The sequence below is a fragment of the Bubalus bubalis genome, chromosome 11 (assembly GCF_019923935.1).
Source record: "Bubalus bubalis isolate 160015118507 breed Murrah chromosome 11, NDDB_SH_1, whole genome shotgun sequence".
Taxonomy (NCBI): domain Eukaryota; kingdom Metazoa; phylum Chordata; class Mammalia; order Artiodactyla; family Bovidae; genus Bubalus; species Bubalus bubalis.
Genome location: NC_059167.1, coordinates 64829143 through 64947527, shown reverse-complemented (window position 1 = coordinate 64947527; position 118385 = coordinate 64829143). Strand labels below are relative to the sequence as shown.

General features: G+C 40.5%; 3 protein-coding genes across 7 annotated transcripts; 2 read left to right on the top strand and 1 right to left on the bottom strand.

Moving 5' to 3' along the window:
- The first annotated feature begins 9606 nt into the window (after positions 1-9606).
- TMEM62 (transmembrane protein 62) lies at positions 9607-54876 on the top strand. Of its 4 annotated transcripts, none has more exons than XM_044925140.1 (14): positions 9610-9758; positions 21880-21991; positions 23266-23403; positions 25747-25792; positions 29496-29637; positions 32238-32362; positions 32505-32627; positions 35975-36130; positions 39638-39797; positions 43868-43981; positions 46168-46252; positions 50445-50549; positions 52023-52141; positions 54033-54876. In XM_044925140.1, the coding sequence occupies exons 3-14, from the start codon at positions 23307-23309 to the stop codon at positions 54357-54359; spliced, it is 1599 nt and encodes a 532-aa protein (XP_044781075.1). In that variant the 5' UTR covers positions 9610-9758; positions 21880-21991; positions 23266-23306; the 3' UTR covers positions 54360-54876. The 4 variants fall into 4 exon arrangements, with proteins under 4 accessions (XP_044781076.1, XP_044781075.1, XP_006066236.3 ...); XM_006066174.3 differs by lacking the exon at positions 9610-9758 and adding an exon at positions 20047-21583; XM_044925141.1 differs by lacking the exon at positions 21880-21991 and having other exon boundaries at positions 9607-9758.
- Positions 54877-54934: 58 nt separating this feature from the next.
- CCNDBP1 (cyclin D1 binding protein 1) lies at positions 54935-64403 on the top strand. Of its 2 annotated transcripts, none has more exons than XM_006066176.3 (11): positions 54935-55188; positions 55362-55421; positions 55703-55782; positions 57487-57568; positions 58544-58640; positions 58820-58887; positions 59463-59539; positions 59899-60176; positions 61465-61525; positions 63673-63719; positions 63977-64403. In XM_006066176.3, the coding sequence occupies exons 1-11, from the start codon at positions 55080-55082 to the stop codon at positions 64089-64091; spliced, it is 1074 nt and encodes a 357-aa protein (XP_006066238.1). In that variant the 5' UTR covers positions 54935-55079; the 3' UTR covers positions 64092-64403. The 2 variants fall into 2 exon arrangements, with proteins under 2 accessions (XP_006066238.1, XP_006066237.1); XM_006066175.3 differs by having other exon boundaries at positions 58817-58887.
- A 2385-nt stretch (positions 64404-66788) lies between these two features.
- Positions 66789-85219, bottom strand: EPB42 (erythrocyte membrane protein band 4.2). Its single transcript, XM_045162087.1, has 14 exons — positions 85152-85219; positions 84464-84498; positions 83384-83569; positions 82216-82446; positions 79300-79418; positions 78273-78377; positions 76510-76687; positions 75781-75919; positions 75387-75490; positions 74624-74866; positions 72911-73207; positions 69960-70114; positions 68736-68869; positions 66789-66951 (listed from the first exon to the last, which is right to left on the bottom strand). The coding sequence occupies exons 1-14, from the start codon at positions 85217-85219 to the stop codon at positions 66789-66791; spliced, it is 2157 nt and encodes a 718-aa protein (XP_045018022.1).
- Positions 85220-118385: the final 33166 nt, after the last annotated feature.

Genomic DNA, 118385 nt, shown 5'->3' with positions numbered 1-118385 from the left:
CTAGTTAACTAGATAGTAGATATAGACACCCAATCTATCCAGATCACAAATCTCCCTTGCTAATGTCTTTCCTGATCTAGCCCATTGTGGTGGGGTCTTTGCCTCCTCTTGGAGGAACTAGTAGCTCTACAGCTCTAATTTGTTAGTTCCTTAAGTGCAGGAACCAAGCCATATACATAGAAATGTCAACTACTATGTTAAAGATTTTGATGCATGTTGAAGTTTAACTCTTGGGACATCCTTGGTGGTCCAGTGGCTGAGACTCTGTGCTCCCAATGCCAAGGGCCAGGGTTTGGTCCCTGGTCAGGGAACTAGATCCCACATGCCACAAATAAGAGTTTGCGTACAGCAACTAAAGATCCTATATGCCACAACTAAGACCCAATGTAGCCAAATGAATAACATAAATAAATATTTAAAAATTATATACAAACTCGCAAAAGAATCCTATGATGTTGTTCCTGTTTTCACCATTGTACAATCAAAGAAATTACAGTTTGAACAAGGGAGGTTACTCGTTCAAACCTGAAATTAGTAAGTAACAAAATGTAGATTCAAAACCTAGGTCTGGGGACTTCCCTGGTGGTGCAGTGGGTAAGAATCTGCCTGCCAATGCAGGGGACACAGGTTCAATCCTTGGTCCAGGAAGATTTCACATACTGAGACGCAATTAAGCTCATGAGCCACAACTGAAGCCTGTACACCTAGAGCCTGTGCTCCACAACGAGAAGCCACAGCAAAGAGAAGCCCGCATACTGCAATGAAGAGTAGCCCTGCTCTCCACAACTAGAGAAAGCCCTCACAAAGCAATGAAGATCCAGCACAGCCAAAAAAGAAAACAAAGAGCCAAAAACCTAGATCTGACTGGCTTCAAAAATTGTGCCTTTGAGCACTTCAGTCTCCTACCTCCTATTTAAGAAAGAGACAAGAAGAAGGAAAGAAAGAGGGCAGAAGAAAGAAATTTAAATCTCTTTTACCACTTTCTATGTTAGAAATGTCTTCATTAGGTACCTGGCACACATTTAACATCCTAGTGCATTTATATTAGACATTTTACAGGGCATAATAAATCACAAGTTATATAAACTTAGATTTGTCATTGCTTTTTCTGATCTAGACAAAGGTGTGGTTTGGCCTAGTTTAGAATAGGATTATGAATTTCTTTGATTCTTATACAGAGACATACTTCTTTTTTTAATTAATGTCAGTTCACAGTAACTTTTGTGAGTAAATATGCTACACAATCATTTTTCAGGTCCCATTTTACTGTTTGAAGTGTTATCAACAACTGATACTTTCTGAATTCTCCAGGATGACATAGTTCGTTGGGACAGCCATGCTCAGAATGGTTTTCCCTAGACTTCTCATTTATGGGTTGTACTAGAGGTTTTCAACCCTGGTTACACATTCAGTTCAGTTCAGTCACTCAGTCTTGTCCTACTCTTTGCAACCCCATGGACTCCTTGAGCGTACTCAAACTCATGTCCATTGAGTCAGTGATGCCATCTAACCATCTCATCCTCTGTCGTCCCCTTGTCCTCCTGCCTTCAGTCTTGCCCAGCATCAGGGTCTTTTCCAGTGAGTCAGAATTGGTTACACATTAGGATCTTCCTAATGCCAGGCTTCATTCTAGTGATTTTGATTTAATTAGGGGTGAGACTGGAGTGTTCATTTTTTTAAACCTTTCCCAAGTGATCTTAATGAGCAATCAGGAACCTTAAGGTGATTCCTATATGGTGATTATATATGTATATTATAATATACATATATAATCACCTAATATTATATATATATTAGGTGATTATATATGTATGCTTTTTTTAAGCTTTAAACATTTTTTATTGGGGTATAGTCGATTAACAATGCTGTGGTAGTTGTTTCAGGTGAATAGCAAAGGACTCAGCCATATATACACATGCATCCATTCTCTCCCAAACCTTCCCTCCCATCCAGGCTGGCACAACATTGAGCAGAGTTCCATGTGCTATACAATAAGTCTTTGTTGGTTATCCATTTTAAATGTAGCAGTGTGTACGTGACCTTCCCAAAGTCCCTAACTATCCCTTCCCCCGTAAGTTCATTTTATGAGTCTGTGAGTCTGTTTTGTGAGTAAGTTCATTTGTATCATTTTTTTAGATTCCAGTTACAAGGGATGTCATATGATATTTCTCCTCTGTATGACTGACTGCATTCAGTATGACACTCTCTAGGTCCATCCATGTTGCTGCAAATGGCATTATTTTATTCTTTTTAATGGCTGAGTAATATTGCATTGTATATATGTACCACATCTTCTTTACCCTTTCTTCTGTTCCCTGCTAGCTCAGAGGTAAATAATCCTCCAGCAATGCAGGGTGATTCTGTTTTAATGACCTCATTCTCTGGGACATTTTCTTATATAGAATGATAGTAGCACCTGCATAATTCCTCCTGCCTGATACAAACCCTTGCTATTCCTCATTGAGATTAGGGAAGAGCAGCCTTCCTGGTTGGTCTCCTTACTTCCTCTTTGCTCAAATTTATATTCTTAAATATAAATCTGATCATGTGACTTACCTCAGTGTATTAGGCAACTGCTCTGTAAGCTAAAGTCTAACCCTTAAGCATGACATTAAAAGCCCTTCTCAAACTGGCTTGAAATGAGTTTTGCTAGTCTTGCTTCCCTGGCACCACTCATCTTAAACTATCTGCACTGTGTTTCCCACACACTATACAGTCTCATGCTTTCTGTGGTTTTGCATAGGTTAGTTCCTTGTCCTAGAGTGCCCACCTCCATCACCACAACTCTTGCTATAAAGAGATTTTGGTTAATTCTTTAGGGATCAGCTTATATAAGACTCCATCTGAGACGTTTTCTGATTCATTCTCCAGCAGGCATAATTCTCCCTCTGTGTTTTCATTGCACTTTAAATGGCTCTGTGGCAGCACTTACCGTGTGACAGTTATTTAGATGCCTGTGGACCCTCCTAGACTGTGAGATTCTTGAGAACAGGAATTCTGTCTCAGCTTTGTATTCATTAGCACACAGTGGCTGCCTGCCATATCGTGGATGGTCAAAACTTACAGAAAAATCTCAGAAAAGATGAAAATACTACATGATGCAAATGACTATGATTTATAAATGGTTCTTAAAATACAGTCTTAAAACTCAACTCATATCCATTGACAGATGAATGGATAAAGAAGTTGTGGTACATATACACAATGGGATATTACTCAGCCATGAAAAGGAACGCATTTGAGTCAGGTCTGATGAGGTTGATGAACCTAAAGCCTATTATACAGAGTGAAGTAAGTCAGAAAGAGAAAGATAAATATCGTTTACTAATGCATATATATGGAATCTAGAAAAATGGTACTGAAGAGTTTATTTGCAGGGCAGCAGTGGAGAAACAGACAGAAAATAGACTTACAGTCATGGGGAGAGGGGAGGAGAGGGTGAGATGTATGGACAGGGTAACATGGAAGCTTACATTACCATATGTAAGATAGATACCCAATGGGAATTTGCTGTATGTCTCAGGGAACTCAAACAGGGGCTCTGTATCAACCTGGAGGGGTGGGAGGGAGGTTCAAAAGGGAGGGGATATATGTATACCTATGGCTGATTCATGTTGAGGTTTGACAGAAAACAACAAAATTCTGTAAAGCAATTATCCTTCAATTAGAAAAAAATCAACTCATAAAACATGCAGTGGTCCATGATAATTTCCAAATCCAGCTTGGAAACTAGCACTTATTATATTTATTTCATCATTAAAGGCTTCTTTCTAGGAATCTTAGAGTTTTCAGCCTGAGACCTTCTTAAAATGCAACTTATCTCTGAGAAGGATGACTTCCTATCAGTTTACCTTTCGGTAGGGCTCAGTTTAACAGATGCCTGAAATTCAAGTTCTATGAATTGTACATGGTGTTAGAGGTCTGGTTTCAAAAAGACACTGATTCTGAAGCAGCAATTAGTATATAGGTTTATTAGGGAGATCAACACCTGTAGGAAGGAGAAAGAATGGGAAAGAAACATGATTAGGCTGAGGGAGAAGCTGACCTGCAATGCAATCTGAATGCAGGCCTCAGCCAACTCTCTGGTGATTTCTGAAGCTGAACTCATTCTTCAGAGTCAGGACCAAGATGAGTAGACCTTTATATCTTCACATTGATCAGTCATTAGATGTGGGCAGCCCTGGCAACAGGAGTTGCCCTTGAGTAAGGCAGGCCTCTTCAGCAGAGGCAATTATTCCCTTCCCGCTGAGGCATTGCAGCCAGCAGCACTGCTAGCAGTGAGGGAAGTAAGTCCTTTGTTCTTGAAGGGGAATCTGGGTGGCACATCGTGGTTGCCAACACAGGAATGGTGAGAAAGCACTGATAAAAGACAGCTAAAAAACGCCCAAAGACAAATCTTACCTTCTTCAGTTTAGCCTACGGCCTTGGGAAACTGTGTGACACATGGAGACTGTGGGAACTCCAAATGCCTGGGATTTGAATCCTGAATTCACCACTTCCCTGGTGGCTCAGTTGGCAAAGAATCTGCCTGCAATACAGGAGACCCAGGCTCAGTCTCTGGGTCAGAGAGATCCCCTGGAGAAGGAAATGGCAACCCACTCCAGTATTCTTGCCTGGAGAATTCCATGGACAGAGGAGCCTGGTGGGCTATAGTCCATAGGGTCACGAGTCAGACACGACTGAATGACTAACACTTTCACTTTTCACTTTCACCACTTCCAACCTACCAAGAATTAGGCAAGTCTAATGGAGTCTCTGAGCCTCAGTTTTCTTATCTATAACTATGTTGAAAAAAATTTCCCTGTTTAGGTAGTTGCATGAATTAAATAAGAAAACATATATGACTTTGGCACTATCAAGTGCCATACACATATATCGTGTTGTTACAAATGTTTGATTTGTTGATTAATTAAGAAACTAAGCATCTGAATGCAGAGTTCCAAAGAATAGCAAGGAGAGATAAGGAAGCCTTCCTCAGTGATCAATGCAAAGAAATAGAGGAAAACAATAGAATGGGAAAGACTAGAGATCTCTTCAAGAAAATTAGAGATACCAAGGGAACATTTCATGCAAAGATGGGCTCGATAAAGGACAGAAATGGTATGGGCCTAACAGAAGCAGAAGATATTAAGAAGAGGTGGCAAGAATACACATAAGAACTATACAAAAAAGAGCTTCATGACCAAGATAATTACGATGGTGTGATCACTCACCTAGAGCCAGACATCCTGGAATGGGAAGTCAAGTAGGCCTTAGGAAGCATCACTATGAACAAAGCTAGTGGAGGTGATGGAATTCCAGTTCAGCTATTTCAAATCCTAAAAGATGATGCTGTGAAAGTGCTACACTCAATATGCCAGCAAATTTGGAAAACTCAGCAGTGGCCACAGGACTGGAAAAGGTCAGTTTTCATTCCAATCCCAAAGAAAGGCAATGCCAAAGAATGCTCAAACTACCGCACAATTGCACTCATCTCACAAGCTAGTAAAGTAATGCTCAAAATTCTCCAAGCCAGGCTTCAGCAATACATGAACCGTGAACTTCAGATGTTCAAGTTGGATTTAGAAAAGGCAGAGGAACCAGAGATCAAATTGCCAACATCCACTGGATCATGGAAAAAGGAAGAGAGTTCCAGAAAAATATCTATTTCTGCTTTATTGACTATGCCAAAGCCTTTAAATGTGTGGATCACAATAAACCATGGAAAATTCTTCAAGAGATGGGAATACCAGACCACCTGACCTGCCTCTTGAGAAACCTGTATGCAGGCCAGGAAGCAACAGTTAGAACTGGACATGGAACAACAGACTGGTTCCAAATTGGGAAAGGAGTATATCAAGGCTGTATATTGTCACCCTGCTTATTTAACTTCTATGCAGAGTATATCATGAGAAACGCTGGGCTGGAAGAAGCACGAGCTGGAATCAAGATTGCCGGGAGAAATATCAATAACCTCAGATACGCAGATGACACCACCCTTATGGCAGAAAGTGAAGAGGAACTAAAAAGCCTCTTGATGAAAGTGAAAGAGGAGAGTGAAAAAGTTGGCTTAAAGCTCAACATTCAGAAAATGAAGATCATGGCATCTGGTCCCATCACTTCATGGGAAATAGTTGGGGAAAGAGTGGAAAAAGTGTCAGACTTTATTTTTTGGGGCTCCAAAATCACTGCAGATGTTGATTGCACCCATGAAATTAAAAGATGCTTACTCCTTGAAAGAAAAGTTATGACCAACCTAGATAGCATATTGAAAAGCAGAGACATTACTTTGCCAACAAAGGTCCATCTAGTCAAGGCTATGGTTTTCCCTGTGGTCATGTATGGATGTGAGAGTTGGACTGTGAAGAAAGCTGAGTGCCGAAGAATTGATGCTTTTGAACTGTGGTGTTGGAGAAGACTCTTGAGAGTCCCTTGGACTGCAAGGAGATCCAAACAGTCCATCCTAAAGGAGATCAGTCCTGGGTGTTCTTTGAAAGGACTGATGCTAAAGCTGAAACTCCAATACTTTGGCCACCTGATGCGAAGAGTTGACTCATTGGAAAAGACTCTGATGCTGGGAGTGATTGGGTGCAGGAGGAGAAGGGGATGACAGAGGATGAGATGGCTGGATGGCATCACCGACTTGATGAACGTGAGTTTGGGTGAACTCCTGGAGTTGGTGATGGACAGGGAGGCCTGGTGTGCTGCAATTCATGGGGTCACAAAGAGTCGGACACGACTGAGCGACTGAACTGAACTGAACTGAAGTATCTGTTTATCTGTTTAAAAACTAGCAGGTAACAGAGAGGTAGTACAACTCTTGTATCATTTCCTCTTTAGCTCTTGCTCTATACGCTCCATTGATCCAAGAGGCTTCCAAGATATCTACCTTAAGGTTTTTTTTTTTAATACTATATTTTGATGCAGTAAATTCCTTCCCTAAGAATGCATATGAATTTGGTAGTATTATTTTGGGCTGGAGGAATTGTAATTGAATTATATGTGAGCTATTTCCATATTAATGTCTTACAGGGATATAATTTATGGTCTTCATATATGAAGCTCTAAAAATGGGAGCTGATGATCTCAGAACAGAAGGCAGCTTAGGCACTCAGAAGCAGAATGGCAGAGGACAGATACAGAGGAGCTTAAGCTTTTGAGAGATGTGGGAAATGACAAACCTGAGCTGCTGATGATTGAAAAGGCTTAGGCTGTTAACCCATGAGAAAATCCATTAACCCCAAATGTATTGACTCAAGTACTCTTTAAACAGTTTTGAGATATCTCATTTTAGAGATAACAATGGGTCAAAGAGGTTATTAGATTTGCCTAGTCAATAAAAAGTGACAGAGCTTACTTCAACACAGATTTCTCTGAGGTTCTTAGCCACAAGACTATATTGCCTGAAAAGGGTGACTTCAGCCTGAAACCAACAGGTACTCCTGGAGAAGAGATTGTGACAAAGGAAAGGCAATTGTGGAAAATAACTCTGTGAATAAAGTAATAAAAGAAAGGACAGTGACTTAAAAGACCTGGTAGGTGGGGTGAATCATGTGGATTAAAAAACCAGGGAGACCCAAAAAAGGCTGCACAGGATTTAAATGAATGTGTTATCTTGACTGAGAATTTTCCGAAACTGCTTTATTGTTTCAGTAAGGCTACAACCGAAGATAGAGGATGAAAAAGATGAGAACATAATAATGTTTCTTTGCGGGGGAGAAAAAAGAAGAAAGGAAGAATTGAGTGAAAGAAGTGGAGATGAGGCGTGAAGAAAGCAAGGACTTGTGACCTGCGTTGAAGGCAAATGGAGTTGGATTATAGAAGAGTCTAATGACCTTCTGGGCACAAGACAAAATAAGAGGGCAAAATGAGCAGACAAGAAGGTGAAGTGAGCAGACAAGTGAAAGGAAAAGGGGGATGAAAGAAAATTAGTGGAGATAGAGAAGATAAGCTCTTAATAAACTCATAAAAACATAAAGTAGGATAGTGGCCATTAGTGGCTCAGGGGTAGGGAGGGAAGAAGGAGGAATTAATGTTTAATGGCTACACATTTTCGGTTTGAAATGCTGACAAGTTCTGAAGAAGGAAGGAGGTGATGTTTGTACAACAAGGTAAAAGTATTCAATGCCACTGATTTGTACACTTAAACATTGTTCAGGTGTGAGCTCAGTCACTCAGTCATGTCCTACTCTTTGTGTCCCATGGCCTGTAGCCTGCCAGGCTCCTCTGCCCATGGAATTTTCTAGTCAGGAATACTGGAGTGAGGTGCCAGTTCAGGGGATCTTCCTCCAGGGGATCTTCCCGACCCAGGGATCGAACCCATATCTCTTATGTCCTGCATTGGCAGGCATATTCTTTATCACTAGCACCACCTGGAAAGCCCTTAAATGTTGTTAAGGTGTGTAAAACAAGGAATGTTACCAACCATTCCAGTTTGACAAGGATTAAGTTGCAACCCACTGCAGTTTCCAACCCTGAAGGGAATTTAAAATGGAGAAAAATAGGAAGCATTCTGTGCTTTGGATCTAAGGACACCTACATAGTTAAGATGCATATCTAAGGAAAGCTTTCAATGACCCCAGATTCTTGCATCTTCCCACATGTAGAAAAGCACTAAAATCACTCCCTTGAAACATCTGTTCTTTGTGATTAGCAGTGATCTTTTTATGCCTGACTACATGGTTTTCACAGCAAAACATTCACATATATACTGACTACTTCCTTGCTTCTTCACAGCAGTTTCTTAGAGCTATCTGAGATGCTGTCTCCTGGGCTATGGTTCTCAGTAATGTCTGTGAATAAAACTGAAACTTACTGCTCTTAGGTTGTTTGAGTTTTTCAGTCAGCATATATATAATGTGTTCAGGAGTCCTGGGTTCGATCCCAGGATGGGGAAGATTCCATAGAAAAGAGAATGGCTACCCACTCCAGTATTCTTGCCTGGGAAATTCCATGGACAGAGGAGCCTGGTGGGCCATAGTCCATGGGGTCACAAAGACTTGGACATGACTGAGCAGTTAACATGTATTTTATCACAATTTTGAAAACAATTTAAAAAATCTTTATAAACACAAACCTCTTGATTATACTACTTTAACTCTCTATGGAAATTGAAACCATGCCCCACAGTGACAGGAATAGAATAATGTAGTTATACAGGTAGTTGTAGAAATCCCAGTAGGGGTCTATAGGTAGAGAGGAAAACCTAGGGAACTTTGGGAGACCACTGTAAGTTAATGATAGCTCAAGAAAGGTATTGGAACATTGTGGAGTGAAGCAGGCTTGACTAACTGTAAATCCATAAATAAAAGCATGAGAGAGATCTCAGGTCATTAGGTGAAAGAAAAAAAGTTACCACCCTTTTCCTGATTTGAATCTGCATGGTGATAATCCTAGTTTGACCTCATAGGGTCAGACACTCTCATGCCCAATATGAAGGAGGAGCTAGTGATGTAAACCTGATGTCTATCTGAAGAATGAGGAAAAAGGCAGTCTTTCCCCCTACCCTACTTTCCTTTGGTGGTAAAACTGTAGTGCTTGCCTGGAAAATCCCATGGGCAGAGGAGCCTGGTAGGCTACAGTTCATGTGGTTGCAAAGAGTTGGACAGGGCTGAGCGAGTTCACTTTCACTTTCGCTGGATAGAGCCCCTTGCCTGCCCACTTGAATCTCTTACAAGCTTCCTATATTAATAAATCTACTTGCCATCACTTTGCTTCTTGCTAAAGTCCTTCCGCACTGAGAATCAAAGAACCTGAGTCTCAGTAAGTCCAGACACGAGGTGAGTGATTCTAATTAAAAGACCATGGGTTCACATCCCATTCTGGGTTTAGACTGGGTTTGAGTCCCAGATAGAGATGCACAGTTTCAATAGAGTTAGCAGAAGTGGATAACTAATAAAAATTGTTGAGCTTGTCTTATGGAGCAGCAGATGGGGTAACAGTTTGTTAAAACTTCTCTGCTTGTAAATGGCCTTCATTGATTAAAGTCACTTTCTTTCTTGTTAATTGCACACTCTCCTAGCTTCATATAGCCCAGTTGTTTTACAGGAACTTGGAGTTAGCTCTTGCCTGGTGCAAGCTAGCCCTGGACTGGTTAGGTCCATTGGCCTTTAAAACTCAGGGTGGGTAAGTGTCCGATAAATAGCCTCTTGATATCAGAGGGCTGGAAAACTCCACCTTCCAATCATGCAAAGCAGTTCCATTTTCAATATACAGAAACATGTAACCCAGATGCAGCTGCACAGAATACATATTACCTCACCTTTTCCCCTACCTCCAACCACCTTTTCCCATGCTTAAGACCACCCTGCTAATCCCATAATATCGCCACCCCCCCCCACCCCCCCACCCCCCTGCCTTTGTGAGACAGATCTGAGACTTGTTCTCCCATTTCCTCACCTGGCTGCCTTGTGAACAAACTCTTTCTTAGTCATAAACCTCAGAGTCTCAGTGTTTGGCTTACTGTGTGTCAAGCAAATGGATCTCCTTGAGTAATAAGATGACTTCAAAGAACAATGACTTAATACAATTTCAGATTTTAAAATAAGGTTAGTTTAAGAAATAGTGATCTGATGATAATTTTTACAACTCATGTTTATGAGTTACATAGTTCAACATGAGTATTGTTGACACTGTATATTGTATTGTGAAATATCCAAGTAATAAATTTTCCCTTGACTTTAGTTCTAGGACATTTTGTTCTCATGGTGAATTGCTGCTTGCTAACTTTATGAGATTACAAGAAATCTAGCTTTCTCTTTTGGCTATCAGGAACTGAGAACCAACTTTTATACTAATTTGTAGCGATTAGCTGGTCAAATCAGTATCTCTCTGGAGAATCATTTATCATCATTAAATAAATAAATTCCTGTTTCTTGTTAAAATTAACTTCACTTGTTAAAATTAATTAATTTTTAAAGAATGAAGCAAAGATGAATACTTTTAATGATAAAAGGTACACTTCACAGAGAAGATAGACATCCTAAGCCATTAGACACCTAACAACAAAGAAGCAAAGCTACATAAGGCAAAAATCAGAAGAAATGTAAGGGAAAAGAAAAAATATAAAATCATAGTAAGACACATTAACATTTCTCTGAGAATATTTTATCAAGTGCAGAAAAAATAAGAATAGGAGCATCTTGAGTGATATCATTAATAATTTAAATATAATAGATTTCTACTTACATTAATCATACTCAATGCAAATATATTTAAAATTTTGTATCTCATACGTTGTTATTAGATGTCCCTAGGACATTTAGAAAAACTGGTAAAAAGATAAACATTACTAAATTTTGAAAAGTAGAATTCTTTTTTGTGTGTGTGATTCAGTTACATATACACATATATTTGAAATTATTTTCCATTATAGGTTATTACAAGATATTGACTATAGTTCCCTATGTTATACAGTAAACCTCTGTTGTTTGTTGCATGTCAATTTTTTTTAAATTAGAAATCTAGCATTCTGTTCATACTGAGTCAAACAAATGAAATAAAAATGTCATAAATTTTTGAGTTAGGCAAAAATTCTTAAGTTTTCTAAAATACATATACTATACATATTATATATGTGTATACTAAAGCTTTTCTACTATGACTGATAAAGGCTTGAGAAAGAACATCAAAAAGAAAAAAAAGAAATGGAAAAATTGGAACACATAAACTAAGTGAAATGGGAGCACTGAATATGAAATAGAAAGAGTGAAACAAACTAGATAAAAGTAAAAGATTCTCATATAGTCCAGTTGTTTTTAAACATGGCTGTTCATTAGAAACATATCTGGAGCTCTGGGAAAAAAAAAAAAAAGCAATACCTGGGCATTAGTATTTTTCAAAAAATTCCAAGATAATTTTGATATGCATCTGGATTTTAAAAAGTGATTGCAGGTTTTTCTATTAAATGGTAGTTTTGGTGATAATAGAATTCTATTATTTTTCTGTTGACCAATCATGATACAATGGTATTAAGTGAGTAATAGTTACATAATCACAATAGTAAAATATGTTAATGAGTTTTCACAATCAATAGACAAAAAATAAAAGATAATTACAATTGCAAGCATAATGGGAACACGATTAACCTAACAATATAAAATAATCACATACAATTTGGGGGGGTCAAGCAGAGTGATGTGGTAAGTGGCAGTGCATATGTGCACATGTTCAGTCTAAGTCAGTCTATATCTTTTGGTGGGTGCATTTAATCCATTTACATTTAAGGTAATATCAATATGTATAATCCTAGTGAAAGTGTTAGTCACTCAGTCGTATCTGACTGTTTGCGACCCCATGGATTGTCCATGGAAATTCTCTAGGCAAGCATACTGGGGTGGGTTGCCATTGCCTTCTCCAGACTCTCTTCCCCAGCCAGTGACTGAACCTGGGTCTCCATTGCAGGCAGATTCTGTACCATCTGAGCTACCAGGGAAGCCCCCTGGTAACAATTTTATTACTGTTTTCTTAATTGTTTTGGGTTTATTTTCTGTAGTTTGGTCTTTTCGTTCTCTTGTTTCCTGCGTAGAGAAGTTCCTTTAGCATTTGTTGTAAAGTTGGTTTGGTAGTGCTAGGTTCTCTTAACTTTTGCTTGTCTGGAAAGCTTTTGATTTCTCCATCAAATATGAAGGAGAATCTTGCTGGGTAGAGTGCCGGGGTCCAGCCCCGGCTGATCCAGGGTATTCGAAGTGGGGACGGCGTCGGTGAGGATCAGGATACAATAGCTTCAATTAGATATTAATTAGAGATGTAAAGAGTAATAGAATGAGGATAGCTCAGTAGGAAAATTCAGTGGAGAAAAGAGGCTGAGTAGCTTGGTTTACGCGAGAGACCAATAAAACTTCAAGACAAGAAGCTTGCACCACTTACGTAGGCCGCAGGCGTCCTTCCGTTCTCCCAAAGGAGAGGAGACACTGAGGCCTCCCCGGTCGGATCTTAGAAGCCCAGGCATAATTAGTAAGCAAGGCGGGTTCCGCGCTCCAGATGGAGACTCAGCCAGAGTGAGAGAGAGAGCGACATGGGGAGACCAGTATTTCAAGAAACTGATCCCAATTCTTTATTTTCCATGGTCTACTTTTATACACTGAGATGTTATGCAAAAGTCACGCGGGGTCAGCAGTCCTGACTGCTGTATGAAGTCAGGTGCTTCATACAAATGTATACAGAGGTCTTAGGGGTGTTACATCATCTTCTGGCCAGGGGGCTTGCTGACAATTTATGACCCTCTCCTTGTGACAGCGGTCAGTCAACCAGGACACTTATTTCTCCAGGGGTGATTATTCTTAAAACAGACGCCACCCAAATAAAGTTACATTCCTATAGGGTGAGGGTGTAATGGGTTTTAGTTAAGGAAAGAATTTACTTAGCCTAAGGTCTAACGTGATTAATATCAAAGGTTAATACTTATTTCTTCTATATATTCATTAATGTGTATAAGGGCAGGGGATATGGAGACTTAACAGCAAACATTGGCTCAACAAATGAAAAACCCTTCACCAATACAATTTCTAATCAGCCCATTATACTTATACTAATAGTTTTCTAACTTTTCTACGGAACCTGTTTTTAGAAGGTTTAAAGCATCTCGTGCCTCTCACGGTTGGGAGGCTGTGAGCAATCACATGTGGCCGGACAAGCCTGTCAGGCAGGCTAGAGAACCTTCAGAGGAGTTTGTAGGTTAAAACACTCTTGTCACTCCCAGGAGTTTTTATTAACTGGAGCTCTAGGTTAACTCCTTCTCCGAAAGAGGTGGTGGGGTACAGCCTCCCGTAAAGTCAGAGGTGTAGGTGGGAGCACAAAGTAGTAAAGCAGGCAGGCTCTGGTTATGGGGGTAGATGCTCGAGGATTTCCAGGGGGACTCCTGAGGCTCAATCCCGCCTTTGCGTATGTCGCGCCTCCTTCCTCATGACCTTTGCCACGGGCGGAGTGCCTCACTCTGGCCCCCAACAGTAGAGTATTCTTGGTTGTAATTTCTTCCCTTTCATCACTTTAAATATATCATGCCATTCTCTTCTTGCTTGTAGAGTTTCTGCTGAGAAATCAGCTGGTAGCCTGATGGGAGTTTCCTTGTATGTTTTTTTGTCATTTTTCCCTTGTTGCTTTTAATATTTTATCTCTGTCTTTAATTTATATCAGTTTGATTTCTATGTGTCTCGGTGTGTCCTTTCTTGGGTTTGTCCCGCCTGGGACTCTCTGTGCTTCCTGGACTTGGTCAACTATTTCCTTCCCCGTGTTAGGGAAGTTTTCAGCTATTATCTCTTCAAATATTTTCTCAGGTCCTTTCTCTCTTCTCCTTCTGGGGCCCCTATAATGTGAATGTTTGTGTGTTTAATGTTGTCCCAGAGGTCTCTTAAGCTGTCTTCATTTTTTTTGTTCTTTTTTTCTATATTCTGTTCTGCAGCAGTGATTTCCACCATTCTGTCCTCCAGGTCATTTATCCTTTTTTCTGCCTCAGTTATTCTGCTGTTGATTCCTTCTAGCCTATTATTCATCTCTGTTTGTTTGTTCTTTACTTCTTCTAGGTCTTCAGTAAACATTTCTTGCATCTTCTCAATCTTTGCCTCTATTCTTTTTCCAAGATCCTGAATCATCTTTACTATCCTTATTCTGAATTCTTTTTCTGGAATGTTGTATGTATTCCACCTCATTTAGTTGTTCTTCTGGGGTTTTATCTTGTCCCTTCATCTGGGACATAACTTTCTGCTTTTTCATGCTGATTAACTTTCTGTACTACGGCTTCTGTTTTAGTTGCTGTGGGACTGTGTTTATTTTTGCTTCTTCTGTCTGCCCTCTGATGGAGGAGGCTAAGAGGTTTGTAAGCTTCCTGATGGGAGGGACTGGTGGTGAAAAAAACTGGGTCTTGCTCTGGTGGGCAGGGCCTGGCTCAGTAAAGCTTTAATCCAATTATCTCTGGATTTATTTAATCCAGAGGCTGCACTGCACTCCTTCCCTTGTAGTTTTTTTGGCCTGAGGTGACGAGCCCCCATTGTCACCATGGTTGAGTTAATGGTGACCTCCAAGAGGGTTTATGCCAAGGGGGACCTTCCCAGAATGCTGCTGCCAATGCCCTTGTCCCTGTGGTGAACCCCTGCTGACCGAAACCTCCACAGGAGACCCTCCAAAACTAGCAGGTAGTTTTGGTTCAGTCTCCTGTGGAGTCACTGCTCCTTTCCTGAGTTTTGGTGGGTGCAAGGTTTTGTTTGTGCTTTCCAAGATTGGATTCTCTCTTTCCCCTAGTCCTGTGGAAGTCTTGGAATCAAATCCCACTGGCCTTCAAGGTCAGATTCTCTGAGGATTCCTAGTCCCTTTGTTGGATCCCCAGGCTGGGAAGCCTGATATTCGTTTCAGAACCTTCATAACTGTGGGAGAACTTCTCTGGTATTGTTATCCAGTTTGTAGGTCACCCACTTGGTGGGTATGGGATTTGATTTTATTGTTGTTGTGCCCCTCCTAACATCTTGTTGCAGCTTATTTGTCTTTCTAGATGGGGTAGCTTTTTTGGGTAGGTTCCAGTGTCCTCCTGTTGATGGTAGTTCAACAGTTAGTTGTGATTTTGATGCCCTTGCAGGAGGATATGAGTGCACATCCTTCTGCTCCACCATCTCCTAACTCTGTTCACTTTTGTTACTGAACAAATTTCATATTCACTGATGCACAGTGAGGCCAAGTAAATCGAAATATTGGGACTCGGAGCAGAGAAAGGATTATTGCAGGGTCAAGCAAGGAGAATGGGTGACTCATGCTCAAAACCCCTGAACTCCTTGTTGGTTTGGGGGGAAGAGTTCTTATAGGCAAAATTTGGGATGAGGGCTGTAGGAAGTACTAGGGCAATATTCCAAGAATCTTGAGCTCCCATCTGAATTTACCATCCTTCACCTGGGTGGGAGCCTTAGTTCCTGCAGAGGAACTCAAAGGTATTGTTATGTATATATTTCTTCATGAGGAACCACGACATTGGAACTTAGGGGAAGTCAAGGAGGCCGAATGGAGTCTGTTTCCTAAAACAAGAAACAGACACAGAACACTTTTGTACCCCAGAGAGCCCCATAAGGTCCTGCTCTGTTTCACTTTAAACACCTTGAGTGAAGCAGCTTCACTCAGTGTAATTCAGTACCTGAAATTCAAACTGCTGGCCTTTGTAACTTTAAACCATGTTTCTCTGTCCAAAATGTCTGTTCCTATCCATCATATAACTTCTTGTTGTATTCCATTTCTCGAAAATGATTTTCATATCCTTGAAGTCTTGTTGTTGTTGTTCAATCACCAGTCGTGTCTGACTCTTTGCAACCCTATGGACTGTAAAACCTCTCCAAATGCATTTTTTTTATATGCTACATTGCCTGTATTTTAAATCAGATTATCTGAATCATGTCTTCCAAATTTGCTTTAAAGATGCCCATCTAGGTGTTTTTCAGTAGAGCAGTGTTGAGTTTGTGGATGCTCAGTCATGTCTGACTCTTTGCAACCCCATGAACTGTAGCCCACCAGGCTCCCCTGTGCATGAGGTTTTCCAGGCAAAGAATATTGGAGTGGGTTGCCATTTCCTACTCCAGGAGATCTTCCCTACCTAGGGATCAAACCCATGTCTCCTGTCTCCTGCGTTGGCAGGCAGATTTTCACCACTGTGCCACTTGGGAATCCCCTATATTCTGTTAGTTAAAAGTCACACAGTCTATGATATTCTGTTATAGCCGCTTGAATGGACTAAGATGTCCATGTTGTGTATGTTTGTGCTCAGTTGTGTTCGACTCTTTGAGACCCCATGGACTGTAGCCTGCCAGGCTTCTTTGTCCATGGGATTCTCCAGGCAAGAATAATGGAGTGGATTACTGTTTCCTTCTCCAGGGGATCTTCCTGACACAGGGATTGAACCTGCATCTCCTCTGTCTCCTGCATTTCAGGTTGATTCTTTACCACTGAGTGCAGTGTTAGACAAAACAAAAACTTTATTCATATATGTCTCTACACATACAGTATAGCCCTAGTTTTTTTTTCATCACTAAAGTTCCAAATTTTAGCACTAACTTTTAACTGTCTTCTTTAACTGTGTTCTTCCTTCAGATATCCAACTGAAACTGTGCAACTCAGATTGGGACTTGAACCCACATTCTTATGACTGAGATCACACACTGGTCTTGGGACTTAATGAAGCTCAGCTTCTTGATGGCTCATGGCAGAAATAATTTAGTGAAAGATGAAGTAATAGGTAGAAATTGCTAGGCAGTCAGTGTAGGACTCTGAGACCTCATTCTTGTTTTCAATAAACATCTTGCTCCATTAACCTAAAGCTATACCCTATGTCCCGAATTCCTGGAATGTGTCCTTGGTCTGATAAATTATCAGCACTCAGATCCAGGGAAGGGCAGTAATTAACTTCAGTAATTAACTTCCCATATACCTGAGGGAAAAACAACTAGTGATCATGAATTTTTAGCCCATACATCTGGTCCATTGTAAAATGGCTAAAAGTGAAAGTCACTCAGTCATGTCTGACTCTTTGCGACCGCACCGAGTATGCAGTTCATGGAATTCTCCAGGCCAGAATACTGGAGTGGGTAGTCTTTCCCTTCTCCAAGGGATCTTTCCAACCCAGGGATCAAATCCAGGTCTCCTGCATTGCAGGTGGATTCTTTACCAGCTGAGTCACAAGAGAAGTCCAAAAATATTGGAGTGGGCAGCCTATCCTTTCTCCAGCAGATCTTCCTGACCCAGGAATCAAACTTGGGTCTCCTGCATTGCGGGCAGATTCTTTACCAACTGAGCTATCAGGGAAGCCCGTAAAATGGCTAGGGGGCATGAAAAAGAGAGGCAACTTAATAGGAGGATCAGGAGAAGCCATAAAGATGTTAAGCTAAACATTGTGACCTTTAAACTGATTGGTTAAAAATGATGTATTTTAAGCACAAAAAAGAGCCAAACAAAAATGTACAGATTAATACTGGTAAGGATATTAATCTGGGAGGCCAGGCCTCCCTGTCCATCACCAACTCCCAGAGTTTACTCAAACTCATGTCTGTCGAGTCGGTGATGCCATCCATCATCTCATCCTCTATCGTCCCCTTCTCCTCGTGTCTTCAATCTTTCCCAGCATTAGGGTCTTTTCTTTGAGTCAGTTCTTCACATCAGGTGGCCAAAGTTTTGGAGTTTCAGCTTCAGCATCAGTCCTTCCAATGAATATTCAGGACTAATTTCCTTTAGGATAGACTGGTTGGATCTCCTTGCAGTCCAGGGGATTCTCAAGAGTCTTCTCCAACACCACAGTTCAAAGTTCAAAAGCATCAATTCTTCAGTGCTCAGCTTTATTTATAGCTCAATTCTCATGAAAAGACCCTGATGCTGGGAAAGATTGAAGACGGGAAGAGATGGTTGGATGGCATCACCGACTCACTGGACATGAGTTTGAGTAAACTCTGGGAGTTGGTGATGGACAGGGAGACCTGGCATGCTGTGGTCCATGGGGTTGCAAAGAGCTGGACACGACTGAGCAACTGAACTGGACTGAACTGAACTGAACTCTCACATGCATACATGACTACTGGAAAAACCATAGCTTTGACTAGATGGACCTTTGTTGGCAAAGTAATGTCTCTGCTTTTTAATATGCTGTCTAGGTTGGTCATAGCTTTTCTTCCAAGGAGCAAGCATCTTTTAATTTCATGGCTGCAGTCACCATCTGCAGTGATTTTTGAGCCCCCCAAAATAAAGTCTGTCACTGTGTCCACTGTTTCCCCATCTATTTGCCATGAAGTGATGGGACCAGATGCCATGATCTTAGTTTTCTGAATGTTGAGCTTTAAGCCAACTTTTTTACTCTCCTCTTTCACTTTCATCAAGAGGCTCTTTAGTTTTTTACTTTCTGCCATAAAGGTGGTGTCATCTGCATATCTGAAGTTATTGTTATTTCTCCCGGAAATCTTGAGTCCACCTTGTGCTTCAACCAGTCCACCATTTCTCATAATGTACTCTGCATCGTTACTCATGATGTACTCTGCATTAAATAAGCAGGGTGACAATATACAGCTTTGACGTACTCTTTTCCCAATTTGGAACTAACCTGTTGTTCCGTGTCCAGTTGTAACAGTTGCTTCTTGTCCTGCATACAGATTTCTCAGGAGGCAGGTCAGGTGGTTTGGTATTCCCATCTCTTTAAGAATTTCCCACAGTTTGTTGTGATCCACACAGTCAAAGGCTTTGGCGTAATCAATAAAGCAGAAATAGATGCTTTTCTGGAACTCTCTTGCTTTTTCAATGATCCAACAGATGTTGGCAATTTTATCTCTGGTTCCTCTGCCTTTTGTAAATCCAGTTTGAGCATTTGGAAGTTCATGGTTCAAGTACTATTGAAGCTTGGCTTGGAGAATTTTGAGCATTACTTTGCTGACATGTGAGATGAGTGCAATTGTGCAGTAGTTTGAGCATTCTTTGGCATTGCCTTTCTTTGGGATTGGAATGAAAATGAACTTTTCCAGTCCTGTGGCCACTGCTGAGTTTTCCAAATTTGCTGGCATATTGAGTGCAGCATTTTAACAGCATCTTTTAGTATCTCCTAAAAGATCTTGGACCTAGTTGTTTCTAATCAGTTTATGTCATGTCTTGGGGCTATGTCAGTACTTGTAAAGGTTATTCCTGCCCACTTCCTTCTTGCTTCACAATCAGATTCTGTAGTTTCTATTTTTACAATCCTTCTTTTCTAATCTCAGTGTCCCTCAGTGTTCTTTCTATGTCAGGGTTTTGTAATTATGTACTACCTCAATGTCTTGGTCTCTTCCCCAGTGACTCAGCAGTAAAGGATTTGCCTGCAATGCAGGAGACACAGGAGACACAGGTTCCATCTCTGGGTTGGGAAGATCTTAGGGAGGAGGAAATGGCAACTCATTCCAGTATTCTTGCCTGGAAAATCCAATGGACATAGGAGCCTGGCTATCTACAGTCCATGGAGTTGAAAAAGAGCTGGACATGACTTTGTGCACGCACACACACACACACACACACCACTATTGTCTTTGTCCATTCAGGCTGCTATAACAGTATCACAGACTGAGTCATTTTTTACTAACAAATTTATTTCTCACTGTTCTGTGGGCTGAAAATTTAAGATCAGGGTGCCAGCTTGGTCATGTTCTGGTGAAGACAGTCTTCCAGGTTGCAGACTGCTGACTTGTTGCTGTGTCCTTAAACTTGGGTGGCCACAGTCCACAGTGGTTTGAAGCAGGACTTTGGTTTCTTAGCCAGGAATTGAAGTCAGGGTATGGCAGTGAGAGCCCTGAATCTTCGCCACTAGACCCGTAGAACCAGTGGACAGTAACAAAGCCTTGGCCAGTTGGCTTTGTAGAAATGAATTTCCACAAAGAGATGGAAAGTTGTGAAGCAAGTAACGTGTTTAGAGGGGAAAGAGTACATGTGGATAGACACACAAGAGTGGTCTCAAAGAGAGAGTCATGCCCTCCTGGTAGTTTGAATCACTTATATGGGGCATTTCTTCCCAGTTTCCTCTGGCCAATCATCTTGCTTTATCTGGGTTTGAGTCCATATTTGGTTTACCTCAGGGTCCTCCCACCTGTGGAATTTCCCTGGTGGTTCAGTAGTAAAGAATCCACCTCCACTGTCGGAGATGGTTCAGTCCCAGGGTTTGGAAGTTCCCCTGGAGAAGGAAATGGCAACCCACTCCAGTATTCCTGCCTAGGAAATCCCACAGACAGAGGAGCCTGGTGGGCTACAGTCCATGGGGTTGTAAAAGAGTAAGACACTACTTGGCACCTAAGCAACAATACCTAGCCCATAAGAAGTATTTTTAAATGTATTAAACGAATGGCACACCACTGTTTTAGAGCATTATGTAACCAAGCGCCCATGAAATGAGGATTAAGAAAAAAATTTTCTCACAAAGCATATGGATGAAATCTATAGAAAACTTAACAGCGACGTTGTTGATAATCAGAAGGGACCAGAGGAAGCCACCTGCCACATTTGTACAGCGATTTAAAAAGCGTCCTCATACAAGCTTTGATTTTCATAACAACCCTGCAAAGTACGCTCTGGAGGTATTATTAACTCCGGTTTACGAGGAAATCGACCACCTAGGTCAAGCGTGATTGACTAAGGCGGAGCCGGGACGCTTGCCTCCGCCTCCCTGACCTAGGATGCCTCCCTGACCTAGGATCCTTCCCTGCCGCGCCTAGGCAGCCGCGAGTGGCGCTGGGGGACTCGGATTCCTTTCTTCCCCAGTATCACATTTGCAAACCGACCCTAAAAGCGCGGCCCGCCGGCAGGTGCACGGCCAGGCGCAGGTGCAGGTGGCGGCCGACCAGCCCGGCGCCCTAGGCCGCGCGACCATAGAGTCCGGAAGTGCAGCCACAGCAGTTCCCTGCAGGCGCCGCTTGGTCCCAGCCCCGGCCACGCACACGAGGGCCGCGCTCCGGCGGGCTGAATGGCCTCAGGGCTGGCAGTCAGGGTGGTCGCCGGACTGGCGGCCGCGGCCTTGGCGGCAGTGTTCTTGGAACACTACGGCCTGGCCGGCCGGTCTTCACCACTGCCCCAGCCCCGCACTCCCCGGAGCCCGCACCCTGCGCCGGGTCCCGGAGCCAGCAACATCTTCTGGGGTCTGCAGGTGACGCAGCGGGCGCCCAGGCTGGGGAGGTGGTGGTGGGGCGCATGGGGTTTCAGAGCGGGCACCAAGCGGTATGAGACGCCAGCGGTTTCCACTGGGGCGCGACCCGCCCCTGTTCCGGCCCAATCTCTGCGCTGGGGGAGGGGTGGTGGTGGTGGTGGTGCTTGGTCCCCCCTGGGGGATCGTGAATGCTATGAGTCTTTGCCTTTTCTTCCGCCGGAGACAGCCGCTGGGTCATCTCGGTCTGTGCCGCCTCTTCCTGACTCAGATCTCTGTTCAATATCCGCTTTCGGCAGATATCCGACATTCACCTGAGCAGGTTTCACGATCCAGGCAGAGCTGTAGACTTAGAGAAGTTCTGTTCTGAAACTGTTGACATCATTCAACCAGCTCTCGTCCTAGCAACAGGTAGGGACGATTGCCGTGCTGTCCTGTTGTCCTGTGGTCCCAGTGGTAGAATGCAACCAGTGCTGCAACCTTTTAACTGAGGGACGTTAGGAAAACTTTAGCTGCAGCCTCAGGTGAGCCCTCCTCCTGCAGAGGAGATGGGATATTGTAATTTCCTTTGCCTGTGGATAAACGAGTCAAAATCCGGGCTAAATGACTTGCCATAGCAAGGTTTCGTCCTGGCGGTAGAAGCAAGGCACGTGATTCTCATGTTAGTGTTCTGTCTGCTGTATCTGTATCTGTCTTGTTGTACTTCTCGATTTGAGAGAGAATTAAGGAAAGGCCTTTAACCAGTAATGAAAAGTTCTCATCCTTCTCTTTATATTCTTGTTCTTTTTTAAATTAAACTTTTCCATTTTCTTTGCAGTATTAATCGTTCTTATACCGTCAGTTGTTTGACGGGCCCTTTTTTTTCCACCCCTTCCTACTTCTGTGACTTGGTTCCCTGGAGTGTTCAAACCCCAAACCCTTTGCTCCCAACTGTGTTGAAGAAGAAGCTAAAGGAGCTTCTATCCTGGCCCTTGGGAAATTCATCTTTTGCCCACCTTACAGAAACATCTCTGCCGATATGATGAAGTCCTCATTTTATGGATGACTCAATTTCAACTGCTTAATTTCCTAGAAATTTTCTATTTCATTTTCCAAACTACACCTTCCAGATTTTCTTGCTGTAAAATTAATACTTTGTTAGATCACATTTCCTGATTTGGGGTTTGGAAAATTAGGTTGCCATAGATATTAGGCAACTGCCCAAAGTGCTGGAATTTATTATTAAAGAGTTTTCAATTTATCAGAGTTACAAGATGCATTTTTACAGCTCTCTTTAAAGGTATAGTTTCCCATTTCTAATGTAACAGGAGGTTATATAGGCACTTGTTGACCTATAAGAAACAAAAAATCCTTGCTGAGAATCTTGTTTTATTTTTTTTAGGCTGCACTTTGTGGCATATGAGATCTTAGGTCTCCAACCAGGGATGGAACCTGTGCCCCCTCCGTTGGGAGTGCGGAGTCTTAACCACTGAACTGCCAGGGAAGTCCCAAGAATCTTATTATTATTTTTTCTGAGAATCTTAATTTAGATGACTTGCTTTGGATGCAGGTGGATTCATAGTGGTTATCCTTAAACATGTTGAGTACTTTGAATATCTTTGTTCTTCAGTGTGCATTAAAAAAAAAGTTGAACCCCAGTCCAGCTTTACTTTGCATTGTGATTACCTTCTTTTGTACACCTACAGGAGACCTGACAGATGCCAAAACAAAGGAAAATTTGGGATCCATGCAGCAAGAGGTAGAATGGCAAACTTACCATAGTATTCTAAAGAAGACAAAAGTCATGGAAAAAACCAAGTGGCTTGATATCAAAGGAAATCATGGTAAGAGTGAAGTCCCACTTATAATTAAGACTAGATCTTTATAGGAGCCCAGATTCTCCAATTTAAATTGTAAAATTATAAAATGGGACATTATAAGTTTACATACACTGAAGACCACAACTAAGAAATACAACTGTAATATGTGATATTAAAACTTCAGATGTCACTATTAGGCCTTGAGGGGGAAGTTGGTATGATTTCTTTCTTCTTTTCATGGGAGAAAAGCATATAGCAAAATCTATGGAGGAGGATGCTTAAAAAGATATAATTTTGCTAAGTGAAAGAAGCCAAATCCATAAGTCTATATACTATATAATTTCATTTATATGACATTCAAGAAAAGGCAAAACTATAGACAGAGAACAGATTGGGGTTGCCAAGGGTTGGCGATAAAGAGGCTGACTATGAAGAGCCATCGTGAGATAATTTTGGGGGGTGAAGATACTGTTCTGTGTCTTGAGTGTGCTGGTAGATACATGACTATGTGCTTGTCAATATCTTTAGAACTGTACATCACAAAGATTGAATTTTGCTATATATATTTAAAAATTTGAGTGACAAGTATATCCACATATGCGTAGAAAGAAATGGATAACCCCTTCCCAATTTTTTAGATTGTGATTTTTATGTTAATAAGAAAATGAACTATTTTCCGAGAGTCCTGATGGTAAATTTGTTTATTTCATAAAGGTTGACTTCCTTTTGGGTTATTTAAGTATTTCATTTGTCTGCTTCATTTTATTATTCATTGCTTATGAATACCTTTATATATTTTTTCAAAAGGTATATTTATAAATTCTATCTGGTGAAATACACAGCTATTAGTTAGATTAGAAAATGCTTTCTATAAAAACAGTTGATCCTTTGCTCACTGCAACTAGAGAAAGGCCATATGCACAACAAAGAAGACCCAGTACAGCCAAAAATAATGAACAAATAAATATTACCAAAAAAAAAAACAACCAAAAAAACAGTTGACCCTTGAACAATGTGGAAGTTAGGGGGACCAACTACCAGGCAGTTGAAAATTTGGGTATAATTTTGCAGTTGGCCCTCTGCATCTGCAGATTCAACCAACTAAGGATCTGTAGTACTGTAATATGTATTTATAGAACAAAATTATCATGTAAGTGGATTTACATAGTTCAAATCTGTGTTGTTCAAGTGTCAACTATAGTTCTTACAAATCGGCTAGAAATTATAATTAAAGATAGGGTTCTTGCTTACAACTTTCTCTGGTGTGTTTACATTCCCTTTATTTTCCTGCTCTTAATTAGGGGTACTGGTCAAATTCTTTTGCAATAAAAAGCAAATCTGTGTATATTAAAGTTTTCCAAGCCAAACTACTGACGTATTTTAAGTAACAGGTATCAAATGGAGTTTTGTGATTAAATAATTTGGATAGTCTTTCAGAGTTCATAATCATTTAATTTGACTTGTATAGGCATAAATGCTAATGGTATATATATGTGTGTGTATGCATGTATACACACACATATGTATATATACATACATGAATCTTTATTAAGATTTAACTGTAACAGGGAGTTCCTTGGTGGTCTAATGGTTATGACTCAGTGCTTTCACTTCTGTGGACTGAGTTCAATCCCTGGTCTGGAAACAGATCCTGTAGGCCATGCCATGTGGCAAAAAAAAGAGATTTAACTATAACAGAGTTGTTCTCTTAAGCAAGAGGATTATATACGTGATAATGTTTCTTTTGGCCTAAATTGAATTTACAGCTTATTCTCTTAAGTTTATTAGAAATGTAGTGGATTTTTGGAAGTCAAAACAGATAAACAATTTTAGCTATTGCAATCAAGCAATCAAGCTCTATGAAATTCTATTTCCAGATAAGTATTCTGTGATGTACTTAACCTTTTTGCTTACCATTATATAACTTCTTTATTACTGAGTCTTTTTTAAGACTTAAGAAGATAGGGGCTTTGGCCCTATTATCAAAGTCATCTACTGTTTAGAAGTCCTTGACATGGATCCATATATCAGCCATGAATCCAGTCCTTCTTGACTCCCAGAGTCACATGATTAAAATAGTAGCAGCAGAGGTCCAGTCTTACAACATCAAATTTATTTATTCTGAGTAATGCATAATTCAAAGTACTTATTCTTCTTCAATATACTAGATGCCTTAAATAAGTTTCCAGATAATCTGAATTCTATTAAGTTATCAAGTTTTAAAAATTAAAATTAAATGCCAGTCTAATTAATTGGCATCTGTCATCTAAAGTATTATTGAAAGAATTGTCATTTTTCTTCAGTCATTAACATGTTTGCATTTTTCTTTTTAATATAGATGATGTTTGCTCTTTTCTTTTTAATTAGATGCATTCAACATTCCAAGTCTGGAGAGTGTTGAGAATTATTACAGGTACTGTAATGAACAGAAGATAGACAACAATGTAGAGTATGTGTTACAAAGAGGGTACAGTCAATTCACTTAATGGGTGATAACATATTTTAACAGAGAAAAGAACCTCTGGTAATTAAAAAAATGGAGACTTTTAGTTGTTTATCATTATTTATTTTGGTGATTCATTTTTGTTTGTTTGCTTAGACAGCCCTTTATTTTTTCATTTTGTATAATTTAATGCTTTTTGTTGGCTAATGGTACTTTTAATATTTTATACAGACTCTTTTTTTGCTGTTGATATACAGCAAAAGTCATTTAGATCAGAGCTTGTCAATCAGAGTACTGTGGACTTTAAGAATACTAAGCTACTGATTCTCTTAGCCTCTGGGGTGGCTGAAGAGCCCAGTCAGTCACTTCTGGGTGCTTTGTCTAATATGTCATACAAATATTTTTTTTAATTTATGTGCATGAATATGAAAAAGGCAATGAATATGAAAGGATCTTTGAATCAGAAAACCAATTTTCTAGTTTCAGTTGTATTGGAATTCTTCTTTTGGCTGTAATTTCACTTTTTGTTCCTGTAGCTTTGTTCTACATTGTCAATTAGTCAAGTAGCAAGTATTAAGAGTCTATCATTAGTTGGATAGTATGAGAGAAACAAATATGCTCTCTATCTTCAAGTGAGTCTAGCTAAGGTAGATGAAAATTGTTTAGGAAATGGTTAGAAAAGAACATGAAGGAATGGCTGATGAAATGCTAGATTATTTGTTACACTTAATTATCACTATGAGAAATCAGAAAAGGCAGACGTTAGCATGGGGTAGACATATAGTAGACTTTATTTTTCATTTTTGTTTTTCATTGAGATATAATTGATATATAACATTATGTAAGCTTAAGGTGTGCAGTGTGTTAGTGTGATTCATTTATATATTGCAATATGATTATCACATAAGATTAGCTAATATCTCTATCACTTCACATAGTTATTGTTTCTTTTTTGTGGAGTAAACAATTAAGATCTGGTCTGTTAACAACTTTGAAGTTTATAATACAGTATTTTAAAATTATTATTACTATACTGTGCATTAGATCTATTTATCTACTAGTTGCAAGTTAGAAAAGACTTTGTAAAAGTAGTGAAAATTGTGTCCAGTCTTAAAAGATGGGTAGCCTTTGGAGGAGTAAGATATTCTGAGGGGTATATTTTAGGCAAAAGGATGAGTATAAACAGAGCTTTAAAAACTAGAGTGAGGTTTTGAGTGCAGTAAAGAAATTATCATTAGAATAAAGGTTCATTTTGAGGATTGATACAACATTGGATAGAGAGTGTAGAGCCAGTTCATGGTGGTGTCAAGTGACAAGCATAGAAATTTAGATGTGATAGGTAATAATAGTTTATAATCCAGTATAGGTTCCTAAGGAGATTAGCAACATAGGAAAATAGTATTTTATAAAGGGCAGATACATAACAAAATAGAGATAGGGATAAAAAGGAAGAGATTGGAGTTGTATAGACTAAGTAGAAAAATCCTACAGTAGTCTAACCATCAAAAGGAAAAGGTTGGAAATGAGTAGAGGACCTGTCTGAACGAGGATCATGGATATGGGGATGGTGACATGAATTTGAGGATGATAACTGGTTAACAGATAGAGTCACCATAACATGGAAGAGGGGGTTGTCCTCTTTTGTTAAAGTGAGAAAAGAGAAGGACAGAGATGAAAATCTCCCACTTCTTATTAACTGTTTGTATCTTTGATGGTGATTATGGGAATGGGCTTAAGAGGCATTTTCGAAGAATTAACAGGATTTAGGGTCTGATTAGTAATTGGGAAAAGTCAAATTATTAATCACTTTAAAGTTTCTTATCTTTATATTTTTGTTTCTAACCATTACACTTTATCTGGATTTAATAAATGACATTTAGTTAGAGATACAGGCCTTATGGAAGTATCATATGAAAGGAAGGGGAAAAAAGGAAGGAAAAAAATCTTGAGGTTAAATTGTGATCTCTAGAATGCCTCAGAGATGCCAAAATCCAGAATTCAAAGACTATTGTATATTTTAACCTCTGCTTTCAAATACCTGAATTTTATTTTAGATAGTTGGATTTTAATATGTCAAAAATGTAGGAAAGGAAACAATACATATGAGATTATAAGATCTTGAAGAATAAATGTGAAAAAAAAAGCAGGAAAAATATCAATACAAATTTTAGTGAGGAAAAAACCCTGAATTAGAAATTTTAAAAATATCAGGAAGAGAGGTAATAGAACCAATTGACTATTAATTGTAATATCTATGACAGTATATTTATGATGTATTTGATAGTTGTTGTTCCTTAAAAATAGCTCCCTCATGGCACATTAAATTTCAGAAGTTTATTTGTATTTCTTTCACATGTACTGTTAGGTAAAATATCATATAAGACACTCAGATATTTTCTTATAATGTTCTGACATTTGAATAATAAAGGTATGCTGCAAATATTGGAGAAGTAAATGGCAACCCACTCCAATATTCTTGCCTAGAGAATCCCGTGGACAGTGGGACCTGGTGGGCTGCTGTCCACAGGGTCACACACAGTCGGACATGACTGAAGCGACTTAGCATGCATGCATGCATTTGAGAAGGAAATGGCAACCCACTCCAGTGTTCTTGCCTGGAGAATCCCAGGGACAGAAGAGCCTGGTGGGCTGCTGTCTATGGGGTTGCACAGAGTCGGGCACGACTGAAGCAACTTAGCAGCAGCAGCAGCAGCTCCAAATATAATCTCTACTTTCTTTCACATTTATTCAACAAATACTCAGTAAGTGCCAAGCCTGTACACTCTGTTACCCATCCTTTCTCCTTGCTCTTCACTCTCCAACTTACTGGACACCTGAATACTGTTGATACTTAAGGTGATGGGGACTTTCATTACTGGATGTGGACCCTGTGTATGTTTTCAATATATTTTTAGAAACTGAAAAAAAGATTTACTGGTTCTGACTGAACATTTTCCTCCTGGCTCAGTAACTTCTTTGCAAGGCTTTATTGTGACTTAAGCCTTTTCACTCCTGTTTTAAGAACTCAACACTTTTGTATCTCACTACACCAAGAATTCTGCTAGGTACTTAGGAGGCCCTCTCTACAATATTTTTTGGCTTACCAGGTAGTGCTAGTGGTAAAGAGGTCACCTGCCAATGCAGGAGATGTAAGAAATGAGGGTTTGATCCCTGGGTTGGGAAGATCCCCCGGAGAAGGGAATGGCAACCCACTCCAGTATCTTTGCCTGGAGAATCCCATGGAGAGAGGAGCCTGGCAGGCTACAAGTCTATTGGGTCTCAAAGAGTTAGAAACAACTGAAGCCACTTAGCACACACGCACTATAATTTTTAATGACTGATAAGTACCATTTCCTTGGATTCTGATTTATCTCTTTTAAAATGTTTAGTGGACTGCTTAAGTTAGCCACCTACTTTTATGCTTTGCTTGGTGACCTTGTGCTTGGTTATTGATGAATATGTTTGCTTGCATCTTTGGAGACAAAAGGAAAAAAAAATTTAATTGATTTATCCATTGTGGGTCTGATATCTAGTTTTGTGTATTTCTCTGTCAGATCATGGAAATTTCCTTTACAAAGGGAGTCAAAATATAGTGTGATAGTAGGGCAGGAATTTAAACTCATTTTGTCTTCCTATGATTGCACTAAAGCTTTCTTGTCTTGTTATTTTTTAGGAAGTATTCTGCCGTACGGAGGGATGGCTCTTTTCGTTATGTCCACAGTACTCCCTTTGGCAACTATTCTTTCATCTCTTTGGATGCCAGCCTTAATCCAGGGCCTAAGAGACCTTTCAATTTCTTTGGAATTTTAAATCAGGTACAGTAAAAATCCCACTGCCCTTTGCACTAACCTATTTTATTTTTTTCAGATACACGTGGCTCACTTAAAAGTTATCCTAGGTAAACAAATTCTTATCTAGAAATGTTTGAGAAAAATTCTACTGTGGTTTTGGGTATGACTAGAAGAAATTATTGACTCCTTCAACCCTATTATTGCTATTCCTATTCTTGTCCCAAAACCTGGGAAAGGAATAACTCACATTTTATATCATGAAATTAAAAGGCGCTTGTTTCTTGGAAGGAAAACTATGACAAACCTAGACAGCATACTAAAAAGCAAAGACATCTCTTTGCCAACAAAGGTCCATCTAGTCAAAGCTATGGTTTTTCCAGTAGTCATGTCATGTACAAATGTAAGAGTTGGATCATAAAGAAGGCTGAGCACAGAAGAATTGATGCTTTTGAATTGTGGTGCTGGAGATGACTCTTGAGAGTCCTTTGGATTGTAAGGAGATAAAACCAGTCAATCCTGAAGGAAATCAACCCTGAATATTCATTGGAAGGACTGATGCAGAAGTCGAAACTTGAGTATTTTGGCTACCTGATATGAACAGCCAACTCATTGGAAAAGATGCTGATGCTGAGAAAGATTTAAGGCAAGAGGATTGAAGGCAAGAGGAGAAGGGGGCAGCAGAGGTTAAGATGGTTATATAGCATCAGTGTCTTTATGGACATGAATTTGAGCAAACTCTGGGAGACAGTGGATGATAGAGGAGCCTGGCAAGCTGCAGTCCATAAAGAGTTGGACATGACTTAATGACTGAACAACAAAAGTAAACATTTATTGAATAGGTACTAAGTGGAGCATGCAATTTGCAAGGTGCAGGACATACAGCTTTGTTTACAATATGCCATATTCCTATATCCCCACAGTTGCCATTTCTAGCTAATGGTCTGTGTTTGTTTTTTTTTTTTTTTCTTGGTAAGAGAAGGGCAACCATTGAAGTAAATATGTTTCTTTTAAAGTATCTTTTGTAAGCTTGGTGAAAATTGTTGCTGGGTTGAAACTATATGGAAAGTCACATCTGAGAACCTCTAATTATGTTTTAGAGGTTCTCAGATTATGTTTTAGAGGTTCTCAGATGTGACTTTCTGTATAGTTTCAGCAACAATTTTTACCAAGCTTACAAAAGATACTTTAAAAGAAACATATTTTCTTACAAAAGATACTTTAAAAGAAACATATTTTCTTCAATGGTTGCCCATGTCTTGGTACAGCAAATGTCAACTCATTAATGATTATGTGCACGTATGTAAGACATATGTGTCCATATGCAAGGGTGATAAGATCAAGTCCTTGGCCTCTTAGAATATTTAATCTACTGTTGGGGCTTAAGACCTGTGTAGAATTAACTATAATGAAAAGCAGAATTGTTAAATGCCGAAAGATTCAAAGTGGTATGAGGGTTTAAAGGAACTTGAACAAAATATTGTTAAATGCATTGTGTTTATTAGCCATTTTATTAAATGAAAGTGTATTTTGTTGACTACTGAGTGTCTTTAGACAGTCTAGAGTTGATTAGCTTGTTATTTTAAAGGCTACCCTGTAGAATAGTGTTTTTTAAGGTTTAATTTGATAATCTGCCTGAAAAACAGCTATTTTGTAAAATGCAGATTCTCATATTTGTCCAAGACTTACCAAATTAGAAAGCCTGAATTTCTAATTCAGGAATTAAGACCCAGGAATTCATTGCTATAAGCACTTCACAGGTAATATTAATGTATATTTACATATGTACAAGTTATTTCAGAAGTTATCTTTCTGAGTGATGATTTACATAGAATAAATGCACTCATTTTGAGTATTTGAAGGATTTTGACAAGTGTATGTACTGATGTAACTCATTACAATCAAGAGAGAACATTCCATTACTATAGAAAATTCTATTGTGTTGTTGATCTTCACCTGCAGTTCTGGGGAACCACTGATTGATTTTCTGTCAGTATAGATTAGTGCTGTTTGTTTTAGAATTTTATGTAAATGAAATCATAAAGTATGAACTCTTGTGTCTGGCTTCTTTTGCTTAATGTATCTCTAAGATTCATCTGTATTACTGCATGTGTGCTTTTTTTTACTGCTGAGTAGTACTCCATTGTACACACATGGATATACTGCAATTTTTTTGATGGTTTCTAGTTTTTGTCTATTATAAGTAGAATATTGTGAACCTTCTGGTACAAAGCTTCCTTTGGATATATGTACATCTTGTTTTATAAGCTTAGTTTTGATATCCTCTTTATTTATTACACTGTGGTATACAGGGCTGAGAAGATTAAATTTAGAAGTAAGGAAAGAAATTTATGTAATTTAAGATTATTCTTTATTTCTGTTTCCTTATTTGTCAAGTGGGAATAATCCCTGTCCTAGATAGCGCAGACTTATTTTTAGGATCAAATGAATTATAATGTATGTTTAAACAGTTGAAACTTAGAGAGGCCCATACAGAAACTTAGTAAAGTTTAAGCCTTAGACATAATATACTTATTATAAAACCTCAAGGGAGTTATATAATCCATTGACGTTAGATTTCAGCCTGAGCCCTAATTAAAGCTCCTCCTATTTTTCTCCGATTTCAGAAACAGATGGAGGAGCTTTTGTTACTGGCCAAGGAAAGTAGTTGGAGCAACCACAGTATTTGGTTTGGACACTTTACAACATCCACTATCCTTTCTCCATCACCAGGACTTCGGTCAATAATGAGGTGAGACAGGCTTCCAAAATCAAGATTGTTTTTAGGTCTTTTCTGTTTTCTACTTATTTTGCTTTTCTAAAGAGGTATTTTTATTAACTTGGCATCACAAGCTATCTTTGTTCATTTATTTCATTTGCTTTTTATTGGTTAGTTCGGCTACAGCTTATTTGTGTGGGCATCTTCATACCCTTGGTGGACTCATGCCTGTTTTGCACACTCGTCACTTCCAGGGCCCTTTGGAACTTGAGCTAGGGGACTGGAAGGATAACAGAAGGTAAGGGAACTACCCCACAAAATACAACTTATATGTGTAAGTTTTTCTAAAGCAATAATAGTTTTCTGATCACTACCATGAGTGATCCCAGTTAAGGAAAAACTTGTGATATCTCTCTGTTTTTGAAGGGAAATGTGTATCTGGCAGTCTTTATCCTTATGCAGAAACCTTGTTGCAGCAGTTATGTTTGCCATTGCTATGTTACATTGGAGTTTCAAATGGATCCTCTAGGAAATAATTTTCAAACTGCAGTGTACACAAGCTCTTAGAGGAGCTTATGAAAAATAAAGATTACCAGGCCCTCACTCTAGAGATTTTGGTTGTGTTGGTCTGGGTTAGGACACAAGAAACTACATTTTTAAAAAAGTCTACCAGATGCTCAAGAGACTATACTTTGAGAAACATTAGGGCTAGAAATATGTCATATCTTTCCCTAAATTTTGTATTTGCCTTTCTAGTTACTGCTGCAATATATTAGTGATTTAAGTTCTTCAAATAGATTATAGTTGGTTTTTATTAAGGTTAAACTTTTAAAAATTATTATTATTAAGCATTTTTTAAATTGTAGTATAGTTGATGTACAATATTGTATAAGTTACAGGTATACAATATAGTGATTCACAGTTTTTAAAAGTCATACTCAATTATTATTATGAAATATTGGCCATATTCCTTGTGTTGCATGATATCCCAGTAGCTTACTTTATATGTAATAGTTTGTACCTCTTAACCCCTTGCTTCTATCTTGCTCCTCCTTTCTTCCCTCTCCCCGATGGTAACCACTAGTTTATTCTCTTTATCTGTAAGTCTCTTTCTTTTTCATTATATTCCCTAGTTTGTTGTAGTTTTTAGATTACACATATAAGTGATCTTGTATAGTATTTGTCTTTCTCTGTCTGATTTATTCACTTAGCATACTACCCTCCAAGTCCATCATTGTTACAAATGGCAAAATTCCATTCTTTTTTATGGCTGAGTATTATTTCATTGTATATATACCATATCTTTATCCATTTTTATGTTGATGGACACTTAGGTTGCTTCCATATCTTGGCAGTTGTAAATAATTCTGCTGTGAACATTGGGGTGCATGTATCTTTTTAAATTGGATATATACCCAGGAGTGGAAGTGCTGGATCATATGGTAGTTCTAGGGTTAAAGTGTTTTGAAGAGAAAACATAACTTATTTATCAAAAGCATACAGTATAGTTGAATATATATTTATTGAGAAGAATGCAGTATATATTTGAGAAGAACTATTTAAGTGCAAGTATAAGTATAGATAACTACCATTTCATTGTTTTATATCAATTGCTATTTAACTTTGTTAAACCCAGTGCTATGAAGATGTTAGATACTCAGTAAGTATTTGTTAAGCTGAATGTTATCTTGCTATTTTTAACTACAGTTGACCTTTGAACAACACAGTCTGAACTGTGCAGGTCCACGTATACTCAGATTTTTTTCACAAAGTACTTACTACAGTACCTCACAATCCGTGGTTAGTTGAATCCATGGATGCAGAACTGAGGTTATGAAGGTCTGACTGGGAAGTCATACTCAGATTTTCGACTGCTTGAGGGTTGGTGCCCCTAACCCCTGCATTATTCAAGGGTCAACTATACTTCCATTAATTAAAAAGAAGTTTTATATCTTGGAAAGTACTTATTCATTTCAGTTGGCTTTTCTAGAAACTGTGTAAGAGCTAAGCTTGAAGCCTCTAATTATTTGGCAACTGTAATTACTTTGAACTAAGACCTGCCTGTTCATGATGGTGAGGCTGTGGGCTGGACTAGAATTACTTTTTACCAGGTAGCCTTCCTAAACCTTATTCAACTTCTTGATTTTTTTTTTTTTGATTTCTTATATATGCTACAGTTACAAGTTAAGTCATGTTAATTAATGAAACCATTTCCTTTCTTTCTCTTCCCACCTGCTCTCCTGTGTTCCACCCTAGGGTTTTATCTAGAGTTTGTGTTACGGAAAGAAACTAACCTTTATCTGCCCTTATAAATATTTAAATTTTATTATGTTTTGTTCAGTCACTCAGTCGTATCTGACTCTTTGTGACCCCATAGACTGCAGCACGCCAGGCTTCCCTGTCATTCACCATCTCCTGGAACTTGCTCAAACTCATGTCCATTGAGTCAGTGATGCCATCCAGCCGTCTTGCCCTAATATTATGTCTTAGTACAATAGAAGAGTTTTTTTTTCCCCCAGCTTCACTGTGCTGCTTGTGGGATCTTAGTTTCCCAACCAGGGACTGAACCTATGCCCTCAGCAAAAGAAAGTACAGAGTCCTAGCCATTGGACTGCTAGGAAATTCCCTAGAAGAGTTTTTAAAAACAGTTAGTATGTTAGTAATATTATACTAGACTTTGTTGGGTATGCAAATAAATCTAGAAATATCAGTGGCTTAACCCAACAGATGTTTAGTTTTTTTTTCATTTTTGTAAACTCATACTGGGAATATGACTCATAGTATGAGTCAGGGAAATTTGCACGCAGGGTAACTCTGGAATTCAGACTTCCTCCATCTTATAACATGACTATTTCAACACCTCAATTCCAGGGCAGGGAAGAGAGCATGGAGAACTCATACCCACTCTTAAGTACTTTGGACCAGAAGTGTGATACATGTCACTTCTGTTCACAGCCCATTGGCCAGAACTAGTCACAAGGTCCCAACCTAATACCAGGGAGACTGGGAAATGCAGGGGAGCACGTGGAATATTTGGTGAGCACTATTGTTTCTGCCATAGCTAATCATTTTTCTCCTCAGTTTTAAAAGTTAGAAAATACAGAACTTTGCTTACTCTTTAATGAATAGTTATACCTTTCAATGTGCATTTAGAAAATCAAAACCACTTAACTTTTGCTATTTTCTTTGAAATTATAGAAATGTTTTAAAGAAGAATTAAAGGTTTCAAATTGTGCTCATTTTAATATTTTATGTAGCATTGTTGATAGGATGAATGTTAGATGTTAGGCTTATGATGAATATTTTAGGTTCAAAATAGCCTTAAAGTATAGAAATCAAATGATTTAATTCAATAAACATTTATTTAAAAATTAAGAATACATGCTATATACCAGGCATTATTTTAGGACACAGTGAAAATTCATTGTTTCAGTCAGATTCCAATTGTGACAAATGTCACATATGACAAAATGTAAAAGTGAAAGGCACAAGGAAAGAAAGAGGAACAATATTATTTACTCTGCATTCCAATAAGTAATCTCAGAAAGTATAATTTTATATTTTTAACTTTGTTCTGTTTTTTATCCTTCAGTCCTTCTTAAAATATGAAATGACTAAATTACCTCATTGTTCTCTGGTCTCTAGGTACCGGATTTTTGCTTTTGATCATGACCTCTTTAGCTTTGCAGATTTGATCTTTGGCGAGTGGCCTGTGGTTCTTATCACTAATCCTAAGTCACTTCTCTATAGTTCTGCTAAACATGAACCACTAGAAAGACTCCTTCACTCAACACACATCAGGTATGTAGCAATTTTTCAGAATTTACTTTTATTTTGTTATTGATAGAGAATAAGTCATTGTGATTGCATTCTCATGTGAAAGCTATGAGATGCCCCACTTTAGTTTTATCAACAATCTAAACATTATATACATTGCCTACTATTTCATTCCCATTCAGTTAAAAAATACATAGTTTTTAAGCTGCTGAAATTAGAAAAAAAGTTTAGAAACCCACAATCCTACCATTATTGTTTCTTTTATTTCAGCTTCTGTACATGCATGTTTTTACATTGCCATAATCATGATGTATCTATTCATTTGTATCCTACTTTAACAAAGTTATATATCAGAAATATATATTTTTAAAATTTTGCTACATAGCCTTTCAAAAAAGCAAAAACTATATAAACCTTATGGAATTGAAAATTCATTTGGTGTATGAATTTGACAGTATATGTCAATGGAATCTTTTTTCTTTTTTAATTTTTTCTGGCTCTGCTGTGCAGCATGGGGGATCGTGGTTCCCCGACCAGGGATTGAACCTATGTCCCTTGCAGTGAAAGCATGGAGTCTTAACCACTGGACGTCCAAGGACATCCCAACTTATTTTTTATTGAAGTATAGTTGAATTACAATGTTGTGTCAGTTACTCCTGTACAGCAAAGTGATTCAGCTATACATTTATATACATTCTTTTTCATTTTCTATTCCATTATGGTTTATCACAAGATATTGAATATAGCTTCCTGTGCTCTACAGTAGTTTCTCTATTCTATATATACCAGTCCACCCCTCTCCCACTCCCCTCTCCCTTGGCATTCTATCCCTACGTCCCTGATTCTGTTTCTATTTCACAGGTAGGTTCATTTGTGTCACGTTTTAGATTCCACATATAAGTGATATCATAGTGTATTTGTCTTTCTCTTTCTGACCTGCTTTACTTACTATGATAATATCTAGTTGCATCCATGTTCCTGAAAATGGCATTATTTTGTTCTTTTTTATGGCTGAGTAGTATTAAATAGAATCTTAATGAAACATTACCATTCCTTTTGGAAGAGACTTATAACCTTTTGCAAACATAAGGACACTTGTTTTAATATACTTTCTTAAAATTTTATTTTGAAAAATAGCATGACATAACTTTTGGAAAATAAGGTAATGGGATTATATGTGTATTCCTGTCCCATCCCCCACCCCCTAATAGAACTATTGTTAACATGAGTTTTCTTTCTCAGGCATTCTTTTTCAGGCATGTATTTACATAGTCATAATCATAGGGTACAGTGTATTCTAATTCCTACCTTTTTTCTGTCAACAGAGAGAATGGATCATAGTATATATAACTATTTTCCTATCTTCTTGGTGATCTTTTAGATTTTCTTCTAATTTGAGGATGAACATCTGATGCATATAGATTCTTCCTTCATTTGAATAATTGCTTTAGATAGAGTTCTAGAAATGGGATTCTAGCTGAAATAGTTTGAATTCCTTTGTGACTGTTGATAAAGGTTTTCTAACTACTTTATTTTTTTGCAACTAGAATCATTACTCTTTTAAACAAATGTTTGGTAAAATATACATAAAATTTACCATGTTAACCATTTTTAGTGTACAGTACTTTCATATTGTTTTACAACCATCACCACCATTTGTTTTAACTTCCAAAACTGTAACTCTGTACCCATTCAACATTAACTCCCTATTATCCCTCCCCCCAGCAGCCCCCAGCAACCATTATTCTACTTTTCGTCTCTATGGACTTGACTACTTTAGGTACCTCATGTAGGAGAATCATATATCTGTCCTTTGTGACTGGCTTCTTTCATTTAGTGTAATGTCTTCACCCATTTTTAAAAAAAGATTTATTTGTTTATTTTTGGTTGTATTTTTGCTCCTGGGGTTTCTCTAGTTGCAGCGAGCTGGGGCTACTCTCTAGTTGGTGATGTGCAGGTTTCTCATTACAGTGGCTTCTCTTGTTGCGGAGCACAGGCTCTAGGTGCACAGGCTTCAGTAGTTATGGCTTGCAAGGTCTAGAGCACAGGCTTAGTAGTTGTGTACAGGCTTAGTTGCTCTGAGGCATGAGGAATGTTCCCAGACCAGGGATCGAACCCATGTCCCCTGCACTGGGAGGCAGATTCTTATCCACTGTGCCACCAAGGAATTCTGTCTTCACCAGTTTTGAAGCATGTGTCAGAATCTTCTTCCTTTTTAAGGCTGAATATTATTTCATTGCATGTATATACTATATTTTGTTTATCCATTCATCTGTTGAGGTGGCTCAGTTGGCAGAGAGTCTGCCAGCAATGCAGGAGACCCAGGTTCGATCCCTGAATTGGGAAGATCCCCTGGAGAAGGAAATAGCAACCCACTTCTGTATTCTTGCCTGGAGAGTCCCAAGGACAGAGGAGCCTGGTGGGCTATAGTCCATGGGGTTGCAAAAGAGTTGGACACGACCATATGGTAATTCTGTTTAATTTTTTGAGAAACTGCCATACTGTTTTCCATATTGGCTGTGTCGTTTCACATTCTCACCAACAGTGTACAAGGAACCTGATTATTTTTGAAAACAGGTACTGATTTATAATGTTACCGAGAAATAGGAGTGCAAATTTCACAGAACTCTTATCGTTATTGGATACTGTACTTTTAAAAATATTTACTCATTATTCTGGAAAAAAAAGGGTACCAAGCTGTTTTATTTCTTTTGATTACTAGGTAAGTGGAACATATATCTCTCGGTTACATTTCTTGATAGGAGCTGCATATCAGATTTATATTTAGAATAGTTTCTAATTTCTCACCTTTTCAGGTTTGCTGAGTTATACAACTCCAGAAGCCACTGTTTACAAAGAAATCAGATCATATAAATAGTGTTGTATGAACAGTTGCAGAGTGTAATGGTCTATTTTACAGTTGCCCTTCTCTGGGAGGGAGATTGGTTCTAGAACCCCCTGCGAATACCAGAGTCTACAGATGCTCAAGTCCCTTATGTAATGTGGTGTAGTATTTGCCTATAACCTATACTTCAAATCTTACCTAGATTACCTATGGGCTTTTCTGATGGCTCAGTGGTAAAGAATCTGCATGCAATGCTGGAGATGCGTGTTCAATCCTTGGGTCGGGAAGATCCCCTGGAGAAGGAAATTGCAACCCACTCTAGTATTCTTGCCTGGGAAATCCCATGGACAGAGGATCTGGCGGGCTATATTCCATGGGGTTGCAAAAGAGTTGGATTCAACTTAGTGACTGAACAACAATAGATTACTTAATAATACCTAATACAATTTAACTTCTGTGTAAATAGTTGCTGGTGCAAGGCAAATGCAAGTTTTGTGAAATTTTTCTTTTTTGAATATTTTCAATCCATGGTTGGTTGAATCCACAGGTTCCACATCTCAGGAACCTGAAGATCAACCGATGGAAGCTTTACTGTACTTACATCTTTTCAGGTTATAACAGGGTTATTCTTCTTTATAGAAACAATGGCAAATACCTAAAACCATGCATTTATGCTTTCATTTTAGAGTCTTGGCCTTTTCCTTATCCTCCATTACTTCAGTTGCAGTTAAGATTGATGGAGTTCCTTTAGGGCAAGCTAGTCATTTGTCTGGTCCTATTTTCATACTAAAGTGGAACCCAAGAAACTACAGTAATAAGACACATAACATAGAAGTAATCGTTCAGGTAAGTTAGTAATTTTCAACTTGGTATGTAAATGATTAGTAACCACATTGAACTTTGATTTTTTTTTTTTTTAGTCAGTTGATTAAGATAAAACTAAGTAAAAAATTTTGAATACACTGGATTTAATATGTTCTGAACATAGACACTCAGGAGCAATTCTGCTGTTAGACTGAAAACTGGGCAGAGAACATGAGTGTGTGACTACCGACTGCAGTTCCCTCTTTTTTAATCCCAGGGAATCATTCTTTTGCTTTCTTCCAACTTGGGCCAGAATTTCCCCAATATACCTAAAGATAATAGAATAAGTCACATGTATTTATGTGTCCACACCTTTGATTGCTGTCTCCAAGTATAGGAAAATTGTGTTTACTATTTCGAAAGCCTAAGAGAATTTTCAAGGCATCAAAGAGATGTTTTGTTTGGGGAGTGGGCATTGATAGTGCATGCAGTGAACTGCCTGCCTATCCCTTTTCTGATTCAGCTTGTGGGGCATTTAATTCAGCAGACCTGCCAGAGTAGAAAGTGATCATCATTACCAAAATAGAGCAGTTTTATCAATACACTGAAACATGTTAGGTGGTAGACTGTGCTAAAAAATTAGTTTCTGGAAAAAAAGCCCGTCAATCTTTACCACAGTATGGTTTGATGACAGTTTTAAGCTAATCTTTTAATGTTAAGTCTTAGTTTGAAGATTGCCAAGTAATCCTTCAGAAAACACATGTAATTATTCTCATCTTTTTTATATGTGTGTCACAGAGAGAGATTTTGAGCAGGAAGGAGCAATTTACTGAGCTTCTTCTAAGACACTTAGAATTTTTTTTTTTTACTAAATCATGTAACAATCTTCCATGATGTAAGTTTTATCTCCAGTTCATAGATGAGGAAACAGGAGAAGGCACTCTGCAGTGCCACCCATCTGCTTAGAAGGAAGAAGAAACTCACAGATAGCATGTGGAAGGAGGGGATGCTCTCCTTAATGTCTTTCATATTAGAAGTTGGCTTATTTTAAAATGACTTGAAGATATAAGTACACGTGGAATAAATTGTTCCCTATCTTTACAGTCACGGGGAAGAAGTGAGAGCAACCATAGACCTGCTCCTTGCAGGAAGGTGGAACTCCCAAATCTTTGGATTGCTTGTTTTATAAGGAAGAAACCATAGTTCACATTCCTCAAAACATTTCTGCCTGCTTAGTTGAATCCTTAGTAAAAATGTGAAATAACATATATTTTTATATGTTTCATATTTCTAACATTTTTGAGATGTAATTGATATTTAAAACCCCATATACTTAAGAGTACAGTTTGGTGAGTTTTGACTTTCTTACACATCCTTGAAACCATTACTACAATCAATACCATCTGTCTCCCTCCAAAGTCTTCTTATGCCCTTTTGCAACTGCTTTCCTTCCACCCCCATTTCAGGCAACCACTGATCTGTTTTCTGTCTATATGAATATAATTCTAAGAAATTAGTCTACTGAATACTAAAATAGGGAACCTAGTCCCCTTATTCATTAATGAGAAAATTCTGTCCTTTTAAATACAGTTTACATATAGATGAGTCTGAGAGAAAACTTCATGGGAGAAGACACTGATTTATTTTATCTATGCATGTATTTATTGAATATCTGTACATTTCCAGGCAACCTAGTACCAACTAGACTTTTCAGTCAGTTCTCAGTGTGGTTCCTGAAGTAGTAGCATCAACATCACCTGGAAACTCATTAGAGGTCCCATCCCAAACCTATGAATCAGAAACTCGGGAGATGAAAGCTAACCCTATGCTTTGACAATCCCTCCAGGTGATTCTGATGTGCACTAAAGTTTGAGAACCATAATGTAAGATTATTGTGCCTGCTTTGCCAATTTAAAGAGTAAACTCTAGAAATCTCTATCTCTCAAAGAGAATCGCTGCATTAAAATAAGAACTTAAAAAAAAACCCAAGAATACGTAATTCAGAGTAAGAAAATTTGAGAAATAAAAGTTTGATAAACACCAGTGCAAGTTCTTTTTGCTATTTTAAAGCTTTTCATGATAGGGAATTTTTAAAATAAATGAAAGAGATAATACTATAATGAATTCCCAACTTTAATGAATCACCCAACTTTAAAGATTATCAACTCATGAACAGTCTTGTTTCATCTATACCCCATCCACTTCTCCCTGTACCACAATGTTATTTCATCTGTGTAAATATTCATATGACAGTATGTATCACTAAAAGATAACTATTTAAAAAAAGTAATGATAATACCATATCACACCTGAAAAATTAACACTTATACCTTAATTTCAAACTATTCAGCTAATGTTCCAGTTTTCCCATTTTGTCATTTATATTGCATTTGGTTCATTCAAATCAGAATTCAGACAAGGCTCAAATATTGCATTTAGCTGATTTGTCTTTTCAGTTTCTTAATCTATAGGTTCCCTTTCCATCCTCCGTTTTTCCCCCCTTGCAATTTGTTTGCTTTGGAAACTGGGCCTTTTATCCTGTAGTGTTTCTGTATTCTGGATTTTTGCTGTTTGTATCCATGTGGTATCATGTAGTATGATTTTCCACTCCCTCTAGTTTCTATAACTGGTAGTTAGATTTTAAGGTTTGATCATATTTGAGTCTCTGTTTTTTGGCGGGAATACTTCCTTTGGTGGTTTATGCTTTTATCAGAAGCCTATAATATCTGGTTGTCTCTCTTTTAAGAATATTAAAATTGATCACTGTATGTAGATATTGTTGACCCTACATAGTTGTGTGCTGGTAAATGTTTAACCACTAACTTGGGGCATGTTTGAAGGGAAGAAGTTGATATATACCAATTTCCATAGTATAAATATTCCTCCAGTAGCTGGTTTTAAGCTACCGATACATTAGCTGGTCTGCAAAGTTCCTGCTGCTGCTGCTAAGTTGCTTCAGTCGTGTCCAACTCTGTGCGACCCCATAGACGGCAGCCCACCAGGCTCCCCTGTCCCTGGGATTCTCCAGGCAGGAACACTGGAGTGCCAAGTTCCTGAACATGTAGCAATTGGCCCTTGTAAGACAAGCCAGTGCCAGCACAATGCTGGCTTATCCTCCATTCACTGTGGGAATTCTAGTACCTATTGATAGTCTGAGACTAGATACATTATTTCATTGGAGTTATAAAATGGTGATATTCAAATTGCCACTCTTAATTATATGAGTATTAATTAGAAGAGTCCCATAAAGAAGAAATTTGCCTCACTTATTTGATACCCAGATACAGAGTTCATACAGGAAAGGCAGGATAAAGTCTTCATTCATCCTCCACCTTCCCTTTTCTAAATCCGTTTTCAGAATAATGAGTTCTCTACCATCTACCAAACATAACCAAATGAGTCTTTCAGTATCATTATGAATTCATAGTTTAAAAAAACGTGGTTGGTATGTTTCACTCCATTGCATTTATTCTTTCTGATGCTCAATTGTCCCATCTTTGGCTAGTTGGCCTAAGTTGAGTCTAAGTTGGCCACTAAGTCCTCTGATACAATCCTAATAGTCCTTGTTAACTTTTCTTTCTTTCTGGTACAAAGATGTTCCGAGCCCTTGTGCATTTCTTACTCAAGAATTGGAATCAGCTATTTCTCTACAGAGCATTGGTTTCTTGTAGTGGGGAATTTTATTTTGAGACCAAAATCTGGGCACTAGCCCAGCTAGCTCATTACTGTTTTTAGGTCTTTTCAATAAACAAAGGGAAATACAGATTTTTTTTTTTAAAGAGTACTTTGTGATACACACTGATATTTCCAATTCAAATCTAGAATTACAAAGTTTAAAAGAAGTTTTAAAATGCTCATATGTTCACCTGACACTACCACAACATTGTTAATCAGCTATACCCCAGTACAAAAGAAAAAGTTTAAAGTTAAAAAAAAATAAAGTACGAAGATACTCTGAAAAAAAAATGAAGTTTTCATAGGAAGACTCAAAAATAAATGAAAAAAGGTGTCACTTATTCTGAGATAACTGACGAAAATTATTGGAAACTTAATCTTGGAACATTGTACATATTTGTACATGAGTGTTGCTTCCCTATTGTGCTTATTACTAGGATTCTGCTGGAAGAAGTAAGAGTGCTCAACACATATTTTCAGCTCGAGAGGATATTCAGCTCAGATTTGATCCCCTGGCATCATTTATTCTCCTTACTGACCATTGTACTGTGGTGAGTAAATTCAACTTACTATTATATATGTTTTTACTAGATTTGGTAGGTCTGATGTCATAAATAATATACTCATGTGATGAGAAAGCAGAACCTTATCAAATTAAAAGTTTAGTTGTTTGTCTAGAAGAATACAATGACTTTAAATTGATTTGAATTAAAAGAAGAGGAGACACAGACATGTAGTATCTGTTCTGAACCTGGTTCTAAGTGATGACATAAAACAGGATTACTAAGGAAATTATAGGAACTGTGCTAAATTAGGATATTTCAAAAATAATATTTCTTCCCACATAAATAATACATGCTTAATATAGAAAAATTGGAAAATTTAGAAATGAAGTATAATGAACCCCACATCATTCCTTTATCACACTAACCATTATAACCATTGTATTTCTCATTATAATACTATTTGTTTATTTTTCTCTTATTTACATTTGGATATAAGTTTTTACTATAAAATGGTAATATACTTTTCATTCTCTTTCCATTTGATTTTTTCTACTGAGGAATTTGTTTTGATGGTTTTCTTACATCATATTTGTTTTATAAATGATGCTTATTGGCTGCATTATATTGTCATAGACATACCTTACTTTATTTGACCATTTCCCTATTGTTGAGCATTTGTTTCCAATTTTTCCCTCTACTGCAAAAATATTGCTTGTTTCTGCATTTATTAGTTTTTTGGAAATTTCTGGAAATGAATTGTTGGATCAAAGAATGGACACATTATTCTACATGCTTCATTTATTTATTATATAATTTATATAATTACACAGATTTTAAAATTATTTATTATATTCATTGTTTTTGGTCTGTTCTCCCTCATGAAAAGATAAGTCCCATGAGTGCAAGAATGTCTTTTTGGTATGCCTAACACAAGTAGACCTTCAAATAAGTATTTCTTGAATGAATAAATATTTTTATTTTTTAGTTTTTAATATACACTGTCAAACTGTCTTTCAGAGAGTCTTTGGCAATTTACAGTCTAGTTTCCTCAGATCTCCCTCTCCTGGGTATTAACATAAAATGCACTACAATGTTGAGAAGAAAATTTAAACCCCCTTCATTTCACCTCCCAAAGATAGCTTAATCTACTCTTATATCCTCACAGACTTAATGTGCATTCCTTATTATTTTAATTTACGCTTATTACTTGTGTGATTGAATGTTAAAAAAATATGCCTAATGGGCATTTGCATCTCATTTTTACAAATTATTTATTTTTCTTTTGGGGATTTTTAATAGTCACCTAGATCAGGCTTTGAAAACTTTGGTGTACTTATGAATCACTTGGAAATGTGAATAAGAGGCTGATTCTGATTAGTAGAGCTGAAATGGGGCCTGAGATTCTGTATTCCTAAGAGGCTCAAGGTGATTCCAGAGATGACCTGGGGCCCGTACTTGGAGAACAAGAACCTAGATTACATGTCTTTTTACTGTGAATTAATCTTCAAGTGAGTGATTTCCTGGTGGAGAAAGCATAAAGAAATGCAGTCTCTGTTTATTCAGCTTGTAGTGTATTGCATACTGGGTTTGTTTGTTTTTTTCACTTTTATACTTTTAAAAAAAACTTTTTATTTTATATTGGAATATAGTTGATTAACAGTGTTTTGATAGTTTCAGGTGTACAGCAAAGTGATTCAGTTATACATTTACATGTATCTATTCTTTTTCAAATTCTTTTCCCATTTAGGTTGTTACATAATATTGAGCAGAGTTCCCTGTGCTATACAGTAGGTCTTTGTTGGTTATCCACTTTAAATATAGCAGTATGTACATGTCCATCCCAAACTACCTAACTATCCCTTCCCCGCTTCTGCCTTCCCCCTGTAACCGTAAGTTTGTAACACTCTTATAAGACTTTAAATAAAACAGTACAAATTATACTTAACCTAGTACACTGAAAGTGGACTGTTTTAATTTGATTTTATGTAACTGTATGAAATTATTTAGTTTCAATGTTGGTCCAGGTATCCAAATCTTAAAAGACAAATGCTGAGGCAACTTACAATTATCTTCTTTGCCGCATCAGATTTTCAATTCTCTTTGACTGTATATTTTTCTTATATAGTCATTTCTCCTAATGATGTCATTTCCATTTGTGTTAATGGAGCTGTTTATAAAAACTGAAGATGTATCCATATGTCTGTTCCATGTTAATTTCTCTTTGTCTGCAGGCCCGGGTCATATTTGTGATGATTGTGCTGATCCAGCTCATCATTCTCATTATTTTTCGGTATCAAGCATATCCAGAGCATAAAGGTTAGTCACCATGGATTCCTTTTACTTTTAGAAGACCTTACTTTCATGCATCCCTTAATCTCCTGACTAAATGTCAGTGCAGACTGTCTTTGCCTGAACTCTGTGAGGTGCATCCTTCAAACTATCGTGCTCACTTCAAACCCCCTTTTCTGTACTATTTTCTCCAACCTTTCCAGGTCATAATGAACTTTTGTGTCTCTGAATCCCAAGAGTCCTTCCTAAGGATTAATTCTGTACTTAACCAGCCAATCACCTTGTTTACATCACAACTTCAAACGTATATATTTTCTCCTCAATCAGACTCGAGTTCCTCAATATAGGAGCTCTTGTTCAGTACTTCTTTTCTGTTTTCTACAGCACCCAGCACTGAGTTTGTGTATTTCAGACCATAAATATTGACACTTGTTGAAGTAAGTGTTCCTTATTCCTTCCTGGCTTGGATGAAATCCCAGGAACTGATTGTGGGGAAGGGGAGGACTGTAGTAAAGATTAAACCATCAGATCAGATCAGATCAGTCACTCAGTTGTGTCCGACTCTTTGCGACCCCATGAATCGCAGCACGCCAGGCCTCCCTGTCCATCACCAACTCCCGGAGTTCACTCAGACTCACGTGCATTGAGTCAGTGATGCCATCCAGCCATCTCATCCTCTGTTGTCCCCTTCTCCTCTTGCCCCCAATCCCTCCCAGCATCAGAGTCTTTTCCAATGAGTCAACTTTTCGCATGAGGTGGCCAAAGTATTGGAGTTTCAGCTTTAGCATCATTCCTTCCAAAGAAATCCCAGGGCTGATCTCTTTCAGAATGGACTGGTTGTATCTCCTTGCAGTCCAAGGGACTCTCAAGAGTCTTCTCCAACACCACAGTTCAAAAGCATCTGTTCTTCGGCGCTCAGCTTTCTTCACAGTCCAACTCTCACATCCATACATGACCACAGGGAAAACCATAGCCTTGACTAGACGGACCTTTGTTGGCAAAGTAATGCCTCTGCTTTTGAATATGCTATCTAGGTTGGTCATAACTTTCCTTCCAAGGAGTAAGTGTCTTTTAATTTCATGGCTGCAGTCACCATCTGCAGTGATTTTTGGAGCCCAGAAAAATAGTCTGACACTGTTTCCACTGTTTCCCCATCTATTTCCCATGAAGTGATGGGATTGGATGCCATGATCTTCGTTTTCTGAATGTTGAGCTTTAAGCCAACTTTTTCACTCTCCTCTTTCACTAGTATACATATCCTACTGAATGTTTTCCTGCTTATGTATATTTTTAAAAATTCTGTGAAAAAGTTCAAAAAGCATTACTGCACAAAGTGTAAATATATAAATATTTGAGGGACGCCTCAGCCTCATGTGGGAGTACCAGTATTTTTGTATAGTTATTTAAAATTCACAATGTATTTTTACTTACATTATCTTAATCTTACAACAATCCTGTGAGGTAGGTATTATTGTTTCCCATTTAAAGACTAGAAAACTGAGGACTGCAGAGTTAATGTAGGTTATCTAGTGTCTTATAGCTAATAAGAGTCTGACTCCAGGTCAGTTCTTTTCTGTAAACAACACTTCTCAATCTGACTACACCTTAGAATGTCCTGGGGAACTTTTAAAATCGCAGTGTCTACACAGTACTTTCAGTGCTTACACAGAATGTCTGTGGGTAGGACCTAAGCATCAGTATTTTTTAAAGCTCCTCAGATGATTCTAGTGTGTGGTAGGGCTGAGAAGCACAGCTCTGTCCAAAGCAGTATTTCTCAGTCCTGCTGCCTAGAATCCCCTGGGTTGCTGCCTCAACTCCCCTCTTTCCCAGGCCAACTAAATCAGAATCTCTGGAGGGTGAGACTTGGGCATGAGTAGTTTCTAAAAGTTCCCCCAGGTTATTCTAATGTACAGCCAAAGTAGAGAATCATTGCTTAAAATTTATACATAGCTGCCTCTAAGCTAAAGAATGATATATTTTAAATAAATAAATAATGATAATGAATGGATACGTAGATCAATACTTTGAGAAGTACCAGACTAGAATGAGAGATGAATGAGTAGTAAGTATGCAACACACAAAGTGAAAAAGGTCACGCATTGTCAGGCTTTGTCTGTAATTATCTGTCTGGTTGAACAGTGTTATGAGTATAAAATGAACACACTGGTCTACTAGGGAAGACCTGCCATTACTTGTATCAGGCCATCTTTCACTCAGGTGTTGCTCAGTATGTACTGAGCTTCCCATCATAGTCTTCTGATAACTGGTATATGATCAGCCGCAGACGAGTGAAATGGCTGGCTGGGGTTGAGGTTCTGTGATGCTCTAGTCTGTGGCTGCAGAATAAAGCCCTGGTGCTTTGGCTTTCTGGCACTGTATTTTAAGAGGTGTTAATTTAGAGATCTTTTAGGGATCCCTTTCAGTTGAAGTAAGAGGATAACTGAGTTAAGAGCTGCGTCACATATGGGAAGAGAATATTTGGACAGATACTCATGTTAACTTTAGATATTTATACTTAAGGTTAAATTTTGACATTTGCCTTTGAGATATATATATATATATATATATATATATAGTTTAAAAATTTATTTGATTTATAATGTTGTATTTCAGGTATACAGCAAAGTGATTCAGTTACACATATGCATGTGTCCATTCTTTCTCAGATTGTTTCCTCATGTAGGTTATCACAGAAGATTGAGTAGATTTCCTTGTGCTATACAGTTGTTGTTGTTCAGTCACTCACTCATGTCCGACTCTTTGTGACCCTATGGATTGTAGCATGCCAGGCTTCCCTCTCCATCACCAACTCCTGGAGCTTGCTCAAACTCAGGTCCATTGAGTCACTGAGGCCATCCAACCATCTCATCCTCTGTCGTCCCCTTCTCCTCCCACCTTCAATCTTTCCCAGTATCAGGGTCTTTTCCAGTGAGTCGGCTCTTCACATCAGGTGGCCAGTACTGGGGCTTCATCTTCAGCATTAGTCCTTCTGATGAATATTCAGGACTGATTTTCTTCAGGATTGACTAGTTTGATCTGCTTGCTGTCCAGGAGACTCTCAAGAGTCTTCTCCGGGACCACAGTTTGAAGGCATCAGTTCTTCGGGGCTCAGTGTTTTTATTGTCCAGCTCTCACATCCGTACATGACTACTGGAAAAACTATAGCTTTGATTACAGATGTTGGTTGGCAAAGTAATGTCTCTGTTTTTTAACATGCTGTCTGGGTTGGTCATAGCTTTTCTTCCAAGGAGCAAGCGTCTTTTAATTTCATGGCTGCGGTCACCATTCACAGTGATTTCGGAGTCCAAGAAAATAAAGTCTTGTCACTGTTTCCATTGTTTCCCCATCTATTTGCCATGAAGTGATGTGATCAGGGGCCATGATCTTAGTTGTTTTAAGCTAACTTTTTCACTCTCCTATTTAACCTTCATTAAGAGTGCTCTTTAGTTCTTCTTTGCTTTCTGCCATAAGTGTGGTGTCATCTGCGTATCTGAGATTATTGATATTTCTCCCTGCAATCTTGATTCTAACTTGTGCTTCTTCCAGCTCGGCATTTTGCATGATGTACTTTGCACAGAAGTTAGATAAGCAGGGTGACAGTAGATAGCCTTGAAGTACTGTTTTCCCAATTTGAAACCAAAACTGCTATACAGTAAATCCTTGTCGATTATTTGTCATATACATAGTGTGTTGGAATAGGAAATGGCAACCCAGTCTGGTATTCTTGCGTTGAAAATTCCATGGATGGAAGAGCCTGGTGGGCTAGTCTGTGGGGTCGCAAAGAGTCAGACACGGCTGAGCACGCACGCATGCACACATTTAGGTTGCTTCCATGTCTTAGCTACTGTAACTAGTGCTGCAGTGCACCCAAACACTGGGTGACCTTTGACATACTTTGATATAACTTTTGGACGTTTGTACATTTGGATACTAAGTCTCATGGAAAACAAAGACTTGATCATTTTTTGAGCATAGAATATTTGTGTGTGTGTGTGTGTCTTACAACTACACCATTGCTTTAAACTTCCTACCCTCTGTAATTCTAAGTGAAATGGCTTACCAGAATTCCTGCCAACTGCTGATTTAAAGTAATGTCATCCATATTACAAATGATTTGCTGAAGATGTAGTAGATAGCCATTGGAAGTCTTCTAGAAAACATTTTAAAGAACCTGAACTTTGAATGTGTTTACTGGAGTTTTCAAATTTATTCTGTTTAGGACCACCAGGATTTATAAATTTGACGTCATTTTCCCTTCATGTCTTGAGCAAACTAGATATCTCCTACTATTCTGTGTTGCTGCTGACCCTGTATACAGTGCTGGGTAAGTCATTCGGAAACCTGACATTGTGGAAAATTCTGCCAAAGAATGCATTGAGAATTTTAACATTAGCCATTTAGGTTCTGGGGAGCACAATGACTGGCACATGGCTTCTTCATTTCCTGGGGCATGATCTTGGGGAATACAGTCCTTTCCTAACTTAAAGGACATTTAATCAACAGCAGGCTAACTTAAGGGTGCTGAGAGGACCATGACAATTAGTATTTGTGTAGAAACTTAATAGAAGATAGAAGTTCAGCTTAAATGTTATCTCCTCAGAGCAGCCTTTGATCACGTTAAAGCTTTGTCCTCTGTTTCACCACACTTTATTTCTTTCATTACTTTGTCAGAATTTATGAATGTTCCTTACTAAGAGTTATTTAGGAGTTAATATATCCTTAGTCTATATTTTATACTTTCAGTCCATCTTTGGACTTTTATTTCCTTATTAGTTACTCCCACCAGAGAACAGAAAGTAGTTAAATAAAAATATGACTCTTTACAATTTTGTATAACAAACAAGTTATATAAATTCCTCCCCTTTGGAGGTTGGTTTCCTTGTTAGAAGATGGGTTGAGGCTGTTTCAGACACTTGTTTTCCACTAGGACCAAAGCAAGTGATTTGCTTCCTGACTGTAAAGGGAAACATTAGAAGAGGAGAAGTTGTTCCATTTTTAAAGGTTGAAACTTAAACTAAGATGTATCTAATGGAGTATATAATATATATATATCTGAGAAAATTACCTGTGACTTTTTAAAGTTGAACTCTACTCTTACCAGCAAATGATAGTATTGCATTTTGAGAAGGGAAATCCGACTGTCCCTTAATCACTCTTGACAATATAGTAGTTCCAGAAGCCTGCACATTGAGAAGGAGCAGTAAATAATAACAGGGAGTAGAGAAAAGTCATTCTGGCATTGCAGATGAAAAAATAAAGAAGTGAGTTAAGCTATGAACATGTTAACCCTGAGTATGTAGTTGATGTACAAAGTAAGGATTATGGGTCAGCAAGAAAAGGATAAAATACATTCATTAATAAGAGAGATAAGAAGTACATTTTAGAATGATTAAAGTGGTTGAAGTCTTATTGCTTAAAGGAGTAAATTTCAGTTATCTGGAAAATTAAGTATGGTGTCTTTGGAGTATCTTTTTGCTTCTTAAAGGAAAGCTAATGCATTACTGCAATAGAATCTTCTAAAATTTGTGAATGTACTCCAGTCTGTTTCTGGAATCTATTCCAGATATAGCACTTAGGCAATTTTATAATCTAGAGAAATAGGGAGCAAAAGAGCAAATAATTGGTTAGCTGGGATATTGGGTACAACAGAGATTAACAGAGAAGAAAAGCTTTGCAAGTAAATGCTTATAGATGACTAGTCTCATATTTCTTCATTAGTCCTAGAATGTATCTTGTGAATGTGTGTAATCAGAATCATAGTTATATAAATTCCTTTCCTATCCATTGCCTCTTTCAGGCCCATGGTTTGTTGGTGAAATCACTAAAGGCAAATTGGGCTGCTGCTTTTCCTTTGGGATCTTTGTTGATGGACATTTCCTACAAGGCAGTGTAACGTTTATAGTTGGAATTCTCCAGGTAAGAATTCAGAAATACAATTTAAGAACATCTTGGTTTTGCTGGACTAATTGCATAACAATTACAAATTATATCCAAAATCCAAAGTTAAATACCACAGATCATGTGTCCTAACCTACCGGCAGGGCAGTCTTTAGTATTTGGTGTTTTATTTGTTTTTATAGTGCTTTCCAAGCTCTTTCTTCCACCACTCTTGTAAGCATCTAAAATAAATTTTTGGCAGGAGGGTTTATAAGAGGTGAGAGAGGTTTAGGTTGTTTGTTTGTTTCACTGTGCTTTTTCATCTACAAACAGTGAAAGAAGAGACTTATGGTAGAATAAATGATAGACTTCAGGGTAAACCAAAATTGGTTATGATAATGAAGAAGGAAACTATTTCAGAGGGAGGAAAGGAAAAATAGACACACAAGAAAAGTGGATCAGTTACCCAGTGGAAGCTTTCTAGCTGTCTTAGCAGTTCATTTGTTTCTGAAAACACTGATATATTACATTTGGATTGAGGTTTCTTTAGAACAAACACAAATAAAAAACCCAGACCTGTAGCAAATCTCTGTAAACAGGTTTGAAAACTGTTTACCTAACAATTTATTTATTTATTGTTCTTACCTAATGGGGCTAATGGATCAAAATCTGAGGTGATGATCTGAAGTTTTATAAGAGATCCAAAAACATTGTTCAAAATGAGTTCACTCCTCATAAGAGGGCAGTAAAGCATGATCTGCAGGGTTAGAAACAGACAAGTAGGGAAGGTCTCTGCCTAGTGAACACTAACCACAAGCCAGAATATTCTGTTTAGCAGCATTTCATATGGGATGAGATCCAGGTCTAGTTCAGTTTTCTATTATATAGATGGAGGCTGTCTTTCAGGAGCATCCTTCAGTTCAGTTCAGTCCCTCAGTCATGTCTGACTCTTTGCAACCCCATGGACTGCAGCACGCCAGGCTTCCCTGTCCATCGCCAATCCCCGGAGCTTGCTCAAACTCATGTCCGTCAAGTCGGTAATGCCATCCAACCACCTCATCCTCTATCATTCCTTTCTCCTCCTGCCTTCAATGTTTCCTAGCATCAGGGTCTTTTCCAGTGAGTCAGTTCTTTGCCATTAGGTGGCCAAAGTGTTGGAGCTTCAGCTTTCACATCGGTCCTTCCAATGAATATTCAGGACTGATTTTTTTAGGATTGACTGGTTTGACCTCTTTGCAGTCCATTGACTCATTTCTGTCCTTCAGACCTCAGAGAGCCCATCTCCCATTGCCCTGTAACCAGTTATTTTCTTCATTGAATTTATCACCATCTGTAATTATCTTCCCTCTCCTCTTTTTTGGGGGGTGGGTTTCCTCTTTTCTGTACTAGAATGTAAGCTGTCTGAATTATCTTTTCTGACTTGTTCATCAGCATGTCCCTTGCCTAGAGCCTTGCACAGTGCCTGCCACATAATGAGTGCTCAATAATTATTTGGTGAATGAAAACTCATATTGTAGTTATGGTTGGATTATAAATCTTAAATCTTCTAGTTTGTATTCTAGTATTCATTATGTTACTTCAATTACAAATGCAAAGTAAAGAAAAAATACTGATATCCAAGTTCCCCCCTCACTCTGCCAAAAAAAAAAAAGTACTGTATATGTGTGTGTGTGTTTGTACATAAACATATATATTCATTTCTAAACTTAAACATTTGAGAGCTTCAACAGAAATGAAATGACACTTGCCTTTAAGATGAACAAAAGGATGCAGGCAAATAAACAACTAACCACACAAGTGTGATTAAAGCATAAAGTATCAGTTAACAAGAGAGAAAGCAACATATTTTTAGTAGCCACCAATAATGTGTTAGTGAGACCTGACCCCACCAGGGCTTAATAAGCTAATGGTTCTATTCTGTTCTTTCCAGCTGGTGTTTTTTAACATCCCCTTGATGGTTTACCTGTGTTGGATTTTGCTGCAGCGGTGCTTTGGTCACAGCTTCAGGTCTCATCTCCGTCAAGGAAAATACTTGAAAATTATACCTGTTCACCTACTTATGTTACTGCTGTACATCTGGCATATTTATTCCTGCTACTTTCTTCATGTGACATATGGCACTCTAGCTTTATTATTCTCCCCTTTACGGACCTGGTTGACACTGGTGACACCTGTTCTCATTCGTTGTGTTTGGACACTGAACTCTGCTGAGCTTGGAACCTTCATAGTGCAGTTAAAAAGCCACTTGAGCTCCTGAAGTCTGTATCTCCTCATCCACCTCTGTAGCCCAGGCCTCTGCCTCAGCAGCAGGCGAAAGGCCAGTATTGATGGGCAAACTTCAGGGACCTGCTGTTCTTTGGACACCTGGGAGTTGGGGGGATTACCTACTACTGATTCTTGCAGAATGGACTGCAGAAAATTCTCTATATAATGCCATGATTCCCTCCTTCCCCAAGAAGGTAAAGGGTTGATTTACTTTTGTGAAGAGAAAGCTTTTATCTAGGAGATCCACAGGGCAGGGGCTGGTGGATATGGGAGTATCTGAGGCCCACTCAGTGTTTTTTAGATACCTCATGTAAAGTACCTAGCACAGTGTCTGGAACTTGGCAGCCTGTAAGGAGGCCACTTTAGGGACAGGGAACGTGCAATCTTGGACCTGACCCTGACTACCCTTGATTAGTTCCTGTTTTCAACAGGATTATGGGCTCTCTGCTTCCTCAGTCGGGGGTGTTTTCAACTAATCAAATACCAATAAATGAATGATGAATAGGAAACAACCCCGTCTGGGTCTTGCCTGCGTCGCTAGGCGCGGGAGTGAGGCGGAGCTTTTGAGAGCGGAAGGGGCGTGGCTGTGCTTCCGGGGCGGGACAGGTTGTTGCCGGAAGCGAGACCGTGGCTTGGAAGACGAGCTGACAGCAGTGCGGCTCCGGAAGCTGTTGTGGGGGCTTAGTCCGCTGGCTCCTAACGCGGTACTGGGATGGAGAGCGCAGCTGTATCTGCAGCCCCAGACCCCACCCTGGATCCGCCTCTGGAACAGCTTCGGCACTTAGCCGGGGAGCTGCGGCAGCTGCTTCCTGGAGTGCGGGGTGAGCTGACGTAGTGGGGACGGGCGACCGCAGGGGCGGGCTTGGGTGGGAAGGGGCCAGGCCTTGGCGGCCGCGGCGCCGGGTCCGGGCGGAGGAGGTGGGGCCGGGAGGTCGTTCCGCTTACCTGTGCTCTTTCGTTTGTCGCCGCCCGGCCCACACCCCGCACCCACTAGTCGGCGAAGCCCAGGAAACCACCAAGGAATTTGATCGGGAGGCCTTTTGGAGAAGATTCAGTGAGTGCTTCTCCTATTGGTGACTGCTGTCTCTCATCTCTTCCCTACTCCTTTCCTTCCTGCTTCCCCCCGCCCCAGCCTCTCTGCGGGGATACTTACCTATCCTTGGTACTTCCGAGGTTGAAATATAAAACACTGGTTTTTGGAGGTGTTTTTGAGACGTCTCAGCGGGCATGGGTGGAGAGGGAACGCATTATCTTCAAAGTCCGTGCAGCCGTTGCAGCCTTGGCCTTTTGGCACTAACATGTTGGCTCTTGCCACCTGCTCTGTCACCCCCCCAGATGAGGCAGCTGGGACGGTGTCAAGGGAAGCCACGACTCTGACCGTAGCCTTCTCTCGACTTCCACTGCCATCTCCACAGGTGGGCTTCACTTTTCTAGAATTCTTGTGCTGCTCAGTATTCCTTAGGAAGCCTCTCATTTTCTTCCCACCTTTTACACTCAAATCTGGGGATTTAATTTCCTCATCTGTCGAGTAAAATGAAGGTTCTCGCACCACAGGATTGTTCTGAAAATCAAATTGTCAAATGCAGTAGTTGTCATGGGGTAGATGGCTCTTCTAAATATTGGTTCATTCTGAGGTTCATCCTGGTTACTTCCTTTCTGACATTTTTAAAAGTACTTTCTATTTGCTAAGTGTTTTCACACACATGATCCCTTTCTGACAGATGAACAGACAGGCTCAGAGGCTCAGTTTAAGGTAGATAAGTAGTGGAGCTAGGACTTAAATTAGGTTCTATCTGATACCTTTTCTATTATACTACATAATACTCTTTTGTACTGAATTATTTTTATACTTAATTTTAATAATGTAGACAGTATAAGGTTCAAAAGATATCAAAGTTAAATGTGCTAAAAAGTTTATATCTCCTGTCTCTGGTTCCTTTTGTATTATTCCATATATATGGCTTCTTTTTACACAAGTAATAAGTGTTTCTGTTGAGAAATCAGCTGGTAACCTTATGGGAGTTCTCTTGTATGTTATTTGTCACTTTTCCCTTGTTGCTTTTAATATTTTATCTTTGTCTTTAATTTTGGTCAGTTTGATTACTCTGTACATGCTCAGGACAGTGGTTTTTTCATTCATAGATGAAAAATTAGAATATGGCTTTATATGAATTATATATATTTGAATCACAATTGCTTTCTTAGGATCTCAGCACATTAATTCTGCCAAAAAATGGGTTGTTGTTGTTGTTTTTTTTTAATTCCAGTCCTTACAACGTGGTATTTTTACAAAGTTATATGTTTGGATGTTGAAACAATGTCAAATTGGCCTAAAAGTTTCTAAGTACTCTCAATCTTTGTACCTATCCGTCTCAGACTGGTAACAGATCATTTATGGACTGGCATCAATCTGTAGATCACATTTTGCATAGCACTGGTTTGAAATTTAGCAGAGCAGTGAGGACAAGGAAGATAAGGGAAAGCCAGTGACTACCTAGAAGGAAAATAGTCAACATTGAGCATTGTAGAGTCCATGCTGATTTCCTTTAGGTATACTGAGATTCTGTTAGAGACAGACAGAGGCAGAGAGATAGACAACTGGTTAATGGTCTAAGATAGAGCTGACAACTTTTCTGTAAAGGGACAAATAGTAAACATTTTAGGCTTTGCAGCCCAGCTACTCCACTCTGCCTCTATAGTGCGAATACTATTATAGACAATATGTAAATGCATGAGTGTGGCTGTGTCCCAGAAACATTTTATTTGCAAAAAGTGGCAGTGAGCCTGATTTCGCCCTTGAGCTCTAGTTTGCCAACTCCTGGTCTAAGATATGGTGAATATCTCAAAGCTGATCACAGATATCTTGGGATATAGAGTATCAGGGATGTTTTTCCTACAGTTTCTTCTTGTCTTACTGAGTTTCTGCTCAGTATCTGGTATCCAGCTAACTCCTCCCTGGTATGTGATGAGAGCAGTACAGGGCCTGATGCATAATAGAACTTCAGAAAATGTTTGATGATGCTGTACAGATGTCTGCTCTTTTCCCCTGTAGATGGCTTGACCACATTGATCTAATCCATTTCTTTTTTTCTTTCTGAAATTGGTTTGTCATCTCATAGGAAACCCAGAGGTTCTGTGAACAAGTGCATGCTGCCATCAAGGCAATTATTGCGGTGTACTATTTGTTTCCCAAGGATCAGGGTAAGCCACTCCATACACATAAGTGTTCAGTTTATGGGGTAGATCTTTGCTAATGTGACAGCTTATGTCCTGAGAATTTTACCTTTTCCTCGATTTGATCATGTAATGTAACTTTCTCCCATTAAGTGCAGGCAAAGGTAGTTATATAAGTGACCTCCATAAGTAAGCCTTTCTGCTAAAGTTCAGATACTGTGTTCTCATGTCCCCTGCCTTACCGACTCTTAACATTTTTAATTCTCACTGGCTTCTCCATCTCTTATGGATTATAATCACCACAGATACTGCTTGGTTATCAGTGCCATCCCCAGGCTCCTCCTCCTCATCACATGCTGTTTCTGAGCTCCCTTATAGGTTAAGTGGCCTCCAGCTCTGCCTGTATCTTTGTGTCTTGATTATTATCAGGTTACAATTATAAATGAATACCTGTTTCATGGAACTTCAGGGTTACTCATGTGGTTTAAACTTGAAGTGTTTTATCCACAAATGTCAAGAAATCACTATTTTAAAAAATATTTATTATTTTATTTATTTGGCTGTGCCAGGTCTCAGTTGTGGCAGGTGTGCTCTTCAGTCTTTGTTATGGCGTGCAGGGTCTTTAGTTGCAGCACGTGAACTCTAAGTCGTGGCATGTAGGATCTAGTTACCTTACCAGAGACTGAACCCTGGCCCCTGCATTGGCAGCGTAGAGTCTTAGCCACTGGACCACCAGGAAAGTCCTAAGAAACTACTTTTTAATGAATGAATACATGCTGTCATGAAACAATTTTGTTCCAGATCTCTTTTGGAAAATACCACTAAGGAATGGTGGGAGGAGCAAGCAAATAACATGGGGATACAACACATTTTGTGTTGGCACTCCGGTTAAAGCACGTGGGTGCACATTAACTCAAATTCTGTAGGGCTTAGATTCTCGGGAAGACTTTCCAGGCTTCTGGAAAGACGAACAGGCTGCTTAGTCTTTGGGTCTGGCTATAGGCATCACCCTGCGGAAGCTGGTGCGGAGCGCCACTCTGGACATCGTGGATGACATGGCTCAGCTTGTGGAAGCACTTTACATCAATCCAGCTCAGAGGTAGTGATGCCACAAGCTGGAGTTATTGGGTAATGGGGTTCTTTGCTTCTGGGAGGGGGGAAAAAGTCATTTTAACAGCAAAGTTACTGATAACTGAGATTAATGACCCATCAGGAAGGACCTTTGAAGGAAACAGGAACCCAGGTTATTGATATATCCTTATTGATTCCTTTCAGCAGCCCTGAGAACCTGATTTCCTACAACAGTGTCTGGGATGCTTGCCAACATGTACCTCAGATCCCAAAAGGTGGGTGAGAGTGGAGAGTAGACGTTGACTCTGCTGGCCAAAGCTGACAGACCTCACATCTAGCTGCCAGTTTTGTAGTAGTGTGTATTTTTACTTACCTCAAGAACTTAGTGAAATAGGTGTAGTTTATCACCAACATGAAAAGATAGGTATTAATTCTTTTTGCCAGTCTTTTTAGTTCACATAACTTCTAAATTCAAACACTCTCTGGCTGTGGCTCTGTCTCTTGTTGAACAGATGTGGTTTTCTCTTTTGGTCCTGCCCCAGGGGCAGTATTCTGGGGACACTGAAGCAGTTATGGGGTAGAGCCTGCTAGGCCAAGAGCAGTGGTCATCTAAGGGTACCATGCTGAGAAACATCATGTAACTATTATATTTCTTCCTATGGTGAATGACAGAAAGCTTTTTAGCCCCCCTGTCTGGGCACCCAGAGGATGTATATGAGAAGAATTTTACATTCAACTGCTGCCCTTGTTCTTGGCACTCCCTTCAGATGAGAACACTGTTGCTTTTTGCAGCCTCGAGAATTGTTGGGATTCTCCACTAACTGTAGTGCTTCTCATTCTTCACTCATAGATAACAAAGCTGCAGCCCTTTCAGTGCTGACAAAGAGTGTGGATCTTGTGAAGGATGCACATGAGGAGATGGAGCAGGTGAGAGGACCTCTTTCTTTGATGGTCATTGGAAGGCCACTCTGTGTCTAGTAGATGAGGATTGGTTATAAAGAGAGAAGATGTGTCAAGCGTGGACCACGTGGGTCCCCCCTCACTCCCATCCTCCATCTCCCATCTCCCCCCGCCCCATGTGGGGGTTTGATTTGTACCATTCCTCTCTGTTCCATTGCTGCACTAGGAGAGTTAGAACAGCATGTGTGAGGTGATTCAGCTCTGTAGCCATTTAGGGAAATAGCTGGCTGAAGTTTGGGGACAACTCAGACATGATGCTAAAAGTATTAATACTTTTGTTTTGTTTTTTTTTTTCTGGCATTCACATATATCCTGTTGTATCTTAGGCTGTGGAAGAATGTGACCCTTACTGTGGCCTCTTGAATGACGTTGAGGAGGACAGCTCTGACAACCATGTTGATGAGGATATATTGGGATGTCCAAACAATCGGGACTCATATTGGTCAGAGGAAGACCAGGAGCTCATAATCCCATGCCTTGCCCTGGCAAGAGCATCTAAAGCCTGCCTGAAGAAAATCCGGCTCTCAGTAGCAGAGAATGGGAAGAAGGATCAGGTGGCCCAGCTGGATGACATTGTGGACATTTCTGATGAGATCAGCCCTAGGTAAGTGTGACCTGTACTCAAAACATGCCAGCAGCAGCATTCTGATCTCAACTTGTGCCGTCACCTGAAGGTTTTTCCCCATCTTTTTGTTTTGAAAGTTTTCAAACCAGCAGGAAGGGTTAAAAAGTATTGTAGTGAGTACCTGTACTTCCATCTAGGTTCACCTGTTGTTCACTTTTTTTTTTCTGTATTGGTTTATTTCTCTGTAATTACATGTGCCTTTTTAAAAACTGAAATAGATGTGCTATTTTTATCTCTGAACCATTGGTGAGTAAGTTGCAGATATCAGTGATGTTTTTCTCTGAATATTTCAGCATGTATTTCCTAAGAATAGTTTTACTCTTAGTATTACATTGAAGAAATTCCCATTGAATATGTGTTTGTGTGTGATAGTCGCTTAGTCATGTTCGACTCTTTGCAACCCCGTGAACTGTAGCCTGCCAGGTTCCTCTGTCCATGGAATTCTCCAGGCAAGAATACTGGAGTGGTTTGCCATTCCCTGACGATAAAGATTATACTGAATATAATAATGGTATCTAATATTCAGATTTCCCAAATTTGTCTCTAAAACGTCTTCTATAGCTTGTTTGTTTGTTTTTTTAATTCAGGGTTTTGTCAAGGAGTCATACTGCATTTGGTTGTCTTCTCTTTGGTATCTTGTAACTAAAACAGTCCCTGTCCTTTTTTAGCTTTTTTTGTCATTGACATTTAAAATTTTTTTTTTATTTTCTTGACATTTTTAAAGAATCCAAGTCAGTTGCATTGTAAAATATCCAGCAATCTGGATTCATGTGGTTGTTTTCTCATAATTATATTCAGGTTAAACGTTTTTGGCAAGAATATCACTTAGTTGAGCGTTTCATGCTTTTCATTGCATCATACCGGAGAGGCACATGGTATTAGTTTGTCCTGTTTTTGGTGGTACAGCACTAACTTGATTGCTTGATTAAAAGTGGTACCTACTTTAATGGCATTCAGGGATGAACCCTGGCAATATCTGTTATTAAACTTATGGTTTCAGATCCAAACATGTTCAAATGAATTAATAATGTCCCATCCTACTGGCCAAGGGAGTTCCCCCCACCCTCAACTTCTTAGTAAAACAGGGTATGTATGTGTTCCATAAATACCAGTTGAATTGGTTATTTATTGGTTGCCCAGTTTAAGGAACTGATGCATTTCTGGGAATTATTTCCTCACTCGTTGCATCCTTAGTTGTGTCCTGGAGACCACCTAGTTGAGCTTTGTTCCTTCTTGGTTAATGGTTATTTTTTCTTTCTCCCTTTAGTGTGGATGATTTGGCTCTGAGCATTTACCCACCTGTGTGCCCTTTGACTGTGCGAATCAATGTAAGTACTGCCTTTGAGGGAATAGCTGCAGACCTAATTGGTAGAATTTCAGTAATCACTGGTATTTCCTTAAACTGTGGGGAATATGTTTATCTGTTACACTTGGATGTAAGTACAGTAGTAATGTCACCATGTGTTTGTGCTTGATAAATATTTATTGAATTTGAATTCTGACAGCAGTGAGCTCTGACAGTACTGTCTCTTCCATAACCACTTGGGTAATTGTTAAGAAAAACCCAAAGACCTTAGAGGGGCTTCCTTGGTGGTGCTAGCAGTAAAGAATGCACCTGCCTGTGTGGGAGACTTGAGACATGGTCTGATCCCTGGGTCAGGAAGATCCTTTGGAGGAGGGCATGGCAACCCACACCAGTATTGTTGCTTGGAGAATCCCATGGATGGAGAAGCCTGGTGGGCCACAGTCTTGGGTCGCAAAGAGTCAGACACAGCTGAAGTGACTTAGCATGCACGCACCCAAAGACCTTAGAAAACCATGCCTTGAGAGAAAGTCTTAATTAGTACAGTGCTTTGGGATTCTTTCAACGTGAAATTACAAGTTTCTAATTTCCAGTATAGGCCAAAATAGGTGAATACTCTATTAGAGTATTCTAAGCAAAGAGTTGGACACGACTGAGTGACTGAACTGAACTGAACTGAATAGAGAATACTATAATACAAAATATTAGAATATATTTAATATCTATTCTAATTCTATATTCTCTGTTCTAATATTGACATATTTTGTGATCTAACCATGAGTGGTCATGAATGGTTAAGCTCTTTATAAAAATCTGATTTTATTGTTTTCTTTGAAGTCCTAGGTCCTATGCTAGAGTTCTGTTCTCTTATTTTTTATAAACTTTAAGTTATTATGTCTCATTTTATTGGAAAGAGAAGTAAAATTGCAGATAGCTTATATTTTACCATCAGATGTATCAGTCCTAATAATATTTGGTAAATTAGATTGTGGAAATTATTAATAGAGTCATCAAATGTATCTTCACAATGTGGAAACACCTTGGAGTAGAATTAGGATATTTTTGGACATTAACTTTTTTTTCACATTCACTTTTAAAAAATTGACTTCTGAAGAAATAGACATCCTTAGTAATACGCCATGTCAGTTACCTAAAAGTGTTTTAAGGAATGCATGGTATATTGGTAGGATACATACATCCTCATGTTATCTTGTTATTGGCATTCTTAAAATTTTAAGTTTTTTAAAAAAACCCAGTTGTTTGTGCTGTATATATCCTGGACTATCAGCAGTTAGGACAAATTTAGGTTATATTTTTCCTTTTTTTGTTTTCTTAAAAAAAATTTAAATATAAAAAAGCTTATAAAGATGCTATGGCAGCAGTATTAATAAGATTTTGCTAAATAGAAAAGAGTCCATGATCCTGCCACCTAATCAACATTTTTGTTTTTGATTGTTTCCTCCAAGGTTTTTTTTTTAATGACTTTGTATTACTTGAGTATTAAAATACTGTAATATTTTAACTTTGCTCCTTCCTTTTGTCTCTTTCACTTTTTAAAAAATGACTTCTTGTCCCAGCTCTGCTGATAGTTCAGGATATGTATAGCAGAAACAACTGTTTTTTTTTCTTTTTTTTAACTTACGAATTTTAAGAATACCAGTGACAAAATAACATGAGGATGTATGAATGCAACCAATGTACTGTGCATTCCTTAAAATTGTTTCTAGGGTAAACTGACATGATGAATTGCTAAAGATGTTTATTAAGTCAGTTTTTAAAAAGTGAATGTGAAAAAAAAGTGGGGGAAGAGAGCTAAAGTATTAAATATTTTAATATTCAAGTAAAATATTTTAGCTCTTCTCCCCCCTCCCCTTTTTTCCTTCTTTGCATTTTTTTCCTCCTTTCCTTTTTTTCCCCCTAAATATTTGTTTTATTTGTTTGGCTGTGCTGAGTTTTAGCTGCACCCCGAAGTATCTTCCGTCTTTGTTGTGGCATGAAGGATCTTTTAGTTGTGGCCTGTGGGGTCTACTTCCTGACCAGGGATTGAACCCAGGCCCCCTGCACTGGGAGCTCAGAGTCCCAGCCGCTGGACCTCCAGGGAAGTCTCCTCTTCTTTCCTTTTTGTGGTAGGGCTCAGGGTGAGTAACTTCTCTTGTTTCTTTTTTTTTCTAGTCTGCAAAACTTGCATCTGTTTTAAAGAAGGCACTTGAAATAACAAAGTGAGTATGAAGACTTATCCCCAAATAGCTTTTTGAGAATAAGCCTGTACAGCCATTCTCAACTCCCAAAGCCCCATTTCAAAGAGTAGAAAGTGATTGTAGTGTTTTCTTTTCAGCTTTGCTTATGGAGCAGCTGAGTTTCTGCAGAGAAACTTGCCATCTTTTACTATAGTTTTCCCTGTGCTCCCTTTTGAGGATAGGTCTTTTCCTTGACAGTATAATAAATTTAACTTCTCTTTTTCCCATTGCATTTGCAGAGCAAGTCATGTGACCCCACAGCCAGAAGATAGTTGGATTCCTTTACTTATTAATGCTGTTGATCATTGCATGAACAGAATCAAAGAACTCACTCAGAATGAAGTTGAATCATGAATTTTCAGGCTCATTTGAACTGTCTTCTCTTAGTGTCACGGTCGAGCTCTGATGTCTGCTTTTAGAATGGAGCTAGGATGCTTTCTGGATTGGAAGGGAGTTCCTATCTATACTTACTAAGAGACACAATTACCAAAGTTTGGTGATTAGGCCAAACTGGCAATTATTTATAAACCATATGAGTATGATATATTTTTCTGTGCTAGATACAAAAGACAATTACATGAGTTTTTGTTATTGAGTTGCCTCTCAGAGATCCCTGGGGAAGCTGCCTTATTCCCTATTCAATAAAATGTGTCATTGTCAAAGATATATTTTAGCATGTTACTGAATATAATTATTCTTACCAGCAAGTTCTTTTGAATGTTATTCCAGTTTGTTCCATTACTGTATTGGTATTGAAGGGCTTCCCCAATGGCTCAGTGGTAAAGAATCTGCCTGCAATGCAGGAGACGAGGTTCGCTCCCTGGGTTGGGAAGATCTACTGGAGAAGGAAATGGCAACCCACTCCAGTATTCTTGCCTGAAAAATTCCATGGACAGAGGAGCCTCACAACTGAGCACACAAAAGAGAGTTCTGTTGGTACTGAGCTTGTGAAAATTATTAAGTGTGTTAGTTGCTCAGTCACGTCTGACTCTGCGACCCCATAGACTGTAGTCTGCCAGGCTCCTCTGTCTTAGCGATTTTCTAGGCAAGAGTACTAGAGTGGTTTGCCATTTCCTTTTCCAGGGGATCTTCCCAACCCAGAGATCAAACCTGAGTCTCTTATATCTCCTGCATTGGCAGGCAGTTTCTTTACTGCTAGTGCCACCTGGGAAGCTGGAAAATTAATAAAGTGAAACCTTATTTAAAATGGAGTCGAGAGGCCAGGAGGAGGAGCTCTCACACAGTGTTACTCTAGGTAAATAACAGGAAGGATTGTCAATTAGAGATAGGAATGGTGTACATTTATCTCCTACAGGAAATTGACCCTAGCTACTAAGCTAATAAGAACCCCTCATCACCCTGAACTCTCGCTTTCCTCCATGAAACTTTGTTCAAAACAACTGCTCCCAACTTCCTCCCTTTCCCTCTGTTTGTGGGACTTGGCTGTGGCTTTTACTATAGCTGGCTTGACACTAATTGCAGTTGTTTGTTGTTCCCAAATAAACCCCTTTTGCTGGTAAAATAACTGGCTGTTTCATTTTTTAGGTCAACAAGCTCAGTTGTTAGGTTTGTTCACCGTATTGAACAGACTTATTTTCCTTATACATATTTATATTGTTTTCTGTTTTGTATTGCCTGTCCCCAAATGTAAGTACAAAATTTTTATAAATCAAAAAAACTTGAATGTATAAGATTATAGAGTTTATATAATATTAAGGGCCTCTTCAGTTAATCCTGCAAAACCATCACCAGTTAATTATATTTTTACATCAGTCTGGAAGATCACGTATTGGAAATCAAGGTAAACCTGGAAAGTAACATCTTAGAAAGCAGGGTATACAGTGCTATACCTGACTAGGCCTTATGCATTTTCTATAGGTCTCCACACTTCTACTGGGCATCCTTTGTCTTGTATAGATGTACTTCATCACATCTGCCCATCTGACATCCCCATGGTCTCTTTAGGTGCAATCAGCAACAGTAGCTGTCCTTTTTTTTATTCCCACCACCACTTCTTTTTTTTATGTTCACTAATTTGTTATATTTTTTAGATTCCACATGTAAGTGATATCATACAGTGTTTATCTTTCTGTCTGACTTATTTCACTTAGCATAGTAGCCTGCAAGTCCAGCATCCATTCTTTTGAGAGAACTGTGTACTTGAGGCTGAAATTCTTTGAGTCAGGAGTTTTAATTTACTTTCATAAAGTGCCATTCTGTACTTGTTAACAAGTATTACAAAGAAAAGGAACTAAAACGGAGAGTATCAAAGCAACAAAATGGAAACAATGAAAAAAAATTAACTTTGTACAAAAGGAGTCCAGTTTTTTTTATAGGTCCTATTTTCTTTATACTTAATAATTGTATATTTCTCTACTGGACCAAATTCATGTTGTTAACATCACACATCACACTTGTTTAATATTTAATCTTTCATAATACTCAACTCTAATAAGGATTTATCCATAGCTGATTATTGATCATTCTCCACTCAGGTCTTATGCTGTGTATTTTATAACTTTCTTTAGTCATCTTTGGATCTTTAAGGATTATGGTCAGGGATGGCATTGATCAATATAATCTTAGGATTGTCTAAAAATCATATTTTTAGTTAATATTGTCCCATTTCATCAGAAGTACAGAGTGCTTTAAATATTAGGTTATTTTCCTTACCTATGAATTAATTATGTATTAATGAATAGTAAATGGTTATGAAAATCCCTGAACTAAAAAAAAACTTAATTTACTTATCTGAATACCTTTATAAAGCCTTTTTAAAAAAATTCCTCGAGCCCAATAGTTTCTATTTTAAGACAACTGGTCTTCATAGATGCTTTGAGCTGGGGTGACAGAAATGAGTGCTTTTTCTGTTGATTTCTGAGAATATAAGTTTTTTTGAGGTGGGGAATCTAGTTTTGTTCTTGGTCCTCTCCTGCTCAACCTGAGCAGAGAATCATTTGTCTGATAAGCAAAGTTTCTCTTCCCATCATGCTTGGTTTTAGATTGTAGATTCAGGAGGTGGTTGGGGAAAGTGATGCTGGAGCTGGAAGTTTAAGCTGGAGGTTCAGGGGCTACCACCCTGACAGTTCTGAAGTTGGTTAGGTTCTGGAACATGTTGCAGTCCATTTCCACAGTGAGCCTCTGGCACCCCACCTTCATTGGCACGAACTCGAGTTGGGTGCGCAAAGTGTTTCTGGGCTGCACCGAATTCACTCTGAAATAGAAGAAAAGAAAAGTCCTAGTTCTGTCTCAGGGCCATTCCTTTGCTGGTCCCAGTGAATCTGATCCTTACCTGATTACAGAGGTAGACCCTGAAGAAATAAACATGTAAGTACCCAGCTGTTAAAACAGAGGAGGTTTGAAGGGGGTGGAAGGCAGGAGCCTCCATGGTGAGCAGCTGTATAGTTGAGAAACATCCTATTCTAAGGGCTTCCAGGTTGCATCTGTCGTTTCATCACCTGTGACTTCAGTCTGGTCTCATTCTTGGTAATAGTAGGCTTGTGAAACTATGGTTTTAGAAGCCTCATTGCTAACTGCAGTGGGTGTAGTGGGCATACTGAGATGTCAGGATGCCAGCAGGTGGTGGTTGGGGCCCTATCGGCACCCTTCTTGTCTACCTGTGGACCTTATGGTGACTGAGCAAATGGTGCAGATTTCTTTTAAGAAGCTTTGCCTTAAAAAAAAAAAAAAAAAAAAAAAGAAGCTTTGCCTTACAATTTATCTGGGCGACCACAGAAGTCTGGTTAAATGCTGGCAGTCCTTCTCTCAACTTATGGCCAAGAGTGACTGACTGAGTTTCTTGAGGCTGAGGTGGTGGCTCAACAACCGCACAACCTGTCAGGGACCTCGGGGTTGGAATAGGCATCGTGAACTGTATGTGTGTTTAGTGGAGGATGCTGTGGACCTCACGAGAGAAGGAGCAATGACTAACAAAGATACTTGCAAAATCTAAAGCCAACAAGGTGCTAATAACCTACATTATACAGGGTTTGTGTATATGAATATATGTGTGTGTATATATACCCACAGGTCAACAAGGAAAAAAGGAACAGCAAAAAAAAAAAGTGGGCAAAGTTAAGGAACTATACAGAGGAGGAAATGGAAAAGGCTGATAAACATGAAGAGTTGCAAATTAAAACAATGATGAGATATTATTTTATTCCTGTTAGACTGGATTAAAAGAGAAAACAGTATTGCCAAGAGTGGAGGGATGGTAGGAATATAGAAGCTGTCAAGTACTGCTGGACAGAACTGCAGCCATTCTACAAACCAGTCTGATAGCATGTGGTCAAACCAGGTCTTATCCTATGTCTCAGCAACTCCATTCCTGTGCATTTACCCCACACACATGAATTTTCAAGCAGGTATATAAGGGAATATGTGTATTTATGGTGTCTGAGAGTTGGAGGCACTGTGGAGTGGTGTGGTAGGAAGCAGGGGCATACATGATGGAGTAATTTGTAGCAGAAGCAATGGACTTGACATGTGGATGAGTGAAAAACAGTTCTGAGTGAAATGAGTTAGACATAGCATTTATATAGTTTAAAAATACAGGCTCATGAAGCAACAGTACACATTTTACACATACTAAGACAAGGATATGAAGAGTGGTGGTGGGGATAGGAGTATAAGGGAATGTGTAAATAAAATTCTGTATTGTGTTGTCACTGGTAGAATGCAGCTCTTCCCTGTGATGTTCCCTAACCCCCTCACCTGTGTTCATCAGTAATACCCAGGCCCTCTCTGCATGACCAGGACCTCAACCAGCGTGAGGGCACAGAGCCTCCCTCTGTCCTGTACCCCTGTAAACGGTGGCCCCAGGGAGAAAGAGGCCCTGATCTTTTAGTTCAGCTCTGGCAGGTGTTTGCTCTGTCTTCATGGACATAGCAAACAGAGTGTCATCTTGGGTTCCTGCCATTCTTTACCATTTGAGCCAGGTTCCTGCCTTTCTGACAGGTTGAGATACTTCTGTGGGATAAGAAGCTTGTGGTCTCTTACCTGTAGCTCTTCTCTCGGTGAACGAGCCCCTTTCCGAAGATGGAGATCACACAGTCTTCCAAGGGAACATCGAGGGGGTTATGGATGCTGACCAAGGCCATCAGGGGCTGATGTTGCTGTGCCGTCTCTGGCATCTGTGGGGGATCCCAAGAGCATGGAGCTGTAGTCACTCCTTCCCTTCCTGGCTACTCTCCCTGAACCCTTTCTTGGTTATTCTATCTCTACCATCCTCACGTAAACTAAACTGCTGACTTCCCTAGCCCTCTACTTGGTCTTCTGTATTTTCTCTCACCCTTGATCCATCACTGATGACACTGATGCTGCCTTTCCTTCACTTGGAAACCTTGGAAGGTTTCCCATTGTCTTAGAATTCAGCTTTGGTTGGCCTTCAGAGCCCTTCACAGTCTAACCCCAATCTATCCCAGGCTCATCTGTTCTACCCCTGACTACACCCTAACCTCTGCGGGCAATTTCCCAGCCCCAGCACAGCCCTCAGGCTCCCTTCCTTTGGGCCTCTCTACTCAGTCTTCCATCTGCAATGGCCTTCTCCCTCCTCTGCACTGAAAGCTTACCTATTGTTCAAAGCCTGACACAAATGCCACCTCCTCCATGAAGCTTTCCCAAACCCCCAGCCGGAAATAGGCCTCTTTACTTCACTTGTGCCAGAGTGACTTTGTTCCTCTGAAAGCTCTTACATAGAAGACCACACGTTGTGTCACCCTTGCCTAACTGTAACCCCCTCCAGGGCAGAGACCAAATCACATTCATTTTGGTCCAGGTACACATGTGGAAAGAGGACTGGACTAAGAGCCCCAAGCCTCTAAGACAGCCCATTTTTATGATTTGTAGGCAGGATACTTTCCTCATCTGAATAATGGGAAGAGTTCACCTCCCAGGGCTGTTATTAAAAGAAGTAAAATGTGGAAATACATTGGTATTGTATAAAGTGCTAAATGACCGTAGGCTATTATTATCTTTGTGAGTTTGGAGGCAGCCACTGAGAAGACTCCCAATTTTAGAAACCTTTACTTAAAGTGGAAAGATTTAAATCTTAGTATCGTATATAAGAAATCATCTCTTTCAAGAGAAGGAGCTCTCAACCCAGCATTTCCTGATAGTTTCTTCAGCATGGTTACCTGCTCTGAAGCTTGAGGGGCTCTGTTCTTTGTGAAACGGTGACCTGAAGAGCAGCAAACAGCGATTTGGGGAAGGACCAGTGCCTACCTCTATGGCAAGGTGTGGTCTGCAAATGGCGATGTCTTGCTGGGCGAAGCAGGGAAGGCTGGAATGCGTTGCCATGGCAGTGAGTCTGAGGAAGCTATTCTCTGGCAGGCTTTGTTCAAAACTGGAGTTGAACAGGGAGGTAGAGATTTTCTCAGCTGAAACACGTAACAGGTGGAGTCAGTGCCCGGGAGTGAGTGCACGTGCCCCAGAGACAAGCAGTGGTTTCACACATGACTCCCAAGAGTCAGGGCCTCACTGAAGCCAGAAACATGCCTCATTCCTCAGAGCAATTTCAGAATGAACTCACTCAAGAATCCACCCAAAAGGACTTCCCTGGTGGTCCAGTCGTTAGGAGTCCGTGGTCTCAAGGCAGGGGTCCAGGTTCAACCCCCAGTCAGGAAAACAGTTCCCACGTTCCACAACCAAGAGCCCGAATGCTGCAACTAAGACCAGGGGCAGCAAAACAAAAAAAACAAAAAAAAAACACAACCCACCCAAGACCAACATCACCATCATGAGCACAACACTTGGTAGACCACCTCCTCAGGGTTCTGGAAAGGGGCCTGTGAACTACAAGTGGAGCCTCAATCTCCTTGTCTGGTAATAACAACTAGGTGGGACGGCTCCTGGTTCATGAGACAGTTGTTAAGTGCTGGCCTCAGACCTGCCACCCAGGCGTGGCTGAATATATGCTTGCTTGGTCCCCTCCCCTTCCCTGCTTCTGTTCTTTCCCCTTTGCAGAAAAAATGAAGCCACCCTTCCCTCCTCACCACTGCCTCCAGGGTGAGGCCCCCTGTGTGCCCCGATCCTGTCCTCTGCTTTTTAAATCAGTGCTCCATCCCAACCTCATCGCTGCTTCACTGTGTAACTGTGGGCAATTTATTTAACTGTGTCTTGGTCTCCTCATCTTTTGCGGGGATGATAATGGTTCCTGCCTCATAAGGTCATTATGAGGATAAATGAGATAATGCATACAGAACACTTAGCATCATGTTTGCCAAAAATAAGTGCTCAATAAATGTGAGCTATAATTATTCTAGTTGTGTCTCATTTCCTCAAAGGTTGCACCATTGGTTATAACCCATCTCTCCTGAGGCTTCGTCTTTTTCTCCCTATGAATTCTTCTTCAGCATATAAGCAGGTTCTGAGCTCTATCCGAGAGAGCAGAACCTCCCTCTCCTGCATGTCCCTGTCTGCCACTCAGCCTCTTTTCTTTTTCCATCCATTCTTCCAGGAAGGACTGCGTATCTTGTCTCACCTCCTCAGCTCTCAGTCAGTTTAAGCCCCAGGAACCTATTGCTTCTCCATCAGACCTCTGTCAGTAGAGGCTTTCCAGCCTTGACCTCTCACAGCCTCTCCGCTGGCCATGCTGGGCTCCCCCTTCTTCTCTTTGACTTAGTCTCTCACTCTGCTGTCTCCCTGTCTGGTGTCTACATGCTGGTGCTGCCTGGGTTTCCTCCTCGCCCTCGCATTTTCTCTCAGTCCTTCCCCACTCTCCCCTGTGCCCATCCAGGACTTATCTGGAATACCAGGTTTAGGTTTCCAGTTGCCTACTGCCCATCACAGCTCAGATGTCTTCTGGGATTTCAAACCCAACATGCAACAAACAGAATGCATCATCTTTCTCCCCAAACCTGTTCTTTCCCATTGGCCCTACTTTAGAGGTTCACCCAAACTGGAAGCACCGTCTAGCCACATACACAAGTCCAATCTAGCCCACTTCTATAATATGACTTCATTTGAAAAGTTCTGCTAATTTACTTTGTCCTTCAATTTTTTCAAAACCTTCCAACTTCTAATCTGTGGTTGTTGGATACACATTAGATACACATTAGAATCATATGGGAAGCTTTAAAAATTCCCAATGCCAAGCCACACCCCAAGTCAATTGTAACAGACTCTGACCGAGAGACCTAGGAATCAGTATATTTGAAGTTCTCCAGGTGATTCAACATGCAGACAAGGTTGAGATACATGACTCTAATATGACCCCTTCCATTCCATTCTACCAAAAGTTCTTTTTCAAAAATGAATTTCTAATCCCATTGACTCCTCTGGTTAAAACCTTTTACCAGCTCCCCATTGCCCAGAGAATAAAACCCAAACTCTTGAGCAGCATCTACAAGCCACTTCAAGATCTGGCCCAGTCTGGCTCTCACGCAACTCCCCCACTCCACTCCTCCCACTCTTGGAAAGGGAACAGAGTGGAAAGACTGGAGGCAGGGGGACCAGTCAGGAGGTTGCTGCAATCATGTAAACAAGCTCTATTCCACTGATTCTCTTGCCTGCACATTGGAGTCACCCAAGGACTTAACAATATTTTTGATGTTTGGGTCAAACTGTAGAGTTTCTGAATTAATTGGTCTGGGGTGCAGGCTGATCATCAAACTTCCCCCAGGTGGTTCTTACGTGCAGCATAGTTGGAGAACAGCTGCTCTAGTCCAGGGAATTTCAACCCTAGAATGACACAGGGAGCTCTGAAAAAATTCCAGTGCTTGGATCTGGCTCCAGTTCAATTACTTAAGAATCTCAAGGAGGAGGAAGAACCTGGGCCTATGTCCCTTCTGCCTGGAAAGCCCATGACTCACTTCTCTGTCTGACACTGCCTTACTCATCCTTCGAGACCCAGGGCAGCCTGATTTACCTGGGGGCAGCCTGCTCCTGCCTGGGAGAGATGCTAATCCACCATTGTACTGCGTTTACCTCGTCAAACACTTCTTACACTGCTCCATAGTCTGTTTACTCAAATGACTACAATCAGAATTGTGGGTTTTGTTTTTCCTGTGTGAAGCTCAGTAAATATGTATTGAATGAGAGAGAGAGAGAGAGAGCAGGCACATCAGGAACTAGAAACCATGTCATCGAATCTGCAGGGGTTGCTGTATGGCTGCTGCCTGCTCAGAGTGGGAGCTGGGCGTGTAGATTGTTGGGAAGGGATCACAGATAGTTACCTGAGTTGGCACTGAGTATAAGGACAAAATTCTTCCTCCAGAGCTTGGCAGCAAGGACGCCATTGTAGTACACTGCCTGCAGCCCAATTGCCAGCTGCACTTCCTTCTCCTGGTCAGTGGGGTTTAACAAGTTCACAGAAAACTCTACATTCTTTCCCAGGGCTAGGGAACTTGGTGCTTTCAAAAAGAGATGTAGAGGATCATCAGTCTCACAAGGAGGAGGATAGATGCCATCATTCTTGTGTTTCATTCTGTATTTATGGACTTTCTCCAGCACCATTTTTTCTTGAGAAGATCCTGAAGAATGAAATAAAGCAGGCCTCTTACCCAGCAGGTATAGACCCTTCTAATAAGAGCTCAGGATTAAGGTTCATTGACCCACTATTGCTCAAATTTGCCAAGGCCACAAGAGCCTTGCAAACCTCTTGCGCCACATGTAGCTAAAAAAAAAAGGTTTGTGTTAGACAAACTCACCACAGATACAGTGTGTCTCTTCCAAGTCACTCAGGGGTCAAGTTCTTCAAGTACTATGAATTTGCCCCTTGAATGGTGGGAGAGCTAGTTTTTGTACAAGTTGCAGGAACCTGTATTTTCCTAAGTGAAGGAGTTTGGACTTATTCCAAGGGAAATGGAGGCCAGGGAATATTCTGGAGCAGGAGTATTCTGTAACATAAATATATTTGTGTCCTGGGAAGCTCATTCTGGAAACTGTAAGTTAGAGATGGAATAATGATGGGGAGACTGGAGGCAGGGGTCCAATTAGGAGGCTACTATAATACTGTAGAAAAGAGATGATGAGGCCCTGGGTGACCTGCAGGCAATGAGGAAGGAGATGAGGAGATGGGTGTGAGGGTACCACTGGGAGGCTCAAGAACAGTGCAGGCTTTCTTGTTTGGACAAATGGTGGACAGCACAGCAGTGGGCTCTAATAACTAATATGGAGGGGAATACACAGGGAGGTTGGGGAGTGTTGGAGGACAGAAGGAGAGAGAGAGTATTTCCTGGCAGCTGGGCTTGTTTTTTGTTTTGTCTTTGGCCATGCCACATGTGACATGTGGGATCTTAGCTTCCCAACCAGGGATTAACCCCCTGCAGTAGAAGTGCAGAGTCTTAACCGCTGGACCACCAGGGAAATTACCTGGGCTTGGTGTTAAGTATTCTGTTCTATAGTAGTGGTTCTCAGCTGGGGACAATTTTGCCCCCAGGGGACATCTGGACATGTGAGGAGATATTTCTGGTTGTCACAACTGGAGGTGGTGGTTGAGGAGGGGCTGGCATCTAGAGGACAGAGGCCAGGAAGGCTTCTGAATGTCCCAGGTTGCACAGCCTCCCAGATAGCAAAGATATCTGGTCCAAAATGTGAATAAAGTCAAACAGGGTTGAGAAGTCCTGTTTTATGCGATGGGGAATGGACTGCACGTCTCCCTGGCCTGCATGTGTCTGGCCCATTCCTTTCTCTCTGTTGCTGTTTGGGGCCCTCCTCTGCCTGGTACGTGCATGCTAAATTGCTTCAGTCGCATCCAATTCTTTGCAACCCTACAGACTGTAGCCACTCAGTCTGTCCATGGGATTTTTCTGGGCAAGAAAATGAGTGTGTTGCCATTTCCTACTCCAGGGGATCTTCCTGACCCAGGGATCAAACTGGCATCTCCTGCATTGGTGGGCAGATTCTTTACCTTTGAGCCACCCGGGAGGCCCCCCACTGCCTGGTACCTTCAGGATACTTGTAGTTCTGTGTGATGTCCTCTTGGCGGTCACAGTCCACATTCTTGGTGCTGATATTATTGCCAAAATACTTGGTGTTGCAGTCAGTCAACTCCAGTGTCCCATCCTCACGGCACTTCCAGACCACACATGAGGCATTTATTGAGGCAAAAATGTCTGATGCTGCAGGGGTCAGCCACACTATCCCCTCCTTGATGGCTCTGACTGGGACCAGATCACAGGCCTCCAGGACTGAGGGAGAGAAATGTCAATGAGTGAGAGGAATCATACCCAGACCTTGGCTTTGGTCAGAGCAGCAAAACCTCTGTTCCCATCCTAATGCCCTATTTTCCCTCCACTGGAATCAAGGTCAGAGGTGGGCACTAGGCAGGGTTTCTGAGAGGGCACAGCTGAGGGGAAGCTCACTTTTAGTGACATAACTTTTTGGTCATGGTCTATGGCAGGTGCTCTCTTGGACAAGACCTCAGAGTTACAGAGTACATGGGAGTTCCTAAGCCAGCTTGACCACAGACATGATAGGAGGAGGTTGCCTTTGTTGAGCACTTCCTACATACCCAGCTCTGTGACTGTTCTGTTCCTGGGGGGCCTTGGGCCAGCATCCCACTGCTCACTATCAGTCCTGCCACCACTTCTGTTTTAGGGGCTGCAGACCTGCTATGGACCACCTGCTGCCCGTTTCCTCTCCAAGGGACTCCTTGTACTCTTGCAGCTCTGTGTAACCTGGTGGTCCTAGGCCCACCCCAGGCTTTACCTTCACCTCCTTTAAGAGCACTTGGGTATAGAATCTGCCATCCGTCATAAACCTCAAGCAGGTCAGGTCGGGCCATCCAGCACTCCGTGGAAGTCTGGAAGATCCTGAAGCAAAGGGAACAATACAAGTGGGGGGCAAAAGTCCTGAAGCAGTCCTAGAGATGACAGAGCTGTGACTAAGTGGATGGGAGGACGCTGTGTAAGAGTGGTTCCAACACTCCCAGGAAGGGGCGTGCATCTCACATTCACCCTGACCTTCAGAATCCTGCCTTTCGGAGTTCTGAAGGCCTATTCAAAGCAGGGCTACTTGGGCTGGGGGGTTCCCATGGATGACAGCCTGTGGGTTTGGAGCCCTGTCAGGTCTGGACTTCATCCATCCCCTTTGGGCTTCTCACCAGGCTCTGCCTCTGTTGCCTTCTCCATTCTGAAGCCCCTCCTCGTTGTAGTACTCGTTTACCAGCAGGTCCCCGCCGGTGCCCTGGGCTGAGGTGAACGTGGTAACAACTCGGGCAGGGATTCCCAGGCCTCGCAGCACTGCATGGAAGTAGGCAGAGGGTCAGGGCACCAGAGAGGGCTGGGATGTAAGGATGGGGCCTATGGCTAGCATTCTCCGTGTCTCCTCTGGACACTAGGCATGTTCATGGTCTTAAATGCCAGGTGACATTGTGGAAAGAGAAGGGGCACAGGAATTGACACCTGCCTGACCTACGCTATATGAAGGCCAAGTAATGAGAAGCAGACAAGTTACACAGCAGGTGGAGTACACAGCAGCGGGAGACTTCAACAGAGCGCTGGGACTGGCTTTTCTGGGGCAGAGACAGGGAGGAGCTTTGGGGCGTTTGGGAGCAGAGCTCACCAGATGGGCCCAACTTTGCTGAATCTGGGAAAAGGAGCAGAACCTGGTTGGGAGGAGTGGCTGGGGAAAAGCCATCTTAGCCAGATGGTGCATGGGAAGCAATCACAGGTGTAATGGAGGTGGGGGAATGCTGCGGAGTTGGAGGCAGTGGCTGCTTTTGGAGATGTCATGGGGCAGGGGGTACTGGGCAACCCAAGAAGCAAGGCAGACACTCTGTGCGGTAGCCAAGGTGACTTGCCTGGGTGTGGCAGGCAAGTCTGCTCTGTACCTGTGCAAGCAACAGCTGCCAACACCCAGGCCTGACCCTCGTACACGGGCCTCCCATGACCAGTGACCCACTGTCGCAGGATGGGCGCACTGCCCCGGCGCTTGTTCAGCAAGGCCCTTTCCTCCGTAGTTTGGATCTTCACAGTGGGCAGGACAAACTTCTCCTTAAGAATGTGCAGCTGTTTGGGGAAACGTGTGGATGTTTATGGGGGTGGGTAGGGAGGGCTCGGGTTTCTCAGGTGGTGCTAGTGGTAAAGATCCTACCTGCCAATGCAGGAGATGAAAGAGACATGTGTTCAATCCCTGGGTGGGGAAGATCCCCTGGAGGAAGGCGTGGAAACCCACTCCAGTATTCTTGCCTGGAGAATCCCACGGACAGAGGAGCTTGGTGGGCTACAGTCCATAGGGTCACAAAGAGCTGGACACAACTGAAGTGACTTAGCATGCCTGTAGCGAGGGCTCATTACAGCTCTCCAGGCATGGTGAACAGATCACCTGTATGGAAATCACCTGGAACTTGTTAAACCTACATGTTCATGGGCCCCACCCTCACCCACTGGGATCGTGTCTGGGAACCCTCCTTTTTAATAAGTCCTTCAGAAGCAGGGGTTCATGAGCCATGAAAGTGTTAGTTGCTCCGTCGTATCCGATTCTTGTGACTCCATGGACTATAGCCCACCAGGCTCCTTTGTCCATGGGATTCTCCAGGCAAGAATACTGGAGTGGGTTGTCATTCCCTTCTCCAGGGGATCTTCCTGACCTAGGGGTTGAAACCTGGATCAAGCCCAGGTCTCCCGCATTGCAGGTGGATTCTGTACCGTGTGAGCCACCAGGGAAGCCCATAGTGGCAAATGAAACTCAGGACACGAGAGCAGCAGGAGGGCTCCCCCTCGCCGGAGGCTTTCACTGTTCCTTGGTCTGCCTGGCCCTGATTCTTCGAGTGTTTGCACCTGGGACCTTGAGGCCCACATTTCCTCCTCCTCGCAGGCTAGCCCTGTCCCTCACCACCTCCTCAGAGGAAAGGACTGAGCCACATGAGGAAATAGAGAGCACATTACTCCTCTGAGAGAACTTTTTAAGGAATGGCACCCCACTCCAGTACTCTTGCCTGGAAAATCCCATGGATGGAGGAGCATGGTAGGCTGCAGTCCATGGGGTCGCTAAGAGTCGGACACGACTGAGCGACTTCACTTTCACTTTTCACTTTCATGCATTGGAGAAGGAAATGGCAACCTACTCCAGTGTTCTTGCCTGGAGAATCCCAGCGATGGGGGAGCCTGATGGGCTGCCGTCATGGGGTCGCACAGAGTCAGACACAACTGAAGCGACTTAGCAGTAGCAGTAGCAGGAAAGGACCAAGCCGCCTTCATGGGAATAATTTAGAAATGAAAACAAGTTCCTTTGACTGTCTTATCACCAACTCATGGGTAAGATGGAACTGACCGCCTTCTTCCCAGGGACCTAAGCTCCCTGTCAGGGCTGGGGGTGAGGAGGCAGGGAGAGGGAGGTCTCAAGGAAATCCAGGTCCGTTTTAGTCCTCGCTGGCTTATGACCTGAAGGAGGACAACTTCCTGTCATTTCTCTCCCCGCTGGATGCTACTGTCTGCCCCTCCTCACTCAGATCCTTCTCCAGGGACTGTCCCCTGCACTCTGGAAAGAGGGAACCATTCGTGAGTAAAAAACTTCTGGGTCCCTAGACGGGGGCAGCTCTGGCAGAGGACTGCTGTCTCATCTCCTCCCCCTCCCCACCCCGTCCTCACTCACCAAGGCGCCCAAGACTCGGGCCACATGCACGGGGTTGCCCCACTTCTCCACCCGATTGTCCACGGTCAGTAAACTCAAGCCAAGGTCGATGACATCCTCCTCGAGCTGTAAGGACCACACAGGGCCACGCATGATGGAGGGTGTGCAGTCAGCCACTCCTCCCACAAGTCAACCCCGTCCCCTTGTCCTTCTCCTTGACTCAGGCTCCACTCCTTCCTGCCGTGTTCCTGAAGAAGTTCTCGCTTTTCCCTCTGCCCCAGGGCCCGGCACCTCAGCCTTTTGCCTCTTCTGTTGTCTGACTGCTGATAGTATGGGCTTTTGAGCACCAGGGCTCTGTTGAGTCCTTTCATTTCTACGGTTTTTCACGTAATTTGCTCCCACAGCTCCTAACAGGGCTGTCCCTATGTGGGGGTGGATAAAATGGCAGCTTCTGCTCTGGAGGAGCAGAAGTGAGGAGTGAGGGAGACACGCAGCCACTTAGGCTACAGATCTCAGCAATGTGGCTGGGGCTCTAGGAGAGATGCCAACCCAGGGAGCACAGTGGAGAGTCATTCTGCCCCTGGGGGCTGGGAAAACTTTAAGAGGGCCTTAAAAGATGGGCAGGCATTTTCCAGGTGGTAAGTGAGGGAAGATATTTCTGGCAGAGGGAACATTCAGCCTGCACAATCGAGGGATGACCAGGAGCTGAAGCATGGAGTTGGAGGGGCGGGGGTGCTCTTGGGGAAAGGGAAGCAGTGGCCTGGCTGTAAAGAGTCTTATGTGTCAAGCCAGGGGATTTGGTTTCTATCCTGTAGATGGTGAGGATTTAACAGAGGCTTCATCTGCATGGTCTTTAGGAAGATAACTCTGGTGGTTGAGGAGGATGGTCTAGTGTGGCCCTGAGGGGACCAAGGTACCACGTGGCTGAACTTGCATGAAGAAATGGCCTCATGACCAGAGGCTTTGGATTGGCCCAATCTGTTTGACTTGAGCACTGGAAATTATGGGGTGATCACTGTCTCCCCACCTTCCCTGGAGGGCCCCGTACCTGGCCAAAGTCCCAGGGCTCGGCCTGGATGCAGTCAGCCGTGCCCAGGAAGATGAGGCCATTCTGGTTCAGCAAGTACTCCCTGCGCTGAGCTTCATTCCCCAGGAACACAGCATCCTCTGGAGAGAAGCAGGCAGGGATGAGGGACTGTGGGATGCTAGGCGTGCTGTCCATCTCCAGGCCTTTGCCCTCCCTTATTAGTGGAGATTCTGCTGCAGGCCCTCCCTTCAGCTCCAGGCCTGGTAGAGACTGTGAAGGAAACCCCTCTTTTCATCCCATACTGGGACCAGGCCTCCTCTCTGGTGAGAGTCGGGAAGGGGATGAGAGTCCCTGGGTCAGCCACAGTGGCTTTCATGGCCAGCTAGCAGACAGGAATAAGTCAACCTTAAAAGGCCTACTGGTTCCCAAAGAAACCTGCTCCTGAACCAAGACCATTTTGCAACATGCCAGGGGGCTTCCCAGGGGGCCTGCTATGTCTCTCCCACAAGTTCAACCAGAAAAATAGGTGTTTCAGAAAAACCAAACAGGTTGACAGATGTGAGCAGAAGGGAAGACAAGTAGGGTCAGAGGGAGAATGGGGCTGTGTGTGTGAGGGAACAGTGGGAGCCACCCAGCGTGTTCAAAGGGGTCTAGGACTCCTATGGGCTCTTCCTGCTGCCTCTCCTACTATCTTCATTGAAGGGTTGCCTGGGGGTCATGAAGCGGGTGGGGGTTTTAAGGAGGCCATCACCTACTCTAGGAAGCTGGGAGCAGCTGGCGGACCTACTCTGCTTGTCAAGTGTCTCCGCCTGTTGCCAGGGGTGAAGTAGGGGCTGGTTGGACTGGTTCCTGGAGCCTAGAATGAGAAGAGGATTTCCAAACCATCCTCCCAGGCATCCAACTAGGATGAGGGTACTCAAGGTAACAGAATGCTGGGATATTAGATATCAGGAAGCCCTGAAAAACCTTGGACAGAAAATCACAGAATCATGTGCCCAAGGAGCCTGGGCCCCTGCCCCTTCATCCTGAGTACTATCTGTGAAGTCAGCTGGACATCATCTCTTTGGAAATTGCTTCAAAGCGAGGAGTTTGGCCCCAGGCTCTGCAGGCTTTGGGAAGTACATTATCAGAGCATAGGTATCACCCTTCTTCTCAGCTTGGGTGCATCCCCTCCCCTCTTTATAAAGCTCCCTGCTTATGAATAGGACTTTGACTTTCACTATAGGGTGTAAAATTTCCTTTTGAATCCAGAAGGGCCCCATCTTCAAGTATGGTAAGATGAGACTGAGCCCCAGATAATCTCTGAAAATCTCTAACTCCCAGATGGGCAGTGCCAGTACTTCACCCCTGGCCAGACAGACACCTCACCCCTATAGAGAGGCCTTCCCTCACCGGTCCCAACAAGCCAGGTGTGGAGGCAGGAATCCTGGCATAGAGTCAAGACTGTGAGCTCCCTCTGAACTAAGGCCTGTTCTGGAACTGTATTTCTGCATCTATGCTCAGGTTGTCAGGGCCTAGCTCTGGGTGTGCGCTCAGTCAATGAGGCAGGTACAGTAAAGCCTCAGTTTTGGAGGGAAATGGCTTGAGGGTCTTTCTGGCAGTATGTGGAGAGCCATGGGCCCTCGCTCAGCTGAAGCGGCCTTGAATCCATACTCACCCACATGGGGCAAGGGCACCTCAGTGGACACTAGTTCTCCTCCATTGTTCCACCTGCCAACCCCCTTGGAGCAGGAATGAAGGGCCTGGACTGAGGACAGACAGGGCTATCTGAAGGAGGGGGCCACCTGAGGACTCCAGGCTGGGCAAGTGAAGTGGAGACAGGGAGTTACTGGGACTCAGGTGCTGTATAGGAAGGCCATCAAGCCCTGGGCTTCAGGGGCTTCAGGGGAGATTTCTTCTACTTCCCCTTGTTCTCAGCCCTGCCTCATAAGGAGGCCCCCTTTGGGCTGGCAGTGAACTCGTGAAAGGAAAAGTCTTGTCTTGGGGTAGCAAGGATGGGCAAACAGGAAGAAACTGTTTTCCTCTCAATAACTGTTCAGGTAGCCCAAAGGATTAAGGTGGGGTGTGGCGGATTAAAAAAGGAAGACTCAGTCTCCAGAATGGGAAAGAGGAGATGTTCTCTTGGTTTTCGTTTGGGGCACGTCAACCACGTCTGACGACTTTTCTAGATTAAATAGTCCTGACAGCTAGGGCTGAGCTTTGCCAGAGGTGGCCACCGGCTGGGCCTCAGGAGGCTGCCTGACCCCAGGAAAGTCCATCCAGAGGCTGCTGAGCTAGGGAGACTGGTTGCTAATTTGCTGCTCTAGGCAGGTATTTGGATGGGTCATGGTGGAGACAGAGAGTCTATAGTAAGGACAGAACTAACAAATAGAAAGAAGCAAGAAGGAAGATTTACAGTGAAGCTAAAACTGAAGCTTTGGGTCCCTCACCAGCACAGAACCCCACTTCAAGTCAGGGGGGGCCTAAGCAATTCAAAATTCTATATTCTTTTTCTTAAAGAGGATCCTCCAAATTAATTAAAAACTCAGGTCCCGCAAAACCTGGATTCACCATGGAGACAGACTATGGAAGCCAAGGGAGGGATCAGAGAAACCTGTTCGGCAGGCCCCCTCTTATCCTGAAGTCCTTTCCAGCTCTTGGCCTCTATCCTGCTATCACAGAGGGGAGTTCTTCTAGGGTCACCTCAGAGAGTCTCAGCTCCTGTGACTAAGTAGCCTGAGCCAGGACTAGACTAGCCTCTGCTCTCAGTGGGAAGCTCTGGGCTTCTTCCATCAGGTGACACCAAGTCAGGACCCAGGGTCTGAGAGGCCGTTCAACCAGGGAGCAGTTTCCACAGTGGCTAAGTACCTGTGCTGCTCTAGAGGAAGCTGTCCCCCGGGGCCCCAGCTCCAGGGCCTTGAGTCTTGTGCAGCCCAGGCTGACCCAGGTCCAACTCACCTCGATTCCAGGGGTTAAAGAGCAGCGTGAACTGGCCCAGGCATTGTTTCTTGTCCGAGACCTGCAGCAGGAGTGAGTAGTGGCCAATGATAGCATCTGCAGGTGTGGTCACAGAGATAGTCCAGGACTGGTCATCTCTCTCCTCCACCATTGCACTCCACCACTTCCGGTCCCCCAGACTGGAAACTGAGAACGTGGCTTGGGTCCCATTGGCCTTGGAAGGCTGCTTTCCTGCAGTCACACAGAGATGAGTTAGTCATTTGGACCCCTTGGCCACCACTCAGAGTAACAAAAGGAAGTATCACAAAACTGAAGTAAGTGAAAATTAGATTTGGAGGAGAATGAAAGCTATCCATCAAGGAGTGGGGATCAGAAAAGGGTGAGGGGAGAGCACAGGTTCTTAGTGCTCATGGACACCTAGAAAAGGCTCATAATGTATAACATGGGTGTTGTCTTATCTTCTTCACTGGACTGATGTGAGGTCTTAATGAGATATTGCAAGTAAAGCCCTTGGCTCAAAATTTGACATGTAGTACAGATTCAGCAAGTAGTATAAATTAAATGTTATATTTAGCCTAGATTAAATCCCATTCAGGCTTTTCTACAAAACTGATATTATATATGCAAAAGAAAAACTCCTTAGTGTTAATGCAGCCAAGCAACTTCTGAATCATGATAAATGCTACTTATTATGCATATTATCGGGCTTCCCTGGTAGTTCAGCTGGTGAAGAATCTGCCTGCAATGCAGGATACCCTGATTTGATTCCTGGGTCAGGAAGATCCACTGGAGAAGGGATAGGCTAGCCACTCCAGTATTCTTGGGTGGCTCAGATGGTAAAGAATCTACTTGCAATATGGGAGACCTGGTTTCGATCCCTGGGTTGGGAAGATACCCTGGAGAAGGGAATGGCTACCCACTCCAGTATTCTGGCCTGGAGAATTCCATGGACAGAGGAGCCTGGCGGGCTACAGTCCATAGGGTCACAAAGAGTTAGACACGAATGAGCGACTTTCACTTTCACTTGCTTGCATATTGTCTCATCCTCACAGAATTTCTTGAGGCCCAGGTGCAGTGCAAGCCAGTTGCCCCTTGGTTCCCTGAGGTGGGGCTGGAGAAAGAACCCCCTAGTCCTACTGCCAATGGAGTTGAAGTCAGTCCCACTCACCAGTTTGTGCAATGAGGGCTACCTTCTTCAGGGCACGCAGAAATGTGTGCACTGGAGCCTGAAAGTGCAAGCTGATGGTGAAGGGCTGCCCCCGCCTCACGATGAGCCGCTGGGAGCTGATGTCATTGGTGTGGTGCTCTGCGTTGTTTCTCGCTGCCTGGAAGTCGCAGCTCTTGATCCCCAGGCCTGTTGCGGAAAGAAAGAAATCCTGGAGACTAGGTAAATGTGACAATGTCAGTAAAAGTAGAGACCCTGAAGTCAGAGATGCAGGGTTCAAATCCTTGGCTCAACTTACTAGCTGTGCTGTCTCAAGCGAGTAGCTTAACCACTCATCCTCAGTCTCCTCTTCCTTAGAATAACCATCCTCCTTACAGGGTTGGGAAAAGCAAATGAGGTAATGTACATAATATTCTTAGCCCCGTGTCAGACACATAGTAAGTCCCTGTTACTACTATTAATAAGAACAATGCTTGTTCTCATTGTTGATCTCCTTTTCTGGTCCCAGTTCAAAAGCAATGAATAAAATCCAGAATTTTGCTCACCCCTACTCATTTTTGTCTAGGAACACAATGATCATTTTTAGAGCTAATTTTGAAGTCACTAATTGAGTCCAATTCTTTTGTTTTACAAGTGAGAAGAGTGAGGTGCAGAGAGCAGCTCACTCGAGATTGTGTGTGGCTTTCATCTAAAGGCTCATAAAACCCACAGTACCATGCAGCCCAGAAAAACCCTACAAGGAGGGGGCCTGTGAGTATTAAGACATTCTCCCAGGCAATTCTCACTTTATAACAAGAATTTGTAAATATGCTAACAAAGGCTAAGCTTTCTGCATGCTCTGCTTCTGCCTGTTTCTCTGCTTGGTGTCTGCCTCTGTCCCTTTTGGTTGGATTCCCTGACTGTGCTGTGCTCTGCTGTACCAAGTCGCTCAGTCATGTCTGACTCTTTGTGACCCTGTGGACTGGGGTCCATGGGGATTCTCTAGGCAAGAATAAAATAGTGGGTTGGTATGCTCTCCTCCAGGGGATCTTCCCAACCCAGGGATTGAACCCAGGTCTCTGGCATTTAGGTGGATTCTTTTACCATCTGAGCCACCAGGGAAGCCCTTGAATACTGGAGTGGGTAGCCTATCCCTTCTCCAGGGGAACTTCCTGACCCAGGAATTGAACCTGGGTCTCCTGCATTGCAGTTGGATTCTTTTTCAGCTGAGCTACCAGGGAAACCCTGGTTTCCCTGACTCCTGCCTCCCTTCTCTCCCACTTAGCTTTGAAGCTATGACACCCTCATGCTTTCCCAGGTTGTCTACCATATGGACCACAACCCAGTGAAAATAGTCATGTTAGGATGATGCTGGGATAAGAGTATAAATCTGTTTAACCACCATCACCACCTTACCACCGTCATCACAACTATGACCAATTTACCACCAACAACCCAGTCAATTGTCACTCCATAGCCACACCCCCAGCACCACACCACCATTGCACCCATCACCACTTCCCTCCATAACCCACCTCTATCATCTCCTCTGCTGCCAGCACCAACTACTACCTTCCCCACCAGAGTCACACAAACACTACCTCCCCTACCACCAGCACCAGCGACCAGCTCGCACACTTTAGCTCCTCCATCATCAGCAGTATCTGTTTACTATTCTCCCAACATAGCCCTACAACCACCACCTCCACCACTATTAGCATCCCTAACACCTGCAACCATAATTGCTCATCATCACCTCCAATTACCATCCTGCTTATTTTAATGAAAGCATAATGATAGAGAAGCTACTGAGAGCCCAGTAAGCCCTGTGGAGAGCTGGCTTGGCTCACCTTGTCCCATGGCTACAGACCGCTTTTATCCACTTGGCTACTGGAAATGCTGTCTTGAACTGTTGCTCTGAGCTCCCTCTCTGAATCTGTCTTCCAGACAGGAAATGATGATGGGCACTTTTGTTGGCTTAAGAATCTGTAAAGAGTGGCATTTCCTTCTACTCCACCTTGTGTTCCCCACATGTTTGTCTTTCCTGCTCCCTCCCCTCTGGTATCTCCTGGACCAGCTGCTGGAGTTCCCCGTTCTCGTTTATCTCTTGTACCAGGAGGCCCAGACAGGGTTATATCTGGCAGGCTCGAATGGGAAGTGAATTGCAGGGGGAATCTGCCAGTTGGAGAAGCCCAGATAAATGTAAAAGCCTCTAGCTTCTGGGGCCTCAAGAGACCCTCAGAGTTATTACCTGGATGACACTGGAAGACTCTGGAAGGAGGTCCATATCCAACTTCAGATTCAGGCCCTAAACATGTCTTGGGCTTTAAGTTGTTAGATGTTCACGGACCTTTCTGATAATAGAAAGAGAGAGAGCATGTGTGTCTGGGATTCATCTGTGTGAAAGAAATTAGGGGGTAGAATTTGTTGGTGAAAAATAAATGTCCAAAGAGCAGAAGCAAGAACTGTGGCTCTTCCAAGCGTGCTGGGTCTGGCCCACTCGATCAGAGAAGGTTGGGCACTCTGTTGTTTTTCCTATTACCACTTGTTTTGTCGACACAGGGGAGGATCTCCTACTTGGTTCTCTTTGGCCTCCCAGGTTTTATCTGGGCTTCTGAGACTGTGTCGTCACTAGAAGCTCTCTCAGACACAGCTGGACTGGCCTGCACATGTATGGCATGTCTATAGAAGGATATAGAAGAAACTACAAGGACCGTTGTTTGCCTATTGAGAGGGGAGCTTCGAAATGGATATAGGAATGTGATTTTTCTGCTGTTTACTGGTTTATACTTTTCAAATTTTGAACCATTACCCATGAAAAATCTTGTTATGCAAAAAAGGAAGCTATTGCTTCTCACTCTTACCAAAAAAGATTCTTCATGAGAAATGAAAAGGGAATTTTTCTTATTATTTGAAGATGATATAATTTTTACCTGGAAAATGTGAATCTACTGAAAAATGGTAATAGGAGACAAGATGATTTAGTGAGATTATCTTAAGTTTAATGCATTCCCAGTAAAAATACCAGCAAGTTTTCCCCCTGAAACTGAAAAAGCTGATTCTAATGTTCAAAAGTAAATTTCTAAAAGATCTAAAATATGATCTGAAAAGATCTAAAGTTTAATGATCTAAAAAAAAATCTCTCATTAGAAATGTAGTATGGCCAGGCTTCCTAGATATTAAAATATATTATGACAGTACTATAATTTAAAAAGCAGGTAGACCAAAATGTATGTATTAAACATGTACTAAATGTGGCAATTAAGTAGGAAAGATAAGAATTCATTAGTAAATGGTTTGGGGGTAATTAGCTTCCCAAAATAAAGTTTGTTTGCGACTTTGCACAATACACTTCAATTCCATCAGCAGATGAATGGATAAGAAAGCTATGGTACATATACACAACGGAGTTATTACTCAGCCATTAAAAAGAATACATTTGAATCAGTTCTAATGAGGTGGATGAAACTGGAGCCTATTATACAGAGTGAAGTAAGCCAGAACGAAAAACACCAATACAGTATACTAACACATATATATGGAATTTAGAAAGATGGTAATGATAACCCTGTATGCGAGACAGCAAAAGAGACACAGATGTATTGAACAGTCTTTTGGACTCTGTGGGAGAGGGCGAGGGTGAGATGATTTGGGAGTATGGCATTGAAACATGTATAATATCATATATGAAACGAATTGCCAGTCCAGGTTTGATGCATGATACGGGATGCTTGGGGCTGGTGCACTGGGATGACCCAGAGGGATGGGATGGGGAGGGAGGTGGGAGGGGGGTTTAGGATGGGGAACACGTGTATACCCGTGGCGGATTCATGTTGATGTATGGCAAAAATCAATACAATATTGTAAAGTAATTAGCCTCCAATTAAAATAAATAAATTTATTTAAAAAAAAGGATTATGAAAATTCAATAGTTTAAAATTTAACAGGCCAACCTGGCAGAACTGTCAGAGATGAATGATGCTTTAAAAGATACACAGTGAAGATGCTGCTCCAAAGATCTGTTAACTAAAGTGCATGGTAAGACAGTGGTGGTTTCTTTTGGACAATTTTGACACCACTTCTAATGAGAGAAGAGACCAATATTCTGTTTTGTTTAACCGTGAAAACAAGTGGGACCAGAAACTTCTTCCTCCTCCCTCCTGGGAACAGACTCCAGGTTTACAGCAAGATTCCCTTCTCTTTCATCCTGTGGGATTTCATGACAGAGGCTCACTGTAGTCGTTTTGCAAACCAACCATTGGAAGAAGAATGCCCGCAGATGACGGGCATTCTTCTTCCAATGGTTGGTTTGCAAGAAGATAAAGTGCACTTACCATGCACTTTAGTTAACAGATCTTTGGAGCAGCATCTTCACTGTGTATCTTTTAAAGCATCATTCATCTCTGACAGTTCTGCCAGGTTGGCCTGTTAAATTTTAAACTATTGAATTTTCATAATCCTTTTTTTAAAATAAATTTATTTATTTTAATTGGAGGCTAATTACTTACTCAGGGTGAAGACTGTGGAAATGATGGTATTATTTCAGTGCCCTCTTGATGGCTTTTACACCAGTGTATTTCCTGTGTCTGAATCTTGTATGCAAAATCTGACCTTAAATTGGGCTGCCCAGTACAGCTCAAAGGTTTGTGGTTTTTCTTGAGTAATACAGGCCGTTTTTGAAAGTTGGGAGAAGAAAGACAAGAAGATGTATCTATCTGAGCTTATGGGAACTTTAGACATGTGTCTCTTGAGGCCCTCTGGAGAGACAAACAGTCTGATACCAGTAGTCCCATTTTTTAGCCTTCCTTAAACACCAGGTCAGATGTTTTGCTTTCCTGTTTCCCGTTTCTGTCGTCAAGAAATGCTCCAGCTTTGCTCTAACACCCCATCTTCATTGTCTGCTCTCACTTCTGCCCCCGTCACCCAGGGAATCTGTTTACGAACCCATCTGGTTAGTCTTTGAAAGTCACGGTGCTGGTGGCCCCGACTCCAGCTACCAGCAGCTCACTCTGAACCAAAAGAAAAGTGGGGGGCAGCTTTTTGTTGTTGTTCCCAAGGTGATGAAACCAGCAAGGTCCAGTAACTTTTTGGAAAGCTAGAACTTGATGATAAATGAAAATTGAGGACAAGTAAAGATATTTTTTTCAAACCTCTCCTCCATTCATTAAAAAAATAATAAAAAACTACCTTCTATCTGCCTTTCAGTCCTAATGGCAGAAATCATTAGGAAAAGTGCTGAACTTAGGGGCAATGCTCAGTGAGCCTGGCATCTCTTAAGTGTGTTTTGAGAACCAATAGAGCCAGCAGCGGATTCCTCTTCACACACAATTCTGCAGAACTTGAGAACCTTAGCTATACACAAAAATTTAAAGAAACTATCTCATAATAGCTCAAACTATCCCATTCTGGCAGAGCTCACAAATAAAGAAGCATGTGTAACATGTGAAAAAAAAATTCCAGATGGATCAAAAGTCTAAATGTAAAAAATTAAATCCTAAAAGTACTGCTGCTGCTAAGTTGCTTCAGTCGTGCCTGAGTCTGTGTGACCCCGTAGACGGCAGCCCACCAGGCTCCGCCGTCCCTGGGATTCTCCAGGCAAGAACACTGGAGTGGGTTTAAAAGTACTAGAAGATAAGAAACTTATTTTTGAGTCAGCATGGAGAAGGCCTTTAAAGATATTACACAAACTCCAGAAACCAAAAAGAAAAGATTGATAAATTGGCAAAACTAATAGTGTTTCAGGTTTAAAAATAAAATAAAATAAAAAATATTTATTAAAAAAAAATTTGATTCCATAACAATTTTTACATGGGAAAACTTATAAACAAAGTTAAAAGATATACAACAAGTTGGGGAAAATCTTTGAAACTCATCACAAAGGGTTACTTTCCTTAATGTAAAAGGTTCTCGCAAATTAAACAATAAAAGGAAAACAAATCAATAGAAAAATAGATGTAGGGTATAATGGGTAATTCACAGAAAAGGAAGTTCAAATGTCTCTTAAGTACGTGAAAAGATGCCCAGCCTCATTTAATACAAATACAGTATTGGTGTTTTTCTTTCTGGCTTACTTCACTCTGTATAATAGGCTCTATTTTCATCCACCTCATTAGAACTGATTCAAATGTATTCTTTTTAATGGCTGAGTAATACTCCATTGTGTATATGTACCACAGCTTTCTTATCCATTCATCTGCTGATGGACATCTAGGTTGCTTCCATGTCCTGGCTATTATAAACAGTGCTGCGATGAACAATGGGGTACCCAGAGGGATGGTATGGGGAGGGAGGAAGGAGGAGGGTTCAGGATGGTGAACATGTGTATACCTGTGGCAGATTCATGTTGATATATGGCAAAACCAATACAATATTGTAAAGTTAAAAAATAAAATAAAATAAAAAAATATATAAATAGAAAATAAAACTGCCCTGGGATATATTTTTTTTCACCTATTAAATTGGCAAAGATAAAATAGTTTCACAACTCTCTGGGTTAGTGACAGTTTGGGGAAACAGTTGCTCTCTCAGTATGCTGGTAGGAGTGTAAATTGGTGCATCTTTATAGAGGGCAATTAAGTAGTATCTACCAAAACTTTACATGTTTATACTTTTGAATTAGCCATTCCACTTCTAGATATTTTATCATGCAAATAACCAAATGTATAAAATGAAATTTAGAGAAGTATCCATTGCATTGGAAGTTACAATAGCAAAATTTTGGAAACTACCTAAATGTCCACAGATAAGGCACTGGATAGATAGATTATGGGACACGAATTTAATAGAATACTATACAAGCATGCAAAAGAATGAAGCAGCTCTGTATAAAGTGATATGAAACAATCTCCAAGCTACACTGTTAAATGAAATTAGCAAGGTATAGAACAGTGTGAACAGTAGGCTACCTTCGTAGAAAGGGGTGTGTGTGTGTGTGTGTGTGTGGCAAATAGGTATGACTTTGCTTGTCTTTACATAGAATATTTCTGAAAAGTTATTGCTTCTAATAACTATAAAGTTATTCATTTTATAGGAAAATTCAATGCCTGGGAGTAAGGAAGGCTTTTTTCTTTATACTCTTTAGTATCTTTGTACTACAGAAATACATTATATGTTAATATTTCAAAAAAATAACAAAAACTTACAAGAGTAAGAAAAGCACATGGGAAGACCTTTCACCACTGTGAGCCCACTACCTGGGAGGGCAACAGTCGAGTCATGGGCTGGCTCCATTTTAGGGATTCCACTTCTGGCACTAGCAAAAAGAATCTTCTCTTTCATCATACAATTCCCATGGAGTTTCACAAATACCACTCTCTGGCAGTATTTCAGTTGGGCCACTTAAAAAATATTTTTAAAATTTATTTGCACTGGGTCTTAGTCATGGCATGTGGGATTTTTGATCTTCCTTGCAGCATGCGGGATTTTTTTTTTTTCTTAAAGTTGTGATATGTGGGATCTAGTTCCCGGGCCAGGGATCAAACCCAGGCCTCCGGCATTAGGAACTCAGAGTTTTAGCCACTGGACCACCATGTGGAGGTGGGCCACTTTGGGAGGAGCTTGTGGTGAGACAGATACTGTTGTATTTTGATGCAGCTGGGAAAAGGAGAGTGGGAAATGTGAGGATGGAGGGAGGGAGGAGGGATCATAAAGGCCCATCCTGCTTTCTCCTGCACCCACACCTTTCAACGCTCCATCCTCTGGCAGAAAAACAAACTTTCAACTGGTGTGTACCCAAGAAGGATTCACTAATTCATGTGTGACACATTTATTTATTGAGCACTATTGTGATTCCAGAACTGTCTTAGGCACTGGTAATACAGTAATAAATTAGCTGGGCAGGTTCTTGCCACCAGGGAGCTTATATTCCAGCAGGGGCAGACAGACAGTATTAAGTGCATACACCACTGATTATTTATTTATTTGCTGTTGTGACAAGTGCTATAAAGAAGTTTTGAGTTCTAGGACTTGGATATGGAGGTCAGGGAAAGCTTCCTGAAAAAGTGATACTTAAGTTCAGAAACTGGAAGGATAAATAGGAATGAGCTAGGCAATGGAACAAGGGGAGGAGTGGGAGGAGGGAGAACAGCATGTGCAAAGGCCCTAAAGCAGCGAGCAATTAAAGGAATGCCATGAAACTGGAGCACAGATTATAATGGGAAAAAGTAAGGGAAGGGCTCCTCTTGCAGAATTGAGTTAAGGATTTTTAATTTTATCCTCAGATCACTGGAAAACTACTGAATGCCATAACAAACAGATTTGCATTTTAAAAATTCCACATTGGCTCAATAGAGAGAATAAATTATTTAGAGGGAGGGGTCAAAAGTGGAAGAGAGAGGACCAATAAGGAACAACTGTGATGATTCAAGGGAGAGGTGATGGTGGCCTCATCAGGGGAGTGTTGGTGAGGATAGAGGTGGACAGATTTGACAGAAATGTAGGAGGTTAAATTGGAAAGATAGGCTAATGTGCAGGATATGGAGGGCAAAGAAGAAAAGATATTCAACACGAACCAGGTTCAAATAAATTATGCTGGTCCATTGCTTTACAAAGCACTTTCATACATATCATCTCATGATCTGAACCTCAATCTTGTAAACTCAGGGGGGATCATTATTCCAATTTTATTGGTGAGAAAACAGGTTCAGGGAGTAAACATGTTTATTTTTATGAATGAATTAATGGATAAATAGATTACCATTTGCCTTTTTGGGAAAGAATTTGATGGCTAACATCATGTTTCAGAAGAGCATATTAAAACAGTGCAAAAGATGAAAGATGGTTAGAGATGGAGACAAAACAAAGATGAGGCTAAAAATGCACATCAAACCTACCTGCATACATGCTGTCCACACACTAGAACTTCATCTCTAAGCCTCCCAGGATCTGAGGCTTTCCCAAGGTCTCACAGTTTATGATAAAGATTGAATTTCACTAGGGTTTTCCAGCTCAGATCCTATACATTTGAGTTCATATTAGTCTACAATCCAAACCACCACTGAGAAGGAGGGTCCCTGTATTCAATCTTAAAAAAAAAACTCTTGAGAATTTCAACTTCTAAATATAGCAGAATAGCTTGATACCATTGTCCTTGTTGAAAATAACTAGAAATCTGAATAAAATATCTCAAATTTATGTGTGAGGTATTAAAGGCAGCAAAGATTTGAGGGACCTTGGGGAGAAGAGAAGCACAGAGAGGCAAGCCTGACAGAATACCACTTTTCCTTCTGGGACATTTGCTGATGCACAATTGGCCTGAGGATCTGTTAAGCTCTCTGGCAGTCTTACAGGACTGAAGGATTAAAAACTAGAGTTCCAGGGCCATCAAGGATGAAGGACCCCAATGAACTCTAGGTTTTCAGTAGGGAACCCTGAGTAGCTGTACCCCAGGAGTAAAGGTAACGACTTTACAAAGACTGAAGCCTGATTTTGATTGTTTTTAGGCTCTCATTCAAAGAAAATTTTTATTTCTGCTGACATTGTAATAGGTGCTGTTATTATCATTATTTATTTAATAAAGTTTTAAATGATGGAACAGCATAGATTGGTTTAAAGAATTTTTATTGTGATAGAAAACATGTATCATAAAATTTATCATCTTAACTATTTTTAAATGTACAGTTCAGTAGTATTTAGTATATTTTCATTGTTGTGAAAGAGTTCCCCAGAACATTTCCATCTTGCAAAACTGAAACTCTACACCCATTAAGCACAACTCCTCTTTGCTCCCTTCCCTCAGCCTCTGGTGACAATCATTCTACTTTCTGTGTCATTAATTTGCCTAATTTAGACATTTTATCTTCACATAAGGGAAGTTATGTTATATCCATCCTTTTATGACTGGCTTATTTCACATAGCATAATGGCCTCAAGTTTCATCCATGTTACAGTATGTGAGAGAATCTTTCCTTTCTAAAGGCTGCATAGCATTCCATTGTATGTATGTACCACATTCTGATTATTCATTCATCTGTATAGACACTTAGGTCCACTCCACCTCTTGGCTATTGTAAATAGTGCTATGAATATAAGTGTGCAAAAATCCCTTCAAAATCTTGCTTTTAATTCTTTTGGATATATACCCAGAGGTGGGGTTGCTGGATCATATGGTAGTTCTATTTTAATTTTTTAGTGGACTACCAGACTGTTTTCTGAAATGATTGCATTTTACAATCCCTCCAACAATGCATGTGTTCTAACTTCTCCACATTCTCATCAATACTATTTTCTGTTTTTCAGATTAGCCATCCTAATAGGTGTGAGGTAGTAGTTTCTCTTTTCTTTCTTCTTCTGCCTTTTTTTTTTTTTTTTTTTTTGCTGAGCCAGGGGTCATGTGGGATCTTAGTTCCCTAACCAGGGATCCAACCTTGCCCCTTGCAGTGGAAGCTTGGAGTCTTAACCATGAGACTGTTATTTTTCTGGTTCTGACCGTTCTCTTGTCAGGAAAGGATTCCTGGTTTGTGATCCCTGTATGTGTAGGGTTGCCTCAGAACACTGCACCCTGCTTTCTTTTAGGATGAGGGATAAAGAAAACGTCTAAGTTAAAGATATCTATCCCCAGATAGTCATGGATAAGCCATTTTATTAAAACTAGAAAGGCTTATTCCCTCCCCATCCTGGCAGCCCCATGTTCCCCTCTGGCTGTTTCAGGGCTTTCCTCTGCATCAGGGTCCCAGGTATGGCTGGGTGCCTCTCAGGGACCCTGAGGCCCAAGACCCTCCTTCTTGCTGACCAGGTGGTGAGCCGAGGTGGACACCTCCAGGCCCCCTGCCCCTACCCCGCCACCGCCCTGAGTTTAAGCCATTATTGTCATAGGGTTTCTTTCACATGTGGCTGACTGGTCAATTTCTCATCGTAGAGTTGAAATGTTCACAGGAGGACAGACAGATATAGCGTGTTTGCAACCCTGAATTGACCCTAGGTCTGAGGGCCTTGGGTATGGGGACAGAGGAGTAATAGGGGCTGGTGGGTTTTCGTGTGGGGGTGACAGTCTGAAGGCAGCCATGTTGGTAGGGGTCGGGGTGGGAAGACTTTCACCAGAAGGAAGGGAAGAATCCATTTTAACAGAAGCAAGAGTGGAAGGGAGCCCACCTCCCTGATTTCCAGGTGGTGGGCCTTCTCTTTTCTCAGAGGCAGTTTCTGGGGCCAGACCCTGTGAGACGGACAGAGGGGGTGCTGTCGGGCATGGTCAGCAGTCCTGGAGGCGGGTGCTGTGATGTCATCATTTTGCAGAAGAGGATCCTGAGGCCTAGGGAGTTTCAGCTAGAAAATGGTGGGGACTCTCCAGGTCGATCCCTAGATGCACCTGTGGGGGCATCCAGATGCAGAAGGTTGAGGGCTGGAATTGAGCCGGCCTGTTCCCCTCAGCTTCCCCACAAGTCATTTCCTATGGTCCCACACCCGGGTCCTAGCAACGCTGCAGGAGTCCAGCCAGCAGGCCAGCACGTGGCTGACGCGGGCCTTGCATTCTGGCAGGGTTTCCAGCAGACCTCCTAGTGTCACTGAAAGCCCTCCCAGGGAAGGCCTGGAACCCAGCAGGCACTTTAATGCAGAAAAAAGAACATGTTCTTTGAGGCAGCTGAACTTCTAAAATCTGAGGTGGAACCGGGAGGGGGTGCGGTGGTGCTCAGGCCTGCCACCAAAGGTCTCTGGCATCAGCTGGCCTGGCCTCAGACCTCAGTCTATATTTGTCTGTCCTCCTGTGAACATTTCAACTCTACAGAACCCAGACCTCAGTCTCAATGCCATCTTGTCTCAGCATCTCAAGGCCGCCCAGTCTGCTTCAGGCCCTGGACATGGCAAGTCAGTGTCCCCCACCCACCCTGACTGTGCCCAGAACTGGAATCCTAACTGAGAGGATGGGCCCCCGTCAAAGGGCTACGAACGAGAGTATGTGTGAGTCTCCCCGGTGAGGACCCCAGCTCCCAAAACTGAGTGGCCCTTCCAGAAGCATCAAGGGCACAGGGGACCAGGTGTGACTTGCGCGGCCCACGCTGGGATGCCGCCCTCTAAGCCTCAAGCCCTGGATTTGAGACTGGAGGATTGGATCCCCAAGCATTAACTGCAGCTGAAGCATGATTCAGCCCAAGCTTCAGCACTGGCTTCCAGAAATAATTCCAGAATAATCCATGGTGAAACCAGGCCCACATTCATTCTACTGAAGCTGGTTTCCCCAACCTGGGCATGAGGGTGTGGGGACTCTGCCCAGTGAGGTAATGTTTAAGTGTGGTTGGTTTTTTTTTTTTACATTGTTTGTAGAATTTTATTTTTTTATCCTGTTTTTAAATTGAAGTATAGTTAATTTACAATGTCATGTTAGTTTCTGGTGTATAGCAAAGTGGCTCAATTATGTATGTTTTTCTTGTGAGGAATACTATTGGTAAGAAGCAGATACTTAGTTGTTGAAGTCCTTGTTGCTTCTGTAATGCATTACTGGGCTACTTCACATTACTGGGCTATTTTGAATGAACAATAATGAGATAGATCAAGACAGTTATATGGTATTTTCAACCATTTTACCATGAAATGTCTGTGGACACACAGTCAACCCTATATGTAGTGTAGCAATTGGTTATGAATATGGAGCTTCAAAATGACCCCAGTCAGTTATGAACACAATCAACATGAAATCCAATATATAAAATTTCAACTTTACATATTGCTTCAAATATTAACTTGACAAAAATATTTACCACAAGGTATGTTAAGTATTGTGTTCCTAATTCATTTAAAATGATTAAAATAGAAGATATTTTTGGAATACACAATAAAAACTGTTTTCAAACAGTAGTATTTATGTTTGTTAAAGACTACACAGCATTGCAGGATAAATAATCCCTTATATGGCAAAAAATATCAATACAGTAAGAAAGAAAAAATAAAGACTTTGTTAACTGTAATGACAAATACATTTTACTCCATGATGTTGCTTTTATATTTTTTGCTTTTGGATCTTGACTATTTTGAATATGAATTTGCAATATTTGTGTGTGTATAAGTAATCTCATAAATCATTCTTGGGAGTTTGTTTCTATTACTAAACTCTATTGTATAGAATTCTAATTATAAAATAAATATAACAAAACCAATCAAACAAAATCAAATCAAATAATACTAACAGTAACAGCAACAACAAAGACACAAACAAACCTCCCATGCATCTCAAGTGGGATAACTGAGCATAATTTAAAAACCCTTTGGAGATGTTACCTATTAAATCAGCGTAAGGGATGATTCAGAGTTGTTCTTTTTTGTGACACTGTGTGGATCTGAGTGGTCCTAAATAGGAACTTTTATTTTGTTTCAGATATGCAGTCTGTTATTATGGGGAAGAAAGCAAGAGAGTGAGAAAAAAAAAAAAGGGAGCATCAGGACAAGATATCAAAGAACAGTTATTGTCCATTTGCCAGGAGCCGAGATAACAGAATCTCTGATGCTCTACCACTATCAGTATTTTTGTGGTGGTATGACAGGCACAGATTGCACACACATTAGAGATGTTCAACAACTTTTTAAGTAAAATGTAATATCCATCAAAGTGATCTTTCAATAACTTAATGTCTTTCCATCACATTCTTGGGTGTAGGAGTTTGGGCAAAATTGAGTTGCTGGGGAAGCTGTTTCTTTTCACATCTACAGTGATTTTCCCAGTAACTAAACTCATGTAACTAGGAGAATTGTCTTAACACAACCCTAATTTGGTTTCTTTAGTTACCTTGTATTTATATTTTACAGATAGAGTAAACATGAAAAGGTCTCCTGATTTTGATCCTGAATTTTGAGTATTATATCTAGTTAATTGTTAGGTTCAGATATGGAAATCAGATTTGCAACGGGAGAACAGGCGAAAGTAGAGTATCGGCCCTGTTCTGGACAGTTATTACCACTGATTTGGATGGTTATGGAAGATGATAACTAGTGGTTAGCAGAGACCTGTGACCTATTAATGAGGCCTTTGTAATATTATGTAGAATTATAGGTGAGGTCAAAAGGGATCGGGAGGATGTATATTTTTTAATTTTAATTTTTTAAGGACTTCATCTGTTTTGAACAAGCTCTAAATATCTTGAGGCAGTAGAGAAGCAGTGATGTAGATGGAAAGATCAGATGGACTGTGATTGAGTCTTGGCTTTGTTTTTACATTTCTGAGACTCCATTTCTTATTTGAAAAATAAAGATGAATAATATTGTCTATAGTACCAAAATGTAGTCTAAATTAAATGTTATGATGTATATGTGGGTGCTTTTGCAAAATTGCTAAGAGCTATGCAAATGACATTTAATAGTATTTCCACCCAGCCTCTCCTCTCTCATGCATTTCTTTCTTCTATTTATGTCAGTTCTGGATAGTGTAATGACTGTATTTGGGGATAAAAAGGTGAGACTAAAATGAAATTGATTTATTCTTCTCTGTGGGAAGTTCTGTATGCTTCCCCTAGTGTTTCCATTTCCTTCAGATTTAGAGTTTGTGTAGATTAAAAATGTGTGGATGAGAAAATGAATTTTTTTATGAAGATGCTGTTTGAATAACTTTATACATACATACTGAAAATGTAGCAAATGATCAATTTTATGACTTTGTCATTTAAGCAAATATGCATATAACGTATATAATATACATCATCTAAAAAAGGAGCGAAAGACAAAAGGTAAAGTAATGAGCAGAAATGTCAGTGAAGGCCACTGCTCTACCTGTTCCTGGATTAATATTCAGGGCAGTTTGGCACCAGTGGGGTTGGCCTTTTTAGGGTGTGTGAGCAAGAAACAGCAGAACAGGAATGAATGAAGAAGCCGTTTCACATATACATTGATTGGTCAGTGTTCCTTGTCAGCTATCCTATTGGGCACGTGACTGCCAGCCTTTTATCTAGTGCTTGCAGACAGCTTATCATAATTTGCAGCTTTTTGCTTTAAGGTATCTTCCCCCACATCCCTAAGCTGCATGTGTTCCACCAGATAAAACCTCCTTAACATACTTTATGATGGACAGATCCAGTATTGCCCATATTAACAAGAAGTACCATTTTATACTTACATATTCTGTACACAGGGGCTTCCCTGGTGGTTCAGTGGTAAACAATCCACCTGCCAATGTAGGAGACATGGGTTTGATCCCTGTGTCGGAAAAAGCCCGTGGAGAAGGAAATGGCAACCCACTCCAGTATTCTTACCTGGGAAATCCCATAGACAGAGGAGCCTGGTGGGCTACAGTTCATGGGGTTGCAAAGAGTCAGACAGGAGCTAGTGACTAAATAACAACAAGTTCTGTACATAAATATATAACTTCTAAGTTTACATATTTTGTACATAGACACACATAAAGTCTTCAACACTCAGAGACACATACCTTTATTTACAGACCTGGGAGAATGACAACCATTACATTAGGAAATGGTGAGGGAGAGTGAACCCAACATATAATTCTGGAGTTCTCTCCAGACCCTTCTATGAGACAAGGCAATTTGAACTGTCATATTAATAATTGACAGTGTTCTGATATTATAAAGAGGTGTGGAAGATCAGATGATCTCCTCTACTTGTTTGCTGAAATTTTTATCACTATGGCTAGGTGTCAAATGGTGGATTTTCTTTGCTCATCCCATTCCCTGTTGTAGATCAGATAATGAAAGTGAAAATCGCTCAGTTGTGTCTGACTCTTTGCGACCCCATGGACTATAAAGTCCATGGAATTTTCTAGGCCAGAATACTGGAGTGGGTAGCCTTTCCCTTCTCCGGGGATCTTCCCAACCCAGGAATCAAACCCAGGTCTCCTGCATTGTAGGCAGACTCTTTACCAGCTGAGTCACAAGGGAAGCCCAAGAATACTGGGGTGGGTATCCTATCCCTTCTCCAGTGGATCTTCCCGACCCAGGAATCGAACCAGGGTCTCCTGCATTGCAGGTGTATTCTTTACTAACTGAGAGTATTTTTCAAATATTTTGACTTGTGATTCACAGAAAGAATTTTGTATCATGACCCAATACATGTAAGCCTAAATACAAATACATAATGTAATTTTATTTATTTAAAAATTTTTTTATTTATTTATTTTTGGCTGCACTGAGTTTTCCTTGCTGCACGTGAGTTTTCCCTAGTTGCATTGAGCAAGGACTACTTTCTAGTCATAGTGTGCAGGCTTCTCATTTGTGGTGGCTTCTCTTGTTGCAGAGCATGGGCTTTAGGGTGTGTGGGGTTCCATAGTTGAGGCACACAGGCTTAGCTGGTGCACCAGATTAGTTGGCACATGGACTTAGTTGCCCCATGGCATGTGGCTGCTACTGCTGCTGCTAAGTCACTTCAGTCGTGTCCGACTCTGTGCGACCCCATAGACGGCAGCCCACCAGGCTCCCCTGTCCCTGGGATTCTCCACGCAAGAACACTGGAGTGGGTTGCCATTTCCTTCTCCAATGCATGAAAGTGAAAAGTGAAAGTGAAGTCACTCAGTGTGTCTGACTCTTGGCAACCCCATGGACTGCAGCTTACCGGGCTCCTCCATCCATGGGATTTTCCAGACAAGAGTACTGGCGTGGGTTGCCATTGTCTTCTCCCATGGCATGTGGAATCATCCCCAAATCAGGAAATGGAGGGAACCAGCCTGCATTGGCAGGCAAACTCTAAATCACTGGACCCCTGGGGAAGTTCTATAACATAATTTTAAAAATGATTTTCATGATCCACTCAATAGTTGCAAAGCAGTTTTAAAAACCTTTATTAATTGACAACTGGTGAGCTGAGATTTTGGGGCTCATTTTCTTATCATCAGTTATGTTTTCCTCTGAAAACAAGGCAAAGGTCAGAATGGCAAAGACTGATTTCCTTCTTTATCTATACATTTAAGATTTCTGAGACTTCTTGTGGGATCAAGGAGTCTCATTGGTCTCATCGTAGCCCATTTGAAGATAAAAGAAAAAGATAAAGCAATTGAGCCAGATAGATTTATAAACCTCTTGGAGAAAAGGCAGTAAGCTTTCTTTCCTGACAGAACTCCCTCTTCTCCTCCTCCTCCCCTCTCGGTGTTTCATGGATGTTGGTGTTATATTGAAAGAAGGGGTCATTTTCTCTTTATAAGGGAAAAACTTTATAAAGTTATTCTAATGTAGGGAGTTAGAAGATCTTCATGAAAGCTTCTCTCTGTGTCTGTGTTAGACTCTATTTGATCTCCATGTTATGAAGTGTGCTATGTTGCCAATAAAATCTCAGATTTTGCCAGATTCCATTCAGTTCAGTCGCTCAGTCATGTCTGACTCTTTGTGACCCCATGGACTGCAGCACGCCAGACTTCCCTGTCCATCACCAAGTCCCAGAACTTACTCAAACTCATGTCCATTGAATTGGTGATGCCATCCAACTATATCGTCCCCTTCTCCTCATCCTGCCTTCAATCTTTCCCAGCATCAGGGTCTTTTCAAATGAGTCAGCTCTTTGAACCAGGTGGCCAAAGTATTGGAGTTCAGCTTCAGCATCAGTCCTTCCAATGAATATTCAGGACTGATTTCCTTTAGGATTGACTGGTTGGATCTCCTTGCAGTCTAAGAGACTCTCAAGAGGCTTCTCCAACACCACAGTTCAAAAGCATCAATTCTTCTGGGCTTAGCTTTCCTTATAGTCCAACTCTCTCTAGACATCTGAAGTTTTGTTACATGACTAAAGTCAAGTCAGGTCATGGCAAATTCAGATACAGAACCAGTGTTTCAGCTCACTTAACTCCAGGATCCCTTTGATGATACTATATTCCTTCATGTTGGTAAAATGCTGGACCAGGAGTGTAATATGATGCCTCAGAGAGTCATAGTCTGTGCCATTTTTACTCTGGGTGCTCCACTTCAGCCCTAAATCAGGTCTCAAATGTGAAGCAGACATCCTCTGGACATAATCTTTTTTTATACTCCAGAAGTTGCATTTGCATCACATTATCCTACAAAAACAAGCACTTAGAATGCAAAATAGCCATGAGATGATGATGGTTTTTTAAATAAATGAGCTGGCTTAATAGATAAGGCATATACTCCAACAGTACAGATGATACATCTTTGTAATCATTCTGCATTGTTTCAGCTGGCTGTGAGAGAACTGCCAAAGAAACTGGAAGAATTAGGTTTCATGAATCATTCATTAGATTCAGTTTAACAGTCTCATTATTTATAGTGCTTAAGGTTAGTCTGTGGTGCTGCCTATTTGCCTTAATAAGTATGGGAATAATGACTTGGCAGTGTATCTGTTTGCATTACTGTGTGTTATTGTTTATTGAAATAAAGCCCAAGGGATTTTCAGAAATATGCCTCTTTAAAAATAGTCTTTGCTGAAAAATATTGCATTTCATACTTTGGGGCCTAAAAACTTTTATTGTATGAAATATTTTACCCTTTAATGAATATGATTAATACAGAGCTGTATTCATATTTAGGGTATCATTGTTTATTGTTTGGCTAATGCATGGTGGGATTGTAGAAATCTTTCTAAGCCTAGTTTATCTTGGAATTTAAAAATGTATATAAAGAGGCAAACTAAACTAGTTAGATTGTACTTGGTTTGTGTACCACAACTCTGCTATTTGAATTCCAATGATGGGTATTTATTTTAGGGAAAAAAGTTTACTTTGTAATTATAGCAATTATTTAGCAAATATTTACATAGCTATTACTTCTCAAATTATTTGTTACATAAAGTTTATATATACATACATACATATATATATATATTGTGTTCAAGGAGTAAAATGTATCTGATGGGCCAATTCTGAAGAATACAGTTTATTACATATAGGCTTGAAGAGAGGCAATTTTGGCTTATATTTTAGATAGATCCCTTAGACTCTATTAATAATTGCATATTAAAGGAATAGAGAACACTGGGAGAGAAGGAAAAGGTATTTATATGGAAAAGTGAGAAATAATAAATCATTAATAATGCTCAGAAGATATTTCTAATAATTTCTCTACTATCAGATTGATTGGCCTTTTAAAAAAGCAACTTAAATATCCATATCTCTGTACAGTAATGGTTGGAGGATTCATCTGAATTTCCTTAGCCACACAGTTTTCCCATCTCTTTCAGATGTAAAGCACCATGCTTCTCTGTAATCACACCTGCCATTTTTAATCATCAAGCTGTGATTAGACCATAGTACAGGCAACTTTATCTTAATCTGAAGTGTGATCCAAAGTTGCTTTGTGAGACTTTGCCAACAGGTACTTCTGTAGCTCACCTTATTTTGGAGAAAATTCACAGGTTGGTTACATGAAATAATTTGTGATCTTTGACATCAACTGGGCTCTCAGTACTATTGAGAAATCCTTCTATATTTCCCTAGTCACCTCTTTCCTATTCTCCACAGAAGCTACATAAAATTTCCTTATCCTTTTCAAACTTTAAACTTCTCTACCTCCTTCATCACTCTTAACAGATAACCTCATTTTCTTATCAGAGAAAACTGAGAACACCAGAGGCATGCTTTCTCATTTCCTGTCACTGACCAACAGCTTGATCTTATATAGCCATCCTTTTATTTCCTTCCTGTGACATGAAAGAGGCATCCTTTCTCCTATACGAAGCTGATCATTTCCTTAGGAAACACTTCTGCCTCTTCAGACATCTTGCATATCAATGCTCTCCTCTTTTATATTTTAAGCCGCTCCTGTTTAATACTATAACCTTCTGTATTAGTTCTGTATTAGTTTTCTATTGTTGTAACAGTTTACCAGCTTAAAACAACATACATTTTTTTAGAACTTTCTTTTTTTTTTAATATTTATTTTTTGTATCCATTCAGCCAGTCTGTGTCTTTTGGTTGGAGCATTTAATCCATTTACATTTAAAGTAATTATTGATATATATGTTCCTATTGCCATTTTCTTAATTGTTTGGGGTTGATTTTGTAGATCTTTTTTCTTCTCTAGTATTTCTTGACTATATAAGTCCCTTTAACATTTGTTGTAAAGCTGGTTTGGTCGTACTGAATTCTCTTAACTTTTGCTTGTCTGAAAAGCTTTTTATTTCTCCATCAGTTTTGAATGAGATCCTTGCTGGGTAGAGTAATCTTGGTTGTAGATTTTTCCCTTTCAGTACTTTAAATATATCCTGCCATTCCCTTCTGGCCTGCAGAGTTTCTGCTGAAAGATCAGCTTTTAAGTATATGGGGTTTCCCTTGTATGTTACTTGTTGCTTCTCCCTTGCTGCTTTTAATATTCTTTCTTTGTATTTAGTCTTTGTTAGTTTCATTAGTATGTGTCTTGGCATGTTTCTCCTTGGATTTACCCTGTATGGGACTCTGTGTGGCTCTTGGACTTGATTGACTATTTCCTTTCCATGTTGGGGAAACTTTCAACTATAATCTCTTCACAAATTTTCTCATTCCCTTTCTTTTTCTCTTCTTCTTCTGGGACTGCTATAATTCGAATGTTGGTGCATTTGATATTGTTCCAGAGGTCTCTGAAACTATCCTCAGTTCTTTTCATTCTTTTTACTTTATTCTGCTCTTCAGAAGTTATTTCCACCATTTTATCTTCCAGCTCACTGACTCGTCCTGCTTTGAATATTCTGCTATTGATTCCTTCTAGAGTATTTTTAATTTTGGTAATGTACATTTATTCTTTAATTCTTCTCAGTTCAGTTCAGTTGCTTAGTCGTGTCTGACTCTTTGTGACCCCATGAATCGTAGCCAGGTCTTTGTTAATTGATTCTTGCATTTTCTCCATTTTGTTTTCAAGGTTTTTGATCATCTTTACTATCATTATCCTGAATTCTTTTTCAGGTAGTTTGCCTATTTCCTCTTCATTTGTTTTGACTTTTGTGTTTCTAGTTTGTTTCTTCATTTGTGCAATATTTCTCTGCCTTTTCATTACTTTTTTTTTAAAATTTATTGTGTTTGATGTCTCCTTTTCTCAGCCTTCAAGGAAAGTTGAATTCTTTCCTTGAAAAAGGTTGAATTCTTTCCTTGAAGAAGGTTGAATTATTTCTTCCTTATCGTTTCTGCCTTCCTAAGGTTGGTCCAGTGGTTTGTGTAAGCTTCCTATAGAGTGAGATTTGTGCTGAGTTTTTGTTTGTTTGTTTTTCCTCTCATGGTCAAGGCTGAGTGAGGTGGTAATCCTGTCTGCTGATGATTTGGTTTGTATTTTTGTTTTGTTTGTTGTTTAGATGAGGCATCTTGCACAGGGTGCTACTAGTGTTTGGGTGATGCCGGGTCTTGTATTCAAGTGGTTTCCTTTGTGTGAGTTTCTCACTATTTGATACTCCCTAGGGTTAGTTCTTTGGGATTGGAATGAAAACTGACCTTTTCCAGTCCTGTGACCACTGCTGAGTTTTCCAAATTTCCTGGCATATTGAGTGCAGCACTTTCACAGCATCATCTTTTAGGATTTGAAATAGCTCAACTGGAATTCCATCACCTCCATAAGCTTTGTTGTAGTGATGCTTTCTAAGGCCCACTTGACTTCCCATTCCAGGATGTCTGGCTCTAGATGAGTGATCACACCATCGTGATTATCTGGGTTGTGAAGATCTTTTTTGTACACTTCTTCTGTGTATTCTTGCCACCTCTTCTTAATATCTTCTCCTTCTGTTAGGCCCATACCATTTCTGTCCTTTATTGAGCCCATCTTTGCATGAAATGTTCCCTTGGTATCTCTAATTTTCTTGAAGAGATCTCTAGTCTTTCCCATTCTGTTGTTTTCCTCTATTTCTTTGCATTGATCACTGAAGAAGGCTTTCTTATCTCTTCTTGCTATTCTTTGGAACTCTGCATTCAGATGCTTATATCTTTCCTTTTCTCCTTTGCTTTTCACTTCTCTTCTTTTCACAGCTATTTGTAAGGCCTCTGCAGACAGCCATTTTGCTTTTTTGCATTTCTTTTCCATGGGGATGGTCTTGATCCCTGTCTCCTGTACAATGTCATGAACCTCATTCCATAGTTCATCAGACACTCGATCTATCAGATCTAGGCCCTTAAATCTATTCCTCACTTCCACTCTATAATCATAAGGGATTTGATTTAGGTCATACCTGAATGGTCTAGTGGTTTTCCCTACTTTCTTCAGTTTAAGTCTGAATTTGGCAATAAGGAGTTCATGGTCTGAGCCACAGTCAGCTCCTGGTCTTATTTTTGCTGGATGTATAGAGCTTCTCCATCTTTGACTGCAAAGAATATAATCAATCTGATTTCGGTGTTGACCATCTGGTGATGTCCATGTGTAGAGTCTTCTCTTGTGTTGTTGGAAGAGGGTGTACGTGAACTGTGAACTTCCTGATGTTCAAACTGGTTTTAGAAAAGGCAGAGGAACCAGAGATCCAATTGCCAACATCCGCTGGATCATCGAAAAAGCAAGAGTTCCAGAAAAACATCTATTTCTGCTTTATTGACTATGCCAAAGCCTTTGACAAATTATAATAAACTGGAAAATTCTGAAAGAGATGGGAATACCAGATCACCTGATCTGCCTCTTGAGAAATTTGTATGCAGGTCAGGAAGCAACAGTTAGAACTGGACATGGAACAACAGACTGGTTCCAAATAGGAAAGGGAGTTCGTCAAGGCTGTATATTGTCACCCTGCTTATTTAACTTATATGCATAGTACATCATGAGAAACACTGGACTGGAAGAAGCACAAGCTGGAATCAGGATTGATGGGAGAAATATCAATAACCTCAGATATGCAGATGACACCACCCTTATGGCAGAAAGTGAAGAGGAACTAGAAAGCCTCTTGATGAAAGTGAAAGAGGAGAATGAAAAAGTTGGCTTAAAGCTCAACATTCAGAAAACGAAGATCATGGCATCCGGTCCCATCACTTCATGGGAAATAGATGGGGAAACAGTGGAAACAGTGTCAGACTTTATTTTTGGGGGCTCCAAAATCACTGCAGATGGTAACTGCAGCCATGAAATTAAAGGAGGCTTACTCCTTGGAAGGAAAGTTATGACCAACCTAGATAGCATATTAAAAAGCAGAGACATTACTTTGCCAACAAAGGTTCGTCTAGTTAAGGCTATGGTTTTTCCAGTGGTCATGTATGGATGTGAGAGTTGGACTGTGAAGAAGGCTGAGTGCTGAAGAATTGATGCTTTTGAACTGTGGTGCTGGAGAAGACTCTTGAGAGTCCCTTGGACTGCAAGGAGATCCAACCAGTCCATTCTGAAGGAGATCACCCTGGGATTTCTTTGTAAGGAATGATGCTAAAGCTGAAACTCCAGTACTTTGGTCACCTCATGCAAAGAGTTGACTCATTGGAAAAGACTCTGATGCTGGGAGGGATTGGGGGCAGGAGGAGAAGGGGACAGCAGAGGATGAGATGGCTGGATGGCATCACTGACTTGATGGACGTGAGTCTGGGTGAACTCTGGGAGTTGGTGATGAACAGGGAGGCCTGGCGTGCTGTGATTCATGGGGTCTCAAAGAGTCGGACACGACTGAGTGACTAAACTGAACCGAGAGTTAGTTCTCTGGTAGTCCAGGGTCTTGGAGTCAGTTGCTTGCACTCCAAAGGCTCAGGGCTTGATCTATGTCTGAAGCAAGGTCCTAGAGCAACTCATTACCATGTGCAGCAGACACAGAAGGACATGGCTTCTTTTTAAAAAATATTTATTTTATTTATTTATTTGGTTGTACCTGGTCTTCACTGCAGCATGCAGGATCTTTTTAGTTGCAGCTTGTGAACTCTAAGTTGCAGGATCAGGTCCCTTAGTTGTGGAATCAGGTCCCCTGCATTGGGAGTGTGGAGTCTTAGTCACTGAACTACCAGGGAAATCCCACAACGTACAGTTATTATCACATCGCTATTGTGGGTCAGGAATCTGGGAGTGGCTAAACTTTATGACTTTTGGTTCAGAATCTCTCATGTGATTGCAATCAAGATGTTGGCCTCAGTTGGCCCCATCTGAAAGTTTAGTGGACTGGAAAATCTATTCTAAGATGGCTTATATACATGACTATTGGCTGGAGGTGTCAGTTCCTTGCTAGTTGTAAGAAGGATGAGTGTTCCTTGCCACATGGACCTCTGCATAGGGCTGCTTGAGAGTCCTCAAAACATGATATATGGCTTACTCCAGAGCTAGAGATTCAAGAGAGCAAGGCAAAGTCACCATGTTTTTTCTCATTTAGTTACAGGAGTTGCACACCATTATTTCCACACTCTTCAGGAAGCCATTACTTGCACAGGTGTGTACTATTCAGTGTGTATGTGTAAGACATTACATGAATATCAGGAGGCAGGGATTATTTGGATCATCTTGGTGGTTGGCCACGATACCTTTCCATAAGCATTCAAACACATTCAATGTTCTCCCAATTTAAACAAACAACAAAAAACTAACCAAACAATCATATCCAATAAAATCTCTCTGTAATGTACAACTTCTTCTGATCCTGCCTTTTTTTCTCCTGTTTTTCCTCTTTATATTGGAAACTCTTGAAAAACTCTTGTCTACATATCCTGCTGCTGTTCCTTCACTTGAATTCACTTCTCATACTTTCATTCACTTCTCAGTCTCTTGCCAGAGAGCATACTTTCATTTCATAAAACTACTCTTGTCAAGGTCCTGACTTCCTTGTTGCTGAATCCAATGGACACTTTTCAGTTCTTTTTATTTTTACTTGACCTATCAGTAACATTTGACACTGTTGACCCATTATCACACTCACTGCTTTCTGAAAAATCTCTCTTCCCCATTGCTCTGATACATCACTCTCTCATTTTTTATCCATTTTCTCTGTCTTGCTCCTTCTCTGTCTCCTTTAACCAATTGTTATCATTTTTTTTAGATAATCCTCAAAGTTTTGTGATACATCTTTTCTCATTCTACACATTCTCTGGGTTGCTATTCAGCACTGTCATAACTTTAAGAATTACCTATACGTTGCTGACTCTCAAACCTTTATTTCCAGGCTACAGTGCTCTTTTAACTCAAACCCAACAACAACATTATCTCTATTTGTTTATTCTATAGTTGTTGTTTACTCGCTAAGTTGTGTCCCATTCTTCTGTGACCCTATGAACTCTAGCCTGCCGTGCTCCTCTGTCCATGGGATTCTCCAGGCAAGAATGTTGGAGTGGGTTACCATTTCCTTCTCCAGGGGAGCTTCCTGACAGAGGGATAAAACTCACATCTCCTGCATTGGCAGGCAGGTTTTTTTTACCACTGAGTCACCAGGGATGTCCCACTATACAGTTCAAGATCTTCCTTCCAACTTTCCAGCCCATTATTTTTCTAATCTCTGTGCATGGCACCATTATCCACCAGTTGGTGAATTTAGAAAGGTCAGCACCATTATCACCCCTTTCCCTCTCTCTCTTACCTCCATCATCTCTACAACTAGCAAATTATGATGATTCTAATTTTTTTTGCTGTGCCATGCAACTAAGCCTGTGCACCAAAACTACTGAGCCCACACTACAGAGCCCTTGAGCTGCAACTACTGAGCCTATGTACCACAACTGCTGAAGCCCCAGTGCCCTAGAGCCTGTGCTCCACAATGAGAAGCCACTGCAATGAGAAGCCTGTACACTGCAACGAAGAGTATCCCCCACTTGCCACAACTAGAGAAAGCCCTCACAGCAATGAGGACTCAGCATAGTCAAAAATAAAAATAAATAAATTACAAAAGGAGGAAGATAAAAACTTAAAAAAAAAAATCTAATGGTGTCCCTAGTGCTGATGAATTAGTTTAGTTCTGGAGGACTTCTTTTTCCTCTAATATGCAGATCAGAGTATGCTCTTTTTCCCTCAGGCTTACTGCAGTTTCAACTTGGATTTCTAAGTGGAAAGAAGGCAATGAGGTATAGGTGGGGAGAGTACTTCTTCCTAAGTAAGTTAAATATTTGGGCTCTATTTCATGTCCCTGGCATCAAGGAAGTTAGACACTCCTCAAAGACACCTGTACTTACTATAACCCAAAGATTACTTTGTTTTATTGATATAAATTCAATTCAGAGCAAGATTCTTCCTCCTTTGGTACATAGTGAGTGGGCACACATTAGTACTTTAGAATTTACAGTTTTCTGTTTACTGCTTTTCTTTGAATGAATTATTGATAGCTTTGGATTTGTGCATACACCAAATTAAACATGCTTCTTTGCGGGACTTCATGTAGATGATGCTGCTTATTGCAGAGGACAATAGTCTTAACAATATGTTTACTGAAAATGCAGGAGTGAATTTCTTGTGTTTGTTTCCTGCTTTTTCATAAAAGCCAGAGGGTTAACACAAAGAGTAACTCAATAGGAGTGATTCTAGGACACCACTTTATATAACTCCACAGGTTGCTATTCAAATAAACTATAAAGTGTGTGGGAGGAGAGTGCAGAGAGGGAGTGTGCCTTTCACACGGTGGAATTCTAAGTGCCTAGTGCTCCTGGAGTTTTCAGATATGAGTGGCCTCATGCAAATCCTTGAAGGACTAAAGCAGCATGGTCCACATGTGTAGAATTTTGGAGGTTTAACTTGAGTCCTCTTTTCAGTTTTATAGTAATATTAAACTGTTTTCCTCTTAGATTTTTTTTTCTTTTTTATAGTTTAGGACATGTAAAGGAAAAGGTAGATTGCTTGCTCCTAGGGCTCTTTGTCTTAAATTTGCTTTCTATTAAAGATTGAAGGCAGGACCACATAGCATGAAAACAGATAAGAAGGTGACAGACATAGTTAACATTCTGTTTTGGAAGTTCAGGAGTCTCATCAGTGCCCTGGGTTGAAAGGAAGGCTGGACTGTTTTCAAAATTATTCATTATTTCATTCAACACATATTTTACTCATTAACATTACATATGGTATAAAGAGCGCAATGTATATGCTCCTTATCCTCAAGGAGTTGTTAATTTAGTAGGGGCTTGTTGTTTAGTTGCTACTGTTGCTGCTAAGTCACTTCAGTTGTGTCCAACTCTGTGTGACCCCATAGACGGCAGCCCACCAGGCTCCCCCATCCCTGGGATTCTCTAGGCAAGAACACTGGAATGGGTTGCCATTTCCTTCTCCAATGCATAAAAGTGAAATGTGAAAGTGAAGTTGCTCAGTCATGTCCGACTCTTAGCAACCCCATGGAATGCAGCCTACCCAGGCTCCTCCATCCATGGGATTTTCCAGGCAAGAGTACTGGAATGGGTTGCCATCGCTGTCTCCGGTTCAGTTACTAAGTTGTGTCCAATTCTTTGTGACCCCATGAACTGCAGCAAGCCAGGATACCCTGACCTTTACTATCTCCCTGAGTTTGCTCAAATTCATGTCCATTGAGTCGGTGATGCTAACCATCTCATTGTTGCCCCCTTCTACTTTTGCTTTCAATTTTCCCCAGAATCAGAGTCTTTTCCATGAATCAGCTCTTCTAATCAGGTGGCCAAAGGATTGGAGCTTCAGCTTCAGCATCAGTCCTTCCAAAGAATATTCAGGGTTGATTTCCTTTAGAATTGACTGGTTTGATGTCCTTGCAGTCCAGGGGTCTCTCTCGAGTCTTCTCCAGCACCACAATTCAAAAGCATCAATTCTTTGGTACTCAGCCTTCTTTAGGGTCCAGCTCTCACATTTATACATGACTACTGAAAAAACCATAGCTTTGACTATATGGACCTTGGTTGGCAAAGTGATGTTTCTGCTTTTTAATATACTGTCTAGGTTTGTCATAGTTTTCCTTCCAAGGAGCAAGCATCTGTTAATTTCATGATTGCGGTCACCATCCACAGTGATTTTGGAGCCCAAGAAAATAAAATCTGTCACTGCTTCCACTTTCCCCCCTTCTATTTGCCATTAAGTGTTAGGACTGGATGCCATGATCTTAGTTTTTTGAATATTGAGTTTTAAGCCAGGTTTTTCACTCTCATCTTTCACCTTCATCAAGAGGCTCTTTAGTTTCCTTTCACTTTCTGCCATTAGGTGGGGATATATGTATACCTATGGCTGGTTCATGTTGAGGCTGGACAGAAAACAGCAAAATTTTGTAAAGCAATTATCCTTCAATAAAAAAATAAATTAAAAAAACCCCAAATCTCTATCACACTAAAACAAAACCACCAACTTGTTTTATGTCATGTAAAGCAAAGGACTGACATTAAGATATGTGACAATGCATATAGCCAGCAGGTCTTCTATGGGTGGTTTCAGCAGCAATGGGAAATATGGCATGATTCAGTTCCAGCTTTTAAAACACAACAGCAAAAAACTCTCTGCCTCCCTACAAGATGCAGGTCAAGGGGACGGTTCTGGGTTACCATTAGTGAAGCATTCATTTTGCTACTTTGTGTCACACTTCTCATTCTTTTATTCCCAGTTAATTACTATCTGCATGTAATGTAAGGCGGATAGACCATAAATTAGCAGGTTTCAGGACAGATACCTTACATGGTTCTTAGAGAGGGTAAACAAAGTGAAAAAGTTGGCTTAAAACTCAATATTCAAAAAACTAAGATCATGGCATCTAGTCTCATCACTTTATGGCAAATAGAAGGGGAAAAAGTAGAAGCAGTGACAGATTTTATTTTCGGGGGCTCCACAATTACTGGGAATGGTGACTGCAGCCATGAGATTAAAAGACACTTTTTCCTTGAAAGAAAAACTATGACAAACCTAGACAGTATATTAAAAAGCAGAAACATCACTTTGCCAACCAAGGTCCATATAGTCAAAGCTATGGTTTTTCCAGTAGTCATGTACAGATGTGAAAGTTGGGCCCTAAAGAAGGGTGAGTACTGAAGAGTTGATGCTTTTGAATTGTAGTGCTGAAGAAGGCTTTTGAGAGTCCTTTGGACTGCAAGGAGATAAAACCAGCCAATCCTAAAGGAAATCAACCCTGAATAATTCATTGGAAGGACTGATGCTGAAGCTCCAATACTTTGGCTATCTCATGTGAAAAGCTGACTTATTGGAAAAAACCCTGATGCTACTAAAGATCAAAGTCAAAAGGAGAAGGGGGTGACAGAAGATGAGATGGCTATATAGCATCACTGACTCAATGGACATGAATTTGAGCAAACTCCGGGAGATAGCGGGCTTCTCAGGCGGCACTAGTGGTAAAGAACCTGCCTGCCAATGTAGGAGATGCGGGTTCAATCCCTGGGTCAGGAAGATCCCCTGGAGAAGGAAATGGCAACCCACTCGAATATTGTTGCCCAGTAAATTCCATGGACAGAGGAGCCTGGAGGGTTATAGTCCGTGGGGTTGCAAAGGGTCAGACATGACGAAAGAGACTTAACATGCAAAGCATGTATGTACAGGAGATAGTGGAGGACGGAGGAGACTGGCCTGCTATAGTCCATGGGATTGCAGAGTTAAACATGACTTAGTGACTGAACAACAAAACAAAGAAATGAATAATGTTCTCAGCAGAACAATCTGGGAGAGATACTGAGTCATTTTCATTAAAAGAAAAAACAGGAGAGTTTTTTATGCTTTGAAGGTGAACTAGTGGAGAAGTCCTGGGGGACAATTGAGTAGAAGCTGATCACTATGATTAGGCCATTTTTGTTTACTAATTGGCACTTTTTGAAATTAGGCTACCCTCTCTTAGAGTCTAGGATATAGATGTACTATCTTTCTCAATGAATGTATTTCAAGTGGTTCTCAGATCATTGAGAAAGACATTCCTGGGTTATAAAACTGGCAAGAGACTGGGAGAAGACAGTTCAAAGGGGCAGAGAAAAAAAAAAATTCAAGTATCTTACAGTACTCTTAAGAGTATTTAACTTGGCCAGGGGCCTAAGTTCAGGAAGGAATCTAAGTTTTGGGTCAAGCTAAAGGGAACTTTAGGGTTTTCTTGGTCACATTAAAATTTGTTAGATTTTAATTGTTGATAATTTTCAGGCCAAGTTTTCAATCTTTAGAGAGCTGGGGTTATTAAGTTTATATGGCAAATTATTTGTATTTCAAGGAAGATTATTTTGAACCTCTGTAGATAGTGAGCTTATGTGGAATAGTCCCCTTTTTGTATTTAATGATAATATTAAACTCTACTGTATTAGGAGCTACTGTTTTTAGACTGTATGGAAAGTTCTTCTGCCTTCAATTTTATCTTCCATATCACTGCAAAGGTATTTTTTTTCTAAATGAGAAATTTGATGTCACAGGTTTTCTTATGATCCTTCAAGTTTAGGGTAAAATCCAAATTCCATCATGACATACAAGGTTTTTGTTTTTTACATAAATCTTATCTAGTTTTCCAGCCTTTTCTTTCATCTTTTGGTTTCTATTGCCTTTTAGTTTTCAAAGATTCATGCATCTTCCTCAGTTTAAATTGACCCCATCTCCTCCTTTGTTAAGACAGCTCTTTCTTTTTTTCCACCTGACATGACTGAAATCTGCCCTGGCACCTATCAAGCTGTGTTAATTTTCTTTCTCCTTGGACTTTGAGCTCCTTGAAGGCAGGGAAGTTATTTCATCTTTTTTCAGTTGTTAAGTAGAGTGCCTGACATTAATATATACCTTTGTTGAACAAACAAATGAATGAACAAGGGTAAATAATTCCTCAATGAGCATGGCAGCTGTTATGGGACTGATTTATTGTTAATAAAATAAAGGAATTTTTTGCTATTTACCGATAACTTTGTAACTTTGTTTTTGCTGCTCAAATAAAAAAAGCACTTAAATACCCATAGTTAGTTAAATTAAAACATTATTCATTGGTTTTCTTGATTGAATATGGGTTAAGAAAGTAAATATATTGGCAAGTCAGTATGTCTAATTTCTGTAAAAAAGTGAAAAATGAGGTATTTATCATTCATGAATTTCTTTTAATAGATAAGCTATTCTGTGGATAGAAAAACTTTAGAAAGATTAGAGAGTGTCCAATTCAAATGAAGTAATGTGCAGTCTGTTTAATTAAAAAAAAACCCAAAAAACAAAAAAACAGATGGATTATCTGGACTGCTGACAGCTTTGTGTTGATGACACTTCTTTTTACTCAGAAGAAAATAGAAGAGGAAATTACTTATTGAATAAATTTTGTATTTTTATCAACCTCCTCAGCGTCTGTTCTCAGCATGGTGCTGATATTTAAAAAACAAAAACAAGAATCAGAGAACATTAAGGGTAGGTCACCTAAAGTGTGGTAAAACTCTGCTGCATTTCTTAGATGGCATAAAACCTTTAGTGTACCATTTCAGAGCTCACTTCCAATTATATCTTATGTTTATTTGTGTAGTTTCTTGTGTTCTTATATTGACATTATTTCAGAACGACTTGTCCATTTAATTTGCACTCATGGCATTGGAAAGCTATTTTTGTTCCCCTGAAATTGTTGCTGTGTAGGAAAAGTTCATCTTTTGTTCTCTAAAGCCTTTACAAAATTCTGGTAGATTTAAGTAAGCCTACTATTTATTAATTTATGAAATAAATATTTTTTTGTAGATATAATTCTTGTGCACTTTGAACTTATAGTCAAGAAGAGAAACAGACTTTAGTTTGGTTTACAGCACAGCCTAGTCATAGTAATGACACGGAGTTTCTGAGAATTGAAAATACTTTCATGTTTCAATGCCTTTGCTAATGCTATTTTTTCCCTGGCTAGTTTAGAATATCTTTTCCCCTCCTACTCTGACTAATTAAAACATTTAAGTTCTAACCAAAGCAGATCTAAAATGTGCAGTTTCTCACCACCTCTTTCTGCACAAGAAGAATGATTAGCTCTTCTTACTTTCTCTCCAAACATCTTGTACAAATCTCTCAGTTCAGTTCAGTTCATTCGCTCAGTCGTGTCCGACTCTTTGTGACACCATGAATCGCAGCACGCCAGGCCTCCCTGTCCATCACCAACTCCCGGAGTTCACTCAAACTTACATCCATTGAGTCGGTGATGCCATCCAGCCATCTCATCCTCTGTCATCCCCTTCTCCTCCTGCCCCCAATCCCTCCCAGCATCAGAGTCTTTTCCAATGAGTCAACTTTTCGCATGAGGTGACCAAAGTACTGGAGTTTCAGCTTTAGCATCATTCCTTCCAAAGAACACCCAGGACTGATCTCCTTTAGAATGGACTGGTTGGATCTCCTTGCAGTCCAAGGGACTCTCAAGAGTCTTCTCCAACACCACAGTTCAAAAGCATCAATTCTTCGGCACTCAGCTTTCTTCGCAGTCCAACTCTCACATCCATACACGACCACTGGAAAAACCATAGCCTTGACTAGACGGACTTTTGTTGGCAAAGTAATGTCTCTGCTTTTGAATATGCTGTCTATGTTGGTCATAACTTTCCTTCCAAGGAGTGTCTTTTAATTTCATGGCTGCATTCACCATCTGCAGTGATTTTGGAGCCCCCAAAAATAAAGTCTGACACTGTTTCCACTGTTTCCCCATCTATTTGCCATGAAGTGATGGGACCAGATGCCATGATCTTCATTTTCTGAATGTTGAGCTTTAAGCCAACTTTTTACTCTCCTCTTTCACTTTCATCAAGAGCTATTTCATGTCTTCCATTAAATCATGGACACCTTGAGAGCAACTGCCTCTTTCTTTCTTTCTCCCTTTTCCTCTATTCCTTCTTCCTTTCCCCTTTCTATTAGTTTCTTTTTTGTCTTTAATCACACGGTTTAAAAGTCAGACATAGCATTGAAATATGTGTATTACCATATGGCCATAGATGACCAGGGCAAGTTCAACCCAAAGTGCTCTAGGACAACCCAGAGGCATAGAGTGGGGAGGGAGGTGGGTTCAGGATGAGGGGACACATGTATACCCATGGCCGATTCATGTTGTTGTATGGTAAAAACCATCACAATATTGTAAAGTAATTATTCTCCAATTAAAATAAGTAAATTAATTGAAGAAAAGCCCTCTAGTATTAAAAAAAAGTCAAATAGTAAATCAAGGTTTGCATCAAAAAAGAGCACACTCCCCTATCTTCTTATTTCCCAATTGCTTTCATAGGCAAAAAATAATTTAACCATTTTGTTTTGATAATTTTATCTGAATAAGCTTATATTATTACTTCATTTTTCAGTTTTAGGCATCATCTATTTACACCCTCTTGTGAAAGATGATAGCTATTTAAATGAAGAATTTAGCCTTTTAAAATATACCCTATCCTTATAGTTTCCTTTGTTGTGCAGAAGCTTTTAATTTTAATTAGGTCCCATTTGTTTATTTTTGCTTTTATTTCCAGTATTCTGGGAGATGGGTCATATAGGATCCTGCTGTGATTTATGTCAGAGAGTGTTTTGCCTATGTTCTCCTCTAGGAGTTTTATAGCTTCTGGTCTTATGTTTAGTTCTTTAATCCATTTTGAGTTTATTTTTGTGTATGGTGTTATAAAGTGTTCTAGTTTCATTCTTTTACAAGTGGTTGACCAGTTTTCCCAGAACCACTTGTTAAAGAGATTGTCTTTTCTCCATTGTATATTCTTGCCTCCTTTGTCAAAGACAAGGTGTCCATAGGTGTGTGGATTTATCTCTGGGCTTTCTATTTTGTTCCATTGATCTATATTTCTGTCTTTGTGCCAGTACCATACTGTCTTGATAACTGTGGCTTTGTAGTAGAGCCTGAACTCAGGCAGGTTGATTCTTCCAGTTCCATTCTTCTTTCTCAAGATTACTTTGGCTATGTGAGGTTTTTTGTATTTCCATGCTAATGCTATGCTAAGTCACTTCAGTAGTGTCCGACTCTGTGCGACCCCATAGATGGCAGCCCACCAGGCTCCCCCATCCCTGGGATTCTCCAGGCAAGAACACTGGAGTGGGTTGCCATTTCCTTCTCCAATGCATGAAACTGAAAAGTGAAACTGAAGTCACTCAGTCATGTCCGACCCTCAGCGACCCCATGGACTGCAGCCTTCCAGGCTCCTCCATCCATGGGATTTTCCAGGCAAGAGTACTGGAGTGGGGTGCCATTGCCTTCTCCGTACAGATTGTGAAATTATTTGTACCAGCTCTGTGAAAAATACCGTTGGTAGCTTGATAGGGATTGTGTTGAATCTATAGATTGCTTTGGGTAGTATACTCATTTTCACTATATTGAGTCTTCCGATCTATGAACATGGTATATTTCTCCATCTATTAGTGTCCTCTTTGATTTCTTTCACCAGTGTTTTATAATTTTCTATATATAGGTCTTTAGTTTCTTTAGGTAGATATATTCCTAAGTATTTTATTCTTTTCGTTGTAATGGTGAATGGAATTGCTTCCTTAATTTCTCTTTCTATTTTCTCATTATTAGTGTATAGGAATGCAAGGGATTTCTGTGTGTTGATTTTATATCCTGCAACTTTACTATAGTCATTGATTAGTTCTAGTAATTTTCTGGTGGAGTCTTTAGGGTTTTCTATGTAGAGGATCATGTCATCTGCAAACAATGAGAGTTTTACTTCTTCTTTTCCAATCTGGATTCCTTAATTTCTTTTTCTTCTCTGATTGCTGTGGCCAAAACTTCCAAAACTATGTTGAATAGTAGTGGTGAGAGTGGGCACCCTTGTCTTGTTCCTGATTTTAGGGGAAATGCTTTCAATTTTTCACCATTCAGGATAATGTTTGCTGTGGGTTTGTCAATATAGCTTTTATTATGTTGAGGTATGATCCTTCTATTCCTGCTTTCTGGAGAGTTGACAGCCTTCAGAATGGGAGAAAATAATAGCAAATGAAGCAACTGACAAACAACAAATATAAAAAATATACAAGCAACTCCTCCAGCTCAATTCCAGAAAAATAAATGACCCAATCAAAAAATGGGCCAAAGAACTAAATAGACATTTCTCCAAAGAAGACATACAGATGGCTAACAAACACATGAAAAGATGCTCAACATCACTCATTATCAGAGAAATGCAAATCAAAACCACAATGAGGTACCATTTCACACCAGTCAGAATGGCTGCGATCCAAAAGTCTACAAGCAATAAATGCTGGAGAGGGTGTGAGAAAAGGGAACCCTCTTACACTGTTGGTGGGAATGCAAACTAGTACAGCCACTATGGAGAACAGTGTGGAGATTCCTTAAAAAACTAGAAATAGAAATAGAACTGCCTTATGATCCAGCAATCCCACTGCTGGGCATACACACCGAGGAAACCAGAATTGAAAGAGACATATGTACCCCAGTGTTCATCGCAGCACTGTTTATAATAGCCAGGACATGG

Bases quoted from the DNA above. Each gene is read 5' to 3' on its own strand.
- EPB42 (XM_045162087.1), bottom strand. From the start codon at position 85,219: ATGGGACAAGGTGAGCCAAGCCAGCTCTCCACAGGGCTTACTGGGCTC. The intron at 84,499-85,151 runs ATGCTTTCATTA...TAGGCTACCCAC, and splicing joins TCAGTAGCTTCTCTATCATT to TCCAGTATTCAAGGGCTTCC. The intron at 70,115-72,910 runs GTAACTATCTGT...TACGTGTTTCAG, and splicing joins TATACTCAGTGCCAACTCAG to CTGAGAAAATCTCTACCTCC.
- TMEM62 (XM_006066174.3), top strand. From the start codon at position 21,404: ATGGCCTCAGGGCTGGCAGTCAGGGTGGTCGCCGGACTGGCGGCCGCG. The intron at 23,404-25,746 runs GTAAGAGTGAAG...CTTTTTAATTAG, and splicing joins TGATATCAAAGGAAATCATG to ATGCATTCAACATTCCAAGT. The intron at 25,793-29,495 runs GTACTGTAATGA...GTTATTTTTTAG, and splicing joins AGTGTTGAGAATTATTACAG to GAAGTATTCTGCCGTACGGA.
- CCNDBP1 (XM_006066175.3), top strand. From the start codon at position 55,080: ATGGAGAGCGCAGCTGTATCTGCAGCCCCAGACCCCACCCTGGATCCG. The intron at 55,189-55,361 runs GTGAGCTGACGT...CGCACCCACTAG, and splicing joins GCTGCTTCCTGGAGTGCGGG to TCGGCGAAGCCCAGGAAACC. The intron at 55,783-57,486 runs GTGGGCTTCACT...GTCATCTCATAG, and splicing joins TTCCACTGCCATCTCCACAG to GAAACCCAGAGGTTCTGTGA.